We start from the raw sequence: 121,896 nt of genomic DNA on the forward strand, positions 1-121,896 counted from the left end.
GAAACAGGTGCCCTACATCAGCAGGTTTGTTGCACGCATAAGCAAAGAGAGGCTGGATGTGACAGCAAGCTGAGCAGGCAGCTGACAGCGAACACCATGTGGGAAATGGGCGACCTGCCACAAGGTTTCAAACATCAGTTTCCCCATCTGTGGTTGTAGCAAAAAATCAACAAAACTCACTCATATCAGACAGTAAGAGTATACTCTTCGTTAGCCATGACACCACAGCTGCCAGCATTCACAAACAAGATGAAGTAAATGTCAAGTGATGAAGAACTGCTCCTGTGGTGAAGGATGATCTGTAACAGAAGCACACTCTCAAATGGGGAAATCCATCTCCAGTACTGCAGCAACACTTACATCTCTTCGTAGGTCACAAATATTCAAGGGATATTGAGATCTTTTTAGGACAAGCCAAGTATTTCAGTTTCAGCAGACATCAAGATGAAGGATTTGAGTTTGTAGGGGAAAAGTGCAATCGGTTAATCAGCAACAACCCACACACATCCTTTTACAAAGGCCTGCCCCCTTAGAGTGCATGTTGTGAAAAAAGTGGCAGATGCACAACTCAGGTTTTAAGTTTGATCTAATCAACAAATAAACCACATTCAGACATGTTGTGCCTTCTTTACAGTTACAGCCAGCTGCTCCTGAAGTCTGGCCGCTCACACCTTGAACACAGCTGGATGGGGCACACAGGTGTGCAAACCACAACAGAAAACACTGGACCAATCAGCGAAGAAAAAAAAAAAAAAAAGATAATCTAATGTGACATGCGTTTTATTTATTTGCAGTGATGTGCAGACCGCAGTGGCACTCAGAAACCAGACATGGGTCTGACCGCTGACTAGTAAATGAATAAAGAGAGCAAAGTATGCGCTAAATTTAGCACAGGAGAAGTGATTCAAATTTGGAAAAAAGAAAACAACATTTTACAGAAAGTGAGACGAAAACTATTCTTAACTACATGTTAACCATCACCATTGTGTTCCAGGTATGACCTGTAAGGCATCTTAGGTCAAATGTGACTAAAATAAAAATAAGTGAGCAACTAAAAGTAAGACTAAAGTGAAAGTCCCTTCCAGCATGAACACTGCACCACATCAAACCAGGATTTTTTTTTTTTTTTTTTTAATAGTAGGGTCGCCAGCACTGACACACATTTCAAAAACAGGCTCTGTGCTTTTCAGTGGTGAACAGGCAGGGAAAAGATGACTGAGAGAAGAACCACAATTAAATAGATCATAGTTTAATGCTGAAGATGAACCCACACACCCAACCTCTGTGTCCCCTCCATTCAAGTCAGTCATGTTCAGTAGCTTTCTTAATTACGGCACAATATGGCACTCTTCCACACACACACATCCACCCGCGCACACACACACACACACACACACACACACACACGCCCTTAAGTTTATTTAATATTATAATTCACAAATTTATATTCTTTCGTGTCATAATTCTATGTCACTACTTAATTAATTATGTACACAATGGTGGCGTCGGTCCGAGTTAATTCTCCTTTCTTTCCAATTAAAGTTAAATTTCAGTTCACAGAAAAAACACATTTCCTGTTACTTCAACAGGAATCTACTTTTTCAGGCTGTGGTCTCCAATCAGCCTGAAGTCTTTCATCGAGACTTCGATGACTCATTTTCACCTCCCGCTTCTTTGAGTGTCTACCCCCCCCCCCAGCTCCATCCTTCCTTCTGAGTTGACTCGGCAGGCAAAGCTGGATAGTGAGGGACAATTTGGCACAAAGCAGGAGTAGCTGATGGAGGGGTTCTTACAGTAGACTCTGTCCTTTAGTGTACCACAGTCCTGGGAAAACATTCATGTTGTTGAATCCAGCGATTCCTTTTAGAGAACTGCGCTGGTCTTATCAGTGTGACAAACGAGGAAAAAGACGAGGGGGGAAGAAATACGCTGTGTTTGCCCCACCCTGTTGATCCACATCTCTTTCGCTGCCTCCTTCCGTGCCTCGCTCCTCTTTTCCAGGCTCGGGAAGTTTAGTGTCCTTGCTGCTCCCGTTCCCCTGTTCTCTCCTGTCCCTTGCTCCTCACGGATGTGGCAGGTTCATTCGGTCCTCTATTAGAGTGTTGTCGGGGCCCTGTGCCTCCATACACTGCTTGACAGTCGCTATGACCCCGGACAGGCGCCTGTCCAGGGCAGCGAGGTGTGGCTCAGCCAGGACGGGGTAGATGGGGTCGAACGCCAGAGCCTGGCGCATAGCTGAACTCAGAGCTCCGTTTCTCAGCAGGTTTAATCTGTTCCACGTGGACACACGAACCCTGACAGAGAAAGCAGAAGCAGGATATTTTTTTTTAAATAAATGGACATACAAATGTAATGATCAAGAATTGTGATCGGATCATTTTCTGAGTACTTACATGCAACACTGATAGAGTGGTGCCAGGATGCTTCGCTCATCCAGAGCTGCATTCCCAAAGCTGCACACAGAAAAAAACAAAACAAACAAAAAAACACATACAAAATGAAATTACATTCAAAAACTAAAGTAAGGGAAGTGAGGCCAGAAGCCTGTCTGCACTGCGGTTAGGAGAGGCTGTCAAAATGCATTAGCCACACTCTGCAGGCCACGGCACCGCAGAAACACACTTTAAAATGCAAGACGTGTACAACACAATCCACTCAGCAAAGTCAACTCAATCAGAGGGGACATTTCCTCTTTCAGCTGCCCAAACCGAGCTTTTATTTTATGTGTGTTAGGACAGCAGCTTCCCTTTTATCTTTATCTGATGTGCTCCTCCAAGGAGTTTGCACATTTGAAATTACAAACAAGTGGTGAAAGCACTGAATAGTATTGGGAACAAACCTGATCTTCCTCCTTGGCCACGCACTCATGCTGTATGACATGGTTGTGTTAGAGCTGATGGAACAAACCGTCTCCTGTCATCCTAATGTTAACCAAAGCTATTATCCAACAGTATTTACATTTAGCTCTGTTGCTCTGTATTGTGTTTAATGCAGGACCGACTGAGAGACTGATGATCAGTGTGATCAGTTTTTGGTTAATTGCCCAGCTTTAATGCTGGTACCACGTGACACCGACAGGCAGGACTGTCTGCTCATTCAGGAAGTGAGTCAACTCTGGGAAGCAACAATGTGCTGCTGCTGGTAGAACTTTAAAGCCTGTTTCTTCTCACATATGGATCCCTGATTTGTGCCAAAAACATACAGAAAAAAAACATAACATGAGACCATTGAAATTATGCTAAATATTTTTTTTCCATTCAACATATGAAAATGATAAAATTGGTATCTCAACTGTAAAGCCAGCCATTATGTCCTAAATTACCTCACTTAACCGCATCCTGCCAACTGTGATTATTTCTGGAAATTGAAATTATAAGTTGACATAAAAGTTTCCACTGTTGGTTTTGATAATCAAAAACAAAATAACTTCAAAGAGGGTTTAACGGCTCGATGCCCTGACTTCATGGAAGTGGCGGTTCATGAGTCAGTTATTACGCGTTTTCAGTGGTGACGAGTTCATGAAAGGTGGGCATGCTGGAAAAAGTCAAAATAGTGAAATAGTGAAGTGAAAATGAAATTCAAAATTAGACTTTCATGATGTTGTGTTAGGGGATGTAAAGAGTACTAGAATACCATGGAGAAATTTTATTCAAGTAAAAGTAAATGTTATAAGATGATGTGTTAAATTAAACAACACATTTAGGTTACAAAACAAAAGGCATTGAATATCAAAATATACACGAGACCACCAAGCCCTGATGTCCACACCAACAACTGAATTAACTAAAAAAAAGACAAAAGTCTTTTATGAAAAAACACGAGTATCCATTAAAAAAAAGAGCTCTGAGAGACTCTGTGATGGCTGCAACAGGCATCATTGTGCTACACGGATTAAATGACCTGTCATTTCCACTGTCTATTTCTATTGTGAACCACATGCATGTTGTGGAAAAAACACAAGACTCGAGACTCTAGATGAGCGGCAGATGAACTGCAGCTGCTCACGTGTGGCTGCTTTAACCTGTTCGCATGGATGCTGGGAAATAAAAGAAAAAGCAACAGGTTCTGTGATGCAGGCGATGCGTGGTTATAAAACCAGCAGCAGAATAAAACATCACCGCACAATAGGGGAAGAATAAATAATATAAACTCCACAGCAGCTGCAGCCAGCAACACACAGAGATGAACAGTTGGACACATTTCTAGGGAACGGTCTTTACTGACGCTTTCATCTGGAAAGTGAGCTACAATTATCAGTGATTGTGCTGTCATCACCTCGGCTGCAGCATTCCACGAGCACCACAAACCCAAAAAGTGGTAGTGCATTAAATCAGTGATTAGTTAAGGTAGAGACACTAAGGTACGAACCCTCCCCCCGACACTCGACGTCCTCTGAGTGTTACCTCTCTGGATGTCTGCCCTCTTCCCGGCACAGACACACCAATTTCCTTTGGTTCCTTTCTCACACAGCTTATCATGACAATTTCACATGACTCTCTAGTTGATGCTACTTGAATTGTAGCAAAGCACAACACTTGTGATGCAAGCGAAAACCTCAGAGGGCATGTTGCAAAATGGCAGAAGGTGCCACTCTTAAGTCTTTGTTCTTCTACTCACATCTTTGCTAATTTTTTGATACATTTTTCTTTGTGTTGTTGGCCATATTAAACCTACCTCTGCTAAGGAAATTTGATAAATATGCTCTCACTTGTTCCATTCTCTCAAATTATCACTCACCTCTTTGCGTTGTCGAGCAGGATGAGCATGCTGGCGCCGCCATCGTCCTGGAAACTCTCATAGTGATGCCGATCAGCGTTTCCAATGAGATAATCAAATATTGCTGTGTCGATGACGTCCAGAAGCCTCGGCCCTGCATCATATGGTGACATTTTCTTCACCGCTTCGCAGTAACTCTCATCGTACTCCCACCTGGACAATCAATACACACACACACAGAAATCCGTTGAAATCAGATCTTTTTATTTGTGCGTTGGAAAGACGGAAAGCTGACTTCCTGGTGTGTAGGCATACTCTCTTCACGTACAGCACTTCTGTGGCCTTGGTGTTCACTCCATCACTACATCATCGTTCCTGCACTCCACACAAGCGGGTGAGACGAAGACCCTCGTGTTCTGAAGCCAAATGTGTTCCTTAATAAAGTGCCTTCATACTCTGATGACTGAGCAGACCGGTCGTACCAGATAGCCCTGCTCTGCTTATATGGTTCTGTAATCTGAAGATGTTCAACGCTCAGTGGGCAGCATCAATGCTGCTGAGCCGAGCTCGTCTGCGTGTATATTCAGCTTTAACTCAGCAGGTGTCCTTAGTGACGAGAAGCTGAATCAGACTTGAAGTGAAATTCTGTCAAAATTCACTCGTTTTTCACACGTTTTTTCTAAAAAGTCAGCTTTTGGTCAATATTTAATGACCCCCGAGTGCAAACTGTCATGATCGAGGCCTGTGCTCTCAGATGATGTCAATATAATGTGCTGAGGGCCTTGTGGTACCTCTATTAGAGCACCAACGTGCAGAATACTCACCTTAAGCTATCGTTCACAATTACACTCTGATAGAGAGAAAAGTGAGATGATATATGAGGATGGCGTGCATGACAAGCGAGGGAGCCAAAGTAAGAGAAAGGCAGTGTCTATGGCAAGACATAATGAAATGCACTACTATAGAAATCCTGCTCTGCCAACTTAGTGATGAATAAATATTTCTCTGCAATGATTAAAATATGTCAGCATAGTTTAACAATGGAATAACACTTGCTGAGTTTGCAAGCGAGGAAAAAATGCCACTCAGAAAGCTGCTTGGTGTAGCTATTTAATGATGATTGGGAATAAAATGGAAATGTACTGTTTTATTTTATGTACCATACAATTATGTATTAACCATACAATTTAGTAGTAATTATGGGTAAAATAGTACTCAAAGGAAAAGCCTCAATTAAAATCAATGAAATACTTACATCTCGTTCATTTCTTAATAGAAACTACAGTCTTTATATACGTTGTATTTTTTGCATGTTTAGTTGATCCGCTGGGCACTGACTATAAGACTCTTATTCTCTCTCTAAAAGTAACTCTCTAAAAATGAACACTAGTGTTTAATTGGAATTTGATATTCAACTACTGCTAATCGAAAGCTGCCCCTTTTCCTTGTAATTGTTCTTTATAAAACACATCTTTGATACTATTTAGAAATTAATTAGTTAGTTCATTGTTTTAAATTAAGATGACCACATGAATGTGGTCAACTGAACCCTGATGAAGCCCTGCAAAGCTTTTTTCTTTTATTTACTATCACCTGATGAATTGACAAATGTAAAAAAAATTGGAGAAAAAAATCCTTCAGCTTTGCAGTTAATGAAGCTTTAACAAATTCAAAGTTTCGAGTTCCCAAAGAATCCCACCTGAGCCTGAATGGAACTGATGACACCTCTGTCTTATCAGCTTACATTATGTCATCTCACCCACACGTATCATATCTGCCTAGAATAGTAAGGAAGAAGCCTCCTTGGCAGCCTGTGTGTTCATTTTTTATTTATCTGACTGATCGGGTTTGACAAATGCAATTTCAAATCACGTTTTTGAAAATGCACCGCATGAAAAGAGTGGGATTCAAACACCAACAACTCAGATAATTGTAAAAATGCTATCTTTTTTATTAGTTTTATTATTAAAAAAAACTAGTTTTTATTTAACAGAAATATTAACTCTGCTGCACAGACAGACACCACAGCACCTGATGATGGACATCATTTATCACTCCGGTTATATCATCAGCCCCCCCTTCAGTGACCCTCCCACCCCAGGAAGCTTTTCTCAGAATACAGGAGGAGGTGGAGGAGACTGATGATCAGCATAATTTCCATTTCCTTCTGATAAAACTCAGTCAAGTCATTGGATATTTCTTGGCTTTAAAAACTAAGAAAAAAAAAAATACGGAAATCCTGTTTTGATTCAAATCAACACCCACCTGGCCAGTTTCCCCTCTCTGTATGTGCGTCCCCAAGGGTGTCTGTGCTTCTGCAACGGCCAGACATCTGGCAGCCAAAGGGTTAGTGATCCCTCCATTATCTCTCCCTCTGCACAGGCTGGCTCGCTCTCCCGACAGTAGTAACACTTTCCATAGAAACATGTATTATTACCTGGAGAGAGAAACAAAGTACCCATGAAAATAAACCCAAATAACCCAAACTGGAAACCATGCAGAGATGCAGACACGGCATCGTAAGGAGGCCCAGTATGAAGCCGCCTGTGAACAAAGAGATGTGTTCCCGTTATGTGCACACTCCACCTCACCAACAGATAATGAATCAAACACACACACATCCATGTGACATCAATGTGAAAACGTTACACAACAGAGCAGAAAGTAGCTCACTAAAGAAACGAGCTGCTACAGAAAGATTCCCTAAGGGACAGAGATATCACCATCCACCTGTGCTTTCTGCTCCACTAACATTTCACATTATCATGGTTATTTAATGTACAGAGACAAAAATTAGATTTGAAGGTTTTATTTCTTAGACATTACGAATTCATTGACAAACCTTTTATTGATAGAATATTTAACATAAAAGACCATCAGCAGTGACGTCTGCTTCCCCCTATATGTCCTAAACAATCCAAGTACCTCATGTACAGTCACATGAAACACAAAGGGCCACTAGTTTTTACTTTAATTATAATTTACTGAAATGATTAGTCATATATGAAACTAGCCGCTGGTTAATTTTTGTTGAATGATTAAAAGAATTTCAGCATTCATTTAGCGTGGAGACAACACAGGGCAGCCCCTGAGGATCTTCTTTAGTTCAGTCTACTGAAGAGCAGAAATCCACTGAACGCCTCCAAGGCTGCTTCATGGGCCGACAGCAGACTGGAGTTATTGCTGTACGGCAGGAAAAAAAACTAATCTATAGTATGAGCTTTGCACTGTGCCACTGACAAATACAGCCATGAAAAGGAGCGTTGTGATGAAAGGGGAGCACTGAATTTAACTGTGTGGTGCATGAAAGGAAACAAAGTTTCCTCTTGGAGGATCTCGACCTTTGGAACAAGACACTTACCACACAAACTATTGACAACAGATACAAATAATTAAGGAGAGATGTTGTAGGTGGCAGTGAGTTCAGACCTTGACTATTGTCCTTTTGCTTTGTTTAATTGCAATGAGTCCGTTCACCTTTTGCTGTAATATTTCATTTTCAGTGGTAATAATAATAATAATAATAATACATTTTATTTAGGGCGCCTTTCAAGGCTCTCAAGGTCGCCGTACAAAATACAAATAAAAGTGCAAAACAACAAGTAAAAACGGGTATAAAAACAAACAATAAATATGTGCTGCTTTGTGGCCGTGAATATTTCACTTCTGTCTTTACATGTTTGCTTTCTTCACTGTGAATCCGTGTGATCTGTGCTTGATGTCTGATGTTCAATTCTTTAACTGGACCTGACAGGCAGGCAGGCAGGCAGGCAGTTGGCTTCATAAAAGAATAATCCTGGTTCAGTTTGTTTGGTTCATTTATTTTCAAAGCCCTCAGATTTCCCATGTGCTGTTATAATATTACAAGACCCCACTAAAAAAAACAAACATAGTATTACATGAGCCTTGCAACTAATATCACATCATGTCAATGTCAAGTTTGTGGAACTTTGAATGATGTTGGTGAGACTCTCATAAGTGATGAGACATCGATCGTATATGAGGGTTTGGGTTGTGGCTATTAAATCCCTTGGAAAGAGTTGGCGAGTGTCTGAGTGTGAACTCAGTGTGAACTCTGGTTGTTAATGCAGCTTTAATGGTTTGATTGACCCACACTGCAAAAAGAGTATATTTTCTCACGAAACTAATGGTTAGAATAGTTTGCAGGGTTGAAAGCAGTGCCCTTTAAAACTGTTGACAGTGAGGTCTGTGTATTAATACACAGTGATGGGAAACACATTTTCTAGAAACTGTACTTCTGAATTTTCAGTTGTCACGTTTCCAGGTTGGGAGCAGCAAAACATGAATTCGATTCACTCCCATTGAGGTTTTATTGTGGTGATGGTAGAAATCTCAGATATCAGATACTTAAAAACATAGACAGAGAAAACCAAACCTTGTGATCTTCTGATGATTTCAGATCGATCTTTAAGGCGTCTACAATCTACTTTTCAGGAAAATCATACAGATCGTGGTATTTAATGGTCTCTTACTTCTGTTTCCAAACTTGACAGTGTCGTTGACTAGTGGCTGTGAACAAACCAATACAGTGATGTGGAAAACTCGATGGCTAGGCTGACTGGACTAATAATTTCATGTTGCTCCTCCTTGGGTGAGTTACAACTAGTGGCATGATGGATGTGCCAAAAAAGAACTCATTATCAGTGGTATGGGAATGGTTTGGTTACACAGAATGTCCCAAGCCAAGTTAATCTGTCAAGTCTGTCAGGGAACAGCAGACTCTTCTGGAGGTAACACAACAAACATATTAAACCACCTTAAAAGAAAGCACCTGAGAAAATACAACGCTTAGTGCTTCAGTCAAGACGTCACAGTCTCACTTGTCAGAACCCTACGAGACAAATACAAAATAGTGACCGAATAATAATAATACTGACCGAAGCATTTGAGCAGTCAAAAAAAACACACGATCAAATCAGCAAACGATGGGAAGAAGTAACTGAGGTCACGCTTATGTAGTGAAAGATATGGTGCAGCTGCAGGTGAAAACTTCAGATCTGCAGCATAAGCCACAGATCTTTTTCCAAGACAACCATCCCATGTGCTACTGAATCAGCACTCACAAACTAAATTACTTCTGAATTAACTCTGAAATGTGAAGGTGAGAAAGCCACAATGGCAACAATATTAAGACGTGGGCGAACGACAGGAAAAGTGAGACAGCAAAGACGAGAAGTGGTCACATGACAAGCTTCACCTTTAACAGTGACATCTGACATGTTTTTCATTAAAACAACATTAAGTGAAAAGCTGACTTGATGGTAGTTCGAGGTGCCGTCCACGCTGGGCTACTGAGTAGTGTGGTTGCCACCTGTCCAACTGACGAAACCAAGAACTCGTTAATAATGATTTTCACAACTAACTATTGGCAACTAATGATTATTTTCATTACAGACTAATCTGACAATCATGTTTTATTCATTGTTTGGTTGACTAATCATCAGAAAATAATCATTAAAAAAAATTCAAAATCTCACTTTCCTAGACCCCAGGGTGGCATCATGAAATGCCCTGTTTTGTCAGGTCAACGGTTCAAAATATTCCCAAACAATCCCATTTACTATGCAAGGAAAAGGAAAAGCAACAAATCCTCACGCTAGAGACGCCGGAGCCGTCAAACATTTGCCATCTTTGCTGGAAATACAATTAATTGAGAATCAAAGTAGTTGTCATTTAATTTTCTGTTGCTAAACTAATGAATCGCTGCAATTCTAAAAATAACTTCAATAGATATGTACCAGTCTTACAGATTGCTGATCAAGCGGAAAGTCATAGATTGCTGCTTTAAAGGGGAATTCCACCGACTTTACACATCAAAGCAAGACTGGTCAGAATCAAAGCAGCAGAGGCCTGAAGATTGGCCCTTTGTTTGAGTCAGGCTCTAAAAAAAACCACTGAGTCCTACATTTCCCATACCTTTATATTATCTTTAAAACCTCTGTGCCTGGTAAATGCCCGTATCTTTCAAACCTCATGCCCCCAGTTTGTAGCGCATCCTTTCTGTAATAAATTTGCAGCATTGAAAGTGGCAAAGGTGAGAAAACAACCCCCACTGACCTCATCGGGGTTATTTTTTCACACGTCAGAGGACTCATTCACAGCCACATAAGATTGAGTTGAGCAGCTCTCCCTGTTACTGGTGAAATGACCTTTATGTGTAAAGCATGCTGGAGTTCCCCTGCAGTGAAGATAGTATGTGTTGCAGGAATGTTCCATCATTATTAGTTTGCAATAAAATTTTCCTCCCCGTATCTTCACTCTATCTATTGGCGCTTTTCCATTTCACAGTTTTAGCACTACTCTACTCGACTCGACTCGACTCGGGTCGTTTTCTATTACAATTGGGTCGTCATAGCAAGGTGGCTTGAAACTCCAGTGGCGTACTTGGTATGCGACACAAACACAACACAACTACGGACATGGAGTGTTTGGTTTGCGTGTAGCCATTTACCTCGTTCACAGAAATAATAAAAAACTGTTGCCAGGGTTTTAAAAACGGCGGGTTTGATTCTTGTGAACGAGTCGCTGTCATGACTCATCCAGTGATGTAACTCCCTGGCCAATCAGTGGCCTGCAGTATTTTGATGTCACGTTTTCGGCTCCACTCAGCTCGCTTGGAACCCCAGCCGAGTAGGTAGTTAAAAAGTACCTGATAACAGGTACTATCACCTAATGGAAAACCCTAAAGACCGAGTCGAGTCAAGTCGAGCCTAGTAGGTGCTAGTGGAAAAGCGCCATATAACAGAGGAAAATCCATCCAAGAAGAGTATCAAAATCTCTTTATCTATGGTTTCAACTCTCTTCTGTGTGTTTGTCAAAAGCACAACCATCTATCAGCTGTAAGGGGCCCCACCTTGAGCAAACAAGATTTGGCAGGATGTATGCTGGTCTAGTGTACTGACTGAAAGGCAGGGGAAAAAAAGACAGGAAAGCTGAGGGACACGGAGAGTGAAGAGTGAAAACTCAGATAAGATTTAGAGACGAAGAGGGCCGATGAGTCAGAAGCAAGAGAAGTCATTCATACAGTAACACCACACACACACTCTGGGATGTCCACAAACACTCTTCCTTCCTACTATGAAGTTATTTGAGAGGTGTGAGCGAAGACGGAAGGACAGACCGATTCTCACCCTGCATGAGGAAGGTGCTCAGCAGCTGATCCGTGGCCACAGGCTTGATCTCTGTTCGCAGGTTGACATATCTCCCTGCCACTAGAGGGGCTCTCCTGAACCCCAGGATCCTGCAGAGAGGACAGAGCGACGGGACATGTCAGTGCAACATTATTACACAGTAGCTCTGCTCCACTAGCTAATCAAAGAGGATGAAAGTCCAACACTACAATAATTATGTTTACACACCTGTCCAGGTGAAAAGCAGCCACCTCTGCGTTGTGTCTGTCATATCCTGCGTATGGCTCGCCTTCCACCACGTAGTCTCTGTTATATCTGAGGAAGGGTGGGTGGGACAAAAATAAGTAATCCTAATCACCCATAAGCATAAAATACTGTGTAATATTGTAATCCCATTCTTTTTTTTTTTTTTTTTTTTTACAAAGCTGACCTCTTGGGTTTGAAGACCACTTTCTGTCCCCCGTCCAGCACCAGCAGGGCTTTGAGCTGCGTGCCCTTATAGCCCACATCTGCCCGCTCTATCCTGGCAGTGCTGAGGGAGGTGAGCACAGCAGCCAGCTCTGGGGTCTCCTCGGGGTACACCTCTCTCGGGCCCACCCACTGGCTTGCTATTTCCCACGGAGACTGAAGGGTATGGGTAAGGCGAGCTCCCCGAGACAGAGTAAGGCCAGCTTCCATCTGTTAGAGGTGGGTGATAATGACAGTGTGTGTGATGATATCGGCATATACGAGTCTGTGTATGCTCACTGGCACTGTTGAGCATGACTTTATACCAGCTATAGCCAGTTAGAGTCGTGTGCATCCTACTTTATTGGTCTCCACCATGTTGTTTTTTTATATTTTGTAGAATAACTGACTGGTACCCTGACCTTGCGAAATGCTCTGAGGTCCCGTCGGCTGGCTGCGGAGCCCTCGCCTCCATCCAGCAGGAAGATCTTGGCCAGGCCCAGCAGGAGGAGCACGGCACACACCACCACCATGCGCTGTTTGAGCTTCATCTCCACACCGACCAGCCCCGACCCCCTCCTCACCCGACGCTGTGTGTGTCCCCCGCAGCAAATCCCCCCCTCACCCCTGATGCATGGCCCCTTAAACTCCCAGTCGCCCTCCAACGTCAGACAAACTCCTCTGAAGGACGGGAGCCTTGCTGCCTTTCTCCTGGAACTACAATCTGAGCAAACGGGCCGTCACCTGGAGGGAGAGAGACAGAAATGAGAGACGGCTGGGAGACAGGAGAGAACTGGATAGGGGAAGAGAAAGAGAGAGAGATGAAAAATGTATCATCAATAATGGGTGAAGAGAAAACTGATTGATTCTCCGCCCCTCTCGCTTGTTTACCCTCAGGACAGACGATGACCCAGTACTGCAGCACAGCTGAAGCCCGTCCAGCATTTTTAACTACATCTGGATGACACAGTCTCATCCGTGTAAACGTGTGTGTGTGTGTGTGTGTGTGTGTGTGTGTGTGTGTGTCTGTGCATCAAAAAGCGTGCTGAGAGCAAAATGAGCAGCACAGCTCACTCTGGCTGTTAGCTGTAAGTGCTGCTGGAGGCTGTGCGGCCACATCCACGGCAGAGAAACTTACAGGTTGTTACAGGTAGCTGTGGTGTACCTCCCCAGCACTGGTGTTGTAATTGACCCTGCCTGTCTGCTCCCGGGGAGGAGGTGATGGTGGTGCAGAGGAGGTCAGAGGAGGTGGTGGACCCAGCACAGCCCTCTGCCTGCTAACTTAACCATGCAGAAAGAGAAATGGAGTCCCTCTAAGTACACAGCTTTGTGCTCAAACTAAACACATTTAGAAAAAGAGCAGAGACATGAGGCCTTGGGCGGTGTTGGGAGCGTTTTAATCACCGTAGTGATGTTAAATGTCTGCTGGCAGCTAGCTAACCGACTCTGCCGTTAATGTACGTTTGCGGACGTTATCAACACAACAGCAACAAGCTAGTCATTAGCAGGCTAGCATCCTGTAAATAAGGGCTCAGCTCTGCCGACACAGGTTTGGCCACGCAGGCAACCGCTTCTACCACACAATCGGTCTTTCATAATGTTGCTGCCTTTTTTTTTTTTTTTGAAACACCAGTGGGCAAACGCTTGGCCGTCGCTGACAACATTAAAGCCCCTAAAACCTCTCGCTGGTGGCGCTGCTAAGATGCTGTCTCCCACGGTGACCCTTGTGTTACTTGTCTCATCTGGTCAGCGTATCTGCAACGATTTGGTCACATCTGTCACGGCAGAGCTAGCTGCTTAGCCAGCTGTACACCTTGCTGAGGAAATTAGCCGAGGCTAGCTACGGTAAGGCTACGTCGTCTGTTGTTTTTACTGGCTGCCCGTAGAGCTCACTTACCTTATGGCCGTTCGCTGAAGCAGCTTGTTGCCGAGTGTCGGTAAAGTCCTGCGGTATTCAGGTTAAATATAATAACCTGTCCTGCTGCTAAAAGTCACGGTGCTTTATCATTTTGTCAATCCCCCCGGTGGCTCGCTCTCCTCCGCCCTTCTCCTTCGGCTCCTTCTCTGGCCTGCCGTGTCCACTCCTCACACACTTCCTCCTCCTGCACGTGCCCCAGGTGGCCGCCAGGTGACAGCGGTGCACTGTGGGTACGTCCGCACGTGGCTCAATAACAACACACTCCTATAGAAAAACAACCATAATGCTGAAGCTCACCACAGTGGTTCAAAACTTCTTTTGACTAATTATTACTATCCACATCGTTTCATTTGAATAATATACAAAGGTATTTCCTATCCTGTTGAAACAGCTTCATCTTTCAAACCCCCCATCTGATCTGATTTTACTTTAGTTTGTTTTTTTTTAAACACCACTAGCCTTTTAAAATTGCACTAAATAGAAGGAGCATTGCTTGCTATTATATTTACTATGTTACAGTACTAGTGCTACATTTGCCAAGTTTAGGTGACAAATCTGCATAAGTAATGTTTTCCTTCCCTCACTGCAAATGAACCTGCAGCTGTTCTATTTTATTAGTGCTACAAAGCCAACATCTGCCCTGCCTCTGAGTGCAACTGCAGCCTGGTGAAGTAATGCTTCATTACCATACATCACTGGCAGAAAAAAAAAAAGCCAATACAATTAAAGCAATCAGAGTTAAGGTAATTGCTTTCTTGGTGTTTTGTTATCAAATTTAAGAAAAGTAGATTTTTGGATTATATTTTGGGAATGTTGGGAATAAAGTACTGACACCATTAAAGAAAATGAATTGACTCTGCAGGAGAAATCCCTTCGACAGCAGTTCGACAGTATAGTAGCTCTCGATCATCCCTGCTGCTCTGCAAAAACTTAAAAGGCAGCTTGAAAAAGACTGGAACTGATCAGTATTTAATTAGTATTGAACCATATTAAGATTACTGATGCAATCACACACACACACACACACACACACACACACACACACACACACACACACACACACACACACACACACACAATCTTGAACAGAGCAATGAGCCGATGTGTGGAGTAAAAAAAGGGCAGAGTGTTTATTGGTTCTCAGTCTTCACATCATGCGGCGCATCACTCAGCAGTGAGGTCACAGCGCTCGCCACAGTCATGACAGGGGCAGACAGAGGGGGACACACACAGAGCCAGGTAAAAGGTGAAGGTCAAAGGTCATTTTCACATCACCCTAAACGGAGGTTGTTGTCGATGTCCTTGGTAAACAGTGATCGATGCCTGTCCAGAGCACAGGAGGCACAGATTCACATTGATTCAGCTTCTTCACCGAACCAGAGGAGTGACACATCGTATGAGTGCACTGAAAACACTTCATCTCAACTGTCAGGGCCTTTAAAAAGAATGAAGTCAGAAGGCAGATTCACTCAAAACAGTTAGGGCAATTTGTGCATCTGTAGACGGTGTGGTCATTTTAAAGGAAACAACATGAACTCTTGCCATAGAAGGGGAATTTTCAAGCGTAGCATCAAGTTACTTTGTAATAACCAAAAAACATGTTAAATGAGGAGTGCTCCACATTTGAGTTTTCCCACTCTCATCCCAAAATAGACGGTGACGGCAGTCAACATGTTCATAGCAATCGGCTTTGAAATCCAAGAAATTAGCGTATTAAAACCACAAAACATCCCAAAATGAAACATGTGCTTCCATTATTTTGACCACACACTGTACAGAAATGATAGTAAAAAAATGAAATTGATGTAAACTCAGGTTACAGTGAGGAAAACCTCACAAAAAAAAACACTCGTCTTGATCTGGGTTTTTCCAAGAGGGAAAGATTGTTAAACCCAAATCAATTTGAATAAACCTTCCAAGATGCCCCTAAATAGTCTGGTTGGGTATAAAACTTGTAACTCAGAAATCCACATCAGTCTCATCAGTCTTTTTCTTTCAGTGGTCTCAGTTAACACCAGATAAAGCAAACAGAGGGAAATGTGAAGGGGATGCTGACCGTCTTGTTGACACTGGGTTTGTTTACATCTCAGCTACTCCTGTTTACAATCCTTTCATCAGTTTTTGAGACCGCTTCAATTCTTGCTTAACCCCAACCTCTGTCTCACACGTCACTTATTTAATTCGCGGACTTTGTCCCCGGCCAGCCAATAAGTTTCAAACACCGGCAACAATCGGCCGCCACAGTGCTTCAGCTCCGGGATTTTGTCACTTCAAACGGTCTCTCCTCCATTATGCAGCAAAGAGCTCTTTCAGTGGACGCAGATGAGTAGCGTTTCCACTTCTCATTCGTTCACGAGTCCTCCTTTCTTCACACTTCTACTACAACATGAGCCAGCGTGGCGTCGGGGCAGGAGCTGGCGGTCAGTCACACAGAGAATTAGGTAGCTGGTAACTTCCGCTCCTCAGCAGTGTGGCAGCCTCGGGGGACTGCCTATCTGGCTTGAATTAGAACGTTTTAGAAAAAATAGAGAAGAATGCATAGGCATACAAATGCACACATACTGCATTACATATGCCTGTCCACAGGTTCATCCACCACCATCTCTCCTTTATTAATGTAAAAAAGGACTGTATCTATTTATGGGCACTAAATCACCGATGTTTTCGTTTGTAATGTTCACCTGACCTATAAAGTTGAATTGTTGACGTGTATATTGTGTTGAGGACAGTTTCAATTCATCAGTGTGCCTGTGCTGGCTGGACTGAAGCACTTCAGAGGGGATCCAGTGCTGCCAGTGTGAATATATTCACCTCTCCTTCATCGACAACCTGAAACTAACTCCCAACTTAATATTCCCCACTGACTGGTGGGACATTTGTTTCTACACACTGTAATATGCTTCCTAGGGTTTATAAAGTACACGTAGAGCAATGAAAGGATTGTGATTTTGGGCAAAAGATTGTGTAAACATTCAATGTAAACAGACGTTTTTAAAAAGGACATTAGAATTTGATGAACTGGGCAAAAAGCTCCCATCATTGTCATAGCCATCATCCGGTTGGCGTTTGTTCATTGGATGTGATTTGCTCCCAATGAAGTCAAACAGTAATAGTCTATTTGTGGCACCTTGAAGCATCTGTGATGCACGGTGGAAACTGTAGATCCCAGGTTTTTCCCGCTGAACATGCCCATACTAACTTTGTCTGTCCGAACGTTTCATTAACCTGAAGAAAAAAAGTGACGTTTCATAACTTGGCACTAATTACAACCAAGGTGCTTATGCTATCCCAAATCAGATGTATAATACGGTTAGGGCCTACAATTCATCTGGGTTCTAGTTAATAGAATAATAATAGAAAAAAATAGAAACAAAATAAAATTCACATGTACGTAAGGAAAAACAAACATAAAAATGTAACATTCAAATGTAACAGACAAAACTACAGTGACGTGCAATCATCTACTACATGGTAATACTGTGAACTGCACCAACCCTCTCAAAAAAAAAAAAAACAACAAAAAACAACCTAGCAACACAAAACATTACCAAGATTTAAAATAGACTCTTTATGGCTCCAGGTAGCTTTGAATGTCTGCTCCAGACCAGATGCTCTAACCATATTAAGCAACAAGAAGAATAGGAGATAAAATCGTGTTATGAGCTCTCGTTGCGCTCTCTCTTGGACTCTTTCACAGTTTCAAGTCTTTAGTGTTGAGTGTGTGTTTGTGTGTGTGAGTGAGTCTGGTGAACCAAGCGCCACTTTTCTGAGCGGAGAGCAGACGACACTGGAGAACACAAAAACACAGGCTCGTAAAAAGGTTAACTCATGTCTAACCAACTGTGTACACATCGTAGCTTAGATTCTGGGACTATCGTACCTATGTGGAACACAGACAAGATTACTGTCATTTAAGCAAACATTTGCCCTCCCATCCCTGCCCCTCCTATACAAACACGCACACATACGCACAGAACACTTTGCGAGTATATGACAAAACAGGGGCGCTGTAATAAGTCCTGTAATAAAAACTAGACACATTCAGGAAGTGTGGGAATTGTTTCTGCTGGAATCGATTGCGAATCAGAGCCCTTACATTTACATCGATGCAATCAAATAGGCCTGTGTGTGTGCGTGTGTGTGAGAGTGTGTGGTTCATGTAAATGATCCTGTGACTCCAAGCCAACTCAAGTGAATGATGAGACAGACAGTGTTGGAAGTGTGAACTCAGTATGTAAAAAAAAACAACAAAAAAAACAAGTGTTTTCAAACCCTTTAAAGTCCAAGGGGTTAGTCCGATGTGAGTGTGCACGTTGTGATTGTGTGTCCAGCCGATCAAAAGGCGGGAAACTTGCATTCGAGCATGACGGGGACACAAATAAAAATAGTTAACCCCTTAAAAAAAGAAGGAAAAAAAGGAGAGGATTATTCCTGTCCATCAGAGGACAGCCTGCCTACGAGAGAGGAGAGGAGAAGTCGAATGGCTCCGCTGAAGTGCTGAACAGTAAAAACAAAAGACACGCAGAGCAAATGGGAGACAGGAGCAGTGGTGCAGGTCCTTGTTCAGTAGTCAGTACATACAGTCACTTCCATCCACAGACACACAGACACACAGACACACAGACACACACACACAGGGTACTCTGGTTAAGGCAGTGGTGGCAGGTGAGGCTGCAGTGAGGCCGGGGCTAGAATTGGAGAGTCAGCGGTCAGGGCTCATGGCAGTGAAAGCTCCCACTACTGAGTCGATACTCCTCCTCATCCTCCTCGACTTTTTCCTCATCCCTCTCTCCTTTGCACAGTCAATCAGTCACACTCCTCAGCGACGCTCACTCGAATGACATCAGATTGGCTGGCACCTGAGAGAAAAAAAAATGGCGAGGCTTGGAAAAAAAAAATTAAACGAACAGCGAGTGTGTGTGTGTGTCTGTGCTTTTGTCTGCGAGTGTGTGAGTGTTAATGCGGCTCCATACCTGTTGCCTATTGCTCTGACAGGCAGCACTCAGATGTTTGAACCAGAGCGAAGCGTTCATTTTGTTCCCTGCCTGGAACTTGTAGGTGTTGCCTAGGGAACGAAGACAAACACTGTGAGATGCCAAGTCTCTCATTTTCTCAGCAATCTGGAAAGATGGCTCAAGCCTGACTTGACTTTGGCCCGCCCAGTAAAATAAAAATAAAGTCACAGTGGAAAAGTTCAGGACAGAGGCGACTGGATTTTGTGTGTATGCATTTGTGTATTTGTGCATTAACACACTTAACCTGACAGTTAAACTTACTGCTCGGTGGGATGGACACCATCTGAGTTTGGGTCTGTGTGTGTGTGTGTGTGTGTGTGTGTGTGTGAGTGTGTGAGAATGTGTACAGGTGATGTCATTCAAACCAAACTCCACTAACCTAGTTCACCTTTTTTACTGCATCCGTTTTCAGAGAGCTGACTGCCTGTTCGTGTTAGTCATTTCCTTTTCTGAGTGTGTGTGTGTGTGTGTGTGTGTGTGTGTGTGTGCATGTGTGTGAGTGTCTCACCATGCTCGGAGTCCGTCAGCAAGAAGACATCAGGATGCTCAGGATCGTCAGCCATCATGGCCATTAGACCCACCACGCACACACTCTTACTGGATGTTGACTTGAACTGGACAGAGGACATGTGGACACTGCATTAGTTCTCTTTCTCATGATGACTGTTGTGTCCAAATGCTTGAAAAGGAGAAATGAGTGTGTGTGTGATCCTGCATGTGCACTCCACAAGGTTCTCATTAGCATTTGAGTGACACACAGGACTGCAGTGATGTCATTGGTCTCATTATTCAATGAGTGCTACCATCTGTCTGTCCCCCCACCGCGCCAGACCCAGACCAGTCCCCTCCACACACACACACACAGCAAATCACGTCCACTCATTTACTGTTCTCTCTCAGTTCCCTCTGTCGCTCCTGCCTGCGTTCATCCCCACGCTCTCCTCTGAGCTCCTGTACAGTTTCAGTAAATGTTCCCGTCAAACTCTCCCACACAAAACACACGCCCAGCCAGATACACTGAACACGCTCCACTTGTTTCCAAATCATGTCAAAGCTACATGAAGAATGTGTGACTTCTCTCATCTGCATTTTTGCTGGAGATTTCACTTGTCCCTTGCACACCAAGTGAAAAACACACAAAGAAGAGTCATGGAGTGTTTCGCCCTGAGTTCATTCTGTAGTTAAACTTTCAAAGAGTGAGTAATTAATGGCTATCATGTGTTGTGTCCTCATGTGTTTTGGAGTCATTTAGTACATTTACTCTCATTTCTATCAACTAGAGCAGTTCAGACATTCAGGTGTCTCAGAGCAGGTATCTGTTATTGCTCTCGCATGCCTAAACAAACAAACATAGTAAACTTCCTAAATGTATAGCATTACATGCAAAAATGCATAGCATGAATGTGCCTTTAGACAGTTAAACACAGGTTGATGATGGATCAAGTGTGTGTGTGTGTGTGTGTGTGTGTGTGTGTGTGTGTGTGTGACGTACATGTTTTCTCTCTGTGGCCTTCAGGGACTTGGCAGGGTAGTAGTAGAGCTGGGCTCCGCAGAGAGCAACCCAGTATTTGGTCCATGATGCCACCTGGAGGCACAAAAGTGAAATCCAGTCATCAGCTCCACTTCAGCCAGGTTAAGTTGAAATGCTGCAGCATGGCACTCATGTGCTGTTAAATTCTTGTAAAGAGTAAATTCTGTGGGATTTTTTGGTGACTCAAACAATTGACTGGGACAGATAAAGAGACTGGACAGGCAACGACAGAGAGATGAATCACAGGCAGGAAGACTGTGTGGTTTGGGGAACTAAAAGTCTTTGCTTATCCATGCTTGGTTGGATGACTGGTGAATAAGCGTGCAAAATTAGCATCCTGTTCCATAAACACTGGAAGCTTTGAGGACTAATACAAAAGAAAATAAAGACAGTTAAGAGATGAAGGAAAACCGTGTGAAAGAAAAAGGGACCAAGTGAACCCACTAATTAATGCTCCTGGTGAGGAGAGATTTGTGCCCGACTACACGGCCAGATTGGGAAACACTTTGCTACATTATCAAAGAACCTCGTAAATCACCCACACTACCTATGACAGTTCTGAGTTATTTCAACTGCATAAAGAGCTCCAGATTTATTTCCAGCAGAAACAGAATAGGATAATCTCAGAGCAAATATAAAAATGGCTGAGGAGACACAAGGCAAACAAAGGCAGTGGAAAAAAAAAAAATCAAGCGCGGTCAGAGAATTACAGTGAGCATGAGGCAAAGACAGAAACAGAGCTGTTCTGCAGATTAAGGAGTCTCTGAGGCCCTATCTGCGCTCTGCAGACAGCATTTATTACCCATCTGCTCAGTATAGCCGTATGTAGGTATATGCTTATGAACAGCACATGGACACGTGCACATGTATGCTTCTATGTATGTATATGTGTGTGTGTGTTTGGTTCTCACTGTTGGTTTCTTGCCCTCCTTGAGCACAGTCTTCCGTCTCAACACCCCCTGCACTGTGACTGCTCCGGGATACAAGTGAACTGCAAGCTCCTCTGACTCCGCAGAGCTACAACAGGACAGAAACAAACATTTCAAGCTATATAAACAAACATTCACACAAGGAAAACATGCATGAGAACATGCATGCACACATACCAGGTCAAAATGAACTAGTAGTAAAGGCAGACACAATCTACAAAGCCACCTTACGCTCTGCTTCCTTAAAGTACCTTCATTTTAAAAACGACATGTTTTTCTGTCTTTTTTTCACAGTTCAATTTCACAGGTATAAATCTTGACACTGGTATCTGCACAGAGAAGAGCAGAGATGGACAAGGTGGTGTGCAGATTGTGCCTGTCTGGAGGATCAGAGCAGGAAGCCCAGTGCAGGAGCCCAGTGAAGCCTGGTGGAAAGAGAGAGAGAGCGACCCATCCCTAACCGCAAGGGACGCTTAATATGCAGCGTTCATGAGAATTGGCTCTAATAATCCTGAAGAGTCTGTTCCTCTCTACCTCAGGAATGAGGATGTAACAGTTTGTTTCCAGTAACACATGGAGCTCCGTGTGACTGTGGAAACTCATTTTTAAGCTCCAAACTGTGAAATATCTTGGAACGTATCACAAGGAGGAGCCTGGGTTGACTATGAGCTCGATGCGCACATGCGCTCGTGTGTGTGAGGCAGACATGCAAGAAATATGAGAAAGCAAAAGGTAAATTATAGACTGATGGTACGCAGCAAAAGATGAAGAATCATGGCCCCAAACAGATCCTTTGCCTTCACTTGATTTGTGATTTCACCAACGCACCCACCCATACATACATACACACACACACACACACACACACACACACACACACAGTTTCCCACCACATGATTATCCCAGCACACACTCTGAGCACCAGCACACAGCAGCCCCTGGCAGGGACTGAGGGGCGTGAAGTGAGGATAAGAGAGGGTTTGGTTCAGTTCAGGTTGCTTCCGGTCGGGACGTGTGTACCTGCTGGGCCTCAGGACTCCTCTGTAGGGGATGCGGGCCACACGGGTCACTGGGCCCAGAGAGTGATAGAACCGAGTCCTGTTCAGAATAGGATAAGACAGGATAGGATAGGGGGCACGGGACACTGTTAAGGCTGTTTGGGTGTTTTTCTTGTTGTTGTTTTTCCCTTCAAACTGCATGGGTTAGGGCAGATGGAGGAGTGGTCATTTGGTTAGAGGAGTTATTAATGAATGTGTGTTTTGGAAAAAAGATTAAGATGATTTTCAGGCCAGTTAATTTTTGAGTAGTGGATCTCTATTTCAGAACTAGAGAGTGTGGATACTTGTTGGCACAGTGGAGCTACTGGTTAGGGGATTTAAATGTTAAGCATTTAATACATTTCAGGCTGCCGGAGAAGCAGCGGTGCATCATCATCAGAGAGCAGCGGTGGAGGGATGAGGCATGATGGCCCTGGCTGCAAGGCTACAAGCAAGGTTGGCCATGGCGACTGTGTGTGAGATTCAATGGCAGATCTTTTCAAATGGCTGTGTCTTGGGGCCAGAGCTTTGAAAATTATACAATCACATCTGGGATGGGGATATTTTATGATCTTACATGTGGATGTGATGAAAAAGCACTGCAGGCACGGACACATTAGCCTTACCTCTCAAAAGCTGGCCAGGACACCTCTTCACTGAGCTCAGAGCCCTCACTGCTCCCTGTATACACAGACAAATCATCACAGAGAATACACAACATGTCATTAAAGATGCAATCTGTGCGTCATGGTAATAAGTTTACATGTATATGTCTTACCAAGTGAAATACCACTGGACAGAGTTGAGCTCTCTGCTTGCCCCCTGGTGGGACTGTGGCTCTCCATCACGCTGTCGTCCAACAGATGGCGGGAACCAGCATTGGGGAATGTAGCACTTTTAAACTCTACTGTATTCATCTTATGGATAAAACTATGTGAACACAGAACACAGCAGAAAGCAGGGACAGAGAGAAATATAGAGACATTGTTTTATGAAGCCAGTATGGTTTTCAGGCCATCATCGTCATCATCATTGACGCATTGTTGGCTGATAGAAATACTGTTTTTCGACATAATACAGAAATTTAAAAAATAACACTGACTTGTAGCCCAAGCTGTGGCACTTCCTGTGTCCGTAGGGCAGCAGGTTCCTGGGGGAGGGCGGTGTGGCCGGGATTTTGGCTCCTTCAGCTGCCACCGCACATTTACGGCCGCAGAGAGGAGATGCTGACGCTTCCTGGCCTGTAGGCCAGAGTGGGAGGGAAGGACAAATTTATAGACCAAGAAGAACCGAAAGAAAAAGAGATGATAAACAGGTTTACACAGGTTCGATTCTACAGTTAAGGCCAGACTTACCGACAAGATCCTCTTTGGAGGCGTTTGCTCGTGGTGTGCTGGTGCCTGGCTCAATCCTCTGTGACAACCTAAGTAATAAACATTGACAAATACATCAGCTCGAACTAATCCTAAGTGAAATTTTCATCACAAAAATAATCATTGGGATAGAATATTTTTGGGAAACAAAGATGAGTGTCATGCCCGAGAGCATGGCAGTTGTTGTTTTTATCTATAACTTGCTCTGTAAGTTTTGTTTCTTACTTGTAATTGTCATCTTCCACAAACTTCTGCAGCTCCTCGATATACCTGACTGAGTTAAGATACTTCTGTACATGAGGCAACACTGGTATATCTGAAAGAGGGAAGATAATGACAAACCTTAAAATAAAAGCAATGTGTTCATGTGATCCCATGATACCAAAACTGCACGCATATCTCTACTAAACATATCTCTCAGTATGGAGTGTGGATAACAATGCACTGATAATGTGAACCTTTATCAATGTTTGCAGAAAAGTTTGCTTCAGCCTTGCCCTCCAGCGATCTCAAGTGCAGGTCAGCTACAAAGCAGTAGCCTGAATGTTTCTAGGTAATAGCCCATGGAGAAGAAAATGGTTTCTCTCTAATACTGTGCCAGCATGCTGTAGCACTTTTTAACCCAGGGATGCCTGGTTTCTATAAACCATGCGAAAACTGCTAGTAAAACGTCTATTAGCAAAATGCTGGAGGGTCTGTGAGCTGTGACTAATAAACAAGGGCAATTGAAACCAAACAAAAACATCAACACGAGTGCACGCATGTCAAGAAAGGAGATTGGTTCAATTAAGAAACTATGAGTATATATCTGTAGTGACGTAAAGGTGTGGTCCCTTTTGTTCAACTTTCCACAAATTGAAAGAACAAAATACCCTAAAATGCATGTTTTTTTTATTGACTGATGCTGTATACAGATGGGGGAAATTGATCCGAGGATATTTTATTCAACTTGTTCAGATGTCACAAAAACACAGATAAGTATTGATGCAAAGCACAGGTTCTCTCATTGTGTCTCCATGGCAACAGAAAATGAAGTGGCAAGGCTATAATGCAGTTTTCCCCCAGCTTTTACACCGGGCTCTCCTCCTGTGTGTTAATTTTTGTTCTTCCACATGAAATCAGATCTGAGATTATAGTGAGGATGTGCACTTGTTGCATATATTTGATTAATCAGCTTACTTACTCACAGATACTAAGATAGCTAAGTGGACACTGGCATTGCGTCCTCTACTTTTTCCTGTCACTATATTGCACTGCCATGCCATGAAAGTGCGGCGGTGGTCGAGTGTTTAGTCTAAACTCACCGTAGGTACAGGATCTCTGCAGGTCCGATATGATTCTGAGTAGGTTGTTCATCAGGTTTGATCTCTGTTCGTTTTCCAGTATGCTGCCCGTGGAGGGATAGGCCGAGTCTATGTATGTCAGATCAGACAGGTACATCCCTGAAACGAGGCAGCAGACAGAAGAAGGCGCAACATGTTATATCAAACCAGGAAAAATACACAGCTGTCTTCCCTCATGCTCTCATCCTTCAGTGGAGGGCCCTGGTGCAAGCCAAACGAGGACAACGTCCATCTGCTGGAGGTGTTATTTTAAACACCAGCGGGGAACACAGGGGTTCTCCTGCCTGAACACATTAAGCTCAGCTCATTAGGAAGCAAACATGGGTGGACATCGAAACAGGGCCAGATTTCCAGGGATGCATGATGCAAGTGCCATGCAGCTGTGGATTTCTTGGTGTGAAGACCAGCTGTTAATAGCACACTGCTTGTTTGATACCACAGCGGCCCAAATGGACAGGAATAAGCGCATAATTGCATATACTTTGCTCAAGTTTCAAACAGATGCTTTTTTTTTTGCCCTGAGTCGCTCTCCTTGGGTCTAAATAAGTACCTTGAGTGGATAACTGATCTTTTCTTCAGCCTCTCCAACTCAAGATCACCATCCATCTTTCCCTCTCTCTTTGCATGTTTCTGGCAGACTTGGAGCAGAGCTGAGATTCTTAGCCTCATTACATAAATATTAACATTAAGAGAGAAACCCAGGAGCAGATTCCTGCCATTCTGAAAACAGAGATTAACAAGTTTCAGAAGTGAATTGATGATGTGCCTTTCCTTCCACTCTCCTCTTCCCTCCTCTCTCCCTCCGTCTGTCCCTCAATGTTTCTTTCACACGCCAGCATCGAGATTGAGTGCAGATGTAAGAAAAGTTATCGCACAGTTGACCACATGACCCCCCCGTTGTCGGAAAACAGTGTTACACTCACAGATGTGCGCATGTACACATGCATCTACAACACTGAGCAAGATAGTCTGTACACAGACAACATAACTGCAGGACCTGATCCAGTAGATAAAAAGTGCCAAATCTCGTCTTCAGAGACAAGGAGAAGCAGTTTCCAAGTGTGTGGAGACGCAGCTGTAAGGGGGGATGGAGTGAGAGATGGGGAGATGAGGAGGAAGAGGGGGATCCTGAAGGCTTAACCGCTGAAGCTGCTCTTCTGAGAGCATGTCAAGGATAACTGCACTTAGTCATGCACAAACCCGTACTGCCTGGAACACCCACAGACCGATGCGTGCTTAGAAGACCTGTGGTTGGGGTACACAGGCACTTTGTATGTGTTTACATGTAGCAGAACTTGTATGAAAATACTGTGAGGATCAAGTTGGAAATCTGAGGGTAGGAGGGAAGAAATGTGGTCTAAAAGTATGGAGAAAACGTTGACAAAAAAAAAAAAAAACATATCTGTATCACACACCTCAACACAGTAAAGTAAAGGACAGCAGAGTAAGGAGCAAGCAAAGACCAGACGGGCTCAAAAAACACCTGGAGCAAGTATTTTGCTCCAATAAGAAATTAGTTTTATCTGGCTTCCTTTTTCTCCTGCCCTCTCAAACCCTGCTGAAGCTCTACACAGGAAGCTACTCAGAAGCCTCAGCAGCATTACAATCAGCTCTTCTCACTGCTAAAGGAGACAGGAAAAGGGGAGGGAAATTCTGGGTTGTAATCAAAGAAGAAGGGGTCAGAGCAGCTCATGTCTGTGCTCCAGACTAGAGCAGAAACACTTCTGAATTCTAACAGGTCTCATTTGCTTTCACTAAACTCACGTCTTCTATACACGAACCATGAAGGCCATTGTTGAGGATGGGAAACCTAATGAGGCAACTCTGTTATTCTCTTCTTCTGTCTTTTTTTCCATCAGACTGACATCAGAAGTGGGCCGGGCCACTCCAAAAACAACAGAGGAGGAAGAAAAATAAAACCCCGGCAATCTCAAACTCCCACACCCTCATCCCCCTTCTCCTCCCCTCTCTTCCTCCTTCCCCTCCCTCTTCTGGTCTCCCCCATCCTTTGTGAAAAACTCAAGGCATCAGTCGTCAGCGCTCAGTCTGTTGCAGTGGCCGGCTATTGAACCATGCCCCAGCCTGAGCCCCAGGACAGCTGAGTCCACAGGGAGGAGCTCATCTTTGGGAAGTTGGGCCCTGGCAAAAAGACCTTCTTGTGATTTTCATCTGCAGGACAGGAGGAGTGAGTGGAGGGGAGCACCTCAGAAGACCGGGACAAAGAGAGAGAGATGAGTCCTGGGCACTGCAGCTCGGTGAAGACACAATACACTACACACGTGAAACTATAACTGAAGGAAACACACCCCCACTGCTGGTAACAAAAAGGTAAATTTCAGAGTTCATTCTGATTCAAAGTTTGTTCATGGAGTCTGTGCGTGTGTGTGTGTGTGTGTGTGTATCAGTATGAGTGTGTTTGAGAGTGTGTCTGGGCAGCTGTGAGAGCTCTGGCTGAGAGGTTAGAGAGGTTAGGACGTTTCGTGACTGGAGGCTCCGACTGCAGACAGAAACATTTAGCAACGCTTCTTTGCCTTTCCTCTAGACTGCGAGGCCTGAGATATACTGTGTGAGGCATGCTGGAGACTGTATTATGTGTATACAATCAACATGTGTGATCTACTGGGTATGTGACCAAGGAGGGATGCTGAGGGTGTGTGGGATACCATTTGTTTGAGCAAAATACAGGAAGGAAAATGTACAGTCTTTGATTTTGGCATTTCAATTGAAGAAAAAAATTCTTACATAATGAAAAACCTTTTAGTCATCAGGGCCTTAGTGTTGAATTCACTCTACGACCTGAAGTCAAACAGAAAGCTAAAGAGAAAAAGGAAAAACAGTGAAGAGAAAGAAAAGTAGGGCATTCCAGCAAAACACTTGGGGGGGGGACTGATCTGATCAGATGGAGAGATTTGAGCTCTGGAGCCAGGCTTGTTTGTTTTTTCTAGGCTTTTGGTTTCCTAAGACAGCACCATCTGAGCCTGGCCACTGACAGGGTGCAGGGATGGAGCCGAGTTAACCTGGTGAACTTGGGGTTAGGTCAATAATATTACACCTAATGAGGTGGTGACATGTGCCTCAGCACATGCTTCTCCTTGTCACATATGGGGGTTGTGAGATCACACATTGGGATACATAATCGGCTGTAGCTGTTGAAATCCTTTCTGTGACAACACAAGTCCCTGTCACAGGGTCGTGTTAGGGGGGGAAAAACAGTGATGATACTAGGTAAGCCAACCAGAACCACATCCTCTATCAAATACACCCCGTGGACTTAACACACTCCAGTCGCAACCTTGCCATGATCGCAAAAGCTTTGAACACTAACAACATCAATCTGGTGCACTTCCATATCGCAAACTCACAATCATCTTCAAATGTTTTCACTTATGTCCTGGTCTGTTGGTGGGATCTGTGGAAAATATTCTGTTCGCAACAAAGCCACATCTGTGAGTGGTGTAAATGACCATGAGAAATAGAGAGAGACAGAGAGAGGACACTGCTGAGCACGTACACACACAAACATAAAAGCACACACTCTTTGAGCTTGAAAAAGGGCAAAATGAGGGAATGGCAAAAGGCTAAGAAAACATTTCATGAGACTGCTCAGTTTTTGCTCCAGTAATAAATCAAAATATCAATACCTCCAATAAATCAGACTGGAAAGGCAAAAAAAAGAGAGCTAAAAAAAGATAAAGCGAAGAAGGGAGCAGCTGTGTGAGAAATATCCAGAACATTCTGTGCTGGAGCGGCAGTTCACCTGAAACTTGGGTGCCTGGGGGAAGCTTTAGATGGGTCATTACAACCTAACCACACATAAACTAACCATCCTCTCAACCCTCACAGCAAACTATAAATCACAGCAGAATCTCTTTTTGATGTCTTTCCTATTTGGTTTTTAAAACTCCCTGGACAAGCCAATAAAAGGCAGTCAGGATTGTCAGCATTGTAGGCTGTCAGAGGCAGTTAATCGCTGCCCTCCCCCCGCCATCCTGTCACAGACTATGTTGTAACGCAGCAGGAGACTGATAGCTCACTCAGCCAGCACCAGCCAACTCTGGGTTTTTTCGGCATGCAGCCAATTGGATCTCAGTATTTGACCTGAGGTTGTATTCGGACCCTTCGCTGCCGCAGATGTGTAACGGACGGCTCTGCTGATCTTATCGATAAAACACACATGGAAGCAGACACAGATGACACACTGGATACGGCATGGGTTTGTCCAAAAACACTGCTCTTAGGCTGTGCTGACCACATGCGGTTAAATCCAGCCACAGCAGAACAAGCCGAACACACATTTCTTTAAAGTCAAACCTGCGTTATGAGCTTCAAGGCTGCACTATTGGACTGGGTGAAGAATAACGAAAACTGCCACAACTGTGGGGAGAAAAAAAAAAGCAAAGCAAAATTTAAAAAAAAGTCTCGAGCTGCACCATAAAGCTCATTTGGAACCCCCCTAATGAGAGCTTGGACACAGTTGAACAGACAGGTCACCACTGAGGAAAGAGGTCAGCCAGGAGGTCGGGATAAACAGACAAGAGAAGTGGAGGCATGTGGGCAATGAGTGTGTAATGCAGTGCGTGTGTGTGCATGAATTTATGTGTTCTTCCTTGCTGATTCAACTAATAGAAAGCATGTGCAGTCTTAGGTAGGAGATTAAGGTGAAGTGTAACACAGGAGAGAAATAAAACCAACAAAAGAGCAAGAGTGGCTACGAGTAATCTCCTAAATCTGAAAATCTACATCGTTCAGCCAAACAAACATTTATACAAATGCTGTAACATTTTAATACGGCCATTACTCCTGACTCTCCTCTCTCCCCTGACCCTCCTCCAGCTCTTTTCTCATGCTTGAAACCTTAGCAGCAGCACGTGCTCCTTTAAAGCCAAGTGTCACTTTACCGCTTTAATTGAATCCATTGAAAAGCCACCTCAACTCGGAAACAGCCAATCTTGTCAACTTCTGGGATTTTGTTATGCAGGAATTAATATTACACCTACACAAATCTTTCCAAGTGTGCGTACAAGGAGAGTTGTGTTTGTGGTGAGTGTGCAGGCTGTGTGTGTGTGTGTGTGTTCTGCAATGAGGGGGAGGTAAGAGGATGAGTGTCATGGAGTGATGGAAGAGGTTGTTGGGGAGCTGAGAGTCCTTATCTTGACAAAGTATGACAGACGGAGAGGAACGGCCTCATATGAACTCTGCTGATTCCTGCTAATATAAGAATGGCGTGTTTGTGCTTTCATGTGTGTGTGTTGTGCAAAAAGAGGGGGAACCGGTTTTTCCACAAAGACCGATTGATTGCAGGGGTTGTGGAGCGGACGGGTGTGGGGAAGGGGGACTAGAGGAAGGGTGGGGCTGCACCCTAATCCCACATATAGACCTCTGACCCCAACATCAGCCCACATGTTTAGAGTTTCACTAAAGAAGAAGGAAAACAGATGGGGGCCATGGGGCTTCGGGGGGTTTTTGTGGGCTCATTCCACAGTAATACAGCATCATGAAGGTGGACAGCTCAGTAGCTACGAAGCATGAGGCAGGAACCACTTCTAGTGGTTTTATTGGGTTGGCTGTATTCTAACCACAGGCTAATGTCTTCCTAAACACAACCACTTAAATCTAACACAGCGTCTTCATTTTCCCCCTCATCCTTCAGTTTTTTTTTGTTTTTTTTTTAAACTCGAGAGAGCAACTCTAGCCCCAATTACTAGCTTAAGTTATAAATGCAGCTCTTGCATCTGGATTGATTTCCCTTATAATATTTCCAATATGCACTGTTATGTTTACTGTTACTTTTATGAGTTTTTCCTTGATGTTGTTGTTAGCGCAGTCTTTGGAGTGTACCGTTTAGCGCTGGTGTTTTTGTTTTCATTAATTGTTTCAATACATCAGCACTTTTACTAGTTCCCCACTCATGCTGCGTTCACCTCTCCAGCCTCTGTACTTAATAACCTCACATCTCAGCTATTTGTCCACTCGTATTTCTGTTCTATCCCTTTTTCCACACCAGTTACATGGTGTTTCAGCTGTTTCCCACGTGTGGCTGTGTAACCAATTGTATTAGCAAGCACTCAAGAATGAGTCAAATTGTGTCTCTGAGGGACAGAGTGCATGAGTGGTCATGTAACTCAGCTCCACTGACAAAAAACGGTGGCTGGTGACATCACGTATGGAGGAGGTGCTGGGAGGAAGTCGGTCTCTGGCTGTGTGCCAGCAGTAGAGCTGGCTGAGCTCCATGTTGTCATGTAAAGCCATGCTGCTGTTTATTGTCGCTCCTTGCCAAATCCAAACCCTCAATCCCCTTTTGTTTTTAATTTTCTCTCTGTCTTCTGACCAGTGATGTGTCATGCATCTTAGGGCATTTTGGACATGTTGTGGGAAAGTCTGAGGACCAGATGGGGGAACAGAGGCTGGGGATTTTGAGGCTGGGAAATACATCGGCATGAAAATATATTTACATTTTGTCCAAGTCTTTCTCCCCAGCTTGTTGAACTGCAATCCATCAGGCTGCAGCCTGACACATCAAAATCACTGCAGGAGACTCACTGTCAAAAGACACTTCTGGCAGGATGACAGGCCGGATCTAATTCTGACAATTTCATGGGCTCTAGCTCATGTTTCCTACCTGACACATGCATGAACAGTCCTACCAAATCTCAAGTCTCTACCAAATGTACTAGCAGATCACCACAATAGATTGTCTCTGCTTGTATTCACATAGTGCGAGCACACAGCAAAAGGAAAGACAGAAAAGTTTCATTACCTGACTTTCTGTCTTCTTAGACTGATACAATAAACTGGCCTTCATGAAGGTTATAAAGCTCAGGCTTTTGTTTTTTTTGCTGTTTTATGATGTTGACTGAACTCTATGATAATTTTGGTTCTGAAGGGAGGGTTTATTGCACAACTGTTGTATTAGATTGGAATAGTTTTATCTAGGTGTACCTAGATAAAACTAGATGATAGTGTATGTTACAAGTATAATAAATACTGTATGATTGTGGCATTAACCAGAAAGCACATACCAGCACTGGGCCAATTATCCAAGGAAGCAGTTTAAACCAACTGTTTATGACACAGTTTGCCTCGGCTCAGATCACAAAATGATGTCTGTGTTCTTAGAGGGTTTTTGCCAAAACATACAGTAAGTAACCTGAAGCCACAAGAGTGACAAATGGCTGTCCCTCTGAGGTAACGACCAACATTCATTAAATATTTAAACAACGAGGCAAAACAAATGTTTCCTGTCTAGCAGTAACGTAAGCAGTCATTTTGCTTAATGACTTCTCTGGTCATTTCCTCTCTTAAGACATGCAGAAAATAATTAATTCTGTCTCCTATCCAGGCACAACGACACTCACCGTTCATGTGCAACACCAGCTTCCAATCAGAAAACCAAGGCAGACCAAACCCAGTGTCCCTTCTATATGCATACACACACTTGTGGGGTAAATGGTATTTAAACAAACCAAACCCAATCTAAAATGGTTAGTCAGCTGTGGCTTTATCGAGGCAAACATCAACACTGGAGTGCACAGCTGAGCTGATAATCACAGTGAGCAAAGCCAAGGGCAGAGCTGACAGCGCTTTGCACTTTTTGTGTACATCTGTGTGTAAAGAATGTGTGCACATATGGGCACATGTGTGGAGAAATAACAGTGTGTTCATTCATGTGTGGCATGAAGCAGTCCGAAGATCTGTAAGCATGACATTAAACTCTTTGATTATTAGATAAATCAACCAAAGCACCAAGGCCCCAGAAAAATCAAGGAAAAGAACTGTAGGTCTCAAACGCATATGGCACATTTGACAGTTGAACAGTTACATGATTGTGTCGTCCAAGTTAGACGGAAGAGTGTGTGGTGAAAAGGAGCAAAGGAAGTAGGCCATACATAGATACTGTCCTTGGACTGTTCCAATAACAGCCATGAAAAGCAATGAAACCATAGATCAGATAGCAAGAGACAGACGGAGGGACAGACAGTGGGGAGTGTGGACAATTAAAAAGCCACTGTCATATGCCTCCTGACTATTAATAACTATTAGTGGGTTGGGGATCAAGCAGTGCACTTACAAAGAATTATGAAGCTCATACTGTTGCCAAAATATAAGGCAGGCGGAGTTAGAGGCCCACTGCAAATCCTTTCTTCCACACAGAGTCTCACTGGTTTCACACGGATGTTATGGAATACAGGGGCTGTTTGCTGGCAGGGCTGAGCCAACAAGAAATTGAATAAATCCTATTGATATTAAGGAGAAAATGAGTTTCACTCTCTGTTATTTACTATAGTGTTTACAGTTTATGACTTTCGTATGTCTCTGCAATCTGCTGCTTAAGTGATTTAGCTGTAACTGAATGACCTGGAGCGAAAAGAGGGGAAGGAACACAAAACGGTGAAAGCAAAGAGGAAGGGAAAGTATGCAAAAACGGAAGGAAAGGAAAGTAAAAAGGAGGGGGCTTACATAAAGAGGAAAGTACTTAAATAGAAAGAAAGAGGCAGAAAAAATTGCAACACTGTCAGGCTAAAAAAAGGAATAGCAGTATTTCATCTATGAGAGGCTCTGCCTAAAGTTATGTTCATGATGGCTGGCAAGGAAGGGAAAAAAGGGCCATGACCCACTTTCTACCACTATTAGTCCCTTCCATGTTTAACCCAGTACTTTCTGTGCTATCCTTTTAGATCTTGGCTCTTTGTTTCTGCCTTCCAGCCTGTCTGCCCTCCTCTACTTCCCTTGTTCTCTCTCTATTGTGTCTGTGCACATAGCTCAGCGCTCACTGGGTTGTGACTGTAAGTAACATTTCTCTGAAGCACCTCCCGATGCATTTCCAGATGAATAATACTCAAGAGTTAGAAACATGAGAAGACATTGCTCATTCATGCCAAGGCACACAACCTCAGACATGCAGTACATGTGAGCCAAAACTGAACTTTTCGTCTTTGTCCAGCGAATGAAAATGAAAAAAATGCACGTTGCACTGAAATTGCATCAACTTATAAATGCATAAAAATGCGTACACACCCACGCACACAAAAACAGGAGTTGCTCAGTGCTTCCATTGAAAACAAAAACCATATTGAGTGAACAGGCTGGTCAGTCAAATTTAAGTGCAGCCTGTTGAGAAACATTCAAGTGGTGTCTAGTGAGGCACTTGTGTCTTGTATTGTTTGTTTCTTTTGTTGGTGAATTTGAAAAGTGCCAGATGTGAGCTATTGCTGGCATAATGGCCCATTCCATCTCTGCTTAACCAATATAGTTGATTAAGTAGCGCAGCTGCACGGATCGGCAAAAACATGATACATTAAAGCTGTAATGTAAAAGGTTGCAGATATAGCTCTTGCTTGCAGAAAGAAATGAAAATCTCAGTCGAAGAAACACAAACGTAATGTATTGGCATGCTGAGTGCAGCCATAGTATCTGAAGGCAAAGAAAGTTTTACTCCCACAGGGAGCACTTAATGTTTTCCGCTCGATAGCTACCCGGTCCCCGAGCACTTCAGCAGTGTTTAGTTTTGGTTTGTTGGGGTACAAAAAAGGAGCCGCTCTGCTTGTTCTGAGGAAACACTGTAAACCTTCTACCTTCACGACACACTGGTGACCTCTCCACGTTCCCTGGAATGTCTTTCATATGCTGTGGTTCCATGAAAGAGACTAAGCCCCTCGTACTCAGAACCACCACCCATGAGGAAATCAGGCTGCCGAAGGCAGAGAGGGAAAGAGGAAAAGAGCGGAAGAGGAGGAAAAGAAAAAAGTTACAAAAAAGAGATTGGAAATGAAGGTGGTGACAGCTGATGGATGAGCTGTAAATGTTGCCTTCTTAGGGGATATTTAAAAAAAAAAACAAACTGTAGATGATGCTCAATATGGACACCCCATGGAACTCACAGCAACGGTAGAAAGCCCGTCATAGTTTGGAAGAAAAGACGCACTTGAGAAGTGATACTGCTGATGCTGCTGTTAAAGTCATTAGCAGCTCTCACTGAGGTCAGCAAGGATACAGTACCTGGTTACGCTGTCAGACACACCGGCTGCTGGAAAAACACACGACCATGAAAATGAATAATGTCTCTGGATAGTCATGCACACAGTATTCAATCATACAGATGGACACTCACAAGCTTACGCATACCAGCAACAGTTAGCACACACACTACAAATCTGCCGCACTAGCTGTAATCCTGTCCCCTTTCGACATTGTTCCAAGTGACAGAATTGCCAGAATTCCTGAAGAACCACAATGGCGTCATATGGGAGACACACGGGGCCTGAGCTTCAGGGTGGAGGTAGGACTTAATGATGTGGCACTGAATAAAGACTGACTGAAGACTGATGGAGTGGATTACAAGGGCTAGACAGTCTTGGCCTCGCACAGGCCCAGGCCAGGGTGTTAAATGGAGCAGTGTGTACATCTATGTGTGAGTGTTTTTGTGCTTGTGCATTGATGAGAAACAGAACTAGAATCAGCAGGGATAAGAAAGACATCAGGGAGTGCCAGCAGTCACCGCTCATATTAGACAGGGCTGAAGACAGCTCAGCGCAAACAGTTTTCTTGCTTTTGTCTCACACCTCTGAAGAAAGAAATGAAAATCTCAATGTACTGAGCCACATGGATCAGTGAGCATATCTAACCCAAATACAGTGGGGCAAAAAAGTATTTAGTCAGCCACCAATTGTGCAAGTTCTCCCACTTAAAAAGATGAGAGAGGCCTGTAATTTTCATCATAGGTATACCTCAACTATGAGAGACAAAATGAGAAAAAAAAAAATCCAGAAAATCACTGTCTGATTTTAAAGAATTTATTTGCAAATTATGGTGAAAAATAAGTATTTGGTCAATAACAAAAGTTCATCTCAATACTTTGTTATATACCCTTTGTTGGCAATGACAGAGGTCAAACGTTTTCTGTAAGTCTTCACAAGGCTTTCACACACTGTTCCTGGTATTTTGGGCCATTCCTCCATGCAGATCTCCTCTAGAGCAGTGATGTTTTGGGGCTGTCGCTGGGCAACACGGACTTTCAACTCCCTCCAAAGATTTTCTAAGGGGTTGAGATCTGGAGACTGGCTGAAATGCTTCTTACGAAGCCACTCCTTCGTTGCCCGGGCGGTGTGTTTGGGATCATTGTCATGCTGAAAGACCCAGCCACGTTTCATCTTCAATGCCCTTGCTGATGGAGGGAGGTTTTCACTCAAAATCTCACGATACATGGCCCCATTCATTCTTTCCTTTACACGGATCAGTCGTCCTGGTCCCTTTGCAGAAAAACAGCCCCAAAGCATGATGTTTCCACCCCCATGCTTCACAGTAGGTATGGTGTTCTTTGGATGCAACTCAGCATTCTTTCTCCTCCAAACACGACAAGTTGAGTTTTTACCAAAAAGTTCTATTTTGGCTTCATCTGACCATATGATATTCTCCCAATCCTCTTCTGGATCATCCAAATGCTCTCTAGCAAACTTCAGACGGGCCTGGACATGTACTGGCTTAAGCAGGGGGACACGTCTGGCACTGCAGGATTTGAGTCCCTGGCGGCGTAGTGTGTTACTGATGGTAGCCTTTGTTACTTTGGTCGCAGCTCTCTGCAGGTCATTCACTAGGTCCCCCCGTGTGGTTCTAGGATTTTTGCTCACCGTTCTTGTGATCATTTTGACCCCATGGGGTGAGATCTTGCATGGAGCCCCAGATGGAGGGAGATTATCAGTGGTCTTGTATGTCTTCCATTTTCTAATAATTGCTCCCACAGTTGATTTCTTCACACCAAGCTGCTTACCTATTGCAGATTCAGTCTTCTCAGCCTGGTGCAGGTCTACAATTTTGTTTCTGGTGTCCTTTGACATCTCTTTGGTCTTGGCCATAGTGGAGTTTGGAGTGTGACCATTTGAGGTAGTGGACAGATGTCTTTTATACTGATAACCAGTTCAAACAGGTGCCATTAATACAGGTAACGAGTGGAGGACAGAGGAGCCTCTTAAAGAAGAAGTTACAGGTCTGTGAGAGCCAGAAATCTTGCTTGTTTGTAGGTGACCAAATACTTATTTTACCGAGGAATTTACCAATTAATTCATTAAAAATCCTACAATGTGATTTCCTGGATTCTTTCCCCCCATTCTGTCTCTCATAGTTGAAGTGTACCTATGATGAAAATTACAGGCCTCTCTCATCTTTTTAAATGGGAGAACTTGCACAATTGGTGGCTGACTAAATACTTTTTTGCCCCACTGTATATTCAAGCTGTATTTGAATTACAGGTGTGTAGGTTTAGTGTATAACTGCATTGAAACAATAAGCAAGTGGTATCAAGCTTCTCCCTTTTAATCATGCTTAATTCAGGCCAATCCAGAGGGCTATATAAATGTTATTTAAAAGTTAACATATTCCCATCCTTCCAGCTGTAGTTGTCGCACAGCTCACATCAGCCATTTAGTGCATTTCGCTTTTTGTAATGGTTGTACTAGCTCAGGAGCACTGACTGGTTGGGGGGCAAGAACTACAATATGGCCCAAACGCCAAAACTGGAACTTGGTTCTAGTGGTAAACATGCTGTTAAGTTCCTGGTGGAAAAAGATCATTAAGGTACATACTATGCCAAACAAAAAGTTGGGAGTTTGTTAAAGAAAAGAATAATCTCAATCCCACAAAAAGCACAGCCAGCAGCCACATAGCAGACCTCATAATAGGGGGGAAACCAACAGGACCTCAGAAAAATAGGGTGTCTGTAAGCCAGAGAACTAACTGAGACAGAAAGCAGATCTCGTCCCGTGGGCTGGACAGCAAATATGTTCTCTCATTCGATCTTTCCACACAAACAGCCCATGTGGAACAATGACCTGACAACTCTGCTACTGCACACTGAGTGAACACTTTCCTAAACAATTACTGGTTGTCTGTGAACATTTGAAAAAGTGTTCATTCATTAAAATCATATGGCAGCCATTTCCTCTCCTCTGGAACAGCGTGCAATCAACACCCCTGCTGCATATATTGTTTTTGTTGCCCTTTACAAAAAGTGCTTTTTTTTTTACTGTCAATTCTTAACATCTTGTTTTCTTGCAGGGAGGCCTGGGGGGACTTGGAGGGAGAACCAGTAGCCGTCCATCAATCCATCTAACCAGCCAACAGCAATGCAGGGGCTGATGTGGAGCCTGTGCGCCCTGCTCTGCCTCTCTCTCTGGGAGGAAAGTTACTGCAGGAGCTCCAGGGAAGCCCAGAGGACCAAAGAGCCTCTCCACAGGAGTAAAAGAGCCCCCCTCAGCCCTGATGCCAAAAAGTGTTCCTACACATTCCTTGTACCTGAGCAGAGAATCACAGGTTCAAAGGATAACTTGTTTTTGTAATAAACCTTTAGATATTCATCATATGGCTGTCTTCAACTAACGATCCTTTGCTTTTCTAAAAATCAAAATATCTCCTTAGTAAACTAAATAATTCATATCTGTCGTCAGGTCCTATCTGTGCCAGCACCACAGGCCCTGAGCCAGACAAGGACAGAGTGACTCGTATGGATATTGCAGACACACGGGAGGTGCTCAACAAACAGCGGCGTGAGATTGAGATGCTGCAGCTGGTGGTGGACGTGGATGGTAACTTGGTGAACGAGATGAAGCTGCTGCGGAAAGAGAGCAGGAACATGAACTCCAGGGTGACCCAGCTCTATATGCAGCTGCTGCATGAGATCATCAGGAAAAGAGACAACTCTCTGGAGCTGGCCCAGCTGGAGAACCGCGTCCTCAATGTGACCTCTGAGATGATGCGACTGGCTTCAAGGTACAAGGAGCTGGAGGTCCGGTTTGCCACAATGGCCGGGGTGGTCAACAACCAGTCCATTCTCATCTCTGCACTGGAGGAGCAGTGTCTGAGGACACTGGGACGCGGTGAGCTGCCTGTGGTTCCCCCGCTGGTACAGGTGGTGCCCCAGAATATACCAGTTAACAATCATTTCACCAATGAGATACAGAGGGAAAATAACAACCGGGCCTTTCCTAGAGGTTCACGTATGGACTCCCCTACTGCAAGCCCACTTGGGATTGACCCTCCACCGCCACAGGGAACACTTACCTCTGATGGTATGTATCTATATTCACCACTGTAAAATAATCAGGGATCCGCTGAGTATTAGGGAGAAGGAAAGTGATCAAAAACAACATTTCCTTTAAAGTAATAGGCACTTACTTAGTAACTGTCCAAATTAATTGTTCACACAACTAAAAAGGTAAAATGCAGTTACCTAAAGACTGCAATTCAAAACAATTTCTCGCAACAGTTGGTATCTCTGAACCACAGTTGGCTCATCCTTGGCATGCAGCAGAGGCAGTGAAATCATACATTCCTTTGATCCCCACTTGGCCGCCTGCATTGGCTGCACTGCACTGAGCATATGTACTAAATTAGTAAAATGTGGCTTAAGTCCCCCTGAACAGAATTACAAAGACTCCAGAGAACTGCAATATAAATCAGGCTTTAGTCAGATTTAAATCCAGTCTATGCAAGAATTAAAAGGGCCAACGTATAGTCAAACAAAGCACACATTTGACAGACTGGACCATCATGGCTCAGACCACTAGCCAAAACTATCAAGTTAAAGTTAAAATCCTCTGAAATAGATGAGGGTCCTCTGTACTTTTCTCAAAGAGACTGACTAATTCTGACATCTGAGAACGAATATCTCTACTATGAAACCAATTTGCAAGGTTAGAATGCTACTTGGGAATGGCTCCTAAAAATTGGTCAGGGCTGTTGTATTTTGACTGGCGATTAGACCATGGCGGGGAATGTTGACAGGGGTTATACAACCAGATGGTGAAATGGATGAAATCATTCATAACATCCCTCAGACATCCCGCAGAAAAAAAAGGGGAAAAGGGAGGCCCGTGTGAATACTGACAGGGGAGTCACTTAGTAGGGTGACATAATATGATTGACAGAGGAATGCCGAGATGAAGAATACAGTCTCCTGTATCTGATCAAATCAGACCTTTATATTCCTGGTTAAACCTGACACTTAAAAGACTCAATTTAAAGATAGCATTACTGTCTTGTTACTTGCCATTAGAGAAAAGGGCAGGTAGAATGTATTAGTATGTCAGACTATATAAGTTAGTCCTTATGTCATGGCATTATCAATAAAAACATCTGCTTAATATCCCTATCATGCTATTATACACAACATAGTGTTTAACAATACTGTTGTTGGCCATATTGTAATGTGAAGTGTGGGTTTAATCCACCGTGTCTGATAGGTGTTTTATCATTAAGGTTGTCCATTATCAATTCTTCATCCTTCAGCAACCAGCTCTCCACAGATCACTGAGCTTGCAACACCTTCAGTAGTCCGACACTTTCAGGACTAATCACGTTCCCACGGTTATTTCTAGCTGTGTAAAATAATTTCCCGCCTACCCTGAAAAGCCCCTGTTGAACTGTAATTTTAGCACTGTATTAGTCAATCATGGCTCATTATAACAGAGCTCCATTGCAATAATCCTCCAGTTCCACAAGCCTTGTGCATATTAGAGTGGAAATGCTAAGTATTAAGCTGCAGCCTTCACAAACTGCCAGAATGTAATTCTTGTCCGCGACCGAAACAAAGCTCTTAATCTGGACAAGTGCAATGTATCTACAACCAAGAAAAATAACAGAAAGCCCGGGACGGATCATTTTTGCTTTGGTGGCTGACACGTTATCCTTCACCATTTAATTTTCAGGAAGAGAAAAACACATCCCCCGAAATTTTTACCTCTTTTCTCCATAAAACATATTTACCCAACTCCTCAAGACACAGATGGTTACTTTTCCTTTGTGATAAAGCGGTGTAATTAACTCCACCAATTTCCTTTCATTTCTCTTCTAAGCATACATGGATGAATGTGCGCTTTAACAGATGGTGTGTATCCAAATCAGAAAGGAAAATAGGTAAAACGTCAACCTGAAACCACCAAAGTCCACGCACAGGCCTCTTCCATGTAGGTTCACTACTACTGTAAATACACACTGCCTGACCACAGTTTGGTCTAGTTGAGCCCTTTTTAAGCCACTATGGCTTGATGCCTCGATTTATTTTTAACCTCAACCCCTTACAGCTCTGTTTAGACAAACTAACACCAAAGTGAGAAGGGGAATAAGTTGGAGAACCCCCTCACTGACAGGTCTGATGAAAACATATCATTACTAGAAAAATACAAGCTTGTGCTGGGGAGATTTAGGTGTCTGTGCTGGGACAGTACACTGGGCCCTTATGTGCTGCTACACTCAGCTGAGAAAACCTTCTTCCATGGGCCTTTAGGCCCTGGAGGTCCCCACACAATGCCAGTGTTCATACTGGTTTAATACATATTCACACATGGGAAAACTGAGGAAATTTGCTGGGTTTAGGTTCAGTTGCGGGTGCAGTGCTACCACATGGCTTCATCTGAAGGCTAAATTTGGGTGAATATTCATATAACAATTGAAGTACGCACAAGCATGATTGCGTAACTTCAGACTGCAAGGTCTGAGCAAAAGGAGATATTTTCCAAACAATGTTGCCACAATGATAGATCCCCCTCAAACCATGGCGTCTAGAAGAGGGTCCTTCCCAACTTTCTCTCAGCTTTTCTCTTGTCTGCTGTCTAGACTGATGATGATGACTTTTGCATATGCAATAAAAAAAGAAGACATTCATCAATTCAAGGCACAGTTTGTTATATTTGTTCAGGGGCCTAAAACTTGGATGAAAATGGATGATTTCAGTAGGAATCAAGAGTCACCAACAAAAGATATAGATGTACAATCTATAATTCATTATTCTGTTGCCTAAAGGATTAAAACCGACCTCACTGTTGCCACTGTTGTGACCACATGACGTGAAATGAAGTAATAAACATTATCAACTATTAAACCCAAAATACTTTGGATAATGAGGAACAAGAATAATATAATATCACATTGTGGACAATGGTGATAATACAACAGGGATTCCTTTACATATCAAACATTTTAAATCACTAACACAATCTCTATTCAACCATTTTTTGTTTCTCTCTTCCCCTGAAACCATCTTTCCAACCACAGGTCCCTTCAGGGACTGTTATCAAGTGCGACAGGCAGGCCACACCACCAGTGGGATGTACCTGCTAAAAACGGATGGCAGTGATCGATTGATCCAAGCCTGGTGTGAACATGGCCTTGATAATGGCGGGTGGACTGTGTTGCAAAGGAGAAAAGATGGCTCTGTTAACTTCTTTCGGAACTGGGAAAACTACAAGGTAGGTTGGGGGAAATAGTTAACTGAATAGGAAAAAAATTGTTTTGATAGGGTAAGGGCAGAGTTCACTGAGACAACCTAACAAATCAGATTTTTCAGGATAAAATATCAAAATACTCTATAGCATGAGAGAGAACTGTAATCAAAGTGTTTCCTTTCCTATTTGCTAAGCAACAGAGTCCCAGCAGTTAATTTTAGGGCCACTAGGCAAGCACTTACTCTATCAAAGTAAACAGCTTTGCGTTGGATTTCCTCAGAGAAATCACAGCCAAGAACTTCAGCCAGAGAGCTACATACAAATATACGGAATCAGAGAGCCTGGTGGGCTGAGAGGGAATTACAGCTCCACCCCACTGGAAATGATCCCTTCATCCTTTTCTTCCTTTGTGTCACCTTTGCAACTGAGACGTGATCCAGGATCTGACAGAGCAAGCATGGGAGACAGGCAAAGGAACTCAGTTTTTATGACTCACACACAACCTGACAAAAATCACTTGTCTCCCAGTTCTCTCAATAAAAAAAACAAGGCAGAGGCAAGAGTTTTCCTCTCTGCCATAAAATTAGATTTATTTATGAATCAATACTTGCATGCTGTTTGGATCAGGGAACAGAAATGTGTCTCAGCAGCTCTGCATTTGGTGTATTCAACTCTCAGTCAAACCGCAGCCAAATCGCCATCGCCCCAGCCATTCAACTAATTCGTCTTGAGTGAGAAACCACAGATCACAAACCTTAGCACATTATCATCTCAATGGGAAGCAGATTTGATTTCATTTTACTTGATTGCAGCCTCCAGACTCTTTTAAACTCAGCACTCTGCTAAGAAATCTTATTAAGCTCGCTCAGCTTTATGGTTTGTGTTTTTTGGAAAGGGTTTGCCTTCACTGCCCACAGAATAACAAGAGATCTATTCTTTCACCAGTTAGCTAAACCACGGCGGTGACCAACTCAAATTAATATGGCCCTTTATTGGTCTGCACTACATTACAATGAAATCCTAACATGAACCACAACTGAAAATGAATAACAAAAGAACATGTTTGATGCTTGTCCCCTAAAGAGAGGCTTTGGAAATATAGACAGTGAACACTGGCTTGGGCTGGAAAACATCTACAACCTGGGGAAACAGGGCGACTATAAGCTGATGACAGAGCTGGAGGACTGGACAGGGAAGAAGGTGTATGCCGAGTACAGCAGCTTCCGCCTGGAGTCAGAGAGTGAAGGTTATCGGCTGAGGCTCGGCACCTATCAGGGCAACGCTGGGGACTCCTTAAGCAGTCACAATGGCAAGCAGTTCACCACGCTCGATCGTGACAAGGATGCATTTTCTGGTACGCTAGATGAGTTCCAAATGCTTTTTGATTTCATATGTTAATTAGGCAAGGCGTGTCGCTTCCTCGTCTGTCCACACTGACCTTGCTTTATGATGTTTCGTCACTCTCTTACAGGTAACTGTGCCCACTTCCATAAGGGTGGCTGGTGGTACAATGCTTGCGGCCAGACCAACCTGAACGGCGTATGGTACAGCGGGGGAGTTTACCGCAGCAAATTTCAGGATGGAATCTTCTGGGCAGAGTATGGAGGAGGTTTCTACTCTCTCAAGTCAGTCCGCCTCATGATCCGACCAATTGACTGAGACCTTGGTCTGCAGCTCCCTTCAAATGCACCTCAGTCCCCCTCCTTATCTTTATCTACCCATAAGCAAATACTGTAAAGGCAGAACCAAGAATCCCTGCCATCGTACAACAGTGCCTTGTAAAATACAAAGGCAGGAGAGACGGTGGCATATGTTTATGGCCAGACAATAGAGACTCTAGCAGTATGTGCAGTGGCTAGCTCCAAAGATGACTCTAACTGTGGGATGAAGACTGATGCCATTGCCCTCCTCTACCTTTCAGTCCGGAAAGTAATGGTCGAACAAGCTCCCTGGGACCATTAGGTATTACTCTCAAGTGTCCTATCTTACTCACTCTTGTTGAAACTCAGTATGTACTAAAGGGAAATGGTCATTTAATTAAGAGATTTCTTCTGAGCAGCTAATGGTGACTTATTGAAAGTATTGTCGCCCATAACAACAAATATTGGATGTACTGGGATGTTTGACCTTAGTAGCATCAAAAATGGCGCAATCTAAAGTTGTGTAGGCAGTTAGAATACCTGACAATCAAACGGTCAGAGGACAGACCTTGGTCAACATACTGTCTACTCGTTTCTGGGTTTTGTCTGGACTTCTGGGGGTTTCATTCGGACCCAGCAGAAAATGAGCTCGTGCTTAGCTGGCTTTGGTATGTAAATATCTTTGGCTTTATTTGTGAAAGGTAATTTAAGAGGTGTGATTCTACTCAGGCCAAATGTTCACAATATGTTGTCACTCTGCCATTCTTTGTTATTTATCAGTGTATTTATAGTAAGTATAGTCATGGCCATTTTATATCTAGCCCTGTAACAATACAATTTGCAATATTGCTTATGTAGAGATACATTAATGACACTTGAACACAAGGACACACACAGAGGCAACTAGCCAACACAAACAGATCCAGAATGGACGTCTAGTTAACTGGAAAGTGGAAGATATGTGACACGCACTACCTGTTTTCATCCAAGTCAAATTAAATTCTTTTATAAACAATGTCTGTCTTTCACTCTTCACTCAGTTTATACTAATGTATAGCAAGATGGGGGTTTGAAATGTGACACCTTCTTCAACAGATTTATTTCCAGTGTGACTGCAAAAATTGAAATATCACCATCTGTAAAATATGAGATAAGCCTTTATCTGTATCAAGGATGATTCAATCATCTGAAATGAAACACTTCAAGTTTCTTTGATCTGACGTAACACAAGCCGTCGAGACACTAAAGAAGGTCAGAGGGATTTAATAATTTAAGAAAGTGGGCAGAACCACAGGGACCACAGGGGGAGAACATTTTAAAATCTCATTCTTGTTCTGAAAAGAAGGAGGCTAATGGAGGTTCGACAGAAATATGTAAAAAGTTTCGCAGAAGCAGATCGGACTACATCAAGGTAAGGACAGAAATGGGTAATGGGAAGGATATTAAATGATGCTGCTACAGAAGAATTTCGACTAAAATGAAAGAACCGGAGAGACTGTAAGCGAAGATAAAAGGCAAGAGAAAGACAGACAGGGAACGGAGGGAGGGGAACATTCCTTCCACATAAAACCACTTTCCCTAAAACACAAACGTAGATATCTTTCCCTCTGAGGAACTATAAATCAGAGCAGACAGGAGTTGTCTGACGCAAACACTGTAACGATGAGAGGCTCACAGACACATATAGTCAACTTCTATTAGCACGCACACACACACACACACACACACACACACACACACACACACTAAAACTGGCAGTCATGCTTGCTGTCAGCCATCTAAAATACAGCACATCCATGCAGTCCAAGAGCCCCAGCCAGACCAGGCCTTGTCCTGACACATAGGACTGTAGGGTCATAAGAACCAGGAGGGAAGTGAAACCCCTCAGTCGGCTGGCTTTTCTGATCTGACAGATACAGTATAACACCTGGCCTCTGGTGCTTTCCATTATATTGGTTATTCAACACAGGGTTGCTTTTGTCCCACAGCTACCCAAACAACTACAGCAACAGCATGCTGGTGCAGAATGGAGTCCAAACCCGTTATGGCCCTCTGTGGAGTCTCTCCCCACTGATTGAGACCATATAACAAATGGCTACTACAGGGTCCCAGTGATAAGTACAATACAACTGCACTGGGACTGCCCTCAACATTAATGTCATCTAGAAGGACAAGTTTCAGCTGCATTCACTCATCCGTCTAACAGAACAGACACACTTGCCTGTTCACAAAGTCCAACTAATGGCCTCACACATGTGAGCGCAGCTGTATGTGGCTGAACCAGTTACATGTACACACAAATGGAGAACTCCAGCCACTGCTGTTGTGCTGCTTTTGCTACGTGGCCGCTGTAGACAAGGTGAAAGCATAATGAGTTGGGGAAAGAACGTGTGTGTGTTTTGTCACAGTGGAGCCATACGTTTCTGTAGGCTCTTTGTCCTTGCATGATTGGTCAGAGAACAGGAACAAGCTCATCTGAGCGTTTAACAGCCTGGCCCTGTGGCGAACGCAGACAGGAGGGGCCTGTGTCTGCCAGGCCTAATAACAGGTCAGAGTTCACACAGTCGCACACATACAGCTTAGCACAAATGTATCACTGTGGAGAAACCAAAGCTTGGTGACTACACAGCAGACACAGGGCTCTTTCTGCAGCCTTGTTATCACCATAGATAAGCATCACAAGATGCAAATGGAGCAAAGGCAGAAACATGATAGGAAGTCACAAAAGTGGCACAAGTACACAAATAACACTTTGTAGAAGTTACCCCTCCTGAAGCTATTTAGCAGTTAAAAAAGAAAGTCTTTTTTTAATTTAAGCTTTTAAGATTTAAATTTAAGCTTCAACATATACTTTGTGTAGTTACTAGTGAGGTAAGCACACGCACAAACCCCCAACCCATTATGCACACACACAGCACTTCTGTTGGGAGCGTTGCTCTGGAACAAGCACTGCAGCTTTCAGCCTCCCGCTCATTCATTCCCACTTTCTCTCAGAGGAATCGGGTGGATTTATGATGGAGAGGAACGTCCGAGAACGAGAGAGTGGCGATTTCCTTCCTGTGTGCCAACTTGGCTCGGTCCTTCCCCAAAGACAGCCAGCTGGTCACACATCAGTGACAAGCTCAAACTGTAAGGAAACACCATCCTAGTCACACATACATGTTCTAAGACGTGCAACACAAAGGCGACTCCACCCTAAGAACGACCAACTAGTCACACATGACTGAAACGCTTACCAAACGGAAAGTCTTTCCTTCTTATTCACTCACACACACACACACACACACACACACACACACACACACAATGAGGACATACAGTTAAACTGGCAAATGTGTGCCGTTTCACAGCATTAGCTTTGCATTTGTCTCGTGGTCTGTCATTACTTCCAGACTTCATGACGGAGCTCGATGGGGAAAAAGGGTGTTTAAAAGATTCTTTAAAGACAAACAGTCTCTTGAGCTCTGTGTCCGCTTGTACACACTTTAGTGTCTATGTTTGATCCACGCAGCGGTAGCTATGACATGAGCCTGATGGCAAGAGGACAAAACCTGGCAGTGAAGCACATCAAAGTCATTGAATCATCATCAAGTCAAAACAAGAACAAACAGTACAGCAATAAAACCACACACATGTGTACCCATATGCAGGATACTCTTGCATCACTGTGAGTGTTTTCCCTGTAAAACTCATATGGGATTCGTGTGTGATGTCATACTGTGGAGTTGAACAAAGAGGGGGTATAAATATCTAAGGAAAATATGTCATTATATTTTATTTCTCAGTGATTCAAGTGTTTGATCCGGCTGAAAAAATAAATAAATAAAAACTCTTGGTGTAAACTCAGCAAAATGAATGAAAGGGTACAAACTGTGAGACTCAACAGCCACAGTGGAAACCAGCAGCTGAAATAATTACAGAAACAGAGGAGCAACAGACAATAAAATGTGCCTGACAGACTGGTGTCATTATCTCACAGATCATTCGTGCAACAGACACACAAAGGCAGTTTGTTTTGTAAAACTCAGACGATCTGCCCTCAGATTAACCTTTGGCCTGAGAGCAGGCCTGTATTAAGATAACAAGCTGATAGGCATCGTAGTGTGTCCTTAAAACATCAAACCTTGTGGCGGTATGCGAGTGTGGATGTTTGTGTCTGTTACCTAGGTACGGTATACAAGAGACCATGCTCTGGCTGCTTATGAAGTCTCTCAGACGTTTATAGTTGTCTTCTTTGGACATCAGGTAGTCGAGCCGATCAAATGTTGCCTTGTCCTTCCGACTCAGTAACTGTGCGGTAAAGAGGGAACGAAAGCATTCAATGGAAATAAAATATAACGGTACACAAAGTGCTAGCAACACACACACGGGCCAGAAGAAATCCAACATTATTATTAAGTCAGGTCATTCAGCTGCACTTACTAATGAGTGAAATCTGATATACACTAAAGGGCCATCTAGTGAGAAACCACCAAATTTGAAGCCGCTCTCTCTTCCAAAAACTCCAAAAGGGAATATAAAAGGACATGCTGCGGTGGTCAGTCCTTTAACCATTCAAGACTGTTTAGGACTGCAATTATTATCTGTTACAATAGTTTTAAGAGTGAAATACTTGGTGATGTGCTGTGCTTTGCAGTTGCCAATGTCAGAATGAAATGCAGATAAAATGATTTCTCTTTAGCTGGTTGCTTGTAAAAGTGAACGGGCTACTAACACTTACACCACAAATCAGAAGCAAGCAAGTGTGTGTGTGTGTGTGTGTGTGTGTGTGTGTGTGTATGTGTCTGCCCTCCTGCCTTCTAAGAGGCAGGTGTGCTGTGTCCTGACCAGCAACAGCATTTGCTGAGTGGCTGAAAGAATCTCCTGCGGTTTTGTGGAACTGGGTATAAGAAATTTCCACCATTACATCAGAGCATCATTATGTCATTATGTAAGTTCAGACACTGGCTGTCCCTCACATATTTTCAACATCGATACTGATACATAATTTCCTGCATAAAAGGGCCTGCAATTAAATATTGTGTTCAAAATGTTGCCGCCGCCCAAAATCTGCTAAAATCTGTACAGTATGATGGTGCTGGGTACGTCAGTGTGGGACACACTTGGAGCACTAAGAAATGACAGAGTAGGACACAGTCATCTCTCTAAAATTTAAATGTATTTGTTAATTGTTAATTTTCTTCTTTTGTTAAATCCTCATTTTATCTCATGAAATGGGAGGATTTTAAGGATTTATGAACATTTAAAACAGTCCCCTTTATTTATTTATTTCTTCCTGACTTCTACCCCTCATCTTGTCAAGACACTTGTGTGCTAGTTTTTATTAGCCTTTGTTTATGTGCCCAGTGTCTTGGCGCAGATCTACTTGACACCCCAGTTTATTGACAGCACTCTACTAATAAACCAGACTTGTCTTCAAAGCAGGGTAAATATACTCACCGCCCATGTTTTGGTTAGTCTGAAGATGGGAGCACTTTGTAACCCTGACACCACAGCCATGACTGCATGGAGGTTGTTCATGTCACACAGTTTCTATGAAAAGCACATAGAGTGTACATCAAGTGGGGTTTACAGGGCAAACATTCATAAGGATAGAACAACAACGTCATGTTGTGGATGAATGTGTGTACCTTGGCAGTGCGAATGTACAGACTCAGCACCTCAGCTCTGATCTTCAACGTCTGTGCATGGAGGATCTCTCGTACCACCCAGAAACTCGTCTAGGACAAAAAAAAAAAAACACACACACACACACACACACACACAAGTTGATTACCAGCAACACACTCACAAACTCGCCAAAAACCAAGGAGACAGAAAACTTTATGCATCACATGTTGCGTTCTTCAATGCATAATCAAGACTTCAAGTATGCTTAAAGACGGGGAAAGGGAGCTCTGCCTTGTTAAATCTCCGGTCTTTGAGCCCAGAGCCAAGGTCAGTGGAGAGCCCTGACAACTCTGAGCTGAAACCAGTACGAAGCAGAGCGGGAGAGCACAGGGCAGTCTGCTAACGGGGATGCTCCATTAGAGTCGGTTTGAAATTACCTCTTGAGGAAAAACAAGAGCTTCAGAGGAAAATCCAACGGATTCCAATGGATTACACAACAGTTACACACCATAACTCCTAACTCCTGTCAACCAAGTGCGCGAGTGTGAGTGTGAGTGAGAGTGTGTGTGTGTTTACGCGTGTGTTCAGAGTACTTGGCCAGACCAAGAGTGATGTCGGAAATCTGTCTCTTTAGGGAGAATGCTGGTAAGCCAAACTTCTGATTACACACACACATACATACACAAGTCAGTGAATCAATCAGTGTTTTAGCTCTGGGGAGAGAGGGAATGGAAAGAGGAAAAGGAGAAGAGAGAAGTAAGGGAAGAGAGGAGGTAACGGGAGGGGAAGTTAGCGTCAACGTTGCAGGGCTCTGAGGGCTTTCAGAGCCCACAGCTGTCTGCACATTGTGTTCTGATAAGACCATCACAGGAAGACTGACCATCAATAATTCTTCTAACACGCACACACACTTATCTCTTCTCACACATCTCTTTCACGTTCTTGATTATTTTCTCACTTTGATCCATGTCCATTCTTCTTCTCCTTTTAAAAGAAAACATACTATCATGCTCATTTTCAGGTTCATTATTGTCTTTGAAGGTCCTACTAGAATGTGTATACTGACTGTAACGTTCAAAAAACACATTATCTCATTCTGTGTATACTGCACACTGCTGTTTTCACCTTCTTTCTGAATGCTCCGTTTTAAACTCCTGTCTCTTGAAGGCCCCCCCTTTCGAAAAAAAACCCCAGCATAATCTAATTAGTCAGCTCTCACTAGCCTGAGCAAGCACCGTCCACCAACTCCCGCATCAGTTCTGCCGTCTCCGAAGGGGAAACACGTTAGCCGAGCAACAAGCTAACGCCAAGTTAAACAGACTAACCTGCCAAATAAACAGCAAAACAACATAAAACACGGCAACAATAACAGCTTCCAAGTCTGAAACATTTTGCGGTTACTGTGTGGACATTTCCGTTAAGAGTTTATCCAAAATAAAGTAAATCTGCTGGGTCCTCACCTCCTCAGATGGTGGGAGGACATGATGTGGGTTTTTGCAGCCAACAACAGCACAATTTTTGTGCTGTGCTCATACTGTTGACATCTTGGTTTTACAGGAGCAAGTGTTGGCGAGATAACAACACTGACGGACAGCGAGGTGGATTCAGGTGTTCAGTGGGCGGGACGTGCCTGTTGAATGGCTGAAGGAGGTCATATGCTCAACAGATCCCTGTACGTGACCTCACAAGTGGGGAAAAATCCAAATGGAGTATTTTCACATACGATTGGTGAGTGATGGAGCAGAAGAAAAAGAGACTTGGAGTTTGAGGGTCTCTAGACACACCGGGGACACATAATTATATATGAGAGACATTAGTTAAAAAAAAAGTGCGTTTCCCATATTATGTCCTCGTTAAGACTTTAGTGTGTACTTGATTAATTGCTTTTGCCTATGTGGTCAGCATTCCTCCATTAAAGCCACAGGCCACGAGTTGTGCTTCTCATGTGTGTCCGATTCTTCGTGCTTTTCTACATTCTTGATGTGCACAAATTCTAACCTACAGCTGGCTTTGCCCTCTTTTTCCTAGAAACAGCCGCAAGACTTGTTTTTGTTTCGGGGAAGAGGTGAGGAGCCGAGGAGTGGAGAGATAAATTCATCCAGTTCCTCACTCACTCTCTGTCTCCGGGTCTTCTCTTATAAACATATGATACGCGCTCATCAAACTATGTTCAGTCCATGTAGGCACTGTATCTTCAAGAAAAAGAGCCATGTGGGTTTAATTTTCACCGTTCCACGTGGAAAAGTCTGTAGAGAAGATGAGGAGGTGATGAAAATGGACAGAAGATATATAGATGGGGGACCAGGACTTCCATTGGCTTCTACTTTAATGTGCATATTTTGCCTAGAGACAGTGAACTCCTGCAAAAAATAACTGTGGTCATGTCTTCCTTCCACCTTCACTTTACAGTAGACAAGAGTTTCCATTGACTGTACGTGATTCCAATCTGGGAGCAAAACATGCTTCACATTTGGTTTCCTCTGCAGTCTAACTTGATATCTGAGGTCAGTCTGGACAAAGCAAATCTATCCAAATCACTATACCACTGGGGCTCATTACAGAGCATGTGTCCTCGTCAGCCTTGGCCTTCAAAACTGCACAGCGATGAGATCACTCAGAATGGCAGTGCTCTACACGAGTGCATCCGCAAGTGTGTATGACTGAGTGAGGGTTTGGGGATACAGGGGTCGTGCAGACAGGGTCATGTCTCGAGGCAAAGAACACATCTTCAGGACTGAGTTTATGAGCGTCTGAAGGCCTACAGATGGAGCTGGAGGCCCCAGCGCTTCTATAATCATAAATAAGCGGAAGCAGAGACATCCAGCTACAAGCTGATAGCTGTGGATCAGCCCATTTATAGACCTGCGGGGAGGAAGGGGTGGGACAGAGATGAAGATGTGGCCAAAGACCAGCTGACCGACAGACTTGAGGTGATGGTGGAATCTGATCCCTAATGTGCGACTCTTTTCCATCTTTTTCCGTTGAATTTACACCAATGTGATGCCTTCTGAAGGTCTTCCCCTTTGCTGAGAATATGATCTATTCCCATTTGAATATCATCATTACTGAGTCATTATTCCTGCTCTTTTGATTTTGTAATATAAATCATTTACTTTTTGACTACTGTATGCAATTTGCTGATTTGTCTCTGTCCAAAAACCCAATAAGACAGAACACTGTGCATTGATCATAATGAGTTCAGAATTATTCTTTCCTTGCCGCCTGCTAAATAGACTGGCCAGGTCTCTTTGGTGCACAGTGCCAAAAAAACAAGGACTGAAGGAAGAGGAATATGGCTTCGGCTCATGCTAAGGAACTTTCTGCGACTCTGCCCTCCCAATCCAAGCCCCATTATCCAAAGAGCTCATTTTCCTTGGCTCCCAGCAGCCAAAATGTGTGCAACTAACATCTTGAATCACCGTTTGGGATCTGCTATACATGGAGAAGTTTCCACAGCAACACATTCCTGTTAGATCATCTCATATTTATACTGGAGGGCAGTAAAGTGGGTCTTAAAGAAGCCTGGCAAAAACACTGGCAAGGGGATTAAAGGGCACGTCTGCCCCTTACATCATTACCCACAACTTCCTGTTGATGATTTCACAGGGCATTAAGGGAGCATGCCATACACACTCCAGCATACATTTGGGAATGTTCCGACACGTGTTGCACAAACATGCAGAGGCACATTAAGAACATCATAAATGCCAGAACCAGGGACCAGCTAAGGACAAATTAAACTGCCTTCCTTCAGATCCGTTTCACCTGGGGAATCTTTATGACGTATATGACTAGCAGGGAGGGGGAATGAAGATTAATAGGAGAAGCCATGACAAACAGGGCATTAAAAACAACCACCTCCGGGAGGGCTAAGGTGATGATTTAGCACTTGGAGGATGGAGGAGCAGCACATGATGGGAAGAGAGACCAAAGCCCATATACCAATAACATTGCAAAAGGGGCCGTTTTCCCCTTTTGCTGGAGACTTAAGGTGACACCACACATGATATAAGTTCAAACTGTACACGTGTCTCACCTGGTTGAACCTGCGAGTGAAGGCCACAACATTCGGAGCAGAGCTGTGTTTCTCCTTCTTGTTCCAGCCGCAGCTTGACAGCTCCTGAAAACATACAGTCAGCGACATTAACATTACGCGCTGAGCCACAGCACCGTTCTGTATACACCAGTATTTCACTGGATGCACTAAACAGTCCTGTCAGAGGTCACTCGGTTTAAAAACAGGAAGAAGGCAGAGACCAGGATTTGAAAGGAGAAGAGGACAGATTAGGTGGAGAGGATGAAGAAAGAGAGCGAGGCTGAGGACGAGATACAGTCAAAAGCTTAGACAGATAAATGAATGACTGCAAAAACAAACAGGCAAAGCAATGCAAGAAGAAAAGAAAAGCAAAATGTGGTCCTGAAGACACCTAATGTATCACAGAAGCAGTTCTGAATACTGTGCCAGCTGCAGAAGCAAAACAGAGCTTTTTTATTTAAATAAATTCCCCTATCACAGAGGTCCAGTGTCCTCAGATCCTGATGTAACTATAGGATCCCTTCTAGTTTCTATCTGTTCATCTACTGATATACTTTTCTAACTGTGGACATTCTGAGTTGCCATAGCAGGGAAACCACAGGTGTAGCTAATAAAATTCACTCAGTCACAATTAGTCATGCCCCGAAACGGCATTACCAAATGTGGTGAAGCAAAGTCAAAATGTGAAAGAGGTTCGCACACCTTGAACTCATGAGTTATGTGATACACGTTTGAGCCGGCTGCAGCAGGTGATGATGGTAATGCAATGTAAAAAAGTACAAAATGAGTGCAAACTGATGTAAACAATGTTAATCTAAAAACATCTAAAAAGGAGATGCATTCATGAATGTTTGTCCATGATTCTGCCCCTAAGGTCCAACAAGCACAATGTATTTTTCAGTGAAATGAATTTTGATTAGAATGTAAACAATGAAAACTCTTTGGTACACTACTTTTTGTACTTTATAGATCTATACAATGTAGAAAAAAAAAAAAAAATCAATCAATTAAACAAAAGTGTCCATAAGAAGTTCATATAAAAGACAGAAGGAACGCCTTCCAAGTTGTTATTCTGTTTGCCAAATGTGGAAAAGTTGAATCTATTCAATTAAAAATGACAAAACTTATAAAAAGTCATCATCAGTGTTGTAATGTTGGATTTCTGCCCTTAAAAATGCCTATTCGGTAATTGAAATGGTCCAATATTAATTTCCTGTTGATCAGCTAATCAACTAATCACTTCTGTGCTTCTACTAGCACTAGTCTTACAAAGTAGCAACAGCTGTGGAAGCAGCAGCGCTGACGATAATTTCATTGCACTCTGTTTTTTTTTGGTTTTTTTTTTTTAAAGACAGACCGGTGATTTTGGAACTTTAACAGAGAAAATTCCAACAACACACAAACATAATTTCTTTGCGAGTACCAGGATGGACTCAGTTTGGCCTCGGCTGCTGACCTCACTGTTGAGGTAAAGGCGGAGACCACACAGACACTGCGAGGGGAACCCAGACCCTCCTTTGGCCCCCGCCGGCTGTCCGGAGGCCAAGGACACTGACGTAACAGTAGGAAAAATGTTGTGCAAGCTCTCCTCATAATCCCTGCCAGCCCGGCCGACTTGGGCTACAATATGAACAGCTGAATCAAGCTGCAGCTCCCCCAAGCAATAACCTGTGAGGCTTTCTGTCTGGAAGCAACAATGTCTAACAAACTGCTTATGACTCTGGACCTGGGCCGTGCCGGGACAGCTCATTGCAAAAAGGAGTCTTGCTTACTCAGGATTGTGTCTCTAAGTCGCTGGAGGCAGCCAGTGGGGGTAAAGAGGCAACATATCAAATGCAGATGTTAAAAGCAGACGTGCATGGGCGAGGTGATGCCTCTGGGCCTATGTTGCTATGAGTCGACATGAGGATACGTGGGGTGGAAAAAGGAGGACAGTGGAGAGATGTTGAAGGAACAGAGTTAAGACAAAAAGGAAAAAAAAGCCCTCACTGTAAAAGGGCCGAACAGCATCTTCCCACAAGTTTACTAGCCTGTGTGGAGCCTCCTTGGAGCTGGAGCATGCCGTCCCTGCCACAGGATGGAGCTAAATCCGAGGGTGGGAGACACTCGAGCCTTTCTCACCAAGCAGAGCTCATCGTTTATTTAACATCTGTCGTTTTTAAATAAGCGCTACCCTGCTCCCTTCCACCGTGTCAATCATTCTCCTCTCCAACGTCCACACAACTTTGGTGATGATTCTAAAACAAAGACGCTCCACAGTTAGTGGGAGGTGGGTGTGTTTGTGTGTCTCGCAGCTCAGACCACCACCTGACCACCCAGGTAGGCGGCGCACCCGAGAGGAGGTGCACAGAAGACCACAACATTTCAACAACCTACACTGACCTGTCAATACTGGGCCACCTGGGCCTGTCTGTCTAATCCAACCATCATCTGTCCGGCTGTCCAGCTAAGATTGGAGCTGAGGCTTGGAGTCATTCAGGCTCTATTGTTTTTCAGCTGTTGAGTGAGAACCAATGGCAGTGCTACGTGTGTTTAAGCAGCAGGGGAATCAATCTACTGAGACCAATTTTTTTTTATTTCCTTTATTTTTCCTCCGTCTTTATAGCCTCATTTCACACTCGGGCATTACAAACTGCAGGGGCATTTGAAATATCCGACAACAGTTAGGACTTTTGGAGGAAGGCTTTGACGAGGCAGCTCTGGTAAGGAGAGGGTTTTAAAAGCTGCAGTAAAAGAGCGCAGTAAAAGAGCCTGCTCCGTCAGACCACAGTCAGCCTGTCATTCTGGTCTGGCTGAGCAGCATTTTCATTAAAGCGCAGTCCTACGGGGCAGCTAGAAAATGGCTGTATCTACACTGGTGGGTACGTATAGCTAATGTGGGGAAAACTGACGCCAACTCTGGCCGAACATTTAATTGACCTACAAGTTGCAATCATCAACAAATAATAACTGATGGGTAAAGGAGCAGCTTTTTGGATCCAAACAGAAATATTTACAGAGTTCAGATTCCGAGCCAAGCATTAATCAAAACTAAACTTTATCTAACCTAAGACATCTCTAATTTATAACATTAAAATGACAACTTCTAAATTACCCGTTCACTCATCTTTGGTTTAAAGCCAAGTGTGGATTCTGCTCTGCTTTACAAGCACATTATGAGGCATAGTGTATTAAGTAAAGAAGGTGCAGGCTGAATAAGATAGCCAGCTGCAGCTAAGCCACAAATTGAGATGACCTCATGTGAGATACCACAGCGGTTTCTTTTGTTTTTGTCTACACTTTAAATGGAAAACTGAAGAGTTAGGATCTCAGGGAATAGTAAGGAGAGTCCACAGGCCAAGACAGGAAAGGCTGATAAAGATGAGGAACAGGGTGGGAAAAGAAGGAGGACGAGGAGGGGAGGAAGTGAGATTGAAAAGGAAGGTTTGCTGCAAGAGGAGAGGAGACGGTGGAGATAGATTTACTAAGGATGACAGGCAGAAGCAAAATGGAAAACCTGCAGTTGTATCTGTCCTTCAGCTTGCGGTGAGACAAGAGGAACTGATTGCCAGGTTGTGCCAAATTTATGTTGCCACTGTCCAACAAATTTACCTGTTCTGTTCAAAGATGGAGCAGAAAAGAAACAAGACGAAATGAAAAAAAAAAACGGGGGAAAAAGAAGGCTGTAAAATGCATTGTTGTCTCCTTGCTGTGCACACCATGGAAAGAATTACTTTTCCAGGAGCTCTTTTAGTACATGTACTCGACGTGATTCCTAGATCGTACAGGCCATCTTTCATGGCTAGTGAAACCAGCTTATGCATGTTTCTAGATGAAGATTTCATATTGCTTTTGCGAAAGAGGACATTACGTAAATAATGACCACTAAAAGAAAACAGTTAACATAATAACAGTCAGCGATTCGTCATTCTTCAGTCTTCAAGTGATTTTTTGACAGATTTAAGTTTTCCATTGGCAGCTTTATAGAAAAAGAATCTCAAACTTCAGACAAAATCCTTGTTCACAAAGGAACACATTGTGGGTTTTCTACTGCCAGAACATTATTTCCTCCACCTTTCATCATGATGAATGTATACCGACCATGATGCTGACAGGCTGTAACGTGGGTGGGATTCCCTTCTGTGTTTGTTGTGTAGCAATTATTGTCCAATCCCTTCACCAGAAAACAACATGTCCAGCTGTGGTCTGCCGGCCCCACGAAGAGCTGTATGCAACATAATTTATGTCTCACTCACACACAATTATGAATGCATGAGAGAAAACAAGTAATCTGAGTAAATGTTCTCACAATCGGTGCCAACATTAAGTCTGCAGGAGTATGTGAAACCTTACCTGCCTCTGACTACAAGTCATCATCATCATCATCGTCGTCTCACACGAGACCTTCAATCTGTTCAGAGGATTTCTAAGCTGGCTGCTTGGACATGTGAGGAACTGTCATACTTCTCAGTGGTACGTAAAATGCAATCGGATCTCCTTTCCCTGAGAGCTGAAGCAAAGCTTGCCAGCCAAAGCCACTAAATTATTTGCTTGGCTGTTGTCATGACTGTGTGTTAAAAACAAAGGCAACTCGCTCGCCACTCATAAGTCCCTCTGCATCACTCAGTTTCCATTTTCCTCTCAACCTCCATTTCATAAACTTAGATAAACATCCAGCTGTAGATCATCAGCCACACGTCTGATTATGAAATAAGAAATGGCCCACTGGGTCAGAAAAACAGAGAGACGAAGAGAGAAATAGTCCTCTGATGTTCTTTTATTTCATCACAATTCTCCAAACTTGTCCTCTTTTCACTTACACGTCATTTTATTTTACTCCAACCGTGTTATTGTGAGCGATCCAATCCAGTTCCTTCTTGATAAAACAGAACCAGCCAACGCTACAAGCCATTAGTAATCACTGCCTCGTGAATTTAGATGAGAGAAAATGATTTAGGTACGGGTCCTTTGCATCCTCTCCCCTCCCGTTCTCTGTGATCCATCTTGTCATTTTAATGGCATTTCACTTTGCACACCAACAGCCAAAGAACATATCAGCAATTCAGCCGAGGGTTATATATTAGACATCAGTCTGCTCTGCATCATAGATTATTTTACCATCAAAAAATAACTTCTGCTGTTCTCGTCAATTACACCCGAGCTCCAAACAGAACACGAGACTCTGACAACAGCTCTTTGTCGTTTTTTTTCGTTTTTTGGAACCGTGAGAGTATTGTGCTGATGAGGGTCCATCACGTGTAGGAAGTAAATTACTTCAACGGTAATGTCTTCCGAGCTGTCACTTGCAGGTCATCAAAAGCAGATGTGTTTAGATTCTGTGTTTGTCTGCTGTGTCACAGTCACGAGCTCAGAGTTTACGAACATTGCTTCTCGAGGGGCCTTTCCAATAGGCATCTCCAGTTAGTTTGCCTTTGGAAGAAAGAGAGGATAGTGAACTATGCTTCTGGCTTCGAGGGGTTGGCCAGACGGTCTACCATCACCTCACACTGTTATTGGTGTCTCCATCCACAGTTGCCATGTAATCTTCTATTGTGACAAACAGTTATCTTTTCTTCCTCATCCAGAGGATTTGGCTGGACCGTTCAGACGGCTCTCTGTACATCTGCTCCATGTCAGTGTTGGAACACTTGACTTAATGAGATCTTTTGTTCAACTGCAACCTTGTCTGGGGTGAGTTTTCAAGCTCAGGCCAAAATGTCTGTTTATGCACGATAAACACACGTAAAAATGTTGTAAACACAAGCGTGCATAATAGTTTGGACACACAGTCTCTCTCCCTCTCTCTCTCACACTCTCCTCACACTCACATTCATATTATATGAAGACAGTTATGATGTGTTTATGGAGAGAGGAAAAATAAAATCTTAAACACAGACACCAACAGGCCAAGTCACAGCTAGTTTATGATCATTTCAACTGTTTCTAGTACTTAGTGCAATTATTGAAATCACTGCAGGTTTGGAAGAACTGTAAAAACCGCACAGTAAGAGCAGCTGAAACGAGACAGGTCGCTGACAGACAACATTTAAGCCACACAGAAAACAACTTTTACACTGTGCAGTAAGAACATTAAGTGGAAGCTTGGTTTATCTACAGTAACTCTGCTGAAAGCGCATCCATAGAGCGTGCAGTAAAAACATTTTTAATCAGTTCAACCACAGACCAGGAAGACTTGGAACCAATCTGGTGGAAAGTTTGATTCGTCTACTGTTTGTTATTATGCAAACAGTAAAAATATGTCAACTTGAAACCTTCTGAAAAACATCTGGACGTGTCCAAGTTCAGTAATGCAAGAAGGTATCATATCCAATTGAAGGTTGACTCCCTGACAACTATGTTAACACGTGGGAATTATAAAATATCAAATCACGGAAACCAATACTCTTAACCTTCTTTCTATTCTCACAATATAAAAATACTTGCTCTAAATCAATATGCCTTTTATTCCTAATTATGTCCATTTCTATTCATTACATTTATTTGTAAGCCCCACTTTAGCTACCATATAGTTGTGTACATGTGAACTTCGGAGTTGTAGCACGGCATTTAAAGGGTGCTTAAAAGGGTAAAAAAAAAAAAAACCTTATTCCAAAACTCAAGGATTCAACCAAATTATTTAATATTTTCCTATTTGGGCAGTGAGCCGAGTGAAACAGCAGGCGTGCACCAACACACACACACACACACACACACACACACACACACACACACACACACACACACACACACACACACACACACACACACACACACACACACACACACACACACACACACACACACACACACACACACACACACACACACACACACACACACACACACACACACACACACACACACACACACACACACCTGTTTTTCCCATCATGCTCCTGCGAGGAGACTGACAGCAGTGGAAACTCTAGTTGAGTTTTAGTTTGGTCATACGCTGTAGCTTTTTTCAGCCAGTGCTCAGAGACAAAAGCACTGTGAGAGCAGGAAGAGCCGCTCTAGTCCACAGTGTGTTCCTGCCAGGATGCTGCTGGGTCAGTGCATACTGTTCACTCTGCTCCCTCTCTCCCTCCAGACTGCAGCCTTCATCTCCCTGTCAGTCCTCCCACTCAATCAGGCCAGTGACTCCTTCAAAAGTGCCTCCTCTTGCTCACTGCACCCTATCCCTCCACATCTCTCTTCACTCCCACAACAGGTCGCTCCAAAAGACACAAAAAAAATCTCACCATTTAAAGCGTAAAGTAAAACTACATCCACATGTACATGACCCTTTAAATCTTCACCCTGAGCAACTGGTTTCCTAATTGCTACATAGGACTGAAGTGCGGGGGCACACTTTCATTAGGTTTATAAAACCCACCTAGTCAGTCAGTCAGTCAAACCAGCCTTAGCACAGGAATATGTCTGCATTTCTAAACCCCTTCAGCATCAATTGAGCGAATTTGGCCACATACAGGTAGGACAACGGGGTTGGACTTCAGAGGATGTCAAAGACAACTCGGGAACTTTAGTCTTTCGTTCGTGTCCCCCCCCCATTACTCAGACAAAAAACTATTTACAAGAAAATCATGCTACACTATGACATTGTTATTCAAATGAAATCAAAACATGGGTCTGGGACTGATGGCATGCCAGAGGAGTGTGTGCACGCTGTTAGACTGAGACGAGACAAGTGTTGCACAAATGCGACAGCAGGAGTCAGACTGTACTGCACCACACTGAGCTGCGGTCTGTATGCTGCTTTTATAAACCCACAGTGGCCAACCTTAAACACAGGTTATCCATGGCTGCTGTCAGGAAGGGCCCAACAACTCAAAAGGAGAAAAAGCATGAGATTAAACCGGCTCACACTGAGGCAACAGACAAGGTGAGTGAGACTGGGTGAGACACTGATACCCTTTTTCTGCATAACTACAGCGTGTGGCTCTGCGTGGGAGCTCTGAACACAGTTGTACATAGCACAGCATGGTACAGGGATATCAACTGCATGGACATTTTGCAAAAGGAGAAAAAAGAGACAGAGGGGAACAGAGGAAGAAAGGCAGCAGGTGGAGAGAGTAAATTCCTACATATACATATGTGCAGTTATGTACATTTTCCACCTGGCCAAGATCTGTTATTGATTAATCAGCATTTGTTTTGGATGCTTCCTCACTGCATAATCTGAGATGCGAGGGTAGACGTTTCCCACTCCCCAACCGCAAAATTAACAACGTGTTTTAAAGTGGTGACTAACTCAACGGCCCCACTTGATTTCTCACACTTGGATGTAAAAAAAATGGCATCGAAATAACGCTGTCAACACCCCTCTTTCTCTCTTCTGATTAGATAGCAGGCTCACCTCTGGCTGGATGGCTTTGAACACAGGAGCATCCATGAGTGTAATCTGGCCCTGGAGGAGACATAACACAACAGTTGTTAGACTTGCCATGTTCAGACTGGGACAAAGTATTTCCCAAATACCACAGGAGCTATATTGTATACTGGAGCAATATTAACTGTCAAATAAAATTTAAAAAAGATCAATAAAATAGTTCAACTCAAGTAAAGCACAGTGGTCTTTTACTCTTTGTGCCTTTAAACAGCTTCACACACCAGGGAGAGGTGTGAAATGAAGACACTTGAGGCAGAAAGAAGATAAAGAGTGCCCTCTTGTGGTTGAATGGGACAGACCAAAAGGGCAAACGTGAAAGCATTGATGAAGAGCATGCTTTTATTTGATTTATTAATTTTATTTATAGGACCACCCTGAGCAACATATTCCTCACAGTGAGCTAAGGCTTGCTGCACAGAAATGGGACTTCTGCTTGTTCATAGTTGCCATAAACAGTTTGTGCAGAGGGGGCCTGGGGAAATCCATCATGCCTGCTTGGCACCACCAAACACCATCAATTATTACTGATCCAAACTCTGACCCCATTTCCTCCTCTATCATTCAATCTCCTCCTGCCTCAAGTCAGCATACCACATTTGTGCTTGCAGAACATTTCATTTTTTTAACACTCATGCGTACAGGTTAACCAGACAAGGACAGACTCGCAGACACAAGCACTTAAACTTCACTTACTGCATATTCTTCTGGAGTGACCTTCAGCACGTCGAACACAACAGCATCAAAACTCTTCTTTAGGTCTGAAGAGCCCTTATCACTGAGAGACTCTGAGCTGCTGCTCTTCTACGAAGCAAACACACACAGTTACATTATCAAAGTAATAGAAATTATGGCTTTGCTGTTACGAATAATGTTATCAAGTGGAGGAGAAAGGTCAGGTATGCAAAATTTGAGGAGGTTGGATAACAACATGGTGACACTGAAAAATTTCATACACTAAAGCTTCAAGTGACAAAAAGGAGAAGCACAAACAAGATGAACTTCAGAGAGAGTGGGCGGAGGTGTAGCGAGTGGGCGTGGCCTCACCTCAGAGACTGTTGCAGCGGTGGTGGTGATGATGCTGGACTGACCATTAGGGAGGTCCATCATTCCCACACCATCTAGCTCTAGCGCAGGAGACCATTCATCATCCTCAGCTGCAGCAAAGCCCGGCCGGCCCTCTGAACACACACGAAACATGTCACAGTAAATACATTTTGCACCACATCTTGGCCTTTAGCATCTGCAAACATGGCAGACTGATCGCTCAGGATGTAGCAGCAGCACCATCTACTGGTTGAAAGAAGTATTCTCAGCCATTGTCCCTGTGGATGCTATATGGACGTACACTTTTCCAGCCTGTCATTTCTACTACACATGAGCGAGGACGGGACAGAAGGAGCTTAGGCTGAGCATTAATTAGGAAGAGATCTTCTGAGCAAGGGGTTTGGAGAAAGCAGCTGTCAGTCAGAGCCACAGCTTACGCCCGACACTAGAGTATGACCCAGGGCCACTCAAGGTCTCCACTGGACGGATTTAACATCTAAACACAGGGAAGATTTGATGATGATCTTCAGAGGAGCACAAACTGGCTGCTCTACTGGCTGTATAGAAAAACAAGTCACATGTGTCTTAAGCTTGTGTCATGTTCTTCTTCCCAAAACCTGAGTGGTGTCAAACTGGATTAGCTTAAAGTTCAAAGTTTGTGTCATTGTCACACAATGGATTAAAGCAAATATGATGGTGAACGCCAAATACAGCTCAAGTGGAGAGAGGACTCTTAAAACGGCTTAATTTCTATTCTCAAATGTCAAAAACACAAAAAAGCATCCAAAGCTGTGACCAGTAAATGTTTTCATTTTCTTGATGAATGACTGAATCAACCCTCAACGCTGCCACATTTTGTTTCTGTGAATCAAATAATCAATAAATAGTTTCGGCATACATGTCCGTTACTGAACATTTCGCAAGCTACATTTTCATTGTAGTGTTTAAATGATTGTGAACAACCTGTGAAATTCTTCTCTCACGACTCACAAAGTGTCGTGTTATATGAAAAAAGACTATTTGAGCATCCACATACCTCTGGTAACATCCCAGTCTGGACTTACCTGTGACTAGGAGGACTGATGGAGACACAAACAGAGACTATTTAAGTGTTTTAATGCATCATGAATGTAAGACTGGAGGCTCAGTGTCTACATCTTTTACAGACGGACAGATATCAAATGATTTCTCATTACAATATTATTCTTAATCTTCTTGAATATTCTTCTGTAACTGACTAAATGACTGAAAACATCCCAAAGACCGTTTTTTTAACCAAAAGTACACAGGGACACCAATGAAAAATGAGGAGCTGCTTAGAATACTGAGAGCCAGCGAAGGCATCCCTTGCGTACTTGACAATGCAGGCCTCTGTGTGTGTGTGTGTGTGTGTGTGTGTGTGTGTCTTTTTGGCTGGCTCTAAGCTCAAGCTGAAATGGTCTGTGCTTTAAAGAGCCATTAGCTGCTTTCCACAGTTGCATTCTGCTCAGCCAAGAGCAAACACAACTATATCATGATGTCAAAATTCCCTCACAGTGTTTGTGACACCAAAGCATAATTGCACAGGACGCGATAGCCGGTGTGTGTTTACAAGTCTGAGTCTGTCTATTGTCATACATCTGTAACTACCTTCCTTCCTGGTCTAATATCTATGTATGTCTATTTATCTGAGGGGCCCCTGGGCAGTGATGTGAAATATCACATGGGAGATTAGCCTACAGTTACTGCGTACAAATGTTTTTATTTTTTAAGATAAAGAAAATGCTGTGATAAGTGAACATACTGTGAAATGTCCCACATAACTAGTGACTATCTTTTCATTCAAAACTCTAAAAGACATTTATTCTTTAATTGGTTCATTGTGCATTGCTGAGGAGAGGATGGAGTCCAGCAGTCATATTTGCTTGTCAAATTGTGATCACATGCCAAGATGGTTAAAATCAGTTAGTATTCAACCCTGCAGGCACATAGACACACCTCTGCTGCCACCACACCTCCAAAAACAAGCTGCCCGTGCACAGACGAGGCCGGACTTACCAGGTGTGTGTCAGATGCGCATAGTGTTGGACGTGAGGTTGGCCCGCTGTTCTGTATTGCCGTCTTTGTCTATCGAGTCCCGTCTTTCTCTGAGGCTGGCTCCTGCTGTCTGTGCGAAAGTGAAGAGAACAAAAGGGAAAGACAGAGAGGACGGCAGCATGAGTCTACTGAACATGAGGAAAACCCACGCACCCATGGGAAACGAACACAGCCAAAAATCCAATAGCTGATCTGAATTGTGGAGGTGCTTGACAAACCATCAGTGATTGAGTTGACAAGATCTGTGGCGTCTGTTCTAGAGGAAACTTTGTGCGACATGTTCTGAACCGGCAAGTCATCAACCACAAACTCCAGCAAAATGGAGGTGACGGGAACACATTCTCAGTACACCCTCCTTCACAGATATGATCATTAGAGCATCTGTGTATCTGTGTGCAATGCCAAAAGCAGGTTGTAACATACCATTATATTGCTAAATATTCTAGTATCACTTAACCTTGTAGCTCACCTGAATCCGAAATACAGTAATCACATTTCATTTTGTGTCTATGTCACTCCTGTATTTCCAATGACCACTGTCAGTAATTTTCTCAATTAATTGATTTATCATTTGGTCTAAAAAAACGTCCAAATACAGCAAATGGGTCCACAAGCCAGGGATATTCAGTTTATTATCATATAAGAAAAACAAAAGCTGATACAAAGAGGCCGGAATCAGTTCATTTTAGGCAATTTTGCTTGAAAAATTAATTGACAACTCTTTTGATAATCGAGTTAGATGAATAATAAATAGTTGTTTCAAAAGTTGTTTCAGCTCTAGATGAGTCTAATAATATGACCCAGACTGACTTCATTAAAGTGTAAATCCCATCTTGCACTCTGCCTCCAAATGTCTTCCATGAGATTACATGACTGCCATTAGCCAGTAGGTGTCTCACTACTCTGGGAGATAACAGCCTGTGTGTTGGAGTGTGTGGAGCTCCGGCTGGCTGAAGACAAATGCTGCATGCTGGCAGACATGGTTGGCCTTTAGCCATCAGGTAGGGGCTAAGATCTCCTCATCCCCTCCAGGCTGTTTGTTATCATCCTGGACAGGGGTCCAAAGCTCACGGGCGGAACAAACACAGGATTAAGATTTCCACAAACCAAAGTAAACTTTAAACCTTTGCTGACACGAGCCCTTATAGTACAAGAAAACGCCATTCAACAGTCCATGCCAAACACATTTTCGTGTCAGGAAAGGTGAAGTAACATCTCTTTGTACCCAAACTTTGTCACATCTATAGTCTGTGTGTCACCGTCACATAAAATGTTCATCTCTCTGTACCCTGAGTTGAGTAAACACCCCCTGGCAACAGCCTGTTTGTGCTTGTCTGCTTGTCAGTCAGTTTACCTTCAGTCTCAGCTCCCATGTCAGTCACGATCCCAACCATCCTGGACTAGTTTACATATCATTACTTCACGACGCCCACCCCTCCAGCTATGCCACTTCAAACACACAGAGAGAGAGACAGAGACAGAGAGAGAAAGAGAGAAAGAGAGAGAGAGAGAACCCCATCCCTCTGAGTCACTGCCCTTCCTATCCAAAGCTCCTGTTGTATGGGTCCCCCCCCTTTCTGCTCTGAGCCGAGTTGAAATGTGTTGCGGTGAATGTTTATATGCCCAGCGGAGGGAATATCATGTGAGTAGTGATAAGGTGTAGGTGTGTGTTTGGGAATGTCAATGATCGGCATCACCAACAGAAGACTTCAGGAGGACATGATGGGGATTAGAAGAGGAAGTTGAGAATAACAAAGGAAGAGTGACAGAAAGTGGAATGATTCATGTTGGAGCTTGAAGCTGAGGATGTGTCGTTGTTAAGCTAAATGTGACTCATTACACTGCAAAGCAGCAGGTGCTGCTCAATCAGGCCTCTGTGAACTGGCTGCCTCCGCCTCTCTCTGTCCGTGTTGCCAGATTGCTTTTTGACATTCGCATACGTGCTGCAATTCGCGCACAAAGGCACTGGGCCTCATTATTGCATGGCACAATGCCTATCTCCAAGTGTTTTTGTGTGTCGTCATGCACATGCCGGTGTATTTGTGCGTGTGACAACACATTCCACATCCTGCAGTGACCCTTTACATTCCTGTCTCCAGTGGCCCTGAAAACAGGTCCCCGCCACCCCTGCCTGGCATGTCCTCTGTCCTCCTTTCCTGCTCATCTCCTGTCCTTTTCCTCACCTCAACCTCATTCTACAGCAGAAATACTGTAACCTTTTGGATTAACAGGCAATAAACATATTTTGTCAGGAGGTAAACAAATTACTGAGCATTTAGTGCATGACAGTGTCTGTGGCAGTGGAGGGAACAGTAGTCAAAACAATTACGAATGTTTGGTCGGTGAATCAATTCAATCTACAGAAAATTAATCAGCAACTATGTCAATAATCTAGTAATCATAATCAAGACATCTCTTATTCCAGCTTCTGTTTTGAGAGGAACTCCCGCTTTTCTTATGTGATCATATGTGAGATTGTTTGTGATGGAATACTTTTTTTTCTTGACTGAATATTATAGTTAAATACATGTTTCTGGGATTTGGACTTTTGGTCAGACATAAAAAAAACAAGGGTTTCAAAGACATTATGATGGGTTTTATATACCAGCTGATTAATCAAGAAAATAGCTGGCCGATTATTTGATTAGGAAAATGATCCTTAGTTGCAGTCCTAATAATACTATCAATGCCTTCACGCCATATAGCGGAATACTATCTGACTGAATTACTAAAATTACTAAGAGGATTGGCAAATTGTACCATTTATTTTACAGATAACATCTCCTTGAATACTGAGTCCATCCAAATGGGGTGCAACATGGCTTTATGGGTGGTAATACACTGGTAAAAGTTATTGTGACACTTTCCCATTAGCTTTCTCTTGACCAACATCTGTGACAGCAGCCGTCTTTCCCCCTTGGCACAGCTTTTGATGTAAGATGTATAATGACATTTTCATCATTTATTTATTGTGTGGTAGCCATGACAGAGCTGTGGCAGTGCATCACAGATGGCCCTATGTAGTGGAAACACTGCAAGAACCTGGCAGTCAAAGACACAGCGGACCAGACTGCTCCAAGTCTTACTCACACTTACATTATGTCACGTATGTGTGCGAGTCTGAGACCTGTGTGTCCCTTTATGGAACTGTGCCTTAAGTTTGATCAGGAAAAGGTCACAAGAGACACGACAGCAAATCAAGGATCAGACATGTGAGATTTGTGTAACGTTCAGCATTCACAAACTACTGTGTGACTTCAACAGCTTTGACAGCTCTGCCAGTCCCTGCCTGCAGCCCTGCAGGCCTGTCTTTGACACTTTGCAGCCCTGCAAGCCTCGCTTCTCAATCTGCTCCCACTGCGTGTGAGACCTCTACAAATGTCCTTCTCCCTTACACTCACAGCAAGACTCATAGACCTGATAAACATGATCAGAATGCAAGTAAGAGTCCTGGCCTTTTTACTGCACAGCCGTTTGAAAAAAATTGTATGAAATGAATCCATTTCTTTTGCTCTACCCTGTTTTTGCAACTCCTCTCTGTGTAACACATGCACTGTACAGACACGTGTTTTCTGTTTTGCCTGGCAGCGAAAGGGCTTGATGCATTTGGAGAGCATGCCGCAGATGCACCAAAGTCAGGGAGCCGAAGTAGGTCAGTGTGTTGAGCTGAGCGGTGAGGGATGTGACAGCCCATTAAGCTGTGCCCTCCTCTTCTTGTCTTTAATACACACAGTACACACACAATCAGGGCATTCTCACTGTTAGGAGCTGTAGGCCTTCAAAGTCAAAGCTGTTATCTTTCAGGCAAATCTTCTTCCATAGTAGGCATCGTTGTCATAAGAAGGGGACAGCACTGGGCTGAACCTGCAAACAACTTGGGACTTAACCCACTTAACCATCATGCATTTACAGCATATCAAAGCAGGATTAGCATATACGATATGAAATGTGGGTCTTTTCCACCTATCCACGACATAACCCTCCCTTTCAGGGCTGTTCTACAGGAACAAAAAGAGCACATAAAATTTACTTCGTCTTTTATCACCACCGAGCTAGTCGGTGATGTTTCAGCAATGCTGATTGAGGTTCTCGCTTTCCCTGGGCTCTAGTCAAGCCGCCCGGGGAGAACACCATTGATCTGGAGCTAAGAGGGGCCAGATTGATCACACACACTCTCTAATAACCTTCACATACACACAGAAACACAGCATGTGGCTGCATGTCACAGCAGTTCGATAAACACCGCTTTCACTCAGCAGGTTGGCTGTTCAAGCAGAGGCTGGTGGCACTGCCTGCAGAGGTACAATGCGTCTGTGTGTCTGTGCGTGTGTCGCTGTTGAGGGAACATGACTAACAGTCCCTTCACACCGTCACTTAACATGCCGCTCAGTCGATAAGTGGACAGAGGCAGCTCCGTGGTAGTTCAGACCAGAAGAGGGAACGTGGTCATGCGTATAACTGTAGGGGAAAAACAAAGAGCGGCACAACCAAATGTAAACACTTACATCAGTACAGAAAAAGTAATGTGCTCCATTTGCTACAATTTTGAATATCAGTTTGTTGCCTTCAGCTCTCCAGCTGTCGTTCCTCGAGCTGGGTGTTTTGTCATTTTAATTCACACACACAGAACAGGTTTATCATTCTGAGGAACCCTGTGGTTTGCTAACACAGCTTACACTGCACTGGTGCCCCCATTGCTTTGCGAATTAGGTTCTACAAAGACAGAAAACGCACAACAGGAAGAAAGAAGATACATGGGCATCAAGAATACAGACATCCTCCCAGCCAAGAAGACTGGATATCTGATTTATCATGACGGCATGATACAAAAGAAGAAGAAAATAACCTAATGGTGCCACATCATTTCCCAGTAAGTCTGGGTCAGTCTGACTGTATCTGACTGTGTAGACTTTCACCAAACCAGCTACCCTCTAACATACTGAGCCCTCAGTTCATGAATATTTTGGTCCGGCTGTGACTGGAAATGAGGATGATCTAGTAGGACAACCCAAGGGCAAGTACCCGGGCGGGGGCTGTGCTGAGTCTTAAAATGCAGGACGAGGAAAGTGTGCAGGCAATTGTCCATCTTTGAACCTTTAAATATATTTGCCGACCCTTTTAAAAAAGTGCGGTGTTTCTCACAGCAGCAGCACTGCCTTGCATTCGTGCATACCATCTAACCTTCATCATGGTCCTCATTTAGAAAACAACTAGCTGATTCTGATGCATAGCTGATGGGTATTATCAACTAAGCATCTAAAATGGCAATCCAATTCACTTAGATTAACTAAAGTGAATACTGGACCAACTCGGTTTTCCTCTTTGCTCATTATCAGTGCATGAATTAGAATAAAAGAGTGTTGGGACTCTACAACAGCAGCAGGACAGAGTCTGTTATCGGTCTTTTATCTTAGATAAAACATTTTCTGGTATAACTACTGTGCATCCCTCGTGAAATCTATTTTTGTTTGAAAGCACATGTGAATTCATGAGGAACCTATATGCATGCAATTACTTTTAAATACATTTCCTTCGTAGAACACAATATGTGGTTATAGGATGTGATCCTGATGCAGTTGTCGGTATACACAAGTACACTTTTGCATGCGGTTTTCACTTTAAGATCTGAAAATCTGATCAGAATTAGAAAACCTTTCAATAAAGATAAAACCATGATGCTGGGGGGCTGCTTCCAACGGTGAGGGCAAGTTAAATATCATCTTGAAATACAGTGTGTGACCATGATGGTAATGGGGTGCTGTGCTAGCACCAATGGTGCCACCTGTAGCCTCATAGTCAATCACAAATTAGGAACAAGTTGCAGCAGCAGCTGAACACAGTTAAGACCTTTTTTTAATCAAATGATGATTTTCTCTTTTGGCATTTTGGATGCATCTGTGCTTTGGCTTGGTTTTTAGTCATAGTCTGTACTGACGTTCACCAGGAGGGAGCAATACACAATAAAAAGTACAACTACACATGGGGGCAAAAAACCTGGTGTGCCATTAATGCGTTATTGGTGAGTGCAGGCTCAATTCAGGCACTGCTCATCACTTTGTTTTTCACTGTCTAAGGAACCTTCCTCCCTTTTTCCCCCTCACTTGGCCCGCCTGACTCGCTTTACAAATGTTAGTTTTGATCACATGATGTGCACAAAAGACTGCTAGTTAAAAGTGATGGATGAGTTTGATATACTACGCTTGGATTCTGAGAGCAACTAAAAATACAGCAAACTCTCGAAGGGCATGAATATCAATGGTGTAAATATACAAATACAGTATGCTTTCCTATGTAGTTAAGACAACCACAACATTTTATCTATATGATGACAAATGAGATGCATTGAGGTTGTCATCAGCTTGTTTGTGAACACTGCCACATTTTATTCATAGTCTTCCTGGCATATAATGCCAGCTTTATTTTCTGCTCGACACAAACGATTCAAATTAACATGAAAAATTAATTAAGGTCACCAGGTCCGTCAGCAGGATCGACATTGGGCAGATCAGTTGATTCTTATTCTGATCAGCTAACAACAACATACAGAAGACATGAGGCATGTGTAAACTTAGTTTAGTTAGATCCGTCTACTCGGTTTGTGAAATTCCACCAGTTCTAAATCGGTGTCGTGGCAGCAGCTTGCACCGTGGGGTGTGATTAGGCTTTTTTTAGATACACTTGCCTCTCTCTCTCTTGCTCTCTGCTTCTCCCTCGATCCCTACAGCTCTCCGGGTTGATAATTAGAGCTCAGGCTTTACAGACAGGCTGTTCTTCTGTCGTTCCTCCTGGCACATCCCCCAGTGACACAGGCACACTTGGTAATGTACAACTCTCACAGACCTAGATAGCATCTAAATTCAATAGCCCAGCCCCAGCCTACAGCTAGAAGCAGCAATCAAATTGAATAAATACCAAAAAAAAAACTACTCCTACCAAGAGCCAATACATGGGCCCAACTGGTCTTGATAACAGTATCTGGTTATCCATCGAATGAACCAAAGAGAGGCCGCGGTGCCAAGCTCGTGAGTAGCGGCATGTGGCGGGGCCTCAGAGCAGCAGGCTGTCACGTGTGGGCAGAGCGCTAGCCTACAGTTTGTGAGTATGTCGGTCTCTGTGTTTGCGCTGGCTTCGGCTTGATTTGTGGCCCAAACGGGCAGGCAGCCCAGCTCAAGTTCAACTCTGCTGCCGGGGACTAGGCGACCTGAGCATGGTGACAGATGAGTGAGTGTGAGTGTGTGTGTGTGTGTGTGTGTGTGTGTGTGTGTGGGGGGGGGGGGAGTGTGGAGCTGGCATCCACACTGATGTCTGTGGTCATTCCCTGCACGGACGATTAACAAGGAAAGGGCAGGCTAACAATACAGGGCAACAGAGCGGTCAGTAATGTTTAGAGGAAACTGATACGATCTCTATGTCTTCCTCTATGAGTCTCTGAGGATTGGCACAGCAATAAAACGTCCTCATTGAGGCTGAGCAAACAGCAGGTCGACCTGTAGATATATAGAAAAAGCTGGACAAGACGGGATATTCTGTGTTTTGTGTGTGTGTGGCGAAAAAAACCATAATCATGATTATCTTGGTCAATTGATCACTGTCATCTAACAATTACTCATTGACTTTGGAAACATTGTGCATTTCTTGAACTTTTTAAATTTCTTTCCTCAAACTTTAAATATAATTCACCTGAAAAACAAATAAATGTCACAATAAAGGTACCTGCCATCTTAATATTTCTGGATGCATTATGCCATTACAAAGTGATGAAGCCAAAAACAGATATTTCTGGTTATTTACCTTTGAACAGTTTTTTGAACATGTGAATATCCATATAATGTTATTGCACTGTAAAAACATTTGGTGACAAGTTGGCACATTTAACGGGTTTGCTTTACTTCCTTTTCAACAAATCCCACTTTCAGTGCTGATGACAGCTGATTGGCTCACTAAGAACCATTTTTCCACAAGCAGGACAAATTCCTGGGAGCTTCCTCAACTCTCAGGTTAAAATGTATAACTTGCAGGTAAATTTGTTTTGACTGGAGAGTTGAGATTTTCAAATGTTAAGTGTAATAATCCTTCAGACCATGAAAGTTATTCAAACCACTGTAGAAGTAAATTTGATGTATACTATTATGTTAATCATATTACATCAATAATACGTTTCTACTTTGTATGATGGAAAACTACATCCAGAACTTGACACGATTTTACACCATTACTGTGAAATAAATACACAAACTTGAGACTAAAGCCTGTTTTCTGTACACACTGCTTTAAGTCAGCACTGTAAATACATCATGTGAAGTTTTGGTCACAGCAGATTAGTACAGAGGTTCCCTGCCTAATCTCAGTCTAAGGCGGCATGTTTACACTGAGATAGTCTGTTGTTTATTCCAACAGCCTAGAAGCAAGACAAAAAAAAAAGGGCTGAAAAAATGACTTCTGTGTAGAAACCACAGAGCTTGACATACTGTTACTGCAAGAACACTTCCTGTAGCAGCTTTTGATAGTACGAACCTTTCACTGAAAACAATTGTGTGTGGCATTTACAGCATTACAGTAGCCACATGAAAGGTTCACTAACAGTTACTGGACGTGGCTTAGCGTAGCTTTTAAAATGGATTTTGGAAGTTGGTACACAAATTTAGAGAGCCACTTAGAGCAGTTTAACAAACCTTAGACTTCCAGCACATTTGATGTTTCTGCTGCTAGGAGTGTAAACAGGATTGTACAGAGGCTGTTCAGAGCAGGCCGACTTCTTGTGACATGCTTGTGACGTCTCACGTCATGTGACAATAGAAAAACAGTTTACATTATGCTCCGTCGTTTATTTCATTATGTTGCAAATCACTCTCTTAATGGCAACATTTTCCCTCATTTGAACGTGAAACAGAAAAGGGTAATTCTGAAAAGGAGAAGGACTCAGACCAGCAAAGATAAAACGAAGAGCTTGTACCTAAAAGAGGGGCTCCTCCTGTTGCATGGACACAGTTTGGGTATGAAAAGTCTGAGAAAGACCAGAAAACTGTACTTAGCAAATGATGCCAAAGACCGGCCGCCACAACACTCAAACACCACTAAACCTCTTTTACCACCAACACAAGTTATGTTAGAATGAGCTGAATTTATAAAAAATGTACAATATCAATATCGCTTTATGGATATGAAATTCCTCTAAAGGATTTGAGATTTTGGTCACTTTGCACAGCTCTAGCCTCCATTGTTGCTGCTTAAAGCTTCCTCAATAACCACTCATCCAAATCAAATTGTGCCCCACCCCTCAATAGAAATCAAATCATACGTTTCCTAAAATTCCCACCTCTTCCATTTGGCCCTCGAAAGAAGCTGAATTTACGTCATAAACATAATTACATTGATTCTGTGAAATCATGTTTTTCATTCAACAACTGATCTCCAGTGTTCTGTTTTTAAATAGCTTTATTCTCTCTCAGCAGGGTTTGTGAGTCACACTTTAAGATGAACACCTTAAAATTCCTTGCACATACACACACACAGAGAAACTGGCAGGTGCGAGATGTGCGTGCGTATCACTGTTAGGACATCACCATGAACATTTCCCTCCCTTTGAGTTAAAACTACTGCATATTAACCTCAGCAGATGGGTATTGTTTGTGCAAAACATCCTTCAAACATCCATCTCTGTCTGTCACTGAAAATATTTGGTTTCTCTCACCTTCACACTGATGCTGACACATGTGCAGCATTTCCTAGGACTGGTTTGAAGGTAGGCCCTCTGGGCTTTTGAGTGAGACACAGACTTAAGAGACATGGCATGCTGAAACCTGACAAACCGTACAATTATGTGAGAGCAAACACACACACACACACACACTCACTGTCCTACAACAATGCCTTCATCCAGGCACCGGAAACTGGCTAAGGCATCGACTAATCAACCCTCTCCTGGCTGTATAAGGCTGCTCCTATCAGTCCAAAGGGCATGAGGTCTTAAAATTTCTCCGAACACTCCTCATTTGATCCTGGTTGCACACATGATGTAATCATCTTGCCGGAGGATTGTTTGCTCACTGGTCCTGCCAAGGTCAACCATGCAGCTAAACTTGGACTGAGATACAACATCTTAAGAGGTAGTTTTATGAGGTGGAATGAGATTAGAGAAAGTCATGGAGCAGCTCTACTGAAGAAAAAGGAGTGCTTTCCATCAAGTTGTACTGCACTCTTTCCAGTCTGTCAAGTCATCCATTCCCCAGGTACAACAGTAAAAACTACCATCTATTTATCAATGACCTCGTCCTCCTCCAAAAAGTTATTCTTCCTCAGAGTGGGCCAGCCTAAACCTGCTTTTAGGTTGGCCTACTCTGCTCAGATACTTGACCCAAAAGAGCAGAGCACCACTCAATACCGAAACACAGAATCCGCAGTGTCTTTCAAAGCAAACATGCTGTAGGCAAGCTATTGTTAGTCTGACATCCTGTGTGTGAATATGTGGACTGCACAGTCGAGTTTTCGGTAAGAAAAAGAGGAGGAAAACTTAAGCTGAGAATACAGCCCTGTGTTGCTGATACAGCTGAGCTGAACTTCTGAGTATTTAGTTGTGAGATTAGTTTTGATCCAGAACTCAAGTCACTTTGAACCTGCTTAACTGAGCAAGACTGAGAAAACAGGCCTCCCGTACAGCTTAACGCATGCTCAAACACACAGGCACACACAGAGCCACACGCATGACTTCCCCAAACATGGCATTGCCCTGTCTCTAGGGCCTGATAAAAACAGCCTTTTACAACTGAGGACACAAAGGGAGTGTTGCTGAGGGTAAAAAGCACAGAGTAATAGAAGAACAAGATGAAGAGCACGTGTGTCCTTGTCCAACACTTGTGTTCAGCAAAGGAGTGAGGAGGAGAGCCAAAACTACAAACTGTTCCCCAAAGCTGGTCAAAGAGGGACATGAACTACACCCACACACCCACACACACACACACACACACACACACACACACAGTTGTTTGCTCCAAGAGTTCACTGGGTCAGAGGTCATGGGGTGGAATAAAACATGAAACCCACATACACACAGAGGTCAGGGGAAAACACAAAAGAGATGCTGAGGGAGAATAAGCAGAATAAGGTTGGCAAATTCTTTAAGAAAATAATTTAAGTTCATGGCAGATAAAGAAACCGAAAGGCTGAAAGAGAAACAAAAGAGACAAAGACAGAGTGCAAAGGAGAAACAACTCATCAACAAAATGTGATGAAAACAGAGAGAGAGATTTTGCCTGATCTGGCCATGGCTGCCTCTCTTACTAATATGGCGAGTACTTACTATTCCCATCTGATAGCAGCTATGAAAGATTGACTCTTTCATCCTTCTCACACAAGGAAAGAAGAACAATGTTACACTGTGTGCTTCTTCCAGTTAGGGTGTGTGTGCTACAGAGAGAGAGAGAGAGAGAGAGAGAGAGGGAAACCGAGCCTGTATCTAATAGAAGAGGAGCAACAGCTGAGGCTGGAGAAACAGCTGTATCTCTTCAACGCCTGCACCGCTCCCTTCCCCCTCTCCCTGAATTGAGCCCCTCACACCCCTTTTCTGACCCTCCTCTCCCACAGGGCAGCGCGGCCCGGGGCTACTCTGTCCGTGTGCGCACACAGATTAACAATATGTGCCCGAGTTACACAGATACTACTAGTTCGAGCCTCTGTGCTCCTCTCGGAGGACAAGTACAGACAGGATGCATGTGCTACTAAACATTCATCTATTGACTAAAAATAGGAAAGACATTGTTTCCAGCGGCAATGTCGCCCTCCCTCTGCTCTTCCCAGTTCCTTCCAAACCCTCTCAGCTTTATCAGATTCTGACTATGAGACAAAAGGAAACCACATAAACATTCAGGTTAGCTTCACAGACAAAGCAGAGTGAAACTCAGGCCTGAAAAAGGTACTCCAATACATTTTATGCATCTTCAAATAGTTAAAAGGAAACACATTCATTTTAAAGATTTGTGTAAGCTAAGTACGCTCTGTGCTACTCCTACAACTGCCTGTCTGCCTGGAACAAGCAATGACGTGAGGCTCATTGTACTCTTATGTAAGGTCAGATGACATTTACTTTGAAATCATGAATGGTGCGAATGAAATGAATAAACACCCGGTGTGACAGTTGGTGATGTAAAGTGTGTAAGCCTCGGCATGTGAGTGCAAGTCTCTGCCTGCATGTCCAGACCCGACCTGTGAGAAACCTGACAAAAGGCGACAGGAAGCATGTTGTCTCAGTCACATGAATCTAAAAGGATTCTTTGAGATGACAGGAAGATGCCTGCTACCTGACTACCTGACGCCTGTCTGATGGTAAGGAGGGAGTACAAAAGAAAATATTGGAAGAGCAAGAGAGCAAAGGGAAGGAGGATTAAAAACAGAAGAGAGAGAAGCAAAGAGAGGTGGAATCATGTTTGTCTGTATCTGATCTATTGTCTTTGGCAGGGTTCAGGCCCAAGTTCACAAGTTTCCATGACATAGCCAAGGCTCAGCTCTCTGCTGAACTCCCAAGCCAAAACACTCAGGGTTTAGACAGATAGATGAGGCTGTGTTGTAAGAGCACAAAGCCTCGTCTCCAGCACTGATACAGACTGGTGGATCAGGACAATATGCAGGGGAAGTGGATGGGTGCGGCATCTCTCTGTGTATGTACAATTGGGCCATTGGGGGGGGGGTTATAGCCTGGTCCTCAATCTGCATCTGTAGAACAAAACACCAAAATCGTCCCAGCACACATGTTACTCAAAACACCTGAGCACACAAATTAATCCAGTGTACAAAGAGCAAGTTATGGCTCAGGTATTTTTTAACAGCTGTCGAATGCAAGTGTGCTCGCTCGACTAAAAAGCGTACGAGTCGTGTTGTGATGGATGATGCTGGACATACTCTTCGTTAAAACTAATGTTGTCGTATACAACAGCCCTGCCGAAAACTGAGTTGTTTCTGATAGCTTGTCCACCCTGTTTATGTTCATGATGGAAAACTAGGGCCTCCCTTTTTTTTTCCTCCCCATTTTTGCCGACCTCAACGCTTATGTCCTATTGTGCAAGATTCTTTTAAGCAGAACTTTACTCACTTGTTTCGTATCTGTTTCGCATTTGGTCCTCAAATGAAACTTCCTCCAGTGAGAGTATTCCGGATATGCAGAGCAGAAATGCCACATGACACGGGAGGCCTGAAAGTGTCAGGTGGAACAAGACCCTCATAGCTGACATACTGCATGCCTTGAAGGCTGGACCCTTTTACAACAGCCCTGTCCCTGAACTCACCTTTGACCTCTCACCTCATCACCCCAAACACCTACAACCTGACACACCAAGCACGGTTGACACCCATAAGTGGGGTGAACTGACCTGATGAAGACTTTAAAATACATATATTTAAAAAAAAAACACACACACACACACAACACATAAGAATTATCCAGGCGGTGGACAAGCAGGAATTCCAGTTAAGCCAGTTAGCTGAGACATTACCACTTCGTCTTGAGTCAGCATAACAAATAGCCAGACAACAACCTGCTCACCACAGAGCCACCTTTCCACATTGATATGATCTAGTCAGAGTGTGTGTGCCGTAGGTTTCAGGAATTCAGGAAGGCCATTTTGGTTTTTATTCCTTTCATCTATTCCTACCAGATTTGCTCGAGGAGGTCACATCAGCAAAAGCTTTAGATCAATATTTCAACACCAGCTACAACAACATAACAACACGCACACACGCAAAGTCACATGAGCTTGACCAAAAACCAGGCAGGGAAGCAGTGGGGGTTCCTCAAATTTTTGATATGAGAGTGAGAGGTTAAAGTATAACAATTTTATCTAGTAGCCAAGTTTTCTCTGGAGTGTGGTTGGCAGTCGCAGTGAAAGGGCAATAATGAGCGATACGGTTCCAAGAAAATCTACATCTTGATTCAACGGCTCAGCGCAGCTTCACACAACCATGAACTGTTTACAAGCCAGGGTTGGTATCATATCTAAATACTATTTGAGTAACCAATTTGTTTTTGAGTAACCAAAAACTGTCATGCGCCACATGATGTTCTATTTAATCAGTGTTTTTCCTAATTCCTGAATCAAAATGTTCCTGAGTAAAATAAATACTGATGTATTGTAAAATCAGTCTGACGTTTCTGAGAAATTTGGCTCGTTTAAATGAAAGGGTATTTTGAAAGACGCATGGTGGTAAGACATATTTACAAAAGACCCCAGAGGACGAGAAAAGGGAGGTTCGAAGAAGCAGGAAGTCGGGGTTTGTGGGTTGGTGAATGTGGTATATGTCGACACATCACAAGGGATATTGCCTAATAATTAGACAGAACAAAACTTAGGCCGACAAGACGAGACGGGACCAAAATAGCATCAGAACCCACTCACAAGAAAGCATCAAGAGAAACAGAGAGAAGATAAGGGCTGCAACTAATGATTATTTTCTTTGACAATAAATCTGTCGATTATTTTCTCAATTAATCGATGAGTTGTGGACAGAATATAGTGAAAAATTAGCTTAAGATGAAAAATCCCTTGCTTAGTCAACAAACCACAAAACATTTAGGAACATTTAGGAAGCTGGAATCAGAAAATCTGACTCATATTTTTCCTATAAAAAAATAAAAATAAATACTCACTGATTAACACGATGACGATTAACTTAATAGTTTAATAGCTCTGGAGCAAAGTGACAAGGAGGAGCTGGGAACTAGGTAGGAGAGAGGGCTTAGGGAGACAAACTTGTGCAGCAGTCCACTCGCTGAGTAGCCACTCCCATCAGTGGTCACATTCAGGCTGAAATGTTCTCCAAACTCCAGGCCTCTTGCCGCCGCTCGGCCTATTGTGGCGTGTGTTTAGCAGGGTGTGTGTGTGTGTGTGTGTGTGTGTGTGTGTGTGTGTGAGGGAGAGATTCAGCTATTAGCCACAAGTGACCCTCTGTGTATTTTTCCAACATCGCATATGTCCGACTACTCTCACTTACCTCTACTTCTCCTAAACAAGAGCTGTGATTACAACACAGCGGGAACCACATGGCAAGTACTCATAACAATAAGAGGCAGTTTTGCATTACTTCCTCAAAATGTTGTTCTGTGTACAACAAAGAAAGAAAGAAAAAAACATTTCTCTGCTCAATCCAAGCAGAGAAATGTAGTGCCTGCCTCTGAGGTTTGATAGGCGTTATCCTCATCTTTTATCTCCTTCTCACACATACGCACAGTCATGCACACAGTCAGCTAGTCAGGTGCTAGCCAAGCTTAAATCTACAACACCCACTTCACCCAACTGGCAAAACATTACAAACACCTCATGTATAGAAAAAAGTCTTCATCAAGCACACAATCGCACGCAATATTATTATGAGTATTCCAAAACAGCTTGTCAAGCACAGGGACTCTAACTGGTAACAGAGAAGCTGGAGGACTTTGTGAAGTCGACATGAAAACCAGAGCAGAAAATGAGCACAGATAACTAGCTGCGTATTTGTACTTGTGGTGACAGAGCTGAGGCTGGGAAGGCATCAGAGGAGGAGTGTGACGACATGTGACTTCGCAGTTCCATCTGTGCTGAATGGATGTGCCAGACACACGCATAAAGTTACCCTGGCAACAGAGCAACAGCATTGGTTGGAGGTCACACGGAGAAAAAGGCAAGATGCAGTCCAAAACGCCTCTAGAATATGTAAAGCACTCAGACGAAGGCTACAAGGTGATTACTTGTTCACCCAGGAAGGGAGACAAATAAGAAGCGGCACTCTATATGTAGTTGCACAAACACAGGCTCACGCTGCGTCTAGGAACATTTCACATAAACTGTAGTGAACATGATGTAATGCAGAGCAGAGAAACATAACCTGAGACGGGCCAGAGATTGAATTCAATGACGCAAAAGCCCGTGTTTTATCCCTTTCTCTTGTAAACACACAGCTCTGATTCTGAGAGGGGAGTTTCATTTCACACACACACACACAGATGTAATCTCTAACTAATCACATTTGCAGGCCTTGGACAGAGCAGTTGCACCACAGTACTGAACAGATGGGCCCACGTACACGAGGCATCTCTGGGATTAGCTTAGCCCGGAAGGTGGAGGTGGTGTGTAGAGTTACAGAGGGATGGTTTCTAAAAAGTAGCAGGTGCTCAAATGGCGCTGAGGGCAGTCTCGTCCAGGCGGGTATAGTGATTCAGAAAAACTGGAAAAGCATCTGTGAACGTATATCCTCGGGATGGTTTCATGACCAAATGTTTCAATTAAGAACTGCTGGCTTACATCCTTGCACAGACAGAGCATTTAACCATTTAAAGATGCGATTTAAACATAGACTGCTTTTGTTAACAGTCAGGGGAAAAGACAAAGAACAGGATGAACCCAAAAAACACACAATGATTATTCATTGCGCCATTTGTAAACCAGCGTACAGATGGGACTTGTGTTGCTTAAGACCGATGGTGCAAATCTCCACGCTAGATAGAATACTGAATCAACCATATTTTATTGGATTACAACCTAAGCCGTAGCACTAAGACTACTTGGGTAAACGTTTCAGATGTACCCTTTGCACCCACTGACCCCTGTCCTGTAGGTAAAACTTTCACTGCAGCACTCTCCAGGGTTTAACCTCAATCAGACGAAGACAAAAACCAAAAGGGTGCTCCAAACAGAGGGCTTCTCTATCATATGGAGGACTGGGGACCTGAGAATAATTAGGTTTCATCTCCCCTTAACTTTAACTGTGGTATTATCCAACCACTCAATCAAACAATGCTTTCAGAACTGATACAACTGCCGTTATCAGCATCTCTTTCACTGCTGAAGCCAAATGAGATCGTTTCAGTCTTTACTGCCTAACACGACACGACACCACAGCACTGTAAAGGCACGCCAGTCATGAGGCTGAGCCAGTGACCTCTGGGTCATATGTTAAGTGTTGAGAACAGCAGCTCCACACATCCATACTAAATATCGATATGGAACATTCCTTGGAGCCCTTTAAAATGGCGTGCGAGGGACGAGCAAACGTCACACAGGACACTGACAAAGACTGCGTTAGATATGAGGCTCGAAGGGGGGGGGGCTTTGTTTAGGAAAAAAAGAGGGCGGCCTGATAGTGAAAAAGGCGTGAATTCATCTTAAAACTAATTGTGCTTGACAGTTAATAGAGCTGGCTCATTCAAGTGTGTGTGTGTGTGTGTGTGTGTGTGTGTGTGTGTGTGTGTGTGTGTGTGTGTGCCACCAGCACATGTACATATCTGTGGATACTCTTGACCTCACAGTTTAAGGGAACAATGACAGCTTGAATTAAATGTGGCATAGCAAAGTAGACTGAGGGGACATGTTACACTGACCGCTGTTATCAGACCGTTATCACAGATTCATTTGACATGAACGGGGTCAACATACCTTCATCTCAGCTATGATACAAGAGCTGAGACACAGCCCAAAGACTGATAAAAGGTAGGTCTGTATATACTTTTTGGAAGTGTGACAGTGTGTGGCATAGTGTTATAAGAAATAAATAGGCTTCCTAATTGAGGGTTATCACTCATTCAAAATAATGTTATTGATCCACCAATTAGATTACATTAATGGGGGTAGATTGTTAGATGTAGAACTGCTTGCTGACTGTTGATGGTGGGAGATGACTGACTTAGCTGCTCTCTAGCTCATGCTCTTAAAGTTTCCCTCATTTAGGGTGAAATCATTTCAGGGCATTGAGATCCAGGCACGGTCACCCCCTTTCCCTGACATCTAATACCCTCACGACTCGTCCTATGAGCCTGATCTATAACTGACATGCTGTGGTGAAGACAAGCTATGCTGTGGTGAAGACAAGGTATGCCGTGGCTGCGCACAGTATTGTTCGTGGGTGAGCCCACGCCACACCCAAAGTACTCCCTGGAGGGTAACCGTGCAGGGGGTTCGTCGCCAATGAGCTATCCGGAGCAGGGCGCCTGCAGCGGGCATGCCTGTAAAAACAGCTCTGCCGGGCTAGCAGCACAAATGGGTCAACACAAAGTCCCCGACTCCCAAAACAGAGGCGTACTAAAGTAAACAAAGTGATACTACACTGGACGAGTCACAAACTGCTAACTCTGCCCACTCTTTTCTCAAAATGTTTCCATATTAGCATGTCTCAGTTCTCGCTAGCTTGATTCGTTAGCTAACGTAGCTTGGGAGGGGAGCGCATGATTTATTATCGGCTTGATATCAAAGTCCTCGGTGCTGCTTCTTGGTGCGCGGCGGGGCGGCCGTATCTTCACGTGGGTGGAGGATAAAACACAATACTGGCTAAAATAAACCTCAGCACCCGGCCACAGATAGAGTAGGTTACCCCAAACTGGACAAGTCTCTACGTCGTCTCCCCCAAATCTCCCTGTCTCCTCCTCTTGATGGATGCCGATTTACGGTGATAACGGAGCATCCTGCACATGAAAAGAAACCACCCAAACCGTTCGCGGGGCTCATCGTTACGTTAGCTAGCTACATCGACGGCCGGGGAGGGATTTTCTACAGGGGGTCGCAAACGATAACAAACTTTGCCTCGTATTGCTCTGTAACTCACCGAAGTGCGCCGTTTTCTTCTCTCTTCTTCTGGTATTCCAGCGGGCACATCGGAGGCCACCTGGAGACAGCGGGCAGACAGCTAACAGTTTCAGGCTAACGCTCCGGACACGACGGTGCGCCCCGCAACAGCTGTGCTCTGTTTTGAATGAGGACCGAGGAGGCGCACGGCTACCGGGCGGAGCTTCCAGCGACCAGTCCGCCCATCACCCGCAACACACCGGCTCACTTTAGGTCTTCATACACAGACACGTTTTGTCGGTAACTAGAACATCTACATGCCGCTTGTACAGTGTTGAAATGCTGACAGATGGAGGCAGCACACCGCCTGTCTATTGTGGCGATTTAAAGCGCCCTGTGAGATTAGAAAAGGGCGCAAAGTTCATGTGTTTGATTGCGGCTCCCTCTTGTGGTCAAACCACCGCTGGTTATTGTGCAACTATCCAGAGTTAAATTACATGGGGTTTTAGGGAAATGTCCTACTGTTGTTGACAGTCCCAACATAAAACATTTAAAAACATTTTGCCCATCACTGATAGAGCATCACCATTTGAGGCCACACACCTGTCATGTTGCACAGTTTATCAGATTAAATTGTGTTTTCTCACAGTGGCATACCTTACTATTAACATACACTACATATATTCATACATAATCCTGTATAAAGGCTGGAGCTTTTGTACATTTCTTTCTAAAAGCATAATGAATCATCAACTACTGTTCGTGAATTGCTATTCATTTTATTGCTTTCACATTTACCTTGTACTGTATACATTTGGCTGGTATTTATCAATATAAATGGCCAAGTTAATACTATTCCCTGAATTTATTCAGACTGTAAATGAGGCAGAAACACTCATTCAACCAACCAACAGATCATCTCCTACCTTTGAACCCCTTGTTTTTACACCTGACTGAACGCCACACGAGTAAACCAATACAATGATAATTTAATCAAGTGTGTCACATTCATTCCCCAAACTTGAGCTGCCTTTCCTTCTCTACATTGTGCAGCTCCCTCGCTCGATTCTTCAGCTCCTCCGCCTTCTTCTCATCCTTCTCTGCGCCTTCCCCAAGTTTATACATACGACTTGCATTGGCGCAGCCCCACACGTGTCCCAGCTCACAAGCCCTGTTAGCGTACTTCAGGGCTTGAGTCATATTCGGCGGCAGGCCTTTGGCATTGCCGTGAATGAACAAAGCACTGAGGTTGAAGCAGGAGGGCGCATAGCCGCCAGCGCAGGCCTTCTCGTAGTACTGCCGAGCCACTGTGAGGTCAGGTACTCCTTCCATAGCTTGACCATCATGGGCTAAGATGCCAACGTTATGGCAGGCATCCAGATACTTCTTTCCCCCGGCACTGCAGGAGCGCATAAAGCAGGAGTAGGCCGTTTTCAGACACTGAGTCACTCCACCTGGTGGGAAGAATTCAGATCCCTCACTTGAATAAAAAGTACACATACCATCAGAAGGTCAGCATTCAAGATGTTATGTGAGTTAAAGCACACAAGTAAAATGTGCCCTTGAAGAACTTAATATTGATTCACATGTAAACAATATTCAAATTGTTAAATGATTTGTCGTCAGAGAAAAAGGTACAAGAGCCCAAACTGTTGCTTTACAATTACTTTTTTTAGTCCGATCAAACAGTAAAACTCCAAAGGCGCTGAATTTACCATCGTATGGAAAAAGAGAGCAAGTAAATCCTCATATTCAGCAGTATTAAACAGCAAATGTTGGGTGTTTTGACCTAATAATAATTGATTTATGATAAATCTTTTGATAATCGATTACCAGCCAATCAGTTAAACAAAATAACACTAATTTCTATCTAGTAGTTGGTCCAGTTACAAAGTACCCTATATATTGTCGAGTGATTAAAAGTCATTGAAAGTCCAAGTGAGCATCATGTCATTTTGTTTTCATATAATTTGCTTGAAACACTTAATGGGCTATGTAAACTGAAACCTCACTACAGCCGTAAATGTAGTGGACTAAAAAGTACATTGTGCATTGCTAGAGTACTTAATGTCGTAGTAGTAGTATGTGTACTTGGAACATCCCAGTACTTTCCGTTTCTGTCTATCACATCCACATTTTTTATTCTTTCAACCACTGGTGACTTTATGAACTCAATATTTTAACCTCTGAGCTTTTAAAACTTGGTCCCAATTTGTGTGACACGAAATGCAGCCTGACCACAAACACCAGCAAGGGTAAATGAGGAAATCAGTGGGCCACATTGCTGTTTTACCTTTGCCTGCGACGTGGTAAGCCCCCAGTTTATAGCAGCTCTCTCCATGTTTGTGTGTTTCACAGTTGTGTTTGAGCACTTGTGCTACAGACTCATAGTTTTTCTTCACCCCTTCCAAGTAGTCTGCGAGCCTCTGGCACCCTGAGAAAAACATGTTAGAAGAACAAACTGTGAGGCAACGACAGCTAATAGATAATCAATCGGTCCATTTCCAACCTGTGGATGGTGTCCAGTGTTTCAGGACCACTGATCTGTGAACAGCGCAGGAGTTGTACCTTCTGGGTCCTTTTCTTTGTAGCACTGGTAGCTGTACTCCACTCCCAAATTATCCAAAAACTGTTTCACTTCATTCTCATCGTCAAAGTTGATTAGTCCAGCCATACTTCAGCTTTTTAACTTCACTATAATCACTTGTGCTGAAGGCTTAGCTCCCACCACATACACTGCTACTTGTGACCTTGATGAATGAGGCGACGTTACAAAGTCCTTAAAATACAAAACCTGACTAGAGATAATCACACTTGCTCGCAACGTTGTTTTAAAAGCGCACTACAGTCACTCACGGAAGAATCTTCCTTTGAAAACAAAAGGACATGATCGTGCGTGACTCCAGCATGGGTGTATAACAAGAGCAGACTCCAGATGATCACTTCCTGGTTTCATAACTTTCCCTAAAAGGCTTCCGTAGTCCAGCCCCTTCGCTAATGTACTTCCAGTGCTGTGACCTTTGTTTACTGTCTGTCTAGTCTGTCCAGTCTAAAATAGACCTGACTGGTCGCCGTGAAAACTGTGCTATACCTCTCCCGGCTCTTCAGCTCAGAGCCTCGGTCGCTACAGTGATTGTCGACATCTTTTAAACATGAACTCCGCCTCGGCAGACAGCTCTCGGCATTTTTTCACGCAACGCGATTTTCCACAGCGGAGGCAACAACAAGTGAGCTAGCTAGCTGGCCTGTGTGCGCTAACGTCGGCCGTCGTCCCTCTCTCCTCCCGGTAACAGTGTTGTCACACAGGTTAGCATAACAGGTGGAGCCTGTTAGCTCAAACGGAGCCGCTCGTCGGTTAACATTAGCTAGCGTTACCGGAGCCAAAAATACACCAGTCTCTGTTGCATAAGCTAAAACTACACATCTTTTTTTTAAACCATGGCCTGTAGTTTCCTAAACACGGTAAGTTTCACTCGTCTTCAGCTTGTATTTTATGTGTGCAGTCGTCACGTAGCATCTACATTAACAAACGTGCCCGTTTCGCTTCCAGGATGAGGCTTGCCCCGCGCCTCTGACAGACCTGTGCCTGACCTACGTGAGCCAAAACCTGGAGCGTTTCTGCGTGAAGCGCCCTGATGGATCCCTGTGCTTCAGAGAGGCTGTGCTCTTCCCACAAGAGCTGGCAGACCAGCTGCTGGCCAAAATGGCTACTGAAGGTAAGCCTGGACCTCTTGAACAGTCAGATTTCTGATCCTACAAAACAGCAGCAGCGAAGATTTGTAGTATTTTAAACTGATAGATCAGCAGCTGAACCATCAAATATTCAACTGAATAGATGCAACCTCCACTTGGTTAAAACAGACGCCTCACTGACTTTCACCACCTTCCTCTACACCCATAAGAAATAATATGTGTGACATTTTTGAGCCACTTAATCTGATGGTGTGTGCCCGTAGTAAACAGAGGCAGTATTGTGTAAGGCTCAGCCCTGCTCTGTCCCGCATGAACGCAAAGATTAACCCTAACTCGAGTTCATTCCACTCCAGGTCTGTTGAATGACAGCACTGTGGGTGTATTTCGGAACTGTGAATACCTGCGGCTCAGACGAGCCTGCATCCGCACAGCTCGAATCTCCGCAGAGGCCTTCCAGAAAGCCCTGTGCCCTCACAGACTGCTGGAGCTGGACGCTGCCAGGGTCAATGCAGACCTCACTATTCCTGATATCCTACAGGGACTGGCCACCAATAAGTACTGTCAGGTAAAGCGAGAGTGTGTCAGCTTGTTTGAATTTAAAAAAACTAAAAAAACATGCTGTTATACCACCTTTTTCTGACTTTTTACATTTATTGTAACAATTTGATTGTTGTTTTGTGTTTTTTCCCCTCAAACATCCTGCAGGAGTCCCTCCAGCGACTTGTCTTAACAGGTCTCACCATGTCCTCTCTGGAGGAACCAATCAGGTATCGCTTCAGCTCCCTCCAGGGCCTCCGCTCCCTCTCTCTGGCCAATGTAGACTTCTATGACTCCGGGCTTGTCGACGTGTGCTCCCTGCCCCGACTGGAGAGCCTAGATCTCTCCAACACTTCAGTCACCAACCTCAGCCCACTGCTGGGCCTGAAGGAGCGGCTGCGCTCACTAACACTGCACCAGCTGAAAAGGCTGGAGATGAGCACTGCTCAGCTGCTGGGAGTCATAGGCCAGTTGGATGTATTGCAGGTCAGTGGAATGATGAAGCCCTGTGTGTCTACTTTTGAACACACATGATTTCACCACCCTTTCTTTGTTTGTGTTTTGCTAAAAATACTAATGTGTGTGTGTTTGGATGTAAACCCTGTCTACGCAGCATCTAGACATCAGTGATGATAAGCAGTTTACGTCTGATGTGGCTCGACAGCTGCTCGGACAACCGGGGATCCTGCCTGCTCTCGTTTCCTTGGATGTGTCAGGAAGGAAACAGGTGTGTGTTGTGTTGGTGTTTGTCTATGAGTATTTCAATTAGCTTGCAAAGAAAACATATAGGCAGTAGAACTGAGTTGTAATTTCTTTCGTGTGTCAATGTTTCAGGTGACAGATGCAGCTGTTAAGGCATTTGTCGAGGAGAGACCAGGGATGACCTTTATGGGTCTTCTGGCCACAGATGCTGGATTCTCTGACTTCCTCTCTGGAGAAGGAACTCTAAAGGTAGTCGTAGACGAACATGTTAACAGTGATAACTGTGCATAGATATTCAGATTTGTTACAGTAAACTGCTTTCTGTTTGTATAAAGATAACAGGAGAAGCGAATGAGACCCAGATCTGTGAGGCCCTGCGTCGCTACAGTGAGAGGGAAGGTTTTGTGCGAGAAGCTCTGTTTCATCTGTTCAGCTTAACTCACGTCATGGAAAAACCGAGGCCAGACATCCTCAAGGTAAACCCATTTTTTCTCATTTCATTAAGACATTTTTGCCTTATCTCTAAGAGAGCAATGCAGACTATTGTATTATATTGTTATATTGTTTATATTGTATTATATACTTATGTCATATCTTAACCACATATTTATCTGATAGGCGATGGAGTGTTAGCCACATTTCCTCCTCCTACCTGTTAGAGAATGATGTCAGAGCCCGACACCTCCACTTTCACACATCTGTAGTTCCTCATTTGTCTGACTTAACACAATATCACTTCCCTCTTCTCTTGTTTGTGTTTTTCTCTAGCTGGTAGTTTTGGGAATGAAGAATCACCCTGCCACTCTGAATGTCCAGCTGGCAGCCAGCGCCTGTGTGTTCAATCTGACAAAGCAGGACCTGGCAGCAGGAATGCCGGTGCGACTGTTGAGTACCGTTACTCAGCTTCTACTGGAGGCCATGAGGACCTTCCCCAACCACCAACAGGTAGCTGCCTACACTGCTATACTGCTACTATATCAGTTGCAATATTGAAAAAAATGCTTGTGCAGTTCTGACTTCTTTTAATGTTTTTCAGCCACCTGTGTATATACTCTAAAGACCCACTAAGCCTGACTAAACTAACCAACTAAATTGCCAGCTACATTGGTCACCAACAAGACAAAAGTAATTGCTGAATCTTAAGGGTGAACTAGGGTTTAAGGTGTAGAGAGCCAGCAGCTCTAGAAACTGTGAGGAATCTAATCTAATCTAATCTAATCTGCATTCTGGCAGCCTGAAAATGTTGATGTGTCGGGAAACTTCCAACCGCACAAAAGAAAAGTGCAGCTTTTGTTTTTTGTTTTCCTCACTGTGGATGGACATCAGAGCTATGTAGCACATGTAGAAGGACCATTGAGTTTATATAACCAGTAATAAAATGAGGACCAAATGCAGAGCTCTTCATATTGCATTTTTGATTAATTTATGAATGCATTGAATAAAATGGGCACAATGAGAACAGCACGTTATCTCCACTTTTCACTGTGACATACCTGTGCAACCAGTGGGCAAGGAAATGAAAACAGTTTTTGCCTTGCACATGGTCTACACCAGACATGAGATAATATTTTTCACACACATTTTACTGAACCTTTAACAAGTGTTAAAGAGGAAAAGATGAGAAAAGTACATTGACAGATTGTGTGCATTCAAATGTTGTTCAGGCTCTGGACTAAGGCCTGTTTTGGTTTCTTTGTCTGTAGCTGCAGAAGAATTGCCTGCTGTCTCTGTGCAGTGATCGCATTTTGCAGGAGGTTCCATTCAACAGGTGAGAAATACTCAGTTTACTTTTTTAAATATAACTTTAAGCAAAATGTAAAATAACTGACGGGTCATAACATAAAACCAAATCTGTCAAAGGTGCACAAGTTCATAGTAGAAATGTTTTTCTCCCTCTCACTGTAAGGTTTGAAGCTGCCAAACTAGTGATGCAGTGGCTCTGCAACCACGAAGACCAGAACATGCAGAGGATGGCCGTGGCTATCATCTCCATACTGGCTGCGAAGGTGCTTTTTGTGCTGCATTAATATCACGTGTGTGGTTATTCGTGTTGTTTTTGGTTATTCTTAAACTCTCGCGTTTGCTTTTTCTAGCTGTCCACAGAGCAGACGGCTCAGCTGGGAGCAGAGCTGTTCATAGTGAAGGTAAGATTCTCATCTCGTCTTTATTCTCTTCCACCTTGACTAATTTACAAAAAAAAAGGCAAATTTTCATCACAAATATGCTCCCTCCCCCCCTGCAGCAACTGCTCCACATTGTGCGTCAGAAGGCTAATCAGGGCATTGTGGACGCCACCCTCAAATTTACACTGAGTGCTCTCTGGAACCTCACTGATGAATCACCAACTACCTGCCGCCATTTTATTGAGAACCAGGGCCTGGATCTGTTTATTAAAGTTCTAGAGGTACACAGTAATGTCAGTATGTACATGTGAATACACAGTAAGCACTACATACAAAACAGCTTGGAGCAGATTACCATACTAGTTAATCATCACACTTAAACATGTGTTGCTCTGTATAAGTATGTTTGCCTTTGGGGCGGGCTGACTCACTGTTGTTTTGTTTACATGCCTCCCCCACCCCCGCCATTCCCTCTGCAGTCCTTCCCCAACGAGTCTTCCATTCAGCAGAAGGTTCTCGGCCTGCTGGTGAGTTAACTGCTCTCTTGATACCCTCTGGAGAAACTGAATGTTGAATAAATTTACAATAATAAGACACCATTATCCCTCTTTCACCTTTTGTTGTGTAGAACAACATAGCAGAGGTCGGGGAGCTGCACGGGGAGCTGATGGTGCAGGGGTTCTTGGACCACATCAGCACTCTGCTGCACAGCCCGGAGGTGGAGGTCAGCTACTTCGCTGCAGGTATTCTTGCACACCTGACGTCACGAGGAGAGGAGGCCTGGACGCTCAGCCCCGACCTTCGATCCTCACTGCTGGAGCAACTGGTAGGAATCAGTAAAAGGACTCGTAACTCATTCAGACAAACACTGCACACAGTTATTCTGGAAAAGTGCTTTGAATCTGTTGTGTTTGTCTGTCACTCTAGCATGCTGTCATCATGAAGTGGCCCGCCCCTGAGTGTGAAATGGTGGCCTACAGGTGAGATGGAGCTTCTCTAGAACCTGATTCATTGCTTGAATATGAAAATGTGATCATTCATAATCTGTGACAAAAGTTATGTTATGTAAATAATGTTGATTTACCTTTTAGCAAGTAAGCCTGTACAAGTTCATTGTAATACATAAGTGAAAAATCAATTTTAAGAGTTCTTTATACGTTTTTATATTTAGCTTTACACTCTTATGTTTGTGTAAACTCAGACTATGCTTTTCTCATAAGGCTATAAACACACAGTCAGAACATACTACACATAACATCATTGCTTCTCATTCTGTAGGTCATTTAACCCCTTTTTCCCCCTGCTGGAGTGCTTTCACACCCCTGGTGTCCAGCTGTGGGCGGCCTGGGCCATGCAACACGTCTGCAGCAAGAACGGTGGGACACAGATACACGCACATAGAAAACCTAATGCTATTCTAGTTAATGATACATTTTGCCCATTCACAAAAAATTCACAGAGATCTGTTTAGGTAGTTACTCATCCACCTACCCAATCCACTGACAGATGTGATATTGTACACGCTCATGTCCGCAGCTGCCCGCTACTGCAGCATGTTGTTGGAAGAGGGCGGCCTGCAGCAGCTGGAGCATGTTCACACACACCATCAGACCCACAAAGACGTCAAAACGTTGGCCGAGAGCATTCTGGAGAGCCTGCAGCGCCACCGAGCTCGCACTGGCCAGCCTGCACAAACACAGACAAGTCGCCGCCCGCCGCCACAATAGCCTCACAGAGAGGTAAAGACTGGCACGCTGGTGGTCATTTACTGTGGTGGTCATCAGTGTAAGAACGGCTGGTAATCATCCAGTCTTTTACATTTTCTCTTTCAGGCAATGAGGCCCCCTGACCAAGAGGACGTGAGCTGGGTCCCACCACAGAGGGACTTTTTGTATGTGTGTGCACAACATGAACACACTTTTATCAAGAATCCCAAGAAAGTAAACATTAAAGGACAAAGACTACGCAGTTCCTTGCACACACACACACACTAACTTTATTTATTTTCTTTGTTTGTATCAAAACAAAAGTATTTCTGCGTGTGCCGATCTTGTGATGTTGTAAATTATGAAGAACTGTTGGGTCAGTTAAGCTCAAATCTCGACGTGAGATTTGTGTCTGTGCTCGCTGTCAGTAGTCTGACATTGGCATCGCGACGATTTTTCGTACCAAAAACACGTGCACACATACAACTCTCAGTTCTGGGACTAACGCCCTCCGGCTCCTGTATGTTACTCACCTGGGGGCTCTGGTTGTCTGAATTGGCTAATTAGCTCATTAGATGTACGCATGACGCTGCTGTGAGCTCAAGCATGCTGGAGTTTGTGTTTGAATGCTCGTACTGTTCATTTTAGGAATGCCTGCTTCTTTGTTTATAGCAGTGCTCCCGTTCACTGAAACCCACGCCTCTGGGTCCGCAATACTGCCGTCGCGCTCTCTCTTCATTTAGTCTTTTATCAGCTAATGCCTTTGATCCAATGTGACAGGACACTCGCCAAGGGTGTGTTCAGCGAGTTCAAAAGTTCCAAACATTAAAGATGAAAAGCTGAATCGTAGAGAAGCTACATCTCAATGAGAAGCTCCAGTGCGTTTTGGCGGCTCGTATCGGCGGAAAAAACCAGCAGGGCTGTAAATCAGAGTTGAAAATTGAGTTGAAAATATCCATTGATTATGTCTAAGGTGCAGATGTCCTCTGAGGACACAAATGGCAATAATGACGTGGTCAGTATTGTCATGATGGATGTAGATGTGTGTTGAGTCACAACTCTTTTCTCTTTGAGAAACTTGTGCGTGTGTGTGTGTGTGTGTACATATTGGTATGTTCGCTGTGCTTACCAATGCGTCCCAGCGTCTTGAGGACAGATACAGCACTTCGGTGTGAGCATGTGTGTATGTGCGTTTGTACAAGTAGCTGCATCTTAAAAGGAGCGTATGTGATTTGTACATAACAGAAAATGAGAGAAATAGTAACTGCTTGTTCAGGACTGGTTGAACTGGTTGCACGGAAAGTATTATTATACTGTGTGTTCCATTGTTTGTGTATCTGATTATGAACAACAAAGAGGTGAACAGAAAAGAAAACGCCGTTTACCCGGAGAGACTGGGGATGCTATCTGAATCATTCAAAGGTGTTTTTCACTTCTGAGACGACTGGCCATGTGACATTAGTATCCTCCAAGAAGCCGTTTTTACCAGGATCACTTCTGCTGTCCAGTGACTCAACATTTGGCTGCTACAGCTGATCCTCACACCCACATTCTCCGTTCTTCATCCGAGGCCTCAATTCTCGTTAAGGCCCCATCGTCATTCTCTATGCAATCATAACTAATGTTGCTTCTACAAACTGCAGTCAGACCCGTGATACAACCATGACGACACTTTATCATGCGAAGTGGATTTCGGCTTCCACAGGAATAATGCTCGCAGGTCACGAGACTTGTATAGATAGCTTGTATTGGGCTACTAAATGGTACTTTTAATGAAACAGCGGTCAGCAAAACATTCATCACCTCATCTGCTCAGTGAGTTATGGCCTTATTGTTTTCTCTAAATCAGTTGTTGGTGTAAGAGCTTGTTAATTATGCATGTGTCCTGAGCTGATCTCATCGAGGGTAAAGAGCGGCAGACGACACAGAATCTGCTTTTGTTCTTTTCTGTTGCTCCTGAGCTATTGGATTGTTGAGTTGAGGCCCCGAACATCTCCCTGGATGAAGGCCAATTTTTCATAAGATGGAAGACGCAAAAAGTCAGCATACTTTATGTCTGGTTCGACTGTGCCATGCTGCTGCTGAGAGTCAAGTTTTCAAGTTTGGAAATAAAGAATGTACATTCCCATAAACTGGAGATGACACTTTTTGCCTTTTTGCCTCTTTATTCCAAATATGAGCTTCACACCACTTTTATCATGTTACACTGTTGTCTTTTGATCAAATAAAAATCACCTTTTGTCAGCCTGAAAGACCCAAAAGCCAAACAGTCACCATTGAGATCTCACGCTGACCTTAACTAATGTATTGACACCGGCTGGGATGCACGCAAACAATCAATGGGAGTTAATTGTCTACCAAACATGAGGTTATAGAGAGCGGTGTGTGCATCTGTGTGAGCACGTCCATGTGAGACAAATCCAATAAACAGAGTTTATTCCCCAGTGTACCGCGGGGGTCTCTTCTCTATGAAGGCAGCCATACCCTCCTGTCTGTCGCGTGTGGGGATGACCTGAAAAGAGAGGGCATGGGGTTCTAGCAGTCACGAACATCAGAGAGTGACATGTCAAAGCCGAACCCAATGCACTGCTCATACTGATAACAAAGCATGGGGATCAGCCACGTCTCGGGTTGTTTTCAACCTCAGGTTAAAACAAAATGTGTTGACTCACAACAATAAGCTGCAAAGTTAAAGCAAGTCTTACCCGAGCATAACACATCCTCTCTATCGCCATTGCTGAACTAATATCAACCTGGAAGAGACAGATTTCAGTCACAGCTGTTACTGGTGTCAAAAAAACTAATTAAAATCTATGAAGATCTGTGAATCACGATATACCTCAAAGCCTCTGTTCATTGCCTCCTTTGCCATCCGCACGGCGACGGGCCCCTGAGCAACGGGAGTGAAGGAGAGTTTGATGCAGACGTTATTAAAAAGACACCATATCCTCACTGTCACCACCATTTTACACATGACGCTCAGTTTACTCATCACGAGGAGCCTGTGGAGACAGTTGTATAATATGTCATGTGACTCTGGAGGAGCTTCATCAAAACTCTGGAAAATAACCCCAATGATGTCATAGTGATGTCATAAGGGTTACCTCCTCCTGGGCTTGGAGACAGAAAGCCTAAAATACAAACTGGGGTCATGGAGTTTGAAAGATGTGGATGTTTGCAGGGCGAGGAGGGTCCAATAAAAGACACAGGCATTATGGGAAATGTGGTTCTTACTGGGTACTAAAACTAAGGATATCTCAGCCTCTATAGCATGAATTTAACTACAGTTTAATCTTTTTATCTTCTATTAATCTCTTGCAAATCCTCCAACTTTATAATTGCAGTATTTCGAAGAATGCTCATACAGCTTATCTCCTCCATGCTGCCTTACTTATATACAATACAAGCATGTGTTGTTAATGTGTATTTGCATGTGTGTAGTGCACACACGCACACACACATTACCATTTACGTCTCCACTTGACTGCCACTCTGGCCCTGCCAACTGCGGGCATCTGTACTGGAGTGAAAGAAATATGGAGCGACAGAGGCCTGGAGTGAGGGAAGGCGGAGGGGGAGAAAAGAGGTGGACAAGAAGCAGAGGAGATGGATTGTTGCAAGAGAGGGAGGCAAGGGGGGAGGAGGGAAGAGAGCGGGTGCCTGCCTGGAGCAGGAGGGATGCATGAGTATCTAAGCAAAAAAAAAAAGTGTTTGTATTCTGACCTGGGGCAGTATCTCTCTGGCCAGGCTGAGCGCCTCTCTGTAGGCAGCGTCTCCTGCCTCGTTCTGTTCTACAGCTCTGTTTACGAGCCCCATCTCCAGAGCTGTCTGCCCTCCCACACGCTTACCTGATAACAGACAAGAGAGAGAGAGAACCTGATGTAACCTCGCTGAACGCTAAGCCTCCTGTGTCTACAGCAAACATGTCAGCGCTTCTGTAACACCACCTGTGAAGATGAGCTCTTTGGCCAGAGTGATGCCGACCGTCCGCGGCAGCCGCTGACTGCCCCCTGCAGGACAAACCACTTCAAGGTCAATTTCTCACATCTGCTTTCTCTCTCAACTTACACACTCGGTATTCTGCAAGGCCATTTTTTTGTGACCTCTGTTTCCTCTTACCCGCCCCTGGGAGCAGCCCCCGTGTTGTCTCAATCAGACCCATCTGTGCCGAATATGCTGAAACACACACAAACGCAGAGGACAGTTGAAGGTCTGCGCTGCTGCGTGCCATTAAGCTGGGGAGGGCACCAAGGCTGACTGATGCTTCTGTCACAGCAATAGACACAAACACCTGCTCACCTAGCTCATCAGGGCTAAGCCAATCACCGAGCTGCCACGGCTGATTGAACCAATCACATGTAGATTCAGCTGCATGAACAGTTGGGCAGATGTGGCCTCAGCAGCCATCATTACTCCCTGAGCTCAGCAGCAGATCATCAATGCTCCACACATATCAACTTCTCAGGAGCCACAATAGGCTTGTTTTTAGCTCGACATCAGTGTATTTCCATATTCGTTTGAGACCATGACCCCTTAACATCCATCTTTTCCCTTTTATTTTCCCCCAAAATCAAGCACGAGTTTGTAATGACTTACTGCTGCTTGTTAAGGGTAAATTAGGGTAAGATAACTTTATCTTTGTCAATAAATCTGTCGATTATATTTTTTTTCAATCAATTAATTGACATCTTTAAATCTCTTGTGTTGTCCAAAATCCAAAGATATTCAGACTACTATCATGTATGACAAAGAATACCATCAAATCCTCACATTTGAGAAGTCGGCCTGTGTTTATGAATGGATATATAAATGGCATTCTCCTAAACAAGCAATATTTTAAGTCATATCAAAATATTATATATTGAATTATATATCATATAATGCAATATTACAATAAACAGGATTTTGCCTGATCTTGAAAAATCATGAAACAAACAAAGAGCTTTAGAGGGTAAATCACCAAGAATAACTGAAAACATAAATGGATGTTTCTACAACCTGTCCAGTGGGCTGAGATAGAGGCTTCTGTCCACACACCACCCCTCCTCACAGGGTGACAAGACATGCACAGTTCTGCAGTACTTCACAGGAAAGAAAAAGTCTGGCACAATTTTGTGTAGCAGGAGAGTTTTTCTTTCTTCTTTCGAAGCTTGTTTATCATCCTGTGACTCCTCAGAATATTTTTTGTGACCCCCTGGGGAGTCCCGACACCCAGGTTGAGAGCCACTGCTCTAATCTACACTGATGGTATGAGGGAGATGTCACTCTGGAGAAATGGCCCTAAGTGGATGCTACTATCGTCCACCATCCTCTTTAGACCAAACCACTGATCTAACATGACTGGATTAGTGACAGCTGTGAGGAGAACATGACATCCCCCTTTCATACCCCATTAAGATCACCTGAAGGCAGGAAAGAAGAATGTTAAAGCACCAGGCTGGATTATGGATCAGGCCACTGAGGCCATTGGCCCCCCGAGGCCTCAGGACTACCCGGAGACCTCCAAGCCACAGGCCGTGCACATGGCCCAAGACTTTCAAAGGGCCTTAACAGCACAGGCTGACCACTAGACCCCTGGGTCCCCTGGGAGCGTGGTGCCGACTCATCCAGGACAGGGTTCACAGGTGAAGGTTCAGAGGTCACTCACCAGCAGTGCGGAGGTCACAGGCCAAAGCCAACTCCAGTCCACCTCCCAAGGCAGCGCCATCCATCGCTGCAATGGTCGGCATGGGCAACGATGCTGCGGGGGCACCACGGCAAGTTTGAAATACACACATTCAGGGTGAAACACAGGTGAGACTGTGCATTCGGCCATCTATCTGCTGTCTGTCTTACCTATCTGAGTCATGAGGGATCGCAGGCCGTGGACAAACAGATCAGATTCAGTGTTGTTCATCAGAGCTCTTTCTTTCAGGTCAGCACCTATCATAACATGCACATCACACATCCATTAGACAGGCTTTGATCACAGATCCAGACAGATGACGGGCATCAGAGAACACTGACCTGCACAGAAAACACCTGGCGCTAAACTCCTGAAGATGACCACACGAACTGCTGACTCAGTGGACAGAGTGGACACCAGCTCCCTCATCTGCACACACAGTGTCTCAGTCACCTCACTGTGTGTGTGTGTGTGTGTGTGTGTGTGTGTGTGTGTGTGGTGATGTAGAGGTCTGCTCACCTGTGACACAAACACATGGCCCAGAGCATTTCTTGCCTTGAGTCGGCACATCAACACCTCCGCTATCCCTGAGAAAGAGAAGTCAACAGCAGAAAGAGGGGACACCAACCAGCAGTTAATTTTTCTAGGTTTTTATCTATTAATTATTTTGCTATTTGTCATAACTGTGGGTTTATCAGCTTAATCATGTCAGCACTTCATGCACTACACCACAGCTTAATATAAAATAAATAAATAGAGAAAAGCGGTGAATATAAGTATAGATTAATCAATAAAACAAACAACTTCTAGAACTTTTATAAGCATAATAACTGTTTTACATTATTTCAAAATTTTAGTTTAATTTTTTGAGCTTCATGTATTTATTTATTTATTTATTTGCTTGCCATGGCTGGGTTTCCACACAGCCAGAGTGTTTTGCTGAAATGTTCTGCTGTTACTGTTTTGACATGTGAGGAAAACAGATACTGGTTCAGTATTCATAGCATTTCCTGATGTTCCTAACGGAATCAAACAAACTCCCTTAATAACACATCCCATTTTAATGATTTTCCATAAACACCAGCACCTGTGGGAAGCACATCTAATAGTACAGTAGCTCCTGCACTTCCATCATAGAGGAGAAACAGGCTTTGGTGTCAAATGTCTGAGTGGTGCCTGTCCAACAGTGAGCGCATTAACAGAATATGGACCTGAATCACATGTAAGTGTGTCCCTACCATCATCCTCCCCCTCTAACCGCTTTAAATGCACCTCCACGGGATCTGCCGCCTCCGTGTGTTGCCACCGACTAAGAGCGTGACTGTGCACCGTCGGAGGGCGGCCGGCGCCGGCCAGCAGTCGCGCTCCGTCCCGGTGGATCAGACGGGAAGTTCGGTTGTGCGTTTCCCGCAGAATCACACATAACCTGGGCCTTGTCAGTCTGCGAAAGAGGGCTGTCATGCTTGCTACTCCTTCAGTGGTTAGTTTCCAGAAGCAGGAAGATCACCCAGCATAGTTGCAGGAAGTTTGGTGAAGGTGTCTTCCTGTTAGAGGAGGGACTTCACAGATGTGTCAGCCTGGTTCATACAAGGCGGTACAACAACATGGTGTTAGTCTGGTATTATTTATGCCTGAAATGTCCAAGTGATTTTGTTGCTATGTAATTGGGATTTTTGCACTGCCTCAAACCAGTCACTATTTCCCTAAACAAATGAAAGTTTGGAAATTGTACATTTGCTTTCCTTCCTCAATCTATTCCTCCTCCACACACACACACACACACACACACACACACACACACACACACACACACACACACACACACACACACACACACTGTCCCCCAGCCTTGTGTCCTGTCTCTTGAGTGTCCAGTCTTTGGCCAGACAAAGCAGCTTGTTGAGGTGAGGTTTTTTCCGTCAGGCTGCCCATGTCTAGTCTGACCATGCATTATTTAGCAGGCCTTTACAGGTTATGCAATTACACAGTCACACAGTGTCTCTGATGGCACATCAGTCTGTGTGCGCGCATGTGGATGTCCACGTGCATGTGATCCAGACACTGTAATAGAAATTGACCATTTATAAAATATTACAAAGTCATGTTAGCATTCAGGTACATGAGATTACATTCACATCGATCAGATAACTTCCCCTCTGCCGCAGACAGCACATTTTTATTGCCTATTTTATTGCTGGCTGGCTTTGTTTACTCTTCCTAATTAACATGGATGCAAGTGATTTTGGGCTGTGAATCATATTACTTTGTAATTGGAATATAAATGTATGATAAGTGTAGAGTGTGGGTGGCTGTGTGCTGCAGGGTTTTGTGTCAGTAGGGTGGGCAGGATTCAGTGGATAAAGTGAAACTTAAACCATAAATGAATAGAAACAAGCAGATCACACACATTTTTTTCCCAGGTTGAGAAAGAAAGAAACGGAGACACAGAGAGAGAGAGAGAGAGAGAGAGAGAGACAACATGTTATTTAACAGGTAAAGAGAGATAATTCAGGTCTGCGTCACCTGGTGGATTTGGACAGGAACAGATTTGATGTCTGCCAGGTGCGGATTCCTCCTCTCATGTGTACGTGTCTTGAGAGGAGAAACTGAAGTTGGATGACACTTGCCCTTTGAGTGCCAGGGTGTTTGAGTGCCAGAAACTGAGCCTGATGAGCTGTGACGGACTCAGCCAGTCTGTCCCAGGACAATACGCACAGGTGGAACCCACGTCACAGCAGGAACACGGACTCTGGGGGACACACACAGGCCAAAATTGCCATTAATGTCGCCAGAAAGGACGAAGGAGAAGACAGGAGTTTGATGAGTTTAACACACGTCTCCTCCCCTCCCTCCACCTTTCTGGAAGCCCTGACTGTAGCACCATTTCCTGGCTTCAAGCGGACAGATTCAGATTCACATTCCTCTCTGTCGACAAACATCTTGGGCATGGCACACTGAAGCTGATGCCAACCACACAGCATCTCCCCTCCAATCCTGCAGGGGTCAGCCTTGTATCAGAGGGTAGATTGGAGAGGAGAGTTCTCTGTCCTGTTGCTCCTCTGCTCCCTTAGCTTGCCAGTGTAGTCATTACTGCCGTCATAACACCATGAGCCTTTGCTGGCCTTCCTTCATCACCAGCCCAAAGTGTCAGTGACAAACTATGTGGTTCAAAGATACATGAACTCACCCCACTATCTGTTTCTAATAAATGGCTCTTATTCCTCCATCTCCTTCGTCTTCCTCAACCCCCATCAGAGGCAGGAGGTGAGCGCCGCAGACTGCCCCTCCAGCCTCGGTGTCCAGGCAGGGAGGCCTGGTGATGGAGCACAAGGCTGGGCTGAGTCAGAAGGATTGAGTGGCATCCTGTTACTGGAACTGTCCGTCAAAGAGTGAGAAGGCACACTGATCTGCTCAAGGCGTGTACAGTGTGTTTGACCTTTGTGTCTGACATTTAATCACACAGATATACTGTAATACACATTGTCCTCTGTCTTAAGCTTAGTCTGCAGTTGTGGACTCTGTATCGCAATAGTGATGGAGATGAAGAATGTAGCAGTAGATGTTAGTCTGGGGTGGATTTGTGTGTGTGTGTGTGTGTGTGTGTGTGTGTGTGTGTGTGTGTGTGTGTGTTGGGGCAGGACTAGGGGGCTGCCATTATGAGAGCACATTAACTCCACTAAAGTGCACAGAAGCAGGGCGGTGTGGATTAGTACGCTCTGCTGATGCTGCAGAACCAACAGCCATCAACGCACCAGTAGAAGATGTGGACTCTCGTGAAAACTTGTACATATTCATCTATGATTGATCAATACTAATGTGGGAAAACTTGTTTAGATATTACAGGACACATTTGGTGCTATTCTGTATTTGTCTTAATGTCACCATTTCTTATTATATTCCTCCTGTAAATACTCGCCAGAGTTCCAAATGTGTATTGATCTACAGAAGAAAATAGTCCCCCAAAATGCACTATTCTTTTGATGAAAGCTACAGTACCCGGAGAAACTGTTTTAGGAAACTATTTAGCCATGTCCAGAATTTAAAGTGCATATTTTGTGAACCATTTAAAAGATTTTCTTTTTCTGTAGCAGTGATTTGGCTCAAAGCTGAGAGTCACAGACATTGTAGAAGAATCAGGAAGTGCTACGAAGTTGACTAACACATGGTTGGTTTTGGTCTATTCATGGGATTTGTTGACAATATCAAAAACACAGAATATTGGCGGCCTTATACTTAAACATATGTTCGTTTAATGTGGAGCTTTGTTTAAAGTAAATTCTCCAGGCAAAGCATTTCACAGTGAAAACTGAATTTAAACATGTTCTGATCAGCTTTCTTTAAAGCTGTACTGAGGCATATAGGCATCATACACACCCACACAGAAACACACCATCCAGTACACAGGCAGTTGGGGTGACTGATAGATGATCTTACTCTTGGTTCAATTACATTAGAATGATGGAGTTGGGTGAGTGCTGAAAAAAAAAGAACCTCAGACTTACAGTCTGAAAGATAGTGGAGCAACAGAGGGGAGAAGAGTTACGAGCAGACTGAGCCACAGCGAGAGAAAGGGAAAGAGGAGTTATAGCCACACATGGAGGAAGAGAAAAAGAGCTCAGCCTGCACTCAAAACTGTTCTGAAAAACTTTTGCTTTATTTAGTCCACGGATGCCTCCAACCAGGAACAGACAGATGTGAAGTAACAGGTGTGAAGCAAAGGTGAGTGACACTTGATGTGACGGCAGAGGTGGCCGTCTCCTCGGGTCAGGGATCAGATCAGACAGCCGACACTGCACACACACTCTTATTAAAAGATAAGGATGCTTCATTGTTTAGTCCGGCCCACACACTCACCAGCACACTGTCACAAAGACAGGGAACATCCGTGCAGACAAATATGACACATACGCATGTACTGCACACACATGATGATACAACACAAGACCTCCACATATCGTGTGTCCGTGACAGACACAACCGTAGAAACACACACACACACACACACACATATGTGCACATGGATATACACAAGCGCCTCTGAAAGCTGACACCGCTTGGAGCAGTCAGGGAGGAAAGTTACATTAATGATTCTGATCGGCAGGCTTTACCGAGGCAGTTATCTGCGAACACGATCCAGCAGGGCCATTTAGACAGCAAACCCATGACAGAAGGAGCAGACAGGCCGACAGAAAGCGACACTGATCAAATAGGCTCGTTTTCCTTCAGGCTGCTCTGCACTCACTACAGCTTTCCTTCAATAATGACACATCAGACTGAAGATAGATATCCACGCCTGGCCACAACAGCTCTGAAATGAAAAGCTGAGCGAAGGGGCTGTCAGTGTCAGAGCAATCTTTTTTTCACAATTAGCCCAGCATATTATCCATTCCCTCTGTCCAATGATTTAGCTGCCATGACAATTCAGTTGTTTTGATTGTCTGGGGATGGAAATGTCCCTGTCAGTCCGTCCACCTTTTTAGGTCCAGACTGAAATATCTCATCAACTATTAGATGGATTGCCATGAAATTTGGTACAGACCCTCAAACTTCCCTGAGAGGATGAATCCTTCTCACTTTGGTGATGCTCTGACTTTCTCTCCATTGCCATCATGGGGCTGACATTTTTATTTTTTTGTGAAATGTCTCAACAACTGTACTTGTACTGAAGGAAGGTCCAGCCGATCAAACCATTGATTGGTTGGGTTTAGGCACAAGGAGTAACATGGTTAGGGTTAAGGTAAGAATATAATAAGACTTGCCTTTGCCATCCATGAAGATGATGAACATGGTAAACATTACATCTGCTACACATCCACATGTTAGCATGCTCATGTTAGCACTTTGTGCCTAATGCAGCCTCTCACAGCTGCTAGCATGGCAAGAATATATATGATATTATATAATATCATATATATTCTTGTCTAATGAAAAATAGACCCTGAATCCAAACTTATCATATACCTTTTCTGCTTGGAAACCCTTCATATGAAGCCCATTCGTGTCTGCATGTGTCCCCTTGTTACAGTTTGCTTTAAAAGGGGCCATCCATCCATCCGTCCATTTTCTATACCGCTTATCCGTCAGGGTCGCGGGGGGAGCTGGAGCCTATCCCAGCTGACTTCGGGCGAGAGGCGGGGTACACCCTGGACTGGTCGCCAGCCAATCGCAGGGCCACATACAGACAGACAGACAGACAACCACTCACTCTCACACTCACACCTACGGGCAATTTAGAGTTACCAATTAACCTAATGTGCATGTCTTTGGATTGTGGGAGGAAGCCGGAGTACCCGGAGAGAACCCACGCTAGCATGAGGAGAACATGCAAACTCCACACAGAAACACCCCGGATTCAAACCGGGATTCGAACCCAGGACCTTCTTGCTGTGAGGGAACAATGCTAACCACAGCACCACCATGCCTTTAAAAGGGGCATTAAAGGTAATTTTAGGCAAAATTTCACAATAAAAAAACAAAGAATAGAGAATATACATTTGTCACCCCAGCGGTCATCCAACAGACCCTCGAATTAATCCATAACCTTTTACATGAGCCGACCCCAGGTAGCAAACAGCTACTTTAAAGAACTGGTTTGGCATTTTGGGAAATATGCTTATTGCTTATATGCTTATTCACTTTCTTGTTAGATGAAAGGGTCCATATCAATCTCATGTTTGTAAACTGGGAGCCAGCACCTGCTTAGCTTAGCTTAGTTCAAAAACTGGAAACAGGTAAACCAAGAAAAAGCCACACAACCCCTCCTTAAAACAGCAAATTGTTATTCATATGCCTCATCTTCGTATCGATTGAATAAACGACATATAACATGTGGTCTATATGCTAAGTCAAGCTAGCCAGCTAGCAGTGTCTTCAGATTTGCCGCTCAGACATAAGAGTGTTATTGAAGTTTTCATGTAACATTCAGCAAAAAGATATACCTGCAATATGCTGAATTATTCCTCCAAGTCTGAATTTCATAACATCTGGCACAATTGCATGACTCATTGGCCGCAATAATGATGCTACTGCAAGATGAATGACCCCTGTTTGACCCTTGAAAAAAATATCTAAAGCGTCTAAACCGCTTTACTAGCCTACAGACTTTAATTATACCTAATCATTCTTGCGGCCTGATTTATTCATATTTCTGACACGTAATGGAACGTAATGGCACAGCAAATCTACGGTTGGGATGGCAATTATCACTCCACTTGGCATTACGCTACAATAACTCTTAATTTGATCTGTCGTCTTAATCCAGAGTCTACCTTTAACTGCTTTTGTTTCATTAAATGACACAGTCATGAGATGGCGAGAGGTGACAGTCATCATCCTGTCAGCCTCCTTCAAAAATATAAAAAAAATGTGGAGAGCTGAATGTGTGACTCCACTTCCGGTCCAAATGAAAATTTGAGTGTGCCAGAAAATTAATATCTGAGCACACACAATCCAATTTGAATGCATTATGTTGTCAACAAGCCTCAGGAGGAGGGGGCAGAATGAGGGGAAATTAGCCACTGGACCACATGAGATAAGGCTTGTTAAGTCTGTGCATGGCTAAGAGGCTGCTGCTTACAGGAAAGATTATGATTGACTTGCTCTTATGCACACACACACACACACACACACACACACACACACACACACACACACACACACACACTTATCCTCTAATTTCTTGGAGTTACTCTGACCGTCTGGTTTTCTCCAAAGGGCAACACCTGGTGACGTCACCACCAACACACACACACACATACACACACACACACACACACACACAGGCAACACAAACAGTACTTCTGTGTGTGCAGGGCTGCAGTGTGTGTGGATGAAGAGACTGGAGGGGGGGGGGGGGTGAAGGGTACCACTTCAGCGCAGCAGAGAGCCACAGCAGCCACACAGAGCTGTCTGAGCGGAGAGGGAGGACGCACTTTCCCCTGCGCTCCTGAGGAAAAACCCGACATATCTGCCGGACACACACACACACACACACACTTACACACATACACTCAGACAAACACAGTCAAGGACATATGTGAGCGAGGAGCGTTTCCGCGGAGTCTATATCCAGGATTCAGGATTTTTTTGCGCAAGCCATGGCATTTGTTTGGAAAGTAAATAAACAAAGCACTCTGTCGGCAACAACTAATTCTCAAAGATGAGTCACCGAGGGGATGATCGACAGCATTCAGCTCTGTTGTCTTCTCCGGCGGGACAAAGTCCGGTAAGCTGCACGGTTCTCACCCACAGAGCGATACGCGTCTCTCGGTCACCTTCTGAAATGATGTCTTGTGGCGACGTGCGTGGCGCGCCAGAGTGCGTGTGAGTGACTGACCGATAGTCTTTCTGAGAGAGAGAAAGAGAGGCTGGATATAAACAGCAGCCAGGCTTTCAGGCAGCGACAGCCAGGCACTCAGAGCAGCCATCTCGCCCCTCTCTCAGCTCCTCAGACCCATGCAGGATGCCCGGAGAGCGCCGGGGAGTCCTGGTCCAGCTCAGCCCGAGTTCATGACGCTCTGGGCGGCCTCGTCATGCGTCTCTTGCCCGAGCCCAGCGCCCAGTCCCTCCGGCTCCTCTTCCTCTTTATCTTCGTGATGGGGGTGACCCCTTCCCCGGCTCTCACAGCCGGCTGCCCAGACAGATGCGTGTGCGACGACCAGCTGGTGGTCCAGTGCGCCGGGCAGGATCTCACCCTGTTCCCCAACGACCTGCCCCTGGCCACCCGGCAGCTCATCATCTCCAACAACCGCATCGGGGACCTTCCGGCGCTGCAGCTCAACTACCTGTCCGATCTGGTCTATCTGGACTGCAGCAACAACTCTCTGACCGAGATCTCCGAGTCCACTTTCGGGAATTTGCGGAAACTCGCCTACCTGGACTTGTCGTTCAACACCCTGCTGCAGATCGAGGACCGGACTTTCGGGCCACTGGCGTCTCTGGTGATGCTCCGGCTGACGGATAACCCGAATCTGGGGGAGATCCACCCGGATGCCTTCTCGGAGAACATGGCTCTGCAGGTGCTGGATGTGAGCCGGAACAACCTGACGGCCCTGAACATCAGCAGCCTGATCGCCCTGCCTGCTCTGCGGTCTCTGGGGCTCAGCGGCAACCCCTGGAGCTGCGACTGTGACACGGAGGACCTGTGCCTCTGGGTGCAGATAGAGGGCTTCAAGTTCCAAGGTGAGGATGGATGGAGCCTTAAAGATGTCCAGCACACAGTTTCAATCCAAACACACACACACACACACACACACACGGGGACATTTAGGGCGATCTAAAGTGTCAAAAAGGCTGATTTACTTTTTACTTTTTTGGCGTGGGAAGACACTGACAGCCCTGAATAATGATTGATGAATGATTGAAAAACCAGCCAAAACTTCTCCTACACTATAATCTGATGTTCCTGTCGAAGTGGCAGCAGTCAGACCCTGTGCAGGTGGTCTCTTTGGCTCTGGAAGCTGCTTCCTCTTGTTCCTCTTTCATGGAAAGTAAACAAATTGTTTCGGTGCTAAAACTACGAGCCAAACACGCTCCAAGGTCTTATCATTTGTTATTGTCACATCAGCTCATTAAGATAATTTGATTGCGGGCGTTTGGTCAATTTAGTCCCTGATGGTGGGCCACTGATGGTACTATTGCTCAGATATGTATGCACGCACACACACACACACACACACACACACACACACACACACTCCATGTGCATTCCCACATGTGCACAGATGCCGAGAGTGAGATGCAGGCTCTCTCTCTGTCTCTCAGACACACACACACACACACACAAACACACACACACACTGCCTCAGACACAAGAGCTAATAGTTTGACCTCAGAGTCAGAGCAATCTGAAGATTTCTGTTCCCCGCTGCTCTTCTCTGTAACACAATCCGCTCAAACTGCCCTTCACGTCTCAATAATGTCTCAAGTTTACCCCAACAAACCAGCAGACTTGTGTCACCGTTACTTGGAAAGCAACGGCTGCCTTAGCTGTCCATTTCTTAAATAGCAGCGGACAGAATTAGAGTGACCCGAGAAATCACCGACAATGGCTCTTCTCTCTTCAAGGGCTAGCTCAGATGACCTCTGCTCCTAAATGTTAATTGAGCTTAGCTCTGTAAGGAGGTGAGCTAGGTTAAGTCTTTGTAACATTGTGGCTTTGCTTAGAATAATAGCTGTCAGTGTACATCTCATTGATCTTAATGCATCGTCTGTCTGGGTCCTGAAGGCAGAGATAATGTTGAGAGGATGAGTTTGTCCTTTTGTACCAGTTTTTTTTTCTTTTTTTTTGTGGCGAGCCTTTCCCGTCTGCACACACACACACACACACACACACTTGTACAAGCACACACACAGCCAGCACCTGGGTGTACTGGCGCTCCCACCGTCCCATGCTTTGGCCCTTCAGTCCAGATGGTTAATGATGGTGCTCAAAAAAGCTGGACTCCTATGCTCCCATTAAGGATGTTGTGTATGTGTGTTGCATGTGTATGTGTGTGTGTGTGGGTGACTCACTCCACTTAGGTGTGTGTGAGTCAGTGTGTGTGATCTTAATGTAAGGGGGACCTAAAGCCTGGGGCCTGTGGGAAACAGGAGTGAGATTAAGGGACAAGGAGCTTGAGAGGAAGACCACTTGAAGACAGCAGCTCCCCAATGTTGTTATCCACCTTCACTTTCACACCGCGCTGAAGCACACTCAAAAAGTGGCACACACAGGCACATACACACACACACACACACACACACACTTACTGCGCACACTCTTCTCTGCTATTTATCCCACCAAAAGCCTGGTCCTCACACAAACACTTTTCAGCAGAAAAATCAGAACAAACACTCCGAGAGAAGGGCTTTTGAGCCGAAAGTGACACAACACACCCACAGCAGGGCTGTTGTGTTCTCAACACACACACACACACAACCGTGCTGGTAAAAATCATGGATAGCCATGAAATTACAGCTGTATTCCACATACCAGAGGAGTTTGGACTGTAATCCCTCAGGAACACACAATGCACACACTCTGTCTCTCAGACTGACAAATCGTGTATCAATATGGCGTTCATAAACAACCACAGCAACCAGTTTAACAGAGTGAATGGGGTCAAGTGAATGAGTGTGTGTTTGTGTGTGTGTGTGTGTGTGTGTGTGTGTGTGTGTGTGTGTGTGTGTGTGTGAGTGAGTGAGTGAGTGAGAGAGCATGTAGTGTGTTTCTATGGTCATGAATGCCCTCCGATCTCACTGCAGGGCTGTGAGTCTAATGTACAGAGATTCCAGCTGTCGCTACCTCTCAGAGTGAATATGAATCAAGTGCATGCAAGTGTGTGTATGTGCAACCTCTTCATACAGTAACGCATTCAACCCTTTGATATCGCTGCTCATGGTGTTGATAATTGGTAGAAAAATCTTGCGTTTTTGGCTGATTGTTAGTTCCTATTTTTCTGTTTTTGTCTGCGTTTGAGAAAGTCGCTCAGTTTGTCTCTGTGTTTTTGTCAGGCAGGTGTCACTGTGGAAGGTTGACATGACTTAACTCTGGCAGCCAACAAAGTCAAAGCGTGGCTTCAGGAAAGCGCCAGGGTTGGCAGGTGCATTTAAGTTGTGTCTGTCCATGAGAAATAAAGGCAACAAAGGGAAGACGGTGAGAAAGGAATGTAATCGAAAGACGAAAGGAGACATTTTTATTTAGCAAATTCAGGAAAAGGAAAGTGAGAAATAAGTCAAAGTCAAAATATTCTGAATTGCATTCAGACCATTGTGCTGGAGGTCAGTGTCTTGCTGCAATTTTTATATCAACGATGTGTCCATGACTTTGTGTAATGTGAATGGTATGGCTTTACGGTGATGGAGCGTTTTAGCATCTCATTGTTTTGGTTTTGTAGCTTGAAAGTTTACTCTTTTTGCTCAGTTTCACATCAACCTCTTTCAGAAAAAAAAACCTCACTGTACATTACCTGGCCAGCACCAACACAGACACCATTAACAACCAGCTGGTGAACATAGCAGAGCATTTTGCAGCTAATTAGATTTTTCTCCAGAGTTGGTGGAGGACAAAACAGAGCAAAATGGACTGAATATTTGCCTCACGTTTATTTTACAAGGCAGTGAAAAGAGCTTTGAGTCACTGCTAAAAAGACAGCTCATCTACTATCAGTTGAATGTCTTTGAGCAGCTTTTTTTAAAACTGTCTTATGCTTCAGTACTGTTTGCTTGTGTTTGGCAGACCTTGTCAAGATTTTCAAGACCAAATGTTTTAGCACTTGATGAGTTGGCTTCTGGGGTTCTGCTAATTGTCTCATGCCTCTTTGAAGAAGAAGCCGATTGCCTGCTTATAGATAGATGCTAGTGGTCGGCTCTCTACCGGGGTTGTTCATTGTGATGATGTACTTTTGGAGTGTTTCCATGTTCCAGTTTTTACATTATTTTGTCCAGCCCACATTTGTCCAACATGCTCCTAACACTCCTAACTTTCCTGGCCTGAACACCTAAATTATTCTTTGTACCTTTCCCCTCTTGTGGTAGTGGAATGTCAGGGTGTTGAACGACCTGCTGTACTCACTGCAGGTCGATTTCGACAAGCAACTAAGCTAGATACACAGAACATAAGTGGCTTGTCCTGGGCTGGCAGAGCTGGTGGTGTTATGGCTCCAGTGTTTGGGAAAGTATTGCTGGCTGCCTGTCGGTGCCCTGGACAGCTCACAGACCTGAGGCAAAGAGCCAAAGCAGAGTGCCACGCATGGGGCAAGAGTTAAATATTCATAAAAAGAGAAAGAGAAACAAAGGTCCAGGGGTTCAGGGGGAGGAGAGTGAGAGAAAGACGGCAGGTTTTTGCACCAATTGCATTTGATTCATCTTTAATGAAAGTGAATTTTAGATCAGTCAAGAGATGAGAAACCGACTGGAACAGCGTGACTAAAGAATAGAGGACAAAAAGATGAGATAAGACAGAGAGGGCAGAAAAATTAGGCAAACAGATTAAGACGGACCTTGCTACATGCAGACTACAAAGAGTTACCTATCGTCTGAGCCCCAGATCTGTCAATCAAATCCATTAAAACATTCATTATGACAAGGAGGCATCGATTCAATTTAATACAGGTAGACGATACATTATTTATCAGCTGGAACGATTCCTCAGACCCATCTGGTGCGGAGACGCATATCGAATTCAACTGGCCTACTTGTGTAGTGTAGCCTGTATATATTTTTATGTCTCTGTGCATTTTGTGGTGTGATTCTGAAACCAAGATTGATGTGATGCTTGTGTGGGTGTGTTTGTGATGTGATCACCTGAGGCACAGAGGCGAGGCAGTTCAGGTGTGTGTGCGTGTGTGTGTGTGTGTGTGTGTGTGTGTGTGTGTGTGTGTGTGTGTGTGTGTGTGTGTGTGTGTGTGTGCGTCCAACCAATATTCGAGCCAAGAGAGTAAAATAGGAAAAGAGAGGGGAGAGTGCAAAGATGACAGAGCAAAACTGAGAGAAATGGAAAGACGGAGAAGGAGAAAAGGAAGAAGAAGACGAGGGACGTGGAGTGATAAAAGCTGAAGGGGAGACATGAAGGGAGAATAAGTGCAAACGTGCCAGAGTGGGAATGAGAAGTGGGAAGTGATAAAGACTGATAAGAAGAGCAATAGAGGGAAGAGGAGAGAGAGAGAGCTGTTGCTATCTGACCTTCAGTCTCTCTCTCCGCTCGTCTCTCCGCTGCCAGAAGAAGAAGGGATCATATGGAGAAATGATGGAAAAGAGGATGGTGGTAATCTGACTAATGCCTTATTTGAGAGGAGTGAGAAGGCGTGTGTTATTCAGCCCTGGTGGATGTGATGGAGAAAAGGTCAGCTATTCTTAGTCTTAGCCAACCCCAGTATGATGCATTTAGCTGGTTAAACAGTGAGATACTCGAGGGGCCCTAAAAGTCTTATATCTTACATCAGAGGCTTCCAGTAAGCAGTCGTCTTTAACATTTGGTTAAAGCGTATTAAAGTCTTAATAAGTCCACCTTATACCATTGTTGGTAGAATTCTTTTTTTCAACATGTCATTTCAACATCTATATTTCAACCTAAATGTTGCCTGATGCACACCGTGTAGAGAGCTGCATGTAAGCAGAGTTTATACCTGACAACGGTCATGATCAGGTATCAAATTCACAACATGAAACAACAGCATCTTCATGCTAAAACCACAGAGTGTAACAACTAATCAAGAGGGGAGCCAAACTCTAAGCACCTGAGACAATAATCACATCAATAATTGACAAAAGCAAACAGAATATGTCAAAATCCATACACAAAAGGAAGATGGTTAATGCAAAATAAGGGATTTTTATCAACATGAACAGTTGAAATAGGGGGACAAATTATAGAATAATCAGCCCAAGTCTCATATTCAAACTGAAAATAATTCCATAACTTGGAAGACAATTTGTAAATATTGTTAGGACCTGAAATGTACATGAGCTTTAACACATAATTGTTACATTACATGTGTACCTAAAAAAGTTTTTAACTAAACTTTTTTACGCGGACGTTCAAACCTGCATTAAAACACAGCAGGGGCTTTGTTGGCACTGAGAAACAGGATTTGAATGTTTTGGAAAGGCATCACGGCAGCAAATATTTCATCTTTTGTCTCAGAGATCGGGAGATAAACAGTAAAGATGTGATTTTGTCATACAAAGTAATCCAAAAGAGCCTTGCCAATGGGAAATTTTGAGTCCTAACCTCACCTGCATGTCTTCGGAGCTTGTGAGGAAGCTGCACACTAGCAGCATTTCTGCCAGATGATAATGTGTTCTTTTGTCGGAGCTTCCTGCAGTGGGACCATTGGGACTGGCTCCGTTCAAATAAATTAGACGCCTACATGTTTTTTTACGCTGGACCTGAGTGGCTCTGAACGCATCCTAACTGTTGTAACTGCAACTTCTAGATGTCTTCTGACCCGCAAGTGTTAAATGCCCATTATGATCATATGTATTCATAAATAATCAGATCAAACATCCATTTTCAGAAGGCAGCTTCTGCAGGGAGGTCAAAGGTCAAGGTCAGCTACAAAGGATGACTGAAGAGGCTTCACCCCACGTTGGTTGAGCGCTGATCTGCTGGCATAAATATGTCATAAGTAAAACATGTAGTATTGTAGTAGTGAAGTCAGAAATGTAACAGTAGGCTCTGGTTAATTCGCTGTGATTGAAGGGATGAAGGGGTGTTTCAGCTTCAGCCTCCCCCTCTATATGAGACCACCACCATACTGATTACCATATGCATTGGCATAATTAATCTGTTTATAAATAGCTCTGTTCCCAGTTCACAGGACAGGCTTTCTGCCTCGCAGGTTAATACCGCTCAGCTCGAATCATCAGAACGTGTGTAATGATGTGCACTCGCTGTGTACATGTATGTGTGTAAAATTCCTAAACCGAACTTGCTTTTACGACTGTATCGACCGCAGGCATTTACCGATGTGATTGCAGTCACTGCGTAGTCCGAAAAGCCTGACAAATGATTGTTATTCCGCTTTTGTTTTTTTGTGTCGCGCAGCAGAGAGGCAGGAAGGAGTCGGAGGAAAACACAATGAAGTTCATAAAAGAGTCAGCGATGTTTTTCAGTGGCATCTCGCCCCTACGCTAGCCCCACCTGCAGGGAGGTGATGAGCCCTGCTCTCTGTCAGTGTGTCAGTGCTGAGCTGAGCCTGGAAACCATCCAGCTGATGATTTGACACGGGGACTGTATCACACCCCTGCGGTGGCAGCAACTCACACACACACACACGCACACAAATTTTACAATTGTGTGCACATATGTAAACACTTGTGTTCACTGGGTTGCTAATTTCTCTTTTAAATAATAGAACATCAAAGTCCCCATTCACATTTCCTGAAAAACTTGATTGTTGTATCTTCAGTCTGTGTGCCTTCGAATCCCCGTAAGTCTGTAAGTAAAGCGTGTATTCCTCTGATTACTGCTGTTTATATCCTTCAGTGCTATTTTTGTCCTTATAGCCCTTGGCCTGTGGTGTGTCACAGAGCCGTAGGACTTTGTGTCCGGTCATACTTCACGACAAGGCCCGCATAGTGTCACACTGACACCACTAGCCATAGCTGTGGTATTACCATAACACAGTGACATCATGCCATGCACGGCAGAAACACACTGGGTCAAAGCACAGTGAGGACAGATAGGTGACCACCATGCTCTGCGTCCTGTCCTGCTGTTGGAGGAGAAAGGAGGGACAGCTTGTCTAACTACGATATAACAATGTCTAAGTGCAGGCCAAGAGGAGAAATGTGATGCCAAAGATTAATGTTCACACCAGACTACCTCATCATTAGAGGGCCGAGTGGGAGCCATCATGTATCCATTGCATGCTGTGGGATTTTCCAGCGAGTGCTTGTTTAAGGTGGAGGAAAATGGAAGCTGCAGTGCAGCATGCATAAAAGAATGAATTCTTCCAGGCTGCAGCCACTATACTGTAACTGCAGGAATTAAAGCTATGCTGCAGGAACAAAGAGGATACACACATCTCTGCCTTCCACCCGCTCACCGAGTTTCTTACTCAAGTACATGCATACACACACTCTAACCTGAAAATGTCCTGTGGTTTAGTTTCTGAGTTACTTCTAAATTGGTACCCACAAAATGATATTATGAGGATTTTAATTCCCTGTAGGCATAATGAATCGGATAAGTACCAAGGCGAGTTGAAATAAGGGTAAACTTTAGCTCAAGTTGGCAGGTGCAGGCTTAGACACTTTCCACACACTAAAATATTTGGGCTCCTTTAAAAACATTTTCAAAATTGCATGTTTTTAAACCAAACAGAATCTTTGAATAAGTGCAAAAAACACGTTACAGAGGAAGTTTTTCCTTCCCTGTTCACACAGAATAGAGTGAACTCGGTTAGACCAGCGCCTTTAATTTAGACGAGGTTATGAACTGCAGGAAATTTCAATTCTGCAAGATATATTGGACCTTAGATATTTTAATACAGGAGTATTGTCATCCTTCAATAAAAGTGCAAAGGCAGACATTACTAAAGACAAGAAATCAGGGCGGTGAAAAACAGGGACAAACACTGAAAATGTCAAGGGCATTCTGCCAGAATGATGGCTGAGTGGTTTCCCCGCCTGAGTGATAGGATGAGTGAGAAAACACAGAGTGACAAAGAAACAGACGGCGAAGTGAGACTGAACGGCAGTGAATCATACCGGCTGCCACCGTTTGCTGTGTTCTCCAGTAATACTCAACTTATTTTCTCTGATTATAGGAGGCAGTCTTGAATTCTGTCTAAAACGCAGCCACAAATTTTTAGTGGCTTAGGAAAAATATGTTAGCGGAGTGAAATTCAGAAGCCTTTTATAGTATACTTATATACTATGTGCCAATACTGAGTTCTGATCTGACATTCACATTTGCACACATTATACAGCTGCCCAGTTCACACTTCAACCTAAACTTGGTATACGCTGTTCCTGGATCACTCCAATTATAAACCAGCGTGATTGACAGCCAAATATTTCCACATTAAAGAGAGCATAGGTCACTTTTGAAAGAGCAAGTGACACAATCTTCCTGTTATAAGTAATAAATTGAATTCATAAATAGTAAAATGCACCTTTGCTCTATCAGTGGTTCCACTGCTGCAGTTTTAATTGGTCTGGTATGACCAGTTACGTGGGCTAATGCTAGCAAATGTTAGCAAACTTTTGGTAAAAATTGCTGTCTAACACCAACTTTAGGATTCTTCTACTTGTGCCACTGTCACAATAGCATAGCATTTAAAAGGATGTAGTTTGCGCAACAGGGTCCTTCTACAGAAATGGCCTCCTGAATTGTCATGTAAAAGCTCAAATGCAGTTTTTAACCAACAGAAGCACTTAATCCATGCTGGACACTAGGACGAAGTACAACAAAATGAGATAAGATAAAAGACAAACAAGTGCAGATGAAGACAAAATACATAAAATATAGTTTAACTGGCCTTAATTCAGAAGATCAATTTGAGACAAGTTGCGGGTGAATACGGAAGCTGAGAACGGCTGTGGTGCAATCTTTTAAATCTATTTATGCTGTTATTTCAAGTTTACAAGTTAATTATTTTGCAATCTTGAGAAAACAAGCGTTGTTATCTTGACTTTACGAGACAATCAACCGAGTATCACGAGAAATCAAAAGGTAGTTTTCTCTTATTGCTATTTCACCCATCTCTTAACACTCCAGCACCAATAGCAAAATATAGGTCTGTATTTACTATTAAAAGTCAGTCCTGTTTTGTTGTCTTTAAGTCATTGTTTTCCTGCTCCTGTACAGGATACCATGTTTTTGTGTGAGCAAAAGGATAAAAGGCATTGTGAATTTCACGTGTTGTTCGTGTCTGCTGAAATATTGCCTGCCAGCATAATATCAGCCGGCACAGCCTCAGTCCAGTCACTGCTCACTGTTTTAATGGTCAAAGATGGATTCAGGTTAGTCATCCCTGTAGCACTGCAGCTCCACAAACCAGAACTGTGTCCACTGACCGATATGTGTCTGCATTCGTGTTTTAGTGTGTCTTTGTGTCTGTGGTAACTGCCTGAATCCTCTTAAAAGCACCAGGGATATTTTATGAGATAAATTAACCTGGTATCACAAGAAAACGAGCTTTGTTATCTCAAGGTAACAAAATAATTAACTTGTGATCTTGAGATAATGCCATTAAAACAAAAAACGCTCTAGGCTTAGGCTTATGGTGAAGGCCCAAAATGTGCCATCTTTCAGAGAAACTGAGAGGACAGGTCAAGAAGAGTACAAGAAGATTAATAACAATTGGATGAGAGACGAGCTTTCACTTTTAATACTTTTTATAACTTCAGCTACACCTGCCAAATTCTGGTTGAGTGTTGTTTTAGAGATTTGTCTTGGCTTTCATCACGCTTTTCTTTGAGATGACACCAGACTATATTAACATGCAGCCAAGAAATGTGTACACAGTCTAAACTGTTTGAAGTTGCAGGTAACAGTGACAGAGGAAGGACACATGACAGCCAAACACCCTGAGGGACCTGTTTGCTGTTGTTTGTTTGTACAGTCACCGATTGTACCTCACTGTTCCAGCATCCAGCTATGAATGTTATATTGTAAGGAGTAATAGACAGAAACCTCACTGCACACACACACACACGTACACGCACAAGAAAAAAAAACCTCACACCTGGCTTGAGGCAAGTTTGGCAGGGTAATGAGACCGAGCAGATCAGCTAGCCGGCCTCAACCGTCACAGATGGTGTCAGAGAACGATGAAGGGACAGACCTCACAGAGATAAATGGAGAAGTAAATGGAGTAAATGGAGAAGTACCACAAGACAACAAAAAGAGAGTGGCATAGGAAAGATTATTGTAATTCTTTTATTATTATTGTTTTTCTTTTTCAAACACATCAAAACAAATAACATAAGACATACATAAGTCATTGAAGAAGAGATTATGGAACAAATCTGAGCACATAAGAGAAGCTTAATAGAACAGAGCAGGTGCAGCACATTTTCCCAATAAAAAAAGTAGGAATATTTTATAGAGACTCCCTTCTACAAAGTGATCAAAGATTCAAAAGAAGCAATGTTCATCATTATTTTTAACCATTCAGCAAAATGAAGCTTTGTCTGCCTCTGCCAGTGGTGGAGAACAATCTGACAAAGCCTGCTAATGCACGACCAGATTCTTATGAGGATAAAATAGCAGGAGAGACCTTTCTGCTAATAAACACAGCCAGGGAGATTGTGGCAACGAGTCATGCAACCACTGTCCAATACTTTTGCTTATTCATATCCAAAAAGGAAAAAAACCAGCATTTTTTCATTCAATCGGGGAAAGTACCATTTTTACACCTCCATCAGCTATTATTATCCCATGTTTGAAACTTAACTGCTGTTTAATCATACCTGTGTATAATTTTGTCATTTGGTTGTGCTCTCCCACGCACACATCAGCCCTTAGATGGAATAATATTTTGTTCCTGTTTCCACTGGACGAAGTGTGCTGAAACAGAGAGAGAGACAAAGTGAGTGCTGATGTGGAGAGAGAGAGAATATAAAACGACAATTTGGGTGAAGCCTCTGCGTGTCGAAACTGGGGTGAGATCTGTGTCTGCTGAGTGTGTTACATGCGTCTCCTCGCTTCATCCTCAGTTTATCTGTTGCTACTGAGTAAGACGCACAGACTAAAACAGCTATCCGACCTGCTATAACTTCTCAAGACATTCAATCGCACACAACCACGTTGCAACACAGTCTCAACCCATCAATTGGACAGGCTCAGATGATATGACAACAGCACCAGCAGGACATGTTTCCTCAAGCCTGAGACAAAGCCCCCTGGTGAGGTGATCGTTAAATATTGATCGAGAACCTTATCAAACCCCTGCAGATTTGCTCTAACATTCTCCCCGGCAGGCTTGTACAACTCTTTTCAAAACACTGGGATTGTTGTAAGAGCGCTTTTAACCTGTTCAGACACAGGCCTAATGTTACAGTTAGAGTAACATTATCAGCACCAGACTAATCCGTCTCGGGGTTAGCTTGGGGTTACATTGGATATTAGGTGATAAAGCACTGGAAAATTTGTGAGGGGTCGAATACTGTTATGTGTACCGTGTACATGCAGACCTCATTAAATACTAACACTTTTACGTAAATAATGCACTTATTTTAACTCGACCCATCATATTTGCTTAAACGAACCACATAGAGTTGGTGCCTAAACCTAACCAAACTGCAACCACTTGTTTATCATTATTACCATTCATTGGACCACAGAGGTCCAGTAAGGTCAGGGGCAGGTGAGTCTCATACAGACGCTAAGGGGTGCCTTTTGTGTCCGTATCAGACGCCAGAGGGGCGTGACAAAGCTTCAGTATTTGATGACGTGGTCGGCGCAGATACCAAACTGGGCTCCAAGTCACCATTTCACAACTTTTAGCTCCGGCTTTTCCCTCAAACTGCTGCAGCTCTCATGAAGCCTTGGCAAGGAGCCCAAGTAGAAGTATAGATCATATCTGACTATTCTTGCCATCCCGCCCTCATTGCTCATCCCCATGTTCAGACCTTTGGCGTTATTGGTAGATGAGTGCAGTTTAATTAACATTGTTAACAGCAATAATCCATCAGTGGACCGGACGGCAGCCAGATACAGTTCTCTCCTTTCCCCCCTCGCTCATCTTCTGAGGTCAGACTCACTGCATCCACCACTTCCTTTTTAAGTGTGTGTGGACTCGAATGTTTCCAAATTGCTCCTCCTGTCCGTCCATTTGTTTGCTTTTCTTCCTTTCTGTCTTTTTTATGTGTGTATGTGTTGCCATCTCTCTCTCTCGCTCTCTATCTCTTATTCCAGTCCCGTCCCTGCCTATCTCTCTTTCATCTCTCTTGTCTCTCTCATTGTTCCCAGCTTGAGACAAAAAAACTTCTTCTCTTTTTGGAAAGTACAAGTGCAATTAAGCATGCAGGGAGCAACGTAGCACGAGAGTTAGCGGTGCTCATAACGAGAGATGGAGCCAGACGAATTGATAGAGGACATCGTACACTGTATCCTGCTCTCCTCATAATATCTCATCATACTGTTACATGCATACAGAGCAAGCCTCTCTTCTCTCACTCTGCATTCACACTAATGAATATACGTGATGGCTCTCGCAAGTCACTGAATCCTGACCAGCACCTGTATGGAGAGAGATTTGTCTCACAAGTATCAATGAATAATGAATGAATTAATGAATTGTGTCTTGTAGAATTGGATTTGTGTCTTGTAAATTGACATTTGAATGATTTTGCAATAATTTGTACAATTGCATTCGTGTTTATGTCATTTATTTGATAGGAGTCTGTGGATGTTACTGGTTCTTTTGCAGGCAATGGTCGGACCCATTGCTATTTCCAGGGAAGCGGAGATGGCACAAGCAAAATGTCTTATTTTTGAGAGTGAATCACCCCAAAACATCAATGAATTTGAATCATATATATATTTATTTTGTTAATACACAATAATGAGAAAGAAATCTCACCAGACACGAGTGTGTGAATTGCGCCTCTGACATACTGTGAAATTTCATTGGTGCAAAAATGCAGGAAAAAAAAAACACATATCCTTTTTTAAGGTATTTGTGCAAAATGTAAAACGTGGATTCATAGACATTCATGCATTTGTCCAAATCACTGTGCATTAATTCAAATGTCAATTTACAAGACAAAAGCTAACTTCTACAAGACGCAAGTTGGCTCCTATTATCATTAATAATTATGAGACAAACCCTCTCCATGTTCCTGCAGTTGACCCTGACCCTTGACTTCTCTGTGGCAAAGCATCAAACACCATGAATTAACATTTAACAGTATTCAAAATGTGTCTCTGCCTCCCCGTGTGGTCGAAAGTCATCTCGGCTGATTATCATATTCCTCATTATGAACGGCAGATGTTTTGTCAGGGAAAACACTCATCTCCTTATCTCTCCACTGCTGCAGAGTGATTTGCTGGTGTATAATGATGTGCGTGAGGGGGCGGGAGGGTTGTTGTGTCAGAGGCTTGCAGTCAAGTCTAGTCACCTTTCTGTGCATGTGTGTGAGCGTGTGTGTGTGCAGCATAATAATGTTGCCATGTCCTAGACACCAAAGACCTACATTACTCAGAGGAGTAGTGTCTAGTACTAGAGTGTCTCTCGGGATCATTTATCACAAAGGTTATCACTGCATTGTTAAAGGCTGTTTGTGTGTGTGTGTGTGTGTGTGTGTGTTTGTGTGTGTGTGTCCTGGCTTTTGTTCGTTATACACCTTTTTCTCTGGAGTAATTACGTTTTTTTCCTTCCCTCTTGTCTCTCCTGATACTCTACCCTTCATCTTCAACCATATACACTGATTATTCTCTGGCACTGCTCTCTTTTACACTATATCCTTCCTCATTAATCTCCTCACTTCCTCTTCCTTCCTTACTGTTTCTCTCCTTCACCTCCAGATGAGGGCCAGACAGTTTGCCACAATCCCCCAGAGCTGGCGGGCCAGCGGTTGGCGGAGGTCGGCATGCAGCTGCGGGCAGACTGCCACCAAGGCCTGGGCTACTGGGACTACCTCTTCTTCATCGCCATCGGCTTCGTCATCTTCTCGGCTGGCACCGTGTCGGCCTGGGTGATGGGCGTGCTCATGGTGCTGTACGAGCGCTACAGCAAAAGGAAGAGCGAGGAGCTGGACAGCGACGATGAGGACGAGAGGGGAGGGATGGGTGGAGGAGGAGGAGGTGGAGGAGGAGGAGGGAACCAGGGGAATGGGGATCTGAGCAAGCCCGGCATGCAGGTGTGACCCACCGATGTGAAACATCGTGAGGAGGGTTGAAAAGACAAAGGGGAGGCACCGGAAGTGATGAGAGGACTCTGAGACCAAAGGCTCTGCGATGAACCAAGATCTGACTGTCTCTCTTTGTTACAGGTTTAGATATCACAATATGCTCTTCACCATATTGGACAGAAAGTGTGTGTGTGTGTGTGTGTGTGTGTGTGTGTGTGTGTGTGT

The 121,896-nt window shown here is 43.8% G+C and overlaps 7 protein-coding genes across 8 annotated transcripts; 3 read left to right on the forward strand and 4 right to left on the reverse strand.

The window, feature by feature from the left end:
- Positions 1–901: 901 nt before the first annotated feature.
- fam20b (FAM20B glycosaminoglycan xylosylkinase) lies at positions 902–12,904 on the reverse strand. Its single transcript, XM_070832917.1, has 8 exons — positions 12,737–12,904; positions 12,298–12,545; positions 12,096–12,182; positions 11,868–11,977; positions 6,982–7,153; positions 4,738–4,929; positions 2,394–2,453; positions 902–2,294 (listed from the first exon to the last, which is right to left on the reverse strand). Exons 1-8 carry the CDS (start codon positions 12,863–12,865, stop codon positions 2,063–2,065), a joined length of 1,230 nt encoding a protein of 409 aa, XP_070689018.1. The 5' UTR covers positions 12,866–12,904; the 3' UTR covers positions 902–2,062.
- Positions 12,905–15,338: 2,434 nt separating this feature from the next.
- Positions 15,339–84,099, reverse strand: ralgps2 (Ral GEF with PH domain and SH3 binding motif 2). Of its 2 annotated transcripts, XM_070831898.1 has the most exons (21): positions 84,000–84,099; positions 65,406–65,514; positions 63,369–63,502; positions 63,018–63,125; positions 62,292–62,342; positions 53,957–54,040; positions 49,941–50,030; positions 49,750–49,842; positions 48,474–48,600; positions 25,422–25,559; positions 24,343–24,433; positions 24,100–24,167; positions 23,847–23,985; positions 23,523–23,674; positions 23,371–23,425; positions 22,728–22,805; positions 21,690–21,795; positions 20,740–20,832; positions 19,756–19,861; positions 19,206–19,297; positions 15,339–19,091 (listed from the first exon to the last, which is right to left on the reverse strand). In XM_070831898.1, the coding sequence occupies exons 3-21, from the start codon at positions 63,429–63,431 to the stop codon at positions 19,062–19,064; spliced, it is 1,764 nt and encodes a 587-aa protein (XP_070687999.1). In that variant the 5' UTR covers positions 63,432–63,502; positions 65,406–65,514; positions 84,000–84,099; the 3' UTR covers positions 15,339–19,061. The 2 variants fall into 2 exon arrangements, with proteins under 2 accessions (XP_070687999.1, XP_070688000.1); XM_070831899.1 differs by lacking the exon at positions 22,728–22,805.
- On the forward strand, positions 27,485–45,325 carry angptl1a (angiopoietin-like 1a). Its single transcript, XM_070832563.1, has 6 exons — positions 27,485–27,788; positions 38,508–38,762; positions 38,897–39,517; positions 42,501–42,694; positions 43,754–44,024; positions 44,142–45,325. The coding sequence occupies exons 2-6, from the start codon at positions 38,576–38,578 to the stop codon at positions 44,327–44,329; spliced, it is 1,461 nt and encodes a 486-aa protein (XP_070688664.1). The 5' UTR covers positions 27,485–27,788; positions 38,508–38,575; the 3' UTR covers positions 44,330–45,325.
- Positions 84,100–84,722: 623 nt separating the features above from the next.
- On the reverse strand, positions 84,723–86,877 carry coa7 (cytochrome c oxidase assembly factor 7). Its single transcript, XM_070831631.1, has 3 exons — positions 86,528–86,877; positions 86,253–86,393; positions 84,723–85,413 (listed from the first exon to the last, which is right to left on the reverse strand). The coding sequence occupies exons 1-3, from the start codon at positions 86,631–86,633 to the stop codon at positions 84,968–84,970; spliced, it is 693 nt and encodes a 230-aa protein (XP_070687732.1). The 5' UTR covers positions 86,634–86,877; the 3' UTR covers positions 84,723–84,967.
- Positions 86,878–87,003: 126 nt separating this feature from the next.
- zyg11 (zyg-11 family member, cell cycle regulator) lies at positions 87,004–94,852 on the forward strand. Its single transcript, XM_070831629.1, has 18 exons — positions 87,004–87,421; positions 87,510–87,675; positions 88,006–88,217; positions 88,358–88,675; positions 88,803–88,916; positions 89,024–89,140; positions 89,227–89,367; positions 89,660–89,836; positions 90,595–90,659; positions 90,798–90,897; positions 90,985–91,035; positions 91,134–91,295; positions 91,494–91,541; positions 91,643–91,840; positions 91,942–91,994; positions 92,293–92,390; positions 92,551–92,753; positions 92,847–94,852. The coding sequence occupies exons 1-17, from the start codon at positions 87,398–87,400 to the stop codon at positions 92,739–92,741; spliced, it is 2,235 nt and encodes a 744-aa protein (XP_070687730.1). The 5' UTR covers positions 87,004–87,397; the 3' UTR covers positions 92,742–92,753; positions 92,847–94,852.
- A 13-nt stretch (positions 94,853–94,865) lies between these two features.
- Positions 94,866–99,906, reverse strand: echdc2 (enoyl CoA hydratase domain containing 2). The gene is made up of 11 exons (XM_070831630.1): positions 99,624–99,906; positions 98,905–98,972; positions 98,727–98,814; positions 98,556–98,642; positions 98,368–98,460; positions 96,840–96,896; positions 96,668–96,730; positions 96,444–96,568; positions 95,560–95,610; positions 95,426–95,473; positions 94,866–95,232 (listed from the first exon to the last, which is right to left on the reverse strand). Exons 1-11 carry the CDS (start codon positions 99,844–99,846, stop codon positions 95,155–95,157), a joined length of 981 nt encoding a protein of 326 aa, XP_070687731.1. The 5' UTR covers positions 99,847–99,906; the 3' UTR covers positions 94,866–95,154.
- Positions 99,907–106,916: 7,010 nt separating this feature from the next.
- lrrc52 (leucine rich repeat containing 52) lies at positions 106,917–121,686 on the forward strand. Its single transcript, XM_070832918.1, has 2 exons — positions 106,917–107,565; positions 121,346–121,686. Exons 1-2 carry the CDS (start codon positions 106,917–106,919, stop codon positions 121,684–121,686), a joined length of 990 nt encoding a protein of 329 aa, XP_070689019.1.
- The last annotated feature ends 210 nt before the right edge of the window (positions 121,687–121,896 follow it).

This window comes from Pempheris klunzingeri, chromosome 6, assembly GCF_042242105.1.
Source record: "Pempheris klunzingeri isolate RE-2024b chromosome 6, fPemKlu1.hap1, whole genome shotgun sequence".
NCBI classification, from domain to species: Eukaryota; Metazoa; Chordata; class Actinopteri; order Acropomatiformes; family Pempheridae; genus Pempheris; species Pempheris klunzingeri.

Coding starts and splice junctions, on each gene's coding strand:
- fam20b (XM_070832917.1), bottom strand. CDS start 12,865: ATGAAGCTCAAACAGCGCATGGTGGTGGTGTGTGCCGTGCTCCTCCTG. Junction 12,546..12,736: donor ACCTCAGAGCATTTCGCAAG/GTCAGGGTACCA, acceptor CACCTCTAACAG/ATGGAAGCTGGCCTTACTCT. Junction 12,183..12,297: donor GTGGTCTTCAAACCCAAGAG/GTCAGCTTTGTA, acceptor ACCCTTCCTCAG/ATATAACAGAGACTACGTGG.
- angptl1a (XM_070832563.1), top strand. CDS start 38,576: ATGCAGGGGCTGATGTGGAGCCTGTGCGCCCTGCTCTGCCTCTCTCTC. Junction 38,763..38,896: donor ACCTGAGCAGAGAATCACAG/GTTCAAAGGATA, acceptor ATCTGTCGTCAG/GTCCTATCTGTGCCAGCACC. Junction 39,518..42,500: donor GGGAACACTTACCTCTGATG/GTATGTATCTAT, acceptor TTCCAACCACAG/GTCCCTTCAGGGACTGTTAT.
- ralgps2 (XM_070831898.1), bottom strand. CDS start 63,431: ATGATGGACCTCCCTAATGGTCAGTCCAGCATCATCACCACCACCGCT. Junction 54,041..62,291: donor TCAAAGCCATCCAGCCAGAG/GTGAGCCTGCTA, acceptor GTATGTTTTCAG/GAGCTGTCAAGCTGCGGCTG. Junction 19,298..19,755: donor GCTGACGGACTCCGAGCATG/GTGAGACACTCA, acceptor TTCGTTCCCTAG/GCAACACCTACAAGTTCCAG.
- coa7 (XM_070831631.1), bottom strand. CDS start 86,633: ATGGCTGGACTAATCAACTTTGACGATGAGAATGAAGTGAAACAGTTT. Junction 86,394..86,527: donor CAAAGAAAAGGACCCAGAAG/GTACAACTCCTG, acceptor TGTTTTTCTCAG/GGTGCCAGAGGCTCGCAGAC. Junction 85,414..86,252: donor TTACCACGTCGCAGGCAAAG/GTAAAACAGCAA, acceptor TCTTCCCACCAG/GTGGAGTGACTCAGTGTCTG.
- zyg11 (XM_070831629.1), top strand. CDS start 87,398: ATGGCCTGTAGTTTCCTAAACACG. Junction 91,036..91,133: donor CAGAGCTGTTCATAGTGAAG/GTAAGATTCTCA, acceptor CCCCCCCTGCAG/CAACTGCTCCACATTGTGCG. Junction 91,841..91,941: donor CCTCACTGCTGGAGCAACTG/GTAGGAATCAGT, acceptor CTGTCACTCTAG/CATGCTGTCATCATGAAGTG.
- echdc2 (XM_070831630.1), bottom strand. CDS start 99,846: ATGACAGCCCTCTTTCGCAGACTGACAAGGCCCAGGTTATGTGTGATT. Junction 98,643..98,726: donor GCCAGGTGTTTTCTGTGCAG/GTCAGTGTTCTC, acceptor ATGTTATGATAG/GTGCTGACCTGAAAGAAAGA. Junction 95,474..95,559: donor CAATGAACAGAGGCTTTGAG/GTATATCGTGAT, acceptor TGTCTCTTCCAG/GTTGATATTAGTTCAGCAAT.
- lrrc52 (XM_070832918.1), top strand. CDS start 106,917: ATGCGTCTCTTGCCCGAGCCCAGCGCCCAGTCCCTCCGGCTCCTCTTC. Junction 107,566..121,345: donor AGAGGGCTTCAAGTTCCAAG/GTGAGGATGGAT, acceptor CTTCACCTCCAG/ATGAGGGCCAGACAGTTTGC.